Source organism: Lolium perenne, chromosome 6 (assembly GCF_019359855.2).
Source record: "Lolium perenne isolate Kyuss_39 chromosome 6, Kyuss_2.0, whole genome shotgun sequence".
NCBI classification, from domain to species: Eukaryota; Viridiplantae; Streptophyta; class Magnoliopsida; order Poales; family Poaceae; genus Lolium; species Lolium perenne.
Genome location: NC_067249.2, coordinates 239,814,114 through 239,958,292, shown reverse-complemented (window position 1 = coordinate 239,958,292; position 144,179 = coordinate 239,814,114). Strand labels below are relative to the sequence as shown.

The 144,179-nt window shown below is 44.7% G+C and overlaps 6 protein-coding genes, 2 long non-coding RNA genes and 1 pseudogene across 13 annotated transcripts; 7 read left to right on the top strand and 2 right to left on the bottom strand.

Moving 5' to 3' along the window:
- The first annotated feature begins 66,171 nt into the window (after positions 1–66,171).
- On the top strand, positions 66,172–70,340 carry LOC139829761 (uncharacterized). Its single transcript, XM_051336228.2, has 8 exons — positions 66,172–66,587; positions 68,157–68,295; positions 68,374–68,524; positions 68,798–68,923; positions 69,013–69,093; positions 69,186–69,378; positions 69,489–69,771; positions 69,860–70,340. Exons 1-8 carry the CDS (start codon positions 66,354–66,356, stop codon positions 70,099–70,101), a joined length of 1,449 nt encoding a protein of 482 aa, XP_051192188.1. The 5' UTR covers positions 66,172–66,353; the 3' UTR covers positions 70,102–70,340.
- A 5,345-nt stretch (positions 70,341–75,685) lies between these two features.
- On the top strand, positions 75,686–76,255 carry LOC139832666 (uncharacterized). The gene has a single exon (XM_071822476.1). The coding sequence runs from the start codon at positions 75,686–75,688 to the stop codon at positions 76,253–76,255; it is 570 nt and encodes a 189-aa protein (XP_071678577.1).
- Positions 76,256–76,625: 370 nt separating this feature from the next.
- On the top strand, positions 76,626–79,779 carry LOC127305710 (uncharacterized). Its single transcript, XM_051336230.2, has 8 exons — positions 76,626–76,817; positions 77,672–77,810; positions 77,889–78,039; positions 78,278–78,403; positions 78,487–78,567; positions 78,657–78,849; positions 78,967–79,249; positions 79,337–79,779. The coding sequence occupies exons 1-8, from the start codon at positions 76,722–76,724 to the stop codon at positions 79,624–79,626; spliced, it is 1,359 nt and encodes a 452-aa protein (XP_051192190.1). The 5' UTR covers positions 76,626–76,721; the 3' UTR covers positions 79,627–79,779.
- A 1,293-nt stretch (positions 79,780–81,072) lies between these two features.
- Positions 81,073–82,182, bottom strand: LOC127309926 (putative F-box protein At1g50870). The gene has a single exon (XM_051340637.1). It carries the CDS (start codon positions 82,180–82,182, stop codon positions 81,073–81,075), a length of 1,110 nt encoding a protein of 369 aa, XP_051196597.1.
- Positions 82,183–82,422: 240 nt separating this feature from the next.
- On the top strand, positions 82,423–87,246 carry LOC127305711 (uncharacterized). 2 transcript variants are annotated; one of them, XR_007854109.2, is made up of 3 exons: positions 82,423–82,522; positions 82,654–86,478; positions 86,789–87,246. It is a non-coding gene; the product is annotated as an uncharacterized lncRNA (long non-coding RNA). The 2 variants fall into 2 exon arrangements; XR_011747795.1 differs by having other exon boundaries at positions 82,431–86,478.
- A 3,444-nt stretch (positions 87,247–90,690) lies between these two features.
- Positions 90,691–116,505, top strand: LOC127305712 (uncharacterized). 5 transcript variants are annotated; one of them, XM_051336235.2, is made up of 6 exons: positions 90,691–91,106; positions 91,718–91,808; positions 92,038–92,207; positions 92,730–92,757; positions 92,843–92,951; positions 116,158–116,505. In XM_051336235.2, exons 1-6 carry the CDS (start codon positions 90,834–90,836, stop codon positions 116,240–116,242), a joined length of 756 nt encoding a protein of 251 aa, XP_051192195.1. In that variant the 5' UTR covers positions 90,691–90,833; the 3' UTR covers positions 116,243–116,505. The 5 variants fall into 5 exon arrangements, with proteins under 5 accessions (XP_051192195.1, XP_051192191.1, XP_051192192.1 ...); XM_051336231.2 differs by having other exon boundaries at positions 90,698–91,106; positions 92,035–92,207; XM_051336232.2 differs by lacking the exon at positions 116,158–116,505 and adding an exon at positions 104,745–105,182 and having other exon boundaries at positions 90,698–91,106; positions 92,035–92,207.
- Positions 116,506–117,827: 1,322 nt separating this feature from the next.
- Positions 117,828–121,486, top strand: LOC139832665 (uncharacterized; annotated as a pseudogene).
- Positions 121,487–133,863: 12,377 nt separating this feature from the next.
- On the top strand, positions 133,864–134,717 carry LOC127309245 (uncharacterized). The gene is made up of 2 exons (XR_007857051.2): positions 133,864–134,150; positions 134,321–134,717. It is a non-coding gene; the product is annotated as an uncharacterized lncRNA (long non-coding RNA).
- A 2,188-nt stretch (positions 134,718–136,905) lies between these two features.
- On the bottom strand, positions 136,906–138,012 carry LOC127309927 (F-box protein At2g26160-like). Its single transcript, XM_051340638.1, has one exon. The coding sequence runs from the start codon at positions 138,010–138,012 to the stop codon at positions 136,906–136,908; it is 1,107 nt and encodes a 368-aa protein (XP_051196598.1).
- Between the last annotated feature and the right edge of the window lie 6,167 nt (positions 138,013–144,179).

Genomic DNA, 144,179 nt, shown 5'->3' with positions numbered 1-144,179 from the left:
ACACATAATGATCAGTAGCAAAAGGATTTTCAAACACCTCTTCCCCAAGCTTAGAGCTTTCTATATCATTATGGGAGGAAGCATGGATAGCACTGACACTATGGCAATTATTATCGTTTTCAGAATTAGTTTCCCAGAGATTTGTAATATCAAAAGTAGTGTGCTCATTCAAATCACGATCGCTAATGTATGTAAAGGGCATAGGAAGATCATCGTATTCAGATTCATTATCACAATAATCATTAGGAGCAACATACTTACGGTTACCTAGCGTTATCTCATTCACGCGGGGATACGCCGTTACCTCTTTCTTTTTATTCTTCTTCTTCTTCGTTCCCTTCTTCTTCTTCTTCTTCTTCTTCTTCTTCTCTTCCTTCTCCCCGTTCCCTTCTTTAGGAGGAAGAGGCTTGAAGGGTGGCTTGTCCGCATAACCTGATTTATTTTCAGAAACAATAGAAGAAACTTGGGAGGATCCCTCCTTTTCATTAATTAGTTGAAAACACACAGCGGTCCTATCATATTTTGGCAAGGTGTCATCTTCTAAAATATTTTGTATGTTAGTATTTGTATGGCTATTATCAATGCAATAAGAAAAACACCCATGCAGGACATCATCAATATCAAGATCACTCATATGTAACAAAGAGATTTTTCTCGACAGTTCTTCACACCCCAAAAATAAGGTAAGTTCATCATGTTGATTAGGAGTAATTTCATCATCACAATACAAATTTGCAGCACTCATTGGGTTCAAATTATCATTGGAGGAGCATTGAAAATTAAAATGACCCACTTCATGGCAAACTTCACAAATAAAAGGATAGAGGGCACAAACTTTTTTACCAAGATCATCTAGAGCCCTAAACCACTTTCTAGTTTTTTCATTAATATGATGGATGCAATATTCATCTTTGATTTGATTAATTCCACAAGGTCTATGCATTCCACAAAAATTAACATGCTTATAGGAAATAGCATTCTTAGGAATTTGAGCATGCTTATTGCAATCATTAACAACAATTTCATTCTTCATGCAAGCCTCTTTAAAAGGTTCATGATACTTATCAAAATTCTTTTTAGGCAATTCAAAATGAGAAGCAAAGGCTTTATAAAGATTTGCAGCAACTTGAGAGTCAAGACCATAAGTAGCACTCATATTTCGGAATTTATCAGTATCCATAAAAGCTTTAATGCATTCATAATCATAATTTATACCTGACTCTTTACCTTCATTGTTCTCCCATCCTTCAGCGTTCTCCTCAATCCGATCAAGAAGATCCCACCTAGCTTCAACCTCCTTGCTTGTGAAGGATCCCTCCGAACAGGCATCCAGATAGTCCTTGTGTTGTCCTGAAAGCCTCGCATAAAAATTGTTAACAATAACATTACGGGGAAGCTCATGAATGGGACATTTGAGCATTAGTGACTTCAATCTCCCCCACGCTTGAGAAATACTCTCTCCATCACAAGGATAAAAGTTATAAATATAATTCCTATCAATATGCACTTTATGAGGAGGATAAAATTTAGAATAAAAGATAGATGCAATTTCCTCCCAACCAAGAGAATGACTATTCTTCAACAATTTATACCAGTGCGCCGCTTTACCAGACAGCGAAAAAGAGAATAGCTTCTTCCTCACTTCATCCATAGAGATACCTGCACACTTGAATAACTCGCATAATTCATGCAAAAATAGTAAATGATCTCCAGGATGGACAGTTCCATCCCCTTTATAGCAGTTATCCATAACACGTTCAATAATTTTCATGGGTATCTTGAAAGAAGTACTTGCAGTAGGTGGATTTAAAATATCAGAAGCATCATTAGAGTTATCGCACATGGGAGATAAAGCATTATCAGAGCAAAATATTTCTTCAAAAGCTGAAGAGCAAAAAAGATTATTTTTATATAAACTAGCTTCCCCAAGCTTAGACTTATTCATAGCATTAGCAGTGATTGCGTTCATACTAATAACATTGCTACTAGCATGCAATTGAGGCTCCATAGGTTCTTTAATTTTCGCATCACACAATTCATGTCCTAACTTAGGAAATAAATCAAAAAGCTCATAGTTGTTTTCCATTGTGCCTTACTAGTGTAACAAGAAACAAAAAGTTGCAATTGCAGGATCTAAAGGAAATAGCTTCGAGCACAAACACAATGGTGCCAGAAAATAGCTTAGTAGCCGAGATCCGGAGTGTGAGTACCTTTTACCTTTCCTCCCAGGCAACGGCGCCAGAAAAGTGCTTGATGTCTACGGGAGCTTCTATTCTTGTAGACAGTGTTGGGCCTCCAAGAGCAGAGGTTTGTAGAACAGCAGCAAGTTTCCCTTAAGTGGATCACCCAAGGTTTATCGATCTCAGGGAGGAAGAGGTCTCTCAAGCAACCCTGCAACCACAAAGCAAGAAGTCTCTTGTGTCCCCAACACACCTAATACAATAGGTGCACTAGTTCGGCGAAGAGATAGTGAAATACAAGTAATATGGATGTATATGAGTAGTAATAGCAATCTGAATAAAATATGGCTGCGAGTAAACATGCAACAAAACAGTAAACAAACGGAGATTCGATGCTTGGAAGCAAGGCCTAGGGATCCTACTTTCACTAGTGGACACTCTCAATATTGATCACATAATAAAACCACTCTACACTCTTTTGTTGGATGATGAACACCGCTATATGTGTAGGGCTACAAGAGCACCTCAATGCCGGAGTTAACAAGCTCCACAACATTCGATATTCATATTTAAATAACCTTAGAGTGCATGATAGATCGACACAATTATACCGAGTACTAACATAGCATGCACACCGTCACCGACAGACTATGATAGGGGGAATAGATCACATCAATACCATCATAGTAATAGTTAACTTCATAATCTACAAGAGATCATAATCATAGCATATACCAAGTACTTCATGATGCACACACTGTCAACATTACATCATGGAGGAGGAATAGACTACTTTAATAACATCACTAGAGTAGCACATAGATGATATTCAACTAGATCACAAAGAGAGAGAGATGAACCACATAGCTACAGCGGAGCCCTCAGCCCCGGGGGTGAATTACTCCCTCCTCATCATGGAGACAGCGATGGCGGTGAAGATGGCGGTGGAGACGGCGGTGGAGATGACTCCGGGGGCAATTCCCCGTCCCGGCAGGGTGCCGAACAGCAGACTTCGTCCCCGAATTGGAGTTTCACGATGGCGGCGGCTCAGGATGGTTTTCTCTGGTTTCGTCGAACTGGTCGATGTTTTTAGGTCAGGGACGATTATATAGGCGGAGAGTCGGAGTCGGAGGGGCCACGGGGTGCCCAGATGATAGGGGGCGCGCCCCCCCCTTAGGCCGCGCCGCCCTGTGGGGTGGGCCCCCTGGCACCCCTCTGGCCTTTCTCCGGTGCTCTGGAAGCTTCCGGGAATTCTAAGACCTTCGATGTTGATTTCGTCCGATTCCGAAAATATTTCCTTACTAGGATTTCTGAAACCAAAAACAGCAGAAAACAGCAACTGGCCTTTCGGCATCTCGTCAATAGGTTAGTTCCGGAAAACGCATAAATATGACATAAAGTGTGCATAAAACATGTAGATATCATCAATAATGTGGCATGGAACATAAGAAATTATCGATACGTCGGAGACGTATCAGTACTCTTTACTCGTACCGTGGTATGTGGTCTCTTATGAACCATTCATATGCTTGCAAGCTAATTAGACGATATTCCACCGAGAGGGCCCAGAGTATATCTATCCATCATTGGGATGGACAAATCCCACTGTTGATCTATATGCCTCAACTCATACTTTCTGAATACCTAATCCCACCTTTATAACCACCCATTTACGCAGTGGCGTTTGATGTAATCAAAGTATCCTTCCGGCATAAGTGATTTATATGATCTCATGGTCGAAAGTACTAGGTAACTATGTATCGAAAGCTTATAGCAAATGAACTTGATGACGTGATCTAATGCTACGCTTAATTGGGTGTGTCCATTACATCATTCACATAATGACATAACCTTGTTTATTAATAACATCCAATGTTCATGATCACGAAACTATGATCATCTATTAATCAACAAGCTAGTTATACAAGAGGCTTACTAGGGACTCCTTGCTGTTTACATAACACACATGTATCAATGTTTCGGTTAATACAATTATAGCATGGTATATAAACATTTATCATAAACACAGAGATATATAATAACCACTTTATTATTGCCTATTGGGCATATCTCCAACACCATCTATATCCAAATTTGACACTTTCTGCAGCCCAAATAACACCCTTCCAGAATTGGGAGACCCCTGATGTAGAGATGCAGAAGATGTTGGGGTTATGTGTGCTATACTTAGCATCTACTATAGTTTTCCAGAGCTTTCCATCATCCTTGGAATATCCTTTTTATCTAGGAACCCAGAAGGCAGAGGTTGATATTGGCTAGGTCTGCAATACCTAGACCACCAAAAGCTTTTTTTTACAAACCAACTTCCGATTTGTTAGGTGGAGCTTCCTATGTCCCTCAAAGTCATTCCACAAGCAGTTGACCATCTGAGTGTTAATGAGGTCCAGAACCCACTTAGGGAATTTGAAAAAAGAAAGCAGGTACAAAGGATGCTAGCAAGACAAGCCTTTATGAGATTTAATATAGCAGCATAAGAAAGTAATTTACCCCTCCATCCAGCAATTCTCTTCAGATCTTATCTATAAGAGGTTGGATGTCTTCCCTTCTGAGCTTATTATAATGCAAAGGAATACCTAAATATTTAATGGGGAATTTTCCTAAAGCACACCCAATGATGTTAATGTATGTGTTTACCTCTTCTTCATCAATACATAGAGGTATAAGTTCACTCTTGTCATAGTGTATTCTCATCCCTGAAACTTGTTCAAAACAAGATAGCACCATCTTAAGGTTTGATGCTAAGACAGGGTCTTTATGAGAGAAGAGGATGGTATCATTTTCATACTGGAGGCAAATAATCCCTCCAGGGCAGAGACTGAGCAGAGACCTCGAATGAGGTTTGCATTGGAAGCTTTAATTAGCATTCTATTTAAAACATCTACTACTAAATTGAATAGAAGGGGGGAGAGGATCCCCCTATCTAAGCTCTTTACGATTTACCAAAAAATTCCCAATAGCATTACTGAGTTTGACTCCAACAGAGCCATTTATGGTAATGGCTTTGATCGAAGCTATAACTTTGGGACAAAAGCCTCTTTTCTAGAGGATGTCTAAAAGAAAAACAACATCAACTTTATCAAAGGCTTTATCATAATCTAATTTAAGAACATGCCCCTCTTTTTTATCATGAACTATGGAATGTAGAACTTCATGGCAGTAACCACACTCTCCAAGATGAATCTGCCTTTCATGAAGGGAGATTGATTTATGGAAGTGATGATGCGCATTATGAGAGAAAGCATGTTAGTCACGACTTCAGTAAAAATCTTAAAGAAAGAATTCAAAAGGCTAATAGGTCTGAATTTCTTCATGCTACTAGCATCAGGTTCTTTTGGGATCAAGGTTAAAATAGCAAAATCCATTCTAAAAATATCAAGTTTTCCTTCATGGAAATCTTTAAACATAGCCATGAGATCATCTTTCAACATGTCCCAGAAATTTTGATAAAAATAAAAGGAAGCCCATCAGGGCCAGGGGCTCCATCTGAGTAGGAGTCAGAAATAGCCTTTTTGACCTCCTCCCTAGTAAAAGGAGCTTCTAATTCTCTGTTCTGAATTTCAGAAATATACTCATCATCAGTGGAGAATAAATTATCAGCTAGCCTACTGATACGTCTCCAACGTATCTATAATTTCTGATGTTCCATGCTTGTTTTATGACAATACCTACGTGTTTTGCTCACACTTTATAATGTTTTTATGCGTTTTCCGGAACTAACCTATTAACAAGATGCCGAAGTGCCAGTTCCTGTTTTCTGCTGTTTTTGGTTCCAGAAAGGCTGTTCGGGCAATATTTTCGGAATTCGACGAAACAAAGACCCAGAATCTTATTTTTCCCGGAAGACCCCAGAACACCGAAGGAGAGTCGGAGGCGGGCCAGAGGGCCACCACACCATAAGGCGGCGCGGCCCCAGGCCTGGCCGCGCCAGCCTATGGTGAGGGGGCCCCAAGAACCTCCCTGCGCCGCCTCTTCGCCTATAAGACCCTTTTCGACCTAAAAACGCGATACGAATTGACGAAACTCCAGAAAGACTCCAGGGGCGCCGCCGCCATCGCGAAACTCCAATTCGGGGGACAGAAATCTCTGTTTCGGCACCCTGCCGGGACGGGGAAGTGCCCCCGGAAGCCATCTCCATCAACGCCACCGCCTCCATCATGCTCCGTGAGTAGTTCCCCCATGGACTACGGGTTCTAGCTGTAGCTAGTTGGTACTCTCTCTCCCATGTACTTCAATACAATGATCTCATGAGCTGCCTTACATGATTGAGATTCATCTGATGTAATCGGTGTTCTGTTTGTTGGGATCCGATGGATTGTTACATTATGATTAGTCTATCTATAAAGTTTGTGAAGTTATTGTTGCTGCAATCTTGTTGTGTTTAATGCTTGTCACTAGGGCCCGAGTGGCATGATCTTAGATTTAAGCTCTATATGTATTGCTTAGATTGTATCTACAAGTTGTTTGCACATATTGATGTCCAGAACCCGAGGCCCCAAAGTGACAGAAATTGGGACAAACAGAGGGGAAGGGTGTGGTATGAGGATCACATGTTTTCACCAAGTGTTAATGCTTTGCTCCGGTGCTCTATTAAAAGGAGTACCTTAATAGCCAGTAGATTCCCTTGAGGCCCGGCTGCCACCGGCTGGTAGGACAAAAGATGTTATGCAAGTTTCTCATTGCGAGCACGTATAACTATATAGAAAGCATGCCCTACATAATTAATAATCTTGATGTTCTGTCTTAATGCTATTTCAATCCTATCGATTGCCCAACTGTAATTTGTTCACCCAACACTTGTTATTGGAGAGTTACCACTAGTGAAGATAGCTGGGAACCCCGGTCCATCTTTCATCATCATATACGCGTTCTACATGTCATTGGAAGTAGTATCAACTATTTTCTGGTGCCATTACCTATGTGTTACTATTATCACTGTTATCGTTACCATCGCTCTCATATTATCGCTTTCACATCACCCCAGTTACTAGTGCTTTTCCAGGTGGAGCTGAATTGACAACTTAGTTGTTAAGGCTTATAAGTATTCTTTACCTCCACTTGTGTCGAATCAATAAATTTGGGTTTTACTTCCCTCGAAGACTGTTGCGATCCCCTATACTTGTGGGTTATCAAGACTATTTTCTGGCGCCGTTGCCGGGGAGGCATAGCTCTACTCATAAGTTCACCTGGGGAGTACACTCTACATCTCTCTCTGTTTTTATTTTATTTTATTTTGTTTTGCTTAGTTTACTTTTGTCTAGTTTATTTGTGCTTAGTTTATTTCTGTCTAGTATTATTTTTCTTAGTTTACTTTTGTCTTGTTTTATTTTTCTTATATACCCAAAAATCCATAAAAAATTGAAAAACCGAAAAATTAAAAACTGTTGCTATGGGAGAACCTACAACCTATTTGGAGCTTATTGAATTATATATGAATTATAGAGAATCAAGATCGGGTAAAGTTATGAGTGCTGTGATAGAAAAATTGAATACAATTGCTAAAATCTTGCTTAAACGCCATGATATAAACTGTTGCTCTCAACAGGATACTAAACATCTTAAATTTCAATGTGGCTTTAGTGAGGAAGTTTTAATTAAGAACTATAATTGTAATAGCTATATTCATTTTGGGTTCGAAGAAGTGGAACAATTTGTTTTGTTTATGGGAGCCTCTGAGATAGAATCCTTCATGTCTAAAAATTATGAAACTTGTGTTGTTTGTAAGGACCTTAAAGATTATGTCTCTTTGATGACCCACAAGTATAGGGGATCGCAGCAGTCTTCGCGGGTAGTAAAACCCAAATTTATTGATTCGACACAAGGGGAGGTAAAGAATACTTATAAGCCTTAACAACTGAGTTGTCAATTCAGCTGCACCTGGAAAAGCACTAGTAACAGGGGTGATGTGAAAGTAGCAGTAATATGAGAGCAGTAGTAACAGTAACACAGTAGCAATAATAGTAACACAGTGGCAATGGCACCAGAAAATAGTTGATACTACTTCCAGTGACATGTAGAACGAGTATATGATGATGAAAGATGGACCGGGGTTCCCAGCTATCTTCACTAGTGGCAACTCTCCAATAACAAGTGTTGGGTGAACAAATTACAGTTGGGCAATTGATAGGATTGATAAAGCATTAAGAAAGAACATCAATTCATTAATCATGTAGGCATGTTTTCCATATATAGTCATACGTGCTCGCAATGAGAAACTTGTACAACATCTTTTGTCCTACCAGCCGGTGGCAGCCGGGCCTCAAGGGAATCTACTGGATATTAAGGTACTCCTTTTAATAGAGAACCGGAGCAAAGCATTAACACTTGGTGAAAACATGTGATCCTCACATCACCGCCATCCCCTCCGGTTGTCCCGATTTCTGTCACTTCGGGGCCTTTGGTTCCGGACAGCGACATGTGCATACAACTTGTAGATACAATCTAAGCAATAAGTATAGAGCTTAAATCTAAGCTCATGCCACTCGGGCCCTAGTGACAAGCATTAAACACAACAAGATTGCAGCAACAATAACTTCACAAACTTTATAGATAGACTAATCATAATGTATCATCCATCGGATCCCAACAAACACAACACCGATTACATCAGATGAATCTCAATCATGTAAGGCAGCTCATGAGATCATTGTATTGAAGTACATGGGGGAGAGAATACCAACTAGCTACAGCTAGAACCCGTAGTCCATGGGGGAACTACTCACGGAGCATGATGGAGGCGGTGGCGTTGATGGAGATGCCTTCCGGGGGTACTTCCCCATCCCGGCAGGGTGCCAGAACAGAGACTTCTGTCCCCCGAATTGGAGTTTCGCGATGGTGGCGGCGCCCCTGGAGTCTTTCTGGAGTTTCGTCAATTGGTCTCGCGTTTTTAGGTCTCCAGGGCTTAAATAGGCGAAGAGTCGGAGTCGGAGGGGCCACGGGGCCTCCTCACACTAGGGCGGCACGCCCCCCTCCTGGGCCGCGCCGGCCACACGTGTGGGGCCCCCAGGGCACCCCTCTGGCCCCCCTCTGACTTTCTGGAAGGTTCCGGGAAAATAAGATGTTGGGTCTTCGTTTCGTCGAATTCCGAGAATATTGCCCGAACAGCCTTTCTGGAACCAAAAACAACAGAAAACAGCAACTGGCCCTTCGGCATCTCGTTAATAGGTTAGTTCCGGAAAATGCATAAAAACATCATAAAGTGCAAGCAAAACATGTAAGTATTGTCATAAAACAAGCATGGAACATCAGAAATTATGGATACGTTGGAGACGTATCAGCATCCCCAAGCTTAGTTCCTACTCGTCCTCGAGTAGGTAAACGATAAAAAGAATAATTTCTGTAGTGACATGCTACTTACATAACCTTGATCGTACTATTATAAAGCATATGAGATGAATGAAGTGACCCAAGGCAATGATCTATAGTTGCTAACCAAATAGATAACATATAGCAAAACTTTTCATGAATATACTTTCAAGACAAGCATCAAAAGTCTTGCATAAGAGTTAACCCGTAAAGCAATAAGTTCAAAGTAAAGGCATTGAAGCAACACAGAGGAAGATATAAGTTTCAACAGTTGCTTTCGACTTTCAACATGCATATCTCATGGATAATTGTCAACATAAAATAATATGATGAATGCAAATATGCAAGTATGTAAGAATCAATGCACAGTTGACACAAGTGTTTGCTTCTAAGATGGAAGGAAGTAGGTAAACTGACTCAACATAAAGTAAAAGAAAGGCCCTTCGCAGAGGGAAGCAGGGATTAAATCATGTGCTAGAGCTTTTCAAGTTTTGAAATCATATAGAGAGCATAAAAGTAAAATTTTGAGAGGTGTTTGTTGTTGTCAACGAATGGTAGTGGGCACTCTAACCCCCTTACCAGGCAGACTTTCAAAGAGCGGCTCCCATGAAGGACGTTATCTCTACCAACAAGGTAGATCATCCCTCTTCTCTTTTGTTTACACATGTACTTTAGTTTTTATTTATGGGTGACACTCCTCCCAACCTTTGCTTACACAAGCCATGTCTAACCGAATCCTCGGGTGCCTTCCAACAGTCTCATACCATGGAGGAGTGTCTATTTGCAAAATTAAGTTGCTTACTGATGAATCAGAGCAAAACATGTGAAGAGAATTATTAATGAAGTTAATTAATTGGGGGCTGGGAACCCCGCGCCAGCTCTTTTTGCAAAATTATTGGATAAGCGGATGAAGCCACTAGTCCATTGGTGAAAGCTGCCCAACAAGATTGAAAGATAAAACACCACATACTTCCTCATGAGCTATAAAACATTGACACAAATAAGAGATGATAAATTTTGAATTGTTTAAAGGTAGCACATGAAGTATTTACTTGGAATGGCAGAAAATACCATGTAGTAGGTAGGTATGGTGGACACAAATGGCATATGTTTTGGCTCAAGGTTTTTGGATGCACGAGAAGTATTCCCTCTCAGTACAAGGCTTTGGCTAGCAAGGTTATTTGAAGCAAACACAAGTATGAACCGGTACAGCAAAACTTACATAAGAACATATTGCAAGCATTATAATACTCTACACTGTCTTCCTTGTTGCTCAAACACTTTTACCAGAAAATATCTAGACCTTAAGAGAGACCAATCATGCAAACCAATTTTAACAAGCTCTACAGTAGTTCTCCACTAATAGGTTTAAACTACATGATGCAAGAGATTAATCATGATCTACTTGAGAGCTCAAAACAATTGCCAAGTGTCAAATTATCCAATACAATATGAAGCATTTTCTGTTTCCAAACAAATAGCAATAAATGCAATAGCTTCCAACTTTTGTCATTGAACATTAAAAGTAAAACGAAGAACAGGTGTTCATATGAAAAAGCGGAGCATGTCTCTCTCCCAAACAAGGATTGCTAGGATCCGAATTTATTCAAACATAAACAAACGAAAATAAAAGCACACAGACGCTCCAAGTAAAGCACATAAGATGTGACCGAATAAAAATATAGTTTCAATAGAAGAAACCTGATAAGTTGATGAAGAAGGGGATGCCTTGGGCATCCCCAAGCTTAGACGCTTGAGTCTTCTTGAAATATACAGGGATGAACCACGGGGGCATCCCCAAGCTTAGACTTTTCACTCTTCTTGATCATATATCATCCTCCTCTCTTGACCCTTGAAAACTTCCTTCACACCAAATATCTCATAAACTTCATTAGAGGGGTTAGTACTCAAAAAACTTGAATCCACCTTGGTCCTGTAGTGACACATTGCAAGAACTCAATAAAACATTAGCTACAGTTCTCCACGTCTAGAAAACCTCGCTTAAAGTCCACAAGAGACAATACAAAAAACAGAGACAAAATCTGCCAAAACAGAACAGCCAGTAAAGACGAATTTTAAAGAGGTACTTCCGTTGCTCAAATCAGAAAACTCAAAACTAAAGAAAGTTGCGTACATATATGCGGAACACGCACGTAAATTGGCAGATTTTTCTGAGTTATCTACAGAGAAAACAGCCCAGATTAGTGACAGATAGAAATCTGTTTCTGCGCAGAAATCCAAATCTAGTATCAACCTTCGATTAGAGGCTTCACTTGGCACAACATTGCAATAAAATAAAGATAAGGAGAGGTTGCTACAGTAGTAACAACTTCCAAAACACAACAAAACAGTAGCAAAATAAACACACGGGTTATCTCCCAAGAAGTGCTTTCTTTATAGCAATTAAGATGGGCTCAGCAGTTTTAATGATGCACTCGCAAGAAATAAGAGTTGAAGCAAAAGAGAGCATCAAAAAGCAAATTCAAAACACATTTAAGTCTAACCCACTTCCTATGCATAGGCATCTTGTACACAAATAAATTCATGAAGAACAAAGTGACAAGCATTGGAAGATAAAACAAGAGTAACTTCAAAATTTTCAGCATATAGAGAGGTGTTTTAGTACCATGAAAATTTCTACAACCATATTTTCCTCTCTCATAATAATTTTCAGTAGCCTCATGAACAAACTCAACAATATAACTATCACATAAAGCATGTTTCTCATGATCCATAAACACATAATTTTTATCAAGTTCAAAAATAGTGGGATTAAAACTTCCAAATCCACTTTTATCAATAATATAACAAGATGATTGATCATTCTCAAGAGATATGGGAGTCATAGATAAATTCAAGAACTCTCCAATCCCATTTTCATTAGTAGTACAATTAATATTATCAAGTAACATAGGACCATCATCTAGAGATTTATCATAAATATTTGCTAAGCAAAATTCTTTAGTACCATGCATTTCGTCATCAGGCACAAACAAAGCATTATCATAAGATTTATCAAAGTAGCATGGATTATCATAGGTAACAGTAGCATAATTATTCTCACAAGTTTTACTCATAGGTAATATTTCAAGAGAATCCACGGGAACATAACATTCAACCTCCTTCGGTAAGCATGGAGGACAATCAAATAGTGTAAGAGATAAAGAGTTACTCTCATTATAATTAGAAGGTTGGCATGGGTAGCTAATCCATTCTTCCTCCTTTTGTTCATCACTCTCCTCTTCTTTTTCATCCAATGAGCTTTCAAGTTCATCAATTTCCTCCTCTTTTTCATCCAATGAGCTTTCAGGTTCATCAATTTTTTCTTCCACAGGTTCCTGCAAATTGTGAGTGCATTCTTGTGCATTAATGAGTCTCTCTTTATAATCAACGATATAAGGATTATCGCTGTAGCTTTCTATGCAAAAATTAAGAATAGAAGAGACATAATCTTTAAGGTCCTTACAAACAACACAAGTTTCATAATTTTTAGCAATGAAGGATTCTATCTCAGAAGCTCCCATAAACAAAACAAATTGTTCTACTTCTTCGAACCCAAAATGAATATAGCTATTACAATTATAGTTCTTAATTAAAAATTCCTCACTAAAGCCACATTGAAATTTAAGATGTTTAGTATCCTGTTGAGAGCAACAGTTTATATCATGGCGTTTAAGCAAGATTTTAGCAATTTTATTCATTTTTTCTATCACATCACTCATAACTTTTCCCGTTCTTGATTCTCTATAATTCATATATAATTCAATAAGCTCCAAATAGGTTGTAGGTTCTCCCATAATAGCAGTTTTTAATTTTTATGTTTTTCAAATTTTTATGGATTTTCAGGTATATGAGGAAAATAAAACAAGACAAAAAGAAACTAAGCAAAAGTAAACTAAGAAAAACAAAATAAAATAAAACAGAGAGAGATGTAGAGTGTACTCCCCAGGTGAACTTATGAGTAGAGCTATGCCTCCCCGGCAACGGCGCCAGAAAACAGTCTTGATGACCCACAAGTATAGGGGATCGCAGCAGTCTTCGCGGGTAGTAAAACCCAAATTTATTGATTCGACACAAGGGGAGGTAAAGAATACTTATAAGCCTTAACAACTGAGTTGTCAATTCAGCTGCACCTGGAAAAGCACTAGTAACAGGGGTGATGTGAAAGTAGCAGTAATATGAGAGCAGAGTAATAGTAACACAGTAGCAGTAATAGTAACACAGTGGCAATGGCACCAGAAAATAGTTGATACTACTTCCAGTGACATGTAGAACGAGTATATGATGATGAAAGATGGACCGGGGTTCCCAGCTATCTTCACTAGTGGCAACTCTCCAATAACAAGTGTTGGGTGAACAAATTACAGTTGGGCAATTGATAGGATTGATAAAGCATTAAGAAAGAACATCAATTCATTAATCATGTAGGCATGTTTTCCATATATAGTCATACGTGCTCGCAATGAGAAACTTGTACAACATCTTTTGTCCTACCAGCCGGTGGCAGCCGGGCCTCAAGGGAATCTACTGGATATTAAGGTACTCCTTTTAATAGAGCACCGGAGCAAAGCATTAACACTTGGTGAAAACATGTGATCCTCACATCACCGCCATCCCCTCCGGTTGTCCCGATTTCTGTCACTTCGGGGCCTTTGGTTCCGGACAGCGACATGTGCATACAACTTGTAGATACAATCTAAGCAATAAGTATAGAGCTTAAATCTAAGATCATGCCACTCGGGCCCTAGTGACAATCATTAAACACAACAAGATTGCAGCAACAATAACTTCACAAACTTTATAGATAGACTAATCATAATGTATCATCCATCGGATCCCAACAAACACAACACAGATTACATCAGATGAATCTCAATCATGTAAGGCAGCTCATGAGATCATTGTATTGAAGTACATGGGGGAGAGAATACCAACTAGCTATAGCTAGAACCCGTAGTCCATGGGGGAACTACTCACGGAGCATGATGGAGGCGGTGGCGTTGATGGAGATGGCTTTCGGGGGCACTTCCCCATCCCGGCAGGGTGCCAGAACAGAGACTTCTGTCCCCCGAATTGGAGTTTCGCGATGGTGGCGGCGCCCCTGGAGTCTTTCTGGAGTTTCGTCAATTGGTCTCGCGTTTTTAGGTCCCAGGGCTTAAATAGGCGAAGAGTCGGAGTCGGAGGGGCCACGGGGCCTCCTCACACTAGGGCGGCGCGCCCCCCTCCTGGGCCGCGCCGGCCACACGTGTGGGGCCCCCAGGGCACCCCTCTGGTCCCCCTCTGACGTTCCGGAAGGTACCGCGACAAATACGATGTTGGGTCTTCGTGACGACGCATCCCGACAATATTGCCCGAACAGCCTTTCTCGGAACCAAAAACAACAAAAACAAAGAATCGGCCCTTCCGCATCTCATTAATAGGTTAGTTCCGGAAAATGCATAAAAACATCATAAAGTGCAAGCAAAACATGTAAGTATTGTCATAAAACAAGCATGGAACATCAGAAATTATGGATACGTTGGAGACGTATCACTCTTCTATCGTTAATTTTTGCATAGAAAGTTACAGCAATAATCCTTATATCATTGATTATAAAGAGAGACTCATTAATGCACAAGAATGCACTCACAATTTGCAGGAACCAGTGGAAGAAGAAATTGATGAACCTGAAAGCTCATTGGATGAAAAAGAGGAGGAAATTGATGAACCTGAATGCTCATTGGATGAAAAAGAAGAGGAGAGTGATGAACAAAAGGAGGAAGAATGGATTAGCTACCCATGCCAACCTTCTAATGAGAGTTACTCTTTATCTCTTACACTATTTGATTGTCCTCCATGCTTACCGAAGGAGGATGAATGTTATGTTCCTGTGGATTCTCTTGAAATATTCCCTATGAGTAAAACTTATGGGAATAATTATGCTACTGTTACCTATGATAATCCATGCTACTTTGATAAATCTTATGATAATGCTTTGTTTGTGCCTGATGTCGAAATGCATGGTACTAAAGAATTTTGCTTAGCAAATGTTTATGATAAATCTCTAGATGATGGTCCTATGTTACTTGATAATATTAATTGTACTACTAATGAAAATGGGATTGGAGAAGTCTTGACTTTATCTAGGAGTCCCATATCTCTTGAGAACGATCAATCATCTTGTTATATTATTGATAAAAGTGGGTTTGAAAGTTTTAATCCCATTATTTTTGAGCTTGATAAAAATTATGTGTTTGTGAATCATGAAAAGCATGCTGCATGTGATAGTTATATTGTTGAGTTTATTCATGAAGATACTGATAATTATTATGAGAGAGGAAAATATGGTTGTAGAAATTTTCATGGTACTAAAACACCTCTCTACATGCTGAAAATTTTGAAGTTACTCTTGTTTTACCTTCTTATGCTTGTCACTTTGTTCTTCATGAATTTATTTGTGTACAAGATTCCTATGCATAGGAAGTGGGTTAGACTTAAATGTGTTTTGAACTTGCTTTTTGATGCTCTCTTTTGCTTCAACTCTTATTTCTTGCGAGTGCATCATTAAAATTGCTGAGCCCATCTTAATGGCTATAAAGAAAGCACTTCTTGGGAGATAACCCATGTGTTTATTTTGCTACTGTTTTGTTGTGTCTTGGAAGTTGTTACTACTGTAGCAACCTCTCCTTATCTTTATTTTATTGCAATGTTGTGCCAAGTAAAGTCTCTAATAGAAGGTTGATACTAGATTTGGATTTCTGCGCAGAAACAGATTTTTATCTGTCACGAATTTGAGTAGCCCCTTCTGTAGGTAACTCAGAAAAATCTGCCAATTTACGTGAATGATCCTCAGATATGTACGCAAGTTTCATTAGTTTTGAGTTTTCTGATTTGAGCAACGGAAGTACCTCTGAAAAATTCGTCTTTACTGGCTGTTCTGTTTTGACAGATTCTGTCTCTGTTTTTTGCATTGTCTCTTGTGGACTTTAAGCAAGACTTTCTAGACGTGGAGAGCTGTAGCTGATGTTTTATTGAGTTCTTGCAATGTGTCACTACAGGACTAAAGTGGATTAAAGTTTTTTTTTGAGTACTAACCCCTCTAATGAAGTTTATGAGAAGTTTGGTGTGAAGGAAGTTTTCAAGGGTCAAGAGAGGAGGATGATATATGATCAAGAAGAGTGAAAAGTCTAAGCTTGGGGATGCCCCCGTGGTTCATCCCTGCATATATCAAGAAAACTCAAGCGTCTAAGCTTGGGGATGTCCAAGGCATCCCCTTCTTCATCAATAATTTATCAGGTTTCTTCTACTGAAACTATATTTTTATTCGGTCACTGCTGCGCGTGGTTGACGTATGTCTTTCCATTCAACACGCGTCCGTTGGGAACCCCAAGAGGAAGGTGTGATGCGTACAACAGTGAGTTTCTCTCAGTAAGAAACCAAGGTTTATCGAACCAGTAGGAGCCAAGAAGCACGTTGAAGGTTGATGGCGGCGGAATCTAGTGCGGCGCAACACCAGGGATTCCGGCGCCAACGTGGAACCTGCACAACACAACCAAATTACTTTGCCCCAACGTGACAGTGAGGTTGTCAATCTCACCGGCTTGCTGTAACAAAGGATTAGATGTATAGTGTGGATGATGATTGTTTGCAGAAAACAGTAGAACAAGTATTGCAGTAGATTGTATTTGATGTAAAAGAATGGACCGGGGTCCACAGTTCACTAGTGGTGTCTCTCCCATAAGATAAATAGCATGTTGGGTGAACAAATTACAGTTGGGCAATTGACAAATAAAGAGGGCATAACAATGCACATACATGTTATGATGAGTAGTGTGAGATTTAATTGGGCATTACGACAAAGTACATAGACCGCTATCCAGCATGCATCTATGCCTAAAAAGTCCACCTTCAGGTTATCATCGGAACCCCCTCCAGTATTAAGTTGCAAACAATAGACAATTGCATTAAGTATGGTGTGTAATGTAATCAACAAATACATCCTTAGATATAGCATTGATGTTTTATCCCTAGTGGCAACAGCACAACCACAACCTTAGAGGTTGCTGTCACTCCCCCAGTTTTAATGGAGGCATGAACCCACTATCGAGCATAATTACTCCCTCTTGGAGTTACAAGTAACGACTTGGTCAGAGCCTCTACTAGCAACGGAGAGCATGCAAGATCATAAACAACACATAGATGATAGATTGATAATCAACATAGCATAGTATTCCATATTCATCGGATCCCAACAAAGGCAACATGTAGCATTACAGATAGATGATCTTGATCATGTTAGGCAGCTCACAAGATCCAACAATGATAGCACAATTAGGAGAAGACGACCATCTAGCTACTGCTATGGACCCATAGTCCAGGGGTGAACTACTCACACATCAATCCGGAGGCGACCATGGCGGTGAAGAGTCCTCCGGGAGATGATTCCCCTCTCCGGCAGGGTGCCGGAGGCGATCTCCTGAATCCCCCGAGATGGGATTGGCGGCGGCGGCGTCTCTGGAAGGTTTTCCGTATCGTGGCTCTCGGTACTGGAACTATTATCGACGAAGGCTTAAGTAGGCGGAAGGGTAGGTCAGGGGGCGTCACGGGGGGCCCACACAGTAGGCCGGCGCGGCCAGGGCTTGGGCCGCGCCGCCCTGTTGTGTGGCCACCTCGTGGCCCCACTTCGTTTCCTCTTCGGACTTCTGGAAGCTTCGTGGAAAATAGGATCCTGGGCGTTGATTTCGTCCAATTCCGAGAATATTTCCTTACTAGGATTTCTGAAACCAAAAACAGCAACTGGCTCTTCGGCATCTCGTTAATAGGTTAGTGCCGGAAAATGCATAATAATGACATATAATGTGTATAAAACATGTGAGTATCATCATAAAAGTAGCATGGAACATAAGAAATTATAGATACGTTTGAGACGTATCATTCACATCTTATGTACTTTACTTGGAGCGTATGTGTGTTTATTTTCGTTTTGTTTATGTTTGAATAAGATCGGATCCTAGCAATCCTTGTTTGGGAGAGAGACACGCTCCGCTTTTTCATTTGAACACTTGTGTTCTTCGCTTTTAATGTTCATGACAAAAGTTGGAAGCTATTGCACTTGTTGTTATTTGGTTGGAAACAGAAAATGCTTCATATTGTATTGGATAATTTGATACTTGGCAATTGTTTTGAGCTCTCAAGTAGATCATGATTAAGCTCTTGCATCATGTAGTTTAAACCTATTAGTGGAGAACTGATACGTCTCAAACGTATCTATAATTTCTTATGTTCCATGCTACTTTTATGATGATACTCACATGTTTTATACACATTATATGTCATTATTATGCATTTTTCGGCACTAACCTATTAGCGAGATGCCGAAGAGCCAGTTGATGTTTTCTGCTATTTTTGGTTTCAGAAATCCTAGTAAGGAAATATTCTCGGAATTGGACGAAATCAACGCCCAGGGTCCTATTTTTCCACGAAGCTTCCAGAAGACCGGGGGAGAGACGAAGTGGGGCCACGGGGCGCCACCACACTAGGGCGGCGCGGCCTAGGGGGGGCCGCGCGGCCCTAGTGTGTGGGCCCCCCGTGAGCCCTCCGACTCCGCCCTTCCGCCTACTTAAGCCTTCGTCGAAGATAGTTCCAGTACCGAGAGCCACGATACAGAAAACCTTCCAGAGACGCCGCCGCCGCCAATCCCATCTCGGGGGATTCAGGAGATCGCCTCCGGCACCCTGCCGGAGAGGGGAATCATCTCCCGGAGGACTCTACACCGCCATGGTCGCCTCCGGATTGATGAGTGAGTAGTTCACCCCTGGACTATGGGTCCATAGCAGTAGCTAGATGGTCGTCTTCTCCTAATTGTGCTATCATTGTTGGATCTTGTGAGCTGCCTAACATGATCAAGATCATCTATCTGTAATGCTACATGTTGCGTTTGTTGGGATCTGATGAATATGGAATACTATGCTATGTTGATTATCAATCTATTATCTATGTGTTGTTTATGATCTTGCATGCTCTCCGTTGCTAGTAGAGGCTCTGGCCAAGTCATTACTTGTAACTCCAAGAGGGGTAATTATGCTCGATAGTGGGTTCATGCCTCACATTAAATCTGGGGGAGTGACAGCAACCTCTAAGGTTGTGGATGTGCTGTTGCCACTAGGGATAAAACATCAATTCTATACCTAAGGATGTATTTGTTGATTACATTACGCACCATACTTAATGCAATTGTCTGTTGTTTGCAACTTAATACTGGAGGGGGTTCAGATGATAACCTGAAGGTGGACTTTTTAGGCATAGATGCATGCTGGATAGCGGTCTATGTACTTTGTCGTAATGCCCAATTAAATCTCACACTACTCATCATAACATGTATGTGCATTGTTATGCTCTCTTTATTTGTCAATTGCCCAACTGTAATTTGTTCACCCAACATGCTATTTATCTTATGGGAGAGACACCACTAGTGAACTGTGGACCCCGGTCCATTCTTTTACTTCGAATACAATCTACTGCAATACTTGTTCTACTGTTTTCTGCAAACATCATCTTCCACACTATACATCTAATCCTTTGTTACAGCAAGCCGGTGAGATTGACAACCTCACTGTTAAGTTGGGGCAAAGTACTTGGATTGTGTTGTGCAGGTTCCACGTTGGCGCCGAAATCCCTGGTGTTGCACCGCACTACACTCCGTCACCAACAACCTTCAGCGTGCTTCTTGACTCCTACTGGTTCGATAAACCTTGGTTTCTTACTGAGGGAAAACTTGTTGCTATACACATCATACCTTCCTCTTGGGGTTCCCAACGGACAAGTGCATTACCGTCACAAGGAAGCTACTACGCCCACGGCAAGCAGCTCTTTTTCTGGCGCCGTTGCCGGGGACCTGAAGAAAAGTTTTACCACAAAGATTTCTAACTCCCACGTCAACTGCACGCCAGCAAATTCTTTTTCTGGCGCCGTTGCCGGGGAGATCAAGACACGCTGCAAGGGGAGTCTCCACCTCCAATCTCTTTACTTTGTTTTTGTCTTGCTTTACTTTTATTTACTATCTTGTTTGCTGCACTAAAACAAAACACAAAAAAAATTAGTTACTTGCTTTACTTTATTTACTATCTTGTTTGATATATTAAAAACACAAAAAAATTAGTTACTTGCATTTACTTTACTTATTTCATCATAATTCCTCCTAAGTTCACTCTACAAGACATACCGGTAGGACGAGGATCTATCATTGGAAGAAATAATATAGAAGAATTTTTCACTCACGTTAGTATGGATGGAGATTTTGAAGATAGACACTTGGTAGAACTTGCTCCTACTTATGAAATTGCTGCTGCTTCTTTAGTACACATGTTAGAAGCTAAATTTGTTAATCTCAATCCTATAATGCAACATATTATTCTTACACTAGGAGATATGGAAGAAGGAGAAAAGAAAGATTTTTTTTTAGAAACCCTTCTCAAAGAATTTGGAGGTACAGCAAGAGAAGCTAGAAAAGTTTTTACTAAATATAATATGCTTGGCTCTTATACCAACTTTGCTAGTATCCTTGAAAAGATGGATATGGATAGAATAAGGTACATTAATAATGTTAATGATGGTGGGGAGATTAAAGTACCGATACCTATTAAGCTCTTAGGGATGCATGAGGCACTAGAAAAGAATTTTGATTGGATTGTTCCTGAAAATTTGTTTGATGAGAATAGCAAGCCTAAAAGTAATGAAAAAGGAGCCTCTGAAACTTACATAGATAAGATACAATGCATTGATGCTTCATCTCTTGATAACACTTGATACACACTTTCTGCACCTAGCTGAAAGGCGTTAAAGAAAAGCGCTTATGCAAGACAACCCATCATTTTACTACAGTATTTTTGTTTTATATTTGAGTCTTGGAAGTTGTTACTACTGTAGCAACCTCTCCTTATCTTAGTTTTATTGCATTGTTGTGCCAAGTAAAGTCTCTAATCGAAGGATGATACTAGATTTGGATTACTGCGCAGAAATAGATTTTCTTGCTGTCACGAATTTGGGTTGAATTCTCTGTAGGTAACTCAGAAAATTATGCCAATTTACGTGCGTGATCCTCAGATATGTACGCAACTTTCATTAGTTTTGAGTTTTCTCATCTGAGCAAGTCTGGTGCCTCTAAAAAATACGTATTTACGTACTGTTCTGTTTTGACAGATTCTGCCTTTTATTTCGCATTTCCTGTTTTGCTATGTTAGATGGATTTCTTTGTTCCATTAACTTTCAGTAGCTTTGTGCAATGTCCAGAAGTGTTAAGAATGATGGTTTCACCTCTGAACATGTGAATTTTTGGTTATGCACTAACCCTCTAATGAGTTTGTTTTAAGTTTGGTGTGGAGGAGGTTTTCAAGGGTCAAGAGAGGAGGATGATACAATATGATCAAGGAGAGTGAAAGCTCTAAGCTTGGGGATGCCCCGGTGGTTCACCCCTGCATATTTCAAGAAGACTCAAGCGTCTAAGCTTGGGGATGCCCAAGGCATCCCCTTCTTCATCGACTACATTATCAGGTTCCTCTAGTGAAACTATATTTTTATTTCGTCACATCTTATGTGCTTTACTTGGAGCGTCTTTATGTTTCTATTTTTGTTTTGTTTGAATAAAGTTGGATCCTAGCATCCATTGTGTGGGAGAGAGACACGCTCCGCTGTTGCATATGGACACATATGTCCTTAGGCTTTACTCATAATATTCATGGCGAAGGTTGAACTGCTTCGTTAAATTGTTATATGGTTGGAAACGGGAAATGCTACATGTGGTAATTGGTAGAATATCTTGAATAATGTGATACTTGGCAATTGTTGTGCTCATGTTTAAGCTCTTGCATCATGTACTTTGCACCTATTAGTGAAGAAACACATAGAGCTTGCTAAAATTTGGTTTGCATAATTGGTCTCTCTAAGGTCTAGATATTTTCTAGTAAGAGTCGAACAACAAGGAAGACGGTATAGAGTCTTATAATGCTTACAATATGTCTTTTATGTGAGTTTTGATGTACCGTTTCATACTTGAGTTTGCTTTAAACAACCTTGCTAGCCTAAACCTTGTATCGAGAGGGAATACTTCTCATGCATCCAAAATCCTTGAGCCAAACACTATGCCACTTGTGTCCACCATACCTACCTACCACATGGTATTTCTCCGCCATTCCAAAGTAAATTGCTTGAGTGCTACCTTTAAAATTTCCACTCTTTATCTTTGCAATATATAGCTCATGGGACAAATAGCTTAAAAACTATCGTGGTAATGAATATGTACTTATGTGTCTTATTTATTATAAGTTGCTTGTTGAGCGATAACCATGTTCCTGGGGACGCCATCAACTATTTCTTTGTTGAATATCATGTGAGTTGCTATGCATGTTCGTCTTGTCTAAAGTAAGGGTGATTTATCATGATCAAATGGTTTGAGTATACATATTGTTAGAGAAGAACATTGGGCCGCTAACTAAAGCCATGATCCATGGTGGAAGTTTCAGTTTGGACAACAAACCTCAATCTCTCATGAGAATATTATCTGTTATTGAATGCTTATGCATTAAAGAGGAGTCCATTATCTGTTGTCTATGTTGTCCCGGTATGGATGTCTAAGTTGAGAATAATCAAAAGCGAGAAATCCAATGCGAACTTTCTCCTTAGACCTTTGTACAGGCGGCATAGAGGTACCACTTTGTGACACTTGGTTAAAACATATGTTATGCTATGATAATCCATGTAAATCCAAGCTAATTAGGACAAGGTGCGGGCACTATTGGTATACTATGCATGAGGCTTGCAACTTGTAGGATATAATTTACATGACACATATGCTTTATTACTACCGTTGACAAAATTGTTTCTTGTTTTCAAAATAAAAGCTCTAGCACAAATATAACAATCCATGCTTCCCTCTGCGAAGGGCCTTTCTTCTACTTTTATTGTTGAGTCAGTTTACCCATTTCCTTCTATCTCAAGAAGCAAACACTTGTGTTAACTGTGCATTGATTCCTACATACTTGCATATTGCACTTGTTATATTACTTTATGTTGACAATATCCATGAGATATACATGTTACAAGTTGAAAGCAACCGCTGAAACTTAATCTTCCTTTGTGTTGCTTCAATACCTTTACTATGAAACTATTGCTTTATGAGTTAACTCTTATGCAAGACTTATTGATGCTTTTCTTGAAAGTACTATTCATGAAAAGTCTTTGCTATATGATTCCATTGTTTACTCATTACATTTACCATTGTTTCAAATCGCTGCATTCATTACATGTGCTTACAATAGTATTGATCAAGATTATGGTAGCATTGTCACTTAAGAAATTATCTTTGTTATCGTTTACCTACTCGGGACGAGTAGGAACTAAGCTTGGGGATGCTTGATACGTCTCAAACGTATCTATAATTTCTTATGTTCCATGCTACTTTTATGATGATACTCACATGTTTTATACACATTATATGTCATTATTATGCATTTTCCGGCACTAACCTATTAACGAGATGCCGAAGAGCCAGTTGTTGTTTTCTGCTGTTTTTGGTTTCAGAAATCCTAGTAAGGAAATATTCTCGGAATTGGACGAAATCAACGCCCAGGGTCCTATTTTTCCACGAAGCTTCTAGAAGACCGGGGGAGAGATGAAGTGGGGCCAGGGGGCGCCGCCACACTAGGGCGGCGCGGCCTAGGGGGGCCCGCGTGGCCCTAGTGTGTGGGCCCCCCGTGAGCCCTCTGACTCCGCCCTTCCGCCTACTTAAGCCTTCGTCGAAGATAGTTCCAGTACCGAGAGCCACGATACGGAAAACCTCCAGAGACGCCGCCGCCGCCAATCCCATCTCGGGGGATTCAGGAGACCGCCTCCGGCACCCTGCCGGAGAGGGAAATCATCTCCCGGAGGACTCTACACCGCCATGGTCACCTCCGGATTGATGAGTGAGTAGTTCACCCCTGGACTATGGGTCCATAGCAGTAGCTAGATGGCCGTCTTCTCCTAATTGTGCTATCATTGTTGGATCTTGTGAGCTGCCTAACATGATCAAGATCATCTATCTGTAATGCTACATGTTGCGTTTGTTGGGATCTGATGAATATGGAATACTATGCTATGTTGATTATCAATCTATTATCTATGTGTTGTTTATGATCTTGCATGCTCTCCGTTGCTAGTAGAGGCTCTGGCCAAGTCATTACTTGTAACTCCAAGAGGGGGTAATTATGCTCGATAGTGGGTTCATGCCTCCATTAAATCTGGGGGAGTGACAGCAACCTCTAAGGTTGTGGATGTGTTGTTGCCAGTAGGGATAAAACATCAATTCTATACCTAAGGGTGTATTTGTTGATTACATTACGCACCATACTTAATGCAATTGTCTGTTGTTTGCAACTTAATACTGGAGGGGGTTCGGATGATAACCTGAAGGTGGACTTTTTAGGCATAGATGCATGCTGGATAGCGGTCTATGTACTTTGTCGTAATGCCCAATTAAATCTCACACTACTCATCATAACATGTATGTGCATTGTTATGCTCTCTTTATTTGTCAATTTCCCAACTATAATTTGTTCACCCAACATGCTATTTATCTTATGGGAGAGACACCACTAGTGAACTATGGACCCCGGTCCATTCTTTTACATCGAATACAATCTACTGCAATACTTGTTCTACTGTTTTCTGCAAACATCATCTTCCACACTATACATCTAATCCTTTGTTACACCAAGCCGGTGAGATTGACAACCTCACTGTTAAGTTGGGGCAAAGTACTTGGATTGTGTTGTGCAGGTTCCACGTTGGCGCCGGAATCCCTGGTGTTGCGCCGCACTACACTCCGTCACCAATAACCTTCAACGTGCTTCTTGACTCCTACTGGTTCGATAAACCTTGGTTTCTTACTGAGGGAAAACTTGCTGCTATACACATCATACCTTCCTCTTGGGGTTCCCAACGGACGAGTGCTTTACCGTCACAAGGAAGCTACTACACCCACGGCAAGCAAGAACTACCGTAGAGCTTGTTGAAATTGGTTTGCATGATTGGTCTCTCTAAGGTCTAGATATTTTCTGGTAAAAGTGTTTGAACAACAAAGAAGACAATGTAGAGTCTTATAATGCTTGCAATATGTTCTTATGTAAGTTTTGCTGTACCGGTTCATACTTGTGTTTGCTTCAAACAACCTTGCTAGCCAAAGCCTTGTACTGAGAGGAAATGCTTCTCGTGCATCCAAAATCCTTGAGCCAAAAACTATGCCATTTGTGTCCACCATACCTACCTACTACATGGTATTTTTCTGCCATTCCAAGTAAATACTTCATGTGCTACCTTTAAACAATTCAAAACTTTATCACTCCTTATTTGTGTCAATGTTTTATAGCTCATGAGGAAGTATGTGGTGTTTTATCTTTCAATCTTGTTGGGCAGCTTTCACCAATGGACTAGTGGCTTCATCCGCTTATCCAATAATTTTGCAAAAAGAGCTGGCGCGGGGTTCCCAGCCCCCAATTAATTAACTTCATTAACAATTCTCTTCACATGTTTTGCTCTGATTCATCAGTAAGCAACTTAATTTTGCAAATAGACACTCCTCCATGGTATGAGATTGTTGGAAGGCACCCGAGGATTCGGTTAGCCATGGCTTGTGTAAGCAAAGGTTGGGAGGAGTGTCACCCATAAATAAATAAAAACTAAAGTACATGTGTAAACAAAAGAGAAGAGGGATGATCTACCTTGCTGGTAGAGATAACGTCCTTCATGGGAGCCGCTCTTTGAAAGTCTGTTTGGCAAGGGGGTTAGAGTGCCCACTACCATTCGTTGACAACAACAAACACCTCTCAAAACTTTACTTTTATGCTCTCTATATGATTTCAAAACTTAAAAAAGCTCTAGCACATGATTTAATCCCTGCTTCCCTCTGCGAAGGGCCTTTCTTTTACTTTATGTTGAGTCAGTTTACCTACTTCCTTCCATCTTAGAAGCAAACACTTGTGTCAACTGTGCATTGATTCTTACATATTTGCTTATTTGCATTCATCATATTACTTTGTGTTGACAATTATCCATGAGATATGCATGTTGAAAGTTGAAAGCAACCGCTGAAACTTAATCTTCCTTTCTGTTGCTTCGATGCCTTTACTTTGAATCTATTGCTTTATGAGTTAACTCTTATGCAAGACTTTTGATGCTTGTCTTGAAAGTACTATTCACGTAAAGTTTTGCTATATGTTATCTATTTGTTAGCAACTATAGATCATTGCCTTGAGTCACTTCATTCATCTCATATGCTTTACAATAGTATGATCAAGATTATGTAAGTAGCATGTCACTACAGAAATTATTCTTTTTATCGTTTACCTACTCGAGGGCGAGTAGGAACTAAGCTTGGGGATGCTGATACGTCTCCAACGTATCTATAATTTCTGATGTTCCATGCTTGTTTTATGACAATACCTACATGTTTTGCTCACACTTTATAATGTTTTTATGTGTTTTCCGGAACTAACCTATTAACAAGATGCCGAAGTGTCAGTTCCTGTTTTCTGCTATTTTTGGTTCCAGAAAGGCTGTTCGGGCAATATTCTCGGAATTCGACGAAACAAAGATCCAGAATCTTATTTTTCCCGGAAGACCCCAGAACACCGAAGGAGAGTCGGAGGCGGGCCAGAGGGCCACCACACCATAAGGCGGCGCGGCCCCAGGCCTGGCCGCGCCAGCCTATGGTGAGGGGGCCCCAGGCACCTCCCTGCGCCGCCTCTTCGCCTATAAGACCCCTTTCGACCTAAAAACGCGATACGAATTGACGAAACTCCAGAAAGACTCCAGGGGCGCCGCCGCCATCGCCAAACTCCAATTCGGGGGACAGAAGTCTCTGTTCCGGCACCCTGCTCGGACGGGGAAGTGCCCCCGGAAGCCATCTCCATCAACGCCACCGCCTCCATCATGCTCTGTGAGTAGTTCCCCCATGGACTACGGGTTCTAGCTGTAGCTAGTTGGTACTCTCTCTCCCATGTACTTCAATACAATGATCTCATGAGCTGCCTTACATGATTGAGATTCATCTGATGTAATCGGTGTTGTGTTTGTTGGGATCCGATGGATTGTTAAATTATGATTAGTCTATCTATAAAGTTTGTGAAGTTATTGTTGCTGCAATCTTGTTGTGTTTAATGCTTGTCACTAGGGCCCGAGTGGCATGATCTTAGATTTAAGCTCTATATGTATTGCTTAGATTGTATCTACAAGTTGTTTGCACATATTGCTGTCCGGAACCCGAGGCCCCAAAGTGACAGAAATTGGGAAAACCGGAGGGGAAGGTTGTGGTATGAGGATCACATGTTTTCACCAGGTGTTAATGCTTTGCTCCGGTGCTCTATTAAAAGGAGTACCTTAATAGCCAGTAGATTCCCTTGAGGCCCGGCTGCCACCGGCTGGTAGGACAAAAGATGTTATGCAAGTTTCTCATTGCGAGCACATATAACTATATATGGAAAACATGCCCTACATAATTAATAATCTTGATGTTCTGTCTTAATGCTATTTCAATCCTATCAATTGCCCAACTGTAATTTGTTCACCCAACACTTGTTATTGGAGAGTTACCACTAGTGAAGATAGCTGGGAAACCCGGTCCATCTTTCATCATCATATACTCGTTCTACATGTCATTGGAAGTAGTATCAACTATTTTCTGGTGCCATTACCTCTGTGTTACTATTACTGTTGCTGTGTTACTGTTACTACTGCTCTCATATTACTGCTGCTTTCACATCACCCCTGTTACTAGTGCTTTTCCAGGTGCAGCTGAATTGACAACTCAGTTGTTAAGGCTTATAAGTATTCTTTACCTCCCCTTGTGTCGAATCAATAAATTTGGGTTTTACTTCCCTCGAAGACTGTTGCGATCCCCTATACTTGTGGGTTATCACCTACATCCAGAGGGTTCCTCTTTTTCTAAAAGGTTTTTTGTAAAAGGATGTAGCCAGATCAAGCATGTTTGCCTTATTTGTGATAGGTCCACCAGGCCCATCTAGAGAGTGAACTAGCATTTTTCTTCTCCTCTGGTTAGCAACAGAATGGAAATAAGTTGTGTTCCTATCACCTTCTTTAATATCTCTATCTCTATATCTTTGCTTGGCTTTTACTTCCTCCTTCAGCCAAAGGTCATGCATTTCAGCATAAATATCTTTCAACCTAAGATGTTCTGCAAGAGACAACTCCTCGGATTCAGATTCAATATCTAAGGTATCATACTCTTCCATTAGGTCTTTCTTTAAATTCCCGAGTCCAGATTCTATATTTTTGCTCCAACCTTTGGACCATTTCCTAAACCTCCTAGGTTTTTCCTGCCAAATAGCAATTGAGGAGCCTCCCCTAACTGGCAGGGCCCAATTTTATCTAGCAAGAGTTTTAAATTCTTCCCTCACGAGCCACCACTTCTCAAATCTATAAAGGGGGGCCCTGGGAGTAGAACCACAACCAGATTCCCACATAATTGGTGTGTGGTCACTACCCATCCTGGGAAGAGCTCTAATAGATGCTAGAGGGAAAATTTGATCAAGTTCAACATTACTGAAAACTCTATCAATGTTGGACATGATCAGATTTTCCTGGTTGTTACTCCAAGTAAATTGTCTGTTACCTAGTTTAACTTTCAGGAGACTCCATATCTCCACCCAGGCATTAAACTTACCACTCCATCTGTGATCAATGATACCATTGCTCTTATCACCCTGATATCTAACTAAATTGAAGTCACCTCCAATAATAGAGTGACCTTGATAATGTAGACAGAGGCTATGTAATTCAGAGATAAAAGCCTCTCTTTTTTCTCATAAGAGGATCCATACACAGTAACAACCTTAAGGATAAAACCAGAAGTTTTAACTTTAATAACAACTGAAGCTGAAAAGGTTCTAACTTCCTAGCTAATAATATCAAAGACATCAATGTCTACACCAACACATATGCCTCCAGCTGAGCCTATGGCTGGTAAAGATGTTCAAGAAAACAATCTATTTGCAACTAATGAATTCAATAGTTATTAGAAATAGTTTCCTTTTTGGTTTCCTGAAAACCAACAAGATTAGGCCTATTCTTCTGGAATAAGTCAATTAAAGCACATTTTCTACCTAGGGCTTGGATTACCCTGGGGTTCCAAAAACAAATAATCATTGGAACCCATCTTTCATGGGGTGCTTTTCCCGCCTAGTTTTTTCTTGATGCTAGACCAACCTAAAGCATCAGGGAAGTTTTCATCATAACTAGCACCCTCTAGGTGAACAATAGAAGTAGTATTGGTAACTGCTTGTTTAACTACATCAGATGAAGTAAAATTCTTATCTACATGAGATATTTCAATACCAACAGTATTGGAAATATCAAGAAATTTATAAGGGGAAATAGCATCAAAAGGGTTTGAGTTAGATATACCTGAAACTTTTGAACTGGCAGGCACAACTTTCTCTATGGTCTTCTTCTGTGCTAGTTCTTGAGCTAGTTGCATACATTTTTTCCCTCCAGTATGAATCAGCCTAGAGCTTTGTCTTGTACCAGCAACATGACCCCATTTCTTGACTTGATTTGGGTGAGAAACAATATCAGATTGGCTAGTCAGCTCCATCCGAGAAAGCTCTTGTATCTGACTATCATAGAAGACATCTTCTTCATGACACAACTCCATGTCTTGAAGCAAATTGATACAGCTGTTGTCAATAATGGTTGTTTAGCTAATCTATTCAAGGACATTTTCATTTGCAGACACCGGTTCAGGGATGGGGCTAAGCTTGCTAGGCCCAGGTGAAGCACCACTTCTTTGGTTCATGTAAAACTGGGCTACTTCTTGGACCTTTTCAGACAGGACAAAGATGTTCTTTTGCTTGTCAGCAGGAGGTGCACCAAGGTTAGTGCGAGATCCTCCAGCAGAGGTTTGACCAGCAGTGGTAGAGGCATGATTCCCAGTGTCCATAACATCACTATCTTTCTGATTTCTTTCTTCTAAATCTTGTTCATCATCATTGTCATGTGGATCAGGGTGAGGTGGATGGAGGTTGTTTTCATTATCTTCCAGATTCACCACATTTGCTGGGCCTTCAACATCAAATCTGATTTGGAAGAGCACTCCTTGGACCTCAAAGATTCTGAAAGCATGGATTCTATTATGATCTCTACACTTTATCTTGACCCTCACAATCCCATAGAAGGTTTTGAACAAATCATACCGATTAACATCAACCATAATGCCAAAAGCAGTTACAAACTGCATGAGAGTGGGCCACTTGCACCATTCCTGCAAGTGTCAATCCTAACACATCGGTGACACACTTTCAGCTTGGAGAAGGAGAATGGGCCGATGGTGCTCCAGATCTCTCCCATCTTTTCATGGCTACTCCAGCAAGGACACGGTTGCGTACGGTGGCGCCACCATATTTGGTGCTAGATGTGTGCGGAGGGAGCACGGTGGGAGGTTGAGGGACTACTATTGGGGCCTCGCCAGTCGCCATCAGGTGCATATTCAACAACACAGAAATCAATTGATATGGATATGGAGCCGGATGCTGAGTCTGAAGGTTGTTAATTGAACGTCAATAGTAGGATGTACGGGTGAGTTTAACGATGAGGATCAGAGCATGGAAACCACTGATCTTTTCCTTCCTAGAAACCATGTATTGAATATGTTCAAAATGTTTGTTCGTGACCCGGGGTCGTTCCCAAGTTCAGGTGATATGGTAGGGATTACAATTTACTCAATGCTAAAAAATATATGCAATAACGGGAAATTAGGACCCCCTCTGCTTAGTAACAATAAGTAGTAGGCTCCTGGTTCTCGTAGCAAAAAATAGTAGGCTCCTGGTTATTCACCCCCCTCTAGTTAAGTGGAGAAAAAGCTATCTGGTTCTTGAATGAGATGAATTCAGTGGATGTAGTTCCACAAGTTCACACAGAACGGTTCATTGCACAATCAAGTCAAATGGAACTGATTTCACCTCTTCAAAGAATCAACCTTCACTAATATCCTCAACAATAGTGCAGCTCATAATCGTGGCAATTCTTGCCAGAAACACTAGGATCAGGTAAGTGACCACCGAAACCTGTCCCGATGCCTCCCAAGCCTAAATAAACAAGCCACGATTAGACTTCTCGATCCAAATACGTGATAAACAACTAAGGATCCAGGTAAAAAAAGACTAAAGATCGAGATACCATAGCATTTCTACATATGTTTGCTTATGTGATGTTCAGGCTCCACTCTCTTAGCCCCCTTTTATTCCAATGATCATCCCTTTTATTTCCAAAGGATATGGAAGCCACGAATACTAGCTTTATCATAAAGGCAAATAGGCAATACAGCTGATGGCAAGTGTAGGCATGGGTATCAACCCACTCATCATTATTGAGCACTCGAAGTCTAGTACACAGTCCATTACGTAGCTTCAGTGCACTTCAATTTTCCGGTACGCGTTTTAGGTCTTGCAAGATGCAAATCTTAGGAGCCCATGACCCTTTGTGATATTGTGGCTGATTGTAGTGACACTCTGTTTATGAAGGAAGAAAAGTACGGTAACATAAGTGTGAACACAATCTAAGCGCCGTTGGTTTTGTGCTGATTCTCGTGAAGTCAACTCTACAATGGCTAAAAATCAGGTGCATGGTAGTACAATTAGAACCAATTGCAATATCCAACGAATCATAAGTCACCCCACGTGCAGTGCAAACTCTGTGAAAAGACTGTTCCAAAGCAAAACTCGAAACTCGTTTCTCTGTAAAAAAAGAATCTATGCATAGCTAAGATGCGCACACGTGCAATCCAATCGAAATAAGTAATAATCAATATAAAGTGATAAACATGTGCAGTCTGGAAAACTAAGGATACTGAGGTACAATCCTAAGATTATGCTGCCACCTATGTGTTGGATAATAAAATCTTTCGCCGTGTCCTCTAATCGTGTAGACAATTTCATAAAGAGATCGCGATTTTCCCCATACGTTGAAGCGACGACCATGAACGGAGCAAACTGGTGCACCGGTAGACAACCTGCATGAGAGAAGCATTTTTGTTAATAAAAACCTTGTTATTTCTACATAGCAAAAGCAACCAAATAACTGCAATCGCTTTCATCCTAATAAAAAATCTATGATCCACCCCATTTAGCCAATTGCCAGAAATATTGGTGGGATCATGGGAATATACCGATCTAAGGAAAAGGAATGTAACTTTATATATACATGGTTTCCAATTTTATTATAAATAATATGAACTAAAGGAGTATCCTTGGGAGAGGGCGCAAAAACAAGTGGGGTGGAGGAAGCGCATATTTTGATGCTTATGGATTCTAGCGCAGCTACGATATGTGTTCAACATAAGTGTTGGGGGGATGACCCCCGGTATGCCAAAGGCATGCCAAACCGGATGGTTTGTGCCATAAAGATACCGGTTTAATATTTATACCGGAGGTCGTAATTGAGATTTTGGCTAAGTAAAGCTGAGCCGGTATCCCCAGAGGGGTATACCGGAACCGAATGAAGAAGATACCGAAAGGAACGCAAGTCGGCAAGACCAGTCAAAGATTCTCTTCGGAGCTAGAAGACAAAGATGAGCTAAGCAAAGTAGCTTTAAGCGAAGCCCTGACGCCAAAGGTGGAGGATGACGCCAAAAGCAACCGGAGGCGTCAGCCTCTGTGATTAAAGAAGCCGGCGCCGCCATTTGTGATTAAAGTGACTTTGTAAAAGTAGTTTGTCTAGTCAAAGATGCCCTTAGATGCCACCAGATGCCATTAGATGCCATTAGGGTTTCTTGCCCTGTAAGCCACCTCTCCCTATATAAGGAGAGGGGGTAGCCCCATTACGGGCACGATGAAGAACCACCTGTTACGTGCTAGTGCGTAAGCTGTGATGCTATAGCCATAAACCTGTAAACTTGAAAAGAGCAATAAAGAGAAAGATCTAGAGCGGAGTTCATCCTTGTGTTCTTCCTCTTGTTTCGCTACCCTTGGTTGTGTTCTTGAGGAAAGCATCCGGAAGTTCATCCAATCGTATCACAAACCCTCCCCCGAATCCTCTAGCGCACATTCGGCCCCAACTCAAGCCATCCCATGGCATCTGCTCGTTCGCCACGACGACAGTTGGCGCCCACCGTGGGGCCAGCAGCTGCGCTTGCTGGAGTTCATATTCGGGCGGGCCTCCTCACCATCGACGGCGAGCGTGTCATCACCGCGCTCGTCGACCGCGTCCTCGAGATGGACTTCATCAACGACAACGCGGGCTGCTTCGCCAACGGCGGCATCTTCCCCAAGAACGGCCGCATCATCGAGTTCGGCAGCCACCGCGTCTACCTCGGCACCGTCTCGGAGCGCCAGTACCTCTCGCCGGTACTGGAGGCGCCAAACCCGCCAAGATCTTCACCAACTTGCGGGCTGCGCTCCGACCGCGCAGCCGGCAGCGTCGAGGTTATGATGGCCGGCGCAGGAGGCGTTGGCGAAGCGGCAGCTGAGGAGGGTGCTGGGCCCGCCAAGTTCGGGCACATGGCAAAGCCTCCAACGGAGCCCGACGGGATCATCCCGGCACCTCTACCGCGCCACCGGCAGCAACCCTGCTGCAGGCCGCCATTAGCTCGTTGGCCACGCCTATCGCTATCGACCCCGGTAATGTAAGGAGTTCTTTTCTCTGCCTGATTTGCTGTCTGTAGTATGCCGGTACCTCGAATGAATCTCGGGGACTATCTCTATAGAAATTGCATGCAATATGTTTATTCTTTCCGTATACCGGTTTGTTTGCTTAAGGTTCGCTTTTCCGGTGTGGTAACGTGCTAAACCTACCGGAGTCTTCGACTTTGCTGCTGTCCGAAACCCGGCTTCATGGCAAGCAAGATAAACCGGAAGGTCCTAAGCACGTGAAAAACGAAAAAGGGACCGAAAACGAACAATCCAGAAGAAAATTTAACTAACCCCGGTCATACCGGTTTTTTGTGAAACATTTCGAATTATTTCTAAATTCAAGAAAGTGCTTGCTTGGCAAAAGAACTTTGAGTCTCATACGCCGAACGCCCAAAAAGGTAGGCAGAGCCAAAGCAAAAGAACCAAGTGTGCATCGGATTGGATTCGGAAACAAATCCGGAATCTTCACCATGCAAGGATCAGAGCAAAACCAAAACAAACCGGCAAGGTCTTAATCATGTAAATACCGGCTTAACTTATAAGCCTACCGGTGTACCGGTTAAAGTCAGCAGCACCAAAAGGGCTTAACGCATTAATACAACTCCCACCCGGTATACCGGGAAAATTTCACGAGGTCGCTTTTCATGAGACAGGAACAGAGTTTTCACAGGTAAAGTGGAGATGAGCTCTCCGGGGTTTGGGCGGAAGTAGCAGGTGTTTCTGTGGCTTGTTTAGGGGCAGCGAAGCTCGAACAAAGCCGGGCTCGAACAAAGCCGGGCCGACCTTCCTGTGCGTCGACTTGCAACTAAGGTAAAATATTTATGATGTATATGCATTGACTAACCTTGTCTTCAGGCACAACTGTTTTCCGATGAAAATTCATCGCTACCATCAGTTTTCTTAGCTCATAATATATCATGGCACCATCTAGTATCTCAGATCGCCGTTTATCATGGCATCATCCAAACTCTCAGATCGCCGTTTATCATGGCACCATCTAGTATCTCAGATCACCGTTTATCATGGCATCATCCAAACTCTCAGATCGCCGTTTATCATGGCACCATCTAATATCCCAGATCGCTGTTTATTCCGGTTGGCCAAAGTCAGCTACATCATGTCACAAGTAACGTGGCATTGACTACTAAGTCAAACAACTGCATATCTGGGTTGGCCAGTGGCCATAGCTCGTCGAATATCATCTTGACATAGCCCAAGAGGGCAAAATGTCAAACATGCCAAGATGGCGAAATTTCAATCCGGTATACGCCAAGAAGGCTATACACCGGTATGTGACAAGCCTAAGAGGGCAAAATGTCAAACATGCCAAGATGGCAAAATTTCAATCTGGTATACGCCAAGAAGGCTATACACCGGTATGTGACAAGCCCAAGAAGGCAAAATGTCAAACATGCCCAAGATGGCAAAATCTATTCCGGTAAACGCCCAAGAAGGCTATATACCGGTATGGAAAAGAGCAAAAAAAAAATCCGAAACTCGGGGTACTGCGTGTTTAACCCGAAACTCGGGGACTGGCTATGCCGGTTTCTTGGCAAGTTTCGCGCCAAGTACTGCGTGCTTAACCCGAAGCTCGGGGACTGGCTATGCCGGTTTCTTGGCGAGTTTCGCGCCAAGTACTGCGTGCTTAACCCGAAAAAATTCCGAAATCTTCACAGTGCCGGATAAAAAGGCAAATTGTAAGCAAGGTGCTGAATTAGGCAAACACAACTTAATAGCTTACCGGTATAAGATACCGGCATAAACTGTTGTAGCACAACCAAAAGCCAAAAGGGCTAAGTTTTATATTACATCAAAAGACCCCGGCATACCGGGGTAGAATTTAACCGATAATGTTTTGAGTCGAACAGGACCAACAGACATTTCACAGGCAAGTAATCAAGCAACAGGAGCTTCAGGGGGAGCATCAAGGAGAGCATCGCCGGATGCTGGGGCTTCCGAAAGCGCGGCATCTTCACCTTCCTCGTCTTCCTCATCGCCGAGAAAATCTTGGACACCTGGAAGAGGGGAGATGAAGGTGCGCATCGTAGCGTACTCGGCAATCCGGAAAGCTCGGTCCTCGCGCTTGGCGGTGAGAACCGGATCCAAGTCAGTGGGAGCTTCCTCGCGCACGCCAACAAGGGCATCCAAGTCCACCTCCGGATACCAAGAACAAACCACGCGAAGCGCAGCGTCAGCTCCGGCGCGGGCAGCAGAGCACTGCAACTCGCGGATCCTCCTGCCGGCGCTCTTCAAGCGTTCGTTGGCCAGCAGGGGATCGACCGGCACCTCCTCCTCGGGCCACAGCACCTTGCAGAGCTGGGTCGCCACTTCAGGGATATGATCCACTGAGCGCATGTGCGAAACCCGCGCATTCAGGGCTACCAGGTGGTCGTAGGCGTCCCAAGGCGCGTCCAAGTTCTTATAGGCTTGCGCAACCCGGCGATCCGCTACTTTCTTCTGAGCGTAGACCTGAGAATCCGGAAAGAGGTCTACAATGCACAAAACAAAAGATAAGTACATACTACCGGAAAAGATAAGCTTACAAGCAAAACCGGCAAAGAAAAAGGGAACTTACGGCGGGCAAGCGAGTCGGTTTGCATGACCAAAAGGTCATACTCCTCCTGCTCTGCCTTCAGGCGCGCGGCTTCATCCTCGGCTATTTTCCGCGCCTTTGCTCCCTCCTCCAGTTCAGCACGAAGCACCACGTTGGAGTTGTTGGCGTCCTCCAAGGCCTCGTTCATCTTGCCTTCTGCAGCAGCTTGGGTGGCTTTCATCGCCTCACTGTGCTTTAGCCCAATTTGAATAAGCTAGTCCTTCAGCCCTTTGGAGTAGAGATCCTGGGCATCCAGAGCCTTGCGGTGGTCCTGGAGGAGCCGCTCCTTTTCAGCTGGAAACCGGAAAGAAAAAGTTAGCAAGAGTGCAGTTGGTAATGCAAGGAAGAGACAAGTTAGCCGGACAAGAATAACCGGTACCTTGGAGCGCCTTGACCTGCACCTGGAGGGCTTCGATGGAAGCTTCCGGGATTGCTGTTAAGCAAAGAGGTGGTAAGTGTTGAGAAGGAGAACCTTCCAGTAAACGTTGCCGGAAAAGCAAAAATTACCTTGGCACTTGCTATGTGCTTCGGCAAGATCCCGGTGCTCCCACAGAAGCTCCTCGAAGAGGTGCGTGCAGGTGTCAGCCGTGCTCTGTTCAAAAGAAAAGGTGTTAGAACAAGGAGCCGGTTTTATCTCAGTTTCCTACCAAAGTTTCGCGCTAAGAACTGCGTTCTCAACCCGAAACTCGAGGACTGGGTATGCCGGTTTTTTTGAATTTCCTACTTAAGTTTTGCGCTAAGAACTGCGCTCTCAACACAAAACTCGGGGACTGGGAAGATAGACAAGATCCGGAAAGAAAGAAACCGGCATAAATTGACAAGATTGAGAACACTGAAGAGTTTGCTTAGACTTACCACAAGGTTGTTGGTGGCATCGTGCCACGCGTTGTCGAGCTCCCGCACCGCGCGCCGCAGCCGTGCGAAGTGCTCCTCTGTGCACCGAGGGCCGGCGGGGTCCGGCGCCGGAAGCCTGTCCTTCCCCAGGCCGTGTGTTGCCGGTGATATGTCCGCGGCATTCCACTTCTCCGCGTAGGGGAGAAGGTGCCCCAGGTCGCGGCCTTCACGGGTCAGCTTTATTATCTGGCCGAGGACGCCGGAAGGTTTCCCTCCGACAGCGACAGCGGCGCGGCCGGCGTGCAGCGTTAGCGGCTGAGGATTGGCGGAGGAGCTGTCGGGCGCCGTGTGATACGTCTCCGACGTATCGATAATTTCTTATGTTCCATGCCACATTATTGATGTTATCTACATGTTTTATGCACACTTTATGTCATATTCGTGCATTTTCTGGAACTAACCTATTAACAAGATGCCGAAGTGCCAGTTCCTGTTTTCTGCTGTTTTTGGTTTCAGAAATCCTAGTAACGAAATATTCTCGGAATCGGACGAAATCAACGCCCATGTTCCTATTTTGCCCGGAAGCATCCAGAACACCCGAGAGCCGCCAGAGAGGGGGCACTGGGCCCCCAGACCATAGGCCGGCGCGGCCAGGGGGGCCCGTGGCACCCTATGGTGTGGGCACCCCTTCGACCCTCTGGCGCCGCCTATTTAAAGCCTCCGTCGCGAAAACCCTGATGCGTTCGATGAAACCCACAGAAACCTTCCAGAGCCGCCGCCATCGCGAAGCCAAGATCTGGGGGACATGAGTCTCTGTTCCGGCACTCTGCCGGAACGGGGAAGTGCCCCCGGAAGGCTTCTCCATCGACACCGCTGCCATCTTCACCGCCATCTTCATCACCGCTGCTGCTCCCATGAGGAGGGAGTAGTTCTCCATCGAGGCTCGGGGCTGTACCGGTAGCTATGTGGTTCATCTCTCTCCTATGTACTTCAATACAATAATCTCATGAGCTGCCTTACATGATTGAGATTCATATGATGATGCTTGTAATCTAGATGTTGTTATGCTAGTCAAGTGAGTTTTACTTATGTGATCTCCGGAGACTCCTTGTCCCACGTGTGTAAAGGTGACAGTGTGTGCACCGTGTGGGTCTCTTAGGCTATATTTCACAGAATACTTATTCACTGATGAATGGCATAGTGAGGTGCTTATTTATATCTCTTTATGATTGCAATGTATTTGTATCACAATTTATCTATGTGCTACTCTAGCAATGTTATTAAAGTAGTTTTATTCCTCCTGCACGATGTAATGGTGACAGTGTGTGCATCCGTGTTAGTACTTGGTTTATGCTATGATCATGATCTCTTGTAGATTGCGAAGTTAACTATTGCTATGACAGTATTGATGTGATCTATTCCTCCTACATATGCATGAAGGTGACAGTGTGCATGCTATGTTAGTACTTGGTTTAGTCTTTTGATCTATCTTACACTCTAAGGTTACTTAAATATGAACATTGAATTGTGGAGCTTGTTAACTCCGGCATTGAGGGTTCGTGTAATCCTACGCAATGTGTTCATCATCCAACAAGAGTGTAGAGTATGCATTTATCTAATCTGTTATGTGATCAATGTTGAGAGTGTCCACTAGTGAAAGTGTAATCCCTAGGCCTTGTTCCTAAATACTGCTATCGCTACTTGTTTACTGTTTTACTGCGTTACTACTGCTGCAATACTACCACCATCAACTACACGCCAGCAAGCTATTTTCTGGCACCGTTGCTACTGCTCATATATATTCATACCACCTGTATTTCACTATCTCTTCGCCGAACTAGTGCACCTATTAGGTGTGTTGGGGACACAAGAGACTTCTTGCTTTGTGGTTGCAGGGTTGCATGAGAGGGATATCTTTGACCTCTTCCTCCCTGAGTTCGATAAACCTTGGGTGATCCACTTAAGGGAAACTTGCTGCTGTTCTACAAACCTCTGCTCTTGGAGGCCCAACACTGTCTACAGGAAAAGGAGGGGGCGTAGACATCAAGCTATTTTCTGGCGCCGTTGCCGGGGACCAGAAAGCTACTCAACAGGGATTTCCTCCCTTGTCAACCACGCGCCAGTCCTGGACAGCATCAAGTATTTTCAGGCGCCGTTGCCGGGGAGGAAAGGTAAAAGGTACTCACACTCCGGATCTCGGCTACTAAGCTATTTCCCGGCGCCGTAAGTACTCAAAGCTATTTCCTTTAGATCCTGCAATTGCATCTTTTTGTTTCTTGTTTACACTAGTTTGGCATAATGGACAACAATGAGCTTTTTATTCTATTTCCTGATTTAAAACATGGATGGTTTGATCCGAAAATTAAAAAAACCCATGGAACATGTTAGCATGAATACTTTGAACACCGTTGTTGCTAATGATATGGAAAATTCTAAGCTTGGGGAAGCTGGTTTTGATGAGCATGATCTTTTTAGTCCCGCAAGCATTGAGGAGGAAATTTTCTTTGATGATACTTTGCCTCCCATATATGATGATTATAATGATAGTGGTCTTTTGTTGCCACCTACTATGGAGAGTAAATTTTGTTGTGATTATACTATGCCTCCAACATTTGATGAGAATAATAATGATAGCTACTTTGTTGAATTTGCTCCCACTACATCTAATAAAATTGATTATGCTCATGTGGAGAGTAATAATTTTATGCATGAGACTCATGATAAGAATGCTTTATGTGATAGTTATATTGTTGAGTTTGCTCATGATGCTACTGAAAGTTATTATGAGAGAGGAAAATATGGTTGTAGAAATTTTCATGTTACTAAAACACCTCTCTATGTGCTGAAATTTTTGAAGCTATACTTGTTTTATCTTCCTATGCTTGTTACTTTGCTTTTCATGAACTTGTTTATTTACAAGATTCCTATGCATAGGAAGCATGTTAGACTTAAATGTGTTTTGAATTTGCCTCTTGATGCTCTCTTTTACTTCAAATACTATTTCTCGCGAGTGCATCATTAAAACTGCTGAGCCCATCTTAACGGCTGTAAAGAAAGAACTTCTTGGGAGATAACCCATGTGTTATTTTGCTACAGTACTTTGTTTTATATTTGTGTCTTGGAAGTTGTTTACTACTGTAGCAACCTCTCCTTATCTTAGTTTTGTGTTTTGTTGTGCCAAGTAAAGTCTTTGATAGTAAAGTCAATACTAGATTTGGATTACTGCGCAGAAACTGTTTTCTTGCTGTCACGAATCTGGGCCTAATTCTCTGTAGGTAACTCAGAAAATTATGCCAATTTACGTGAGTGATCCTCAGATATGTACGCAACTTTCATTCAGTTTGAGCATTTTCATCTGAGCAAGTCTGGTGCCCTTTTAAAATTCGTCTTTACGGACTGTTCTGTTTTGACAGATTCTGCCTTTTATTTCGCATTGCTTCTTTCGCTATGTTGGGTGGATTTCTTTGTTCCTTTACCTTCCAGTAGTTTTGGGCAATGTCCAGAAGTGTTAAGAATGATTGTGTCACCTCTGAACATGTGCATTTTTTATTATGCACTAACCCTCTAATAAGTTGTTTCGAGTTTGGTGTGGAGGAAGTTTTCAAGGATCAAGAGAGGAGTATGATGCAACATGATCAAGGAGAGTGAAAGCTCTAAGCTTGGGGATGCCCCGGTGGTTCACCCCTGCATATTCTAAGAAGACTCAAGCGTCTAAGCTTGGGGATGCCCAAGGCATCCCCTTCTTCATCGACAACATTATCAGGTTCCTCCCCTGAAACTATATTTTTATTCCATCACATCTTATGTGCTTTTCTTGGAGCGTCGGTTTGTTTTTGTTTTTGTTTTGTTTGAATAAAATGGATCCTAGCATTCACTTTATGGGAGAGAGACACGCTCCGCTGTAGCATATGGACAAGTATGTCCTTAGGCTTTACTCATAGTATTCATGGCGAAGTTTCTTCTTCGTTAAATTGTTATATGGTTGGAATTGGAAAATGATACATGTAGTAATTGCTATAAATGTCTTGGGTAATGTGATACTTGGCAATTGTTGTGTTCATGTTTAAGCTCTTGCATCATATGCTTTGCACCCATTAATGAAGAAATACATAGAGCATGCTAAAATTTGGTTTGCATATTTGGTCTCTCTAAGGTCTAGATAATTTCTAGTATTGAGTTTGAACAACAAGGAAGACGGTGTAGAGTCTTATAATGTTTTCAATATGTCTTTTATGTGAGTTTTGCTGCACCGGTTCATCCTTGTGTTTGTTTCAAATAAGCCTTGCTAGCCTAAACCTTGTATCGAGAGGGATTACTTCTCATGCATCCAAAATCCTTGAGCCAACCACTATGCCATTTGTGTCCACCATACCTACCTACTACATGGTATTTCTCCGCCATTCCAAAGTAAATTGCTTGAGTGCTACCTTTAAATTTCCATTCTTCACCTTTACTATATATAGCTCATGGGACAAATAGCTTAAAAACTATTGTGGTATTGAATATGTACTTATGCACTTTATCTCTTATTAAGTTGCTTGTTGTGCGATAACCATGTTCCTGGGGACGCCATCAACTACTCTTTGTTGAATATCATGTGAGTTGCTATGCATGTCCGTCTTGTCTGAAGTAAGAGAGATCTACCACCTTAATGGTTGGAGCATGCATATTGTTAGAGAAAAACATTGGGCCGCTAACTAAAGCCATGATCCATGGTGGAAGTTTCAGTTTTGGACAAATATCCTCAATCTCATATGAGAAAATTATTAATTGTTGTTACATGCTTATGCATAACAGAGGAGTCCATTATCTGTTGTCTATGTTGTCCCGGTATGGATGTCTAAGTTGAGAATAATCAATAGCGAGAAATCCAATGCGAGCTTTCTCCTTAGACCTTTGTACATGCGGCATAGAGGTACCCCATTGTGACACTTGGTTAAAACATGTGCATTGCGATGATCCGGTAGTCCAAGCTAATTAGGACAAGGTGCGGGCACTATTAGTATACTATGCATGAGGCTTGCAACTTGTAAGATATAATTTACATGATACATATGCTTTATTACTACCGTTGACAAAATTGTTTCATGTTTTCAAAATCAAAGCTCTAGCACAAATATAGCAATCGATGCTTTTCCTCTATGAGGACCATTCTTTTACTTTTATGTTGAGTCAGTTCACCTATCTCTCTCCACCTTAAGAAGCAAACACTTGTGTGAACTTGTTATCACCAGAATTCGACCAAGTTGGAGGTGGGCCGCGATCAAGATAAGCCTGAAGGATATATTTGAAGAGAACACGAAGATCGGCCTTATATGCGAAGTTGGGCTAGATTGCCCATTTATCTGTAATATATTAGATCGTATGTTAAGTTAGGAGTTAGAGTTTTACCCGTGCACGGTTAGGTGCACGCCCACGTTAGAAAGTCCCCTGGACTATAAATATGTATCTAGGGTTTATGGAATAAACAACAACTCACGTTCAACCCAAAACAAACCAATCTCGGCGCATCGCCAACTCCTTCATCTCGAGGGTTTCAATCAGGTAAGCGACATGCTGCCTAGATCGCATCTTGCGATCTAGGCAGCACAAGCTCCACGTTGTTCATGCGTTGCTCGTACTGAAGCGTCTTTGATGGCGAGCAACGTAGTTATCATAGATGTGTTAGGGTTAGCATAGTTCTTCGTATAACATGCTTACGTAGTGCAGCCCTTGCATGTCTAGCCGCCCTCACGCCTATCTCAGGCGTGGGGGCGGCACCCTGCCTGTTCATCATCTAGTAGATCTGATCCGTTACGATTGCTCCTTGCTCCGCAAGGATTAGTTTAATATCTGCAATAGTTAGGCCTTACAAAGGGGTGGAGGATCCAGCGGCACGTAGGGTGGCGTTCGCAAGTCCTAAACAGGATGTTCCGAGGATCAACGTCATGTTGGTTTTTAGGCCTTGTTTAGGATCGGCTTATGAGCACCGTGCGTGGCCGCGAGGCCCAACCTGGAGTAGGATGATCCGATTATGCGGTGAAAACCCTAAATCGTCGTAGATCTCATTAGCTATATTTTGATCAAGCAGGATCACCAAGTATTCGTGCACCCCGTACGGATCATGGGTGAATCGGCTCTTTGAGCCGATTCACAGGATAACCTGAGAGCCGATCGAGGCTCGTATTTAATGTTTACGTGTATGCCATGCAGGAACTAAGCGAGGCATCCCCATCACCTTCCTGACCAGGTATAGGTCAGGTGGCATGCCCTTGCACTTCGCATCGCCGCGTGTGACCAGAAGAGCATTGCGGGCCGTCGCTCGGAGGGGTCTCAGCCAGCCGCAGCTCTAGGCTCTTCCCGGCTCTACCGTGTTGCCAGGCCGCTGCCCGCCGGTGGGTTTTGGCAGGCAACACATTCTGGCACGCCCGGTGGGACATTCGTCTACATCAACCACATCGCCATCTACATCTGAGATGGCGGTGGACGGCACGCCAGTCACCTACGAGGAGCTGCCTGACGAGCTCAAGAAGAGATATGATGAGATCAAGGTCACCCTCGAAGCCGACCTCATCGGCTCATATCACAGAACCCGTGCGTATGGCATCAGGCAGAAGGGGTTCTCACCGGAAGGCGCACTCGATGAAGTGGATCTATCTGTCCCGTCAGAGGAACGTACCAGGGCCGTGCGCCAGGAGATCAGTGGCATGGTGGCTCGCTCGTTGCACCTCCATTCCGAGAGCCTGGTGAATACTTTGGAGCATGTCGCCATTCGGATGGTCAAGGAGGTCATGAAGAATCGACACTCTCTATTAGAGCCCGCTCTCAGGACCTACCGAGGAAAGGTGCCATGCCAGCCCCGTCTGCCGTTGTCGTGCACATCGGCGGCACCAGGAGTACCTCATTCACCGTCGCGCACCGTTGGCAGGATCAACGGTACCTACCTTGGGAGGTGCCAACCAGGACACTCGTTCGACGTCAACATGATAGAACTGGGACACCCCCTAGATGGAGATAAAGGCGAGGGCAACTGTTCTCGTGGCAAAGATGAGGAAGAGGCCGCTCCATGCGATCGGCCCCAACACCGCCAAAACATCTTGGTGATGATCAAGGTAGAAGCCGATGCTAGTAATCGGCCCGTAGTATCCGTAGCACCTGCTCTCCCAGTATGTGGCGTCGACCTCACAGGTGACGGAAAGCTAGGGTACGGGTTTACATCAGCTGATGAGCTAGAAGAAGTCGACATCGGTCCTGGGGATAAACCTCGACCTACTTTCATCAGCACGAAGTTAGATCCACAGCTCAGGGGACAGATGATAGCCCTGTTGAAAGAATACCCAGATTGCTTTGCGTGGGATTACACGGAGATGCCTGGTTTGGACAGGAGCATCATTGAGCATCGGCTCCCCCTTAAGAAGGGGTTTCGGCCGTTCCAACAGCGAGCACGTCAGATGAGGGCCGAAATCCTGGAAGAAGTCAAGAAGGAGATCGAGAAAATGTTGGCCGCTGGCTTCATCAGGCCATGCAGGTATGCGGAGTGGATCTCCAGTATCGTTCCGGTGGAGAAGAAGGACGGCCGATGGCGCGTGGCCATCGATTTCCGAGATCTTAACAGAGCCACCCCAAAGGATGAATATCCAATGCCCGTGGCAGAAACATTGATAAACGCTGCTGCTGGCCACAAGGTGTTGAGCTTCATGGATGGCAACGCCGGTTATAATCAGATTTTCATGGCTCCGGAAGATATACACAAGACCGCATTCAGGGTACCAGGGGCAGTAGGCTTGTTCGAATACGTGGTCATGACCTTTGGGTTGAAGAATGCTGGTGCAACGTACCAACGAGCCATGAATTATATATTTCATGATTTGATCGGCAAGTTGGTGGAGATCTACATCGATGACGTGGTGGTCAAATCGGTCTCCATGGAGGGACATTTGGGCGATCTACGGCGCGTCCTAGACCGAACTCGGAAATTCGGGTTGAGAATGAATCCGAAGAAGTGTGCCTTTGGCGTGACGGCCGGTCAATTCCTAGGTTTTTTGGTTCATGAACGGGGAATTGAGATCGGCCTGAAAAGTCAGGAGGCGGTGCGTACCATGCAGCCGCCGACCACGAAGAAGGAGCTCCAACGCCTCATCGGCAAGATCAATTTCGTCCAGCGGTTCATCTCTAATTTGTCGGGACGAATCGAGCCGTTCATGGCACTGGTGAACACTAAATCTGACGACGAGTTTCACTGGGGGGCAGAACAGCAACAGGCGTTTGATGAGATTAAGCGATATCTGACGACGCCACCTGTGCTAGTTCCTGTAGGACAACGTTGCATAGAAAACAAAAATTTTCCTACGGCGAACACGCAATCCAAGCCAAGATGCAATCTAGAAGACGGTAGCAACGAGGGGTTATCGAGTCTCACCCTTGAAGAGATTCCAAAGCCTACAAGATGAGGCTCTTGTTGCTGCGGTAGACGATCACTTGCCGCTTGCAAAAGCGCGTAGAAGATCTTGATCACGATCGGTTCCGGCGCCACGAACGGGCAGCACCTCCGTACTCGGTCACACGTTCGGTTGTTGATGAAGACGACGTCCACCTCCCCGTTCCAGCGGGCAGCGGAAGTAATAGCTCCTCTTGAATCCGACAGCACGACGGCGTGGTGTCGGTGGCGGTGTAGAAGTCCGGCGGAGCTTCGCTAAGCTATGCGGGATGTGGAGGAGCGGGCGGCTAGGGTTTGGGGAGAGGGGGGCGCCGGCCACTATAGGGGTGCGGCCACCTTGGTGGTGTTTGAGGTGGCCGGCCCCCTCCCCCTTGGCCCTCATTATATAGGTGGAACCCCAAGAGGTGGTGTCCAAGTCTTCGAATAAGACCCGAACCAAAAACCTTCCATAGGAGGGGGAAACCTAGCCCAACTAGGACTCCCACCCAAAGGTGGGATTTCCACCTCCCATGTGGGGGGTGGCCGGCCCCCTATGGTGGAGTCCACTTGGGACTCCACCCCCACTAGGGCTGGCCGGCCATGGAGGTGGAGTCCCTTGTGGACTCCACCTTCCTTGGTGGTTTCTTCCGGACTTTTCTAGAACCTTCTAGAACCTTCCATAGAACCTTCCGCGACATTTTATTCACATAAAATGACATCCTATATATGAATCTTATTCTCCGGACCATTCCGGAACTCCTCGTGATGTCCGGGATCACATTCGGGACTCCGAACAAATATTCGAACTACATTCCATAATTCAAGTACTACCATTTCAACATCCAACTTTAAGTGTGTCACCCTACGGTTCGAGAACTATGCGGACATGGTTGAGTACTCACTCCGACCAATAACCAATAGCGGGATCTGGAGATCCATAATGGCTCCCACATATTCAACGATGACTTTAGTGATCGAATGAACCATTCACATACATTACCAATTCCCTTTGTCTCGTGATATTTTACTTGTCCGAGGTTTGATCTTCGGTATCACTCTATACCTTGTTCAACCTCGTCTCCTGACAAGTACTCTTTACTCGTACCGTGGTATGTGGTCTCTTATGAACTCATTCATATGCTTGCAAGACATTAGACGACATTCCACCGAGAGGGCCCAGAGTATATCTATCCGTCATCGGGATGGACAAATCCCACTGTTGATCCATATGCCTCAACTCATACTTTCCGGATACTTAATCCCACCTTTATAGCCACCCATTTACGCAGTGGTGTTTGGTGTAATCAAAGTACCTTTCCAGTATAAGTGATTTGTATGATCTCATGGTCATAAGGACTAGGTAACTATGTATCGAAAGCTTATAGCAAATAACTTAATGACGAGATCTTATGCTACGCTTAATTGGGTGTGTCCATTACATCATTCACACAATGACATAACCTTGTTATTAATAACATCCAATGTTCATGATTATGAAACTAATCATCCATTAATCAACAAGCTAGTTTAAGAGGCATACTAGGGACTTCTTGTTTGTCTATATATCACACATGTACTAATGTTTCGGTTAATACAATTCTAGCATGATATATAAACATTTATCATAAACATAAAGATATAAATAATAACCACTTTATTATTGCCTCTAGGGCATATCTCCTTCAGTCTCCCACTTGCACTAGAGTCAATAATCTAGATTACATTGTAATATACCTAACACCCATGGCATTCTGGTGTTGGTCATGCTTTGCCCTAGGGAGAGCTTTAGTCAACGGATCTGCTACATTCAGATCAGTGTGTACTTTGCAAATCTTTACTTCTCTATCTTCGACACGGATCTGCTACATTCAGATCAGTGTGTACTTTGCAAATCTTTACTTCTCTATCTTCGATGTACTCGCGAATCGAGTGGTAACGCAGCTTGATATGCTTCAGCCTCTTGTGTGACCTTGGCTCTTGTGCATTGGCGATGGCACCCATGTTATCACAGTAAATGATTAATGGGTCCAATGCACTAGGAACCACACCGAGCTCTACAATGAACCTCTTCATCCATACCGCTTCGATGAAGCCTCCGAGCCGCTATGTACTACGATTACTGTTGAAGACTTCGCCACCGTGCACCGCTTCGAGCTTGCCCAGCTTATCGCAGCACCATTCAATATAAACACGTACCTGCATTGTGACTTAGAGTCATCGGGATCGGTGTTCCAACTTGCATCGGTGTAACCGTTTACAACGAGCTCTTGGTCACCTCCATAACAAAGAAACATATCCTTAGTTCTTTTCAAGTACTTCAGGATATTCTTGACCGCTGTCCAGTGTTCCATTCCTGGATCACTTTGATATCTGCTAGTCAAACTAACAGCATGTGCTATATCCGGTCTAGTACATAGCATGGCATACATGATAGATCCTACTGCCGAGGCATAGGGGATGTTACACATCCTTTCTCTTTCTTCTGCCGTAGCCGGTCCTTGAGTTTTACTCAATACCTTGCCTGGTAACATAGGTAAGAACCCTTTCTTACTTTCGTCCATTCTAAACTTCTTTAGAATCTTGTCCAGATATGTACTGTGATAGCCCTATTAGGTGTCTTGATCTATCTCTATAAATCTTGATGCCTAATATATACGATGCTTCACCAAGGTCTTTCATTGAAAAACTATTATTCAAATAACCCTTAACACTGCTTAATAGTTCTATATCATTCCCGATCAATAATATGTCATCTACATATAATATCAGAAATGCTACAGAGCTCCCACTCACTTTCTTGTAAATACAGGCCTCTCCATGACACTGTATAAACCCGAAGTCTTTGATCACCTTATCAAAACGTCGGTTCCAACTTCTTGATGCTTGCTTCAGTCCATAGATTGAACGCTGAAGTTTGCATACTTTGTCGCATTTTTAGGATCGACAAAACCTTTGGGTTGTACCATATACAACTCTTCCTCAATGTCTCCATTAAGGAACGCCGTTTTGACATCCATCTCGCCAAATCTCATAATCGAAAAATGCAGCTATTGCTAACAAAATCCTCACAGATTTTAGCTTCGCTACAGGTGAGAAAGTCTCATCGTAGTCAACTCCTTGAATTTGTCGGAAACCCTTTGCGACAAGTCGAGCTTTATAGATGTAATATTACCATCAGCATCTGTTTTTCTCTTGAAGATCCATTTATTCTCGACAGCCTTTCGGCTATTAGGTAAGTCTACCAAAGTCCATACTTTGTTATCATACATGGATCCCATTTCGGATTTCATGGCTTCTTGCCATTTGTTGGAATCTGGGCTCATCATCGCTTCTTCATACGTCGCAGGGTCCTCATCATTGTTATCCACAATCATGACATTTAGACAAGGATCATACCAATCAGGAGTGGCACGTTCCCTTGTCGATCTGCGAGGTTCGTAGTTTCCTCGTTCGAAGTTTCATGATCATTATCATTAGCTTCCTCTCGTTGCCGGTGTAGGCTGATACAGGTACAACTTCCTGCATCGCGCTACTCGATCAACGAGTATAGATTCATCAATCTCATCGAGTTCTACTTTTCTTCCAAATACTTCTTTAGTGAGAAATTCTTTCTCAAGAAAGGTTCCGTTCTTAGCAACAAAGATTTTGCCTTCGGATTCGTGATAGAAAGTGTACCCTATAGTTTCCTTAGGGTATCCTATGAAGACGCATTTCTCCGCTTTGGGTTCTAGCTTGTCCGGTTGTAACTTCTTTACATAGGCTTCGCAACCCCAAACTTTCAGGAACGACAGCTTAGGTTTCTTTATTAAACCATAATTCATACGGTGTCGTTTCTACGGATTTTGATGGTGCTCTATTTAAAGTGAATGCGGCTGTCTCTAATGCATAACTCCAAAATGATAACGGCAAATCAGTAAGAGACATCATACTACGAACCATATCTAAGAGAGTTCGATTACGACGTTCGGACACACCGTTTCGTTGTGGTGTTCCCGGCGGTGTCAATTGTGAAAGTATTCCGCATTTCTTTAAATGCATGCCAAACTCATAACTCAGATATTCACCTCCACGATCAGATCGTAGAAATTTGATCTTCTTGTTACGTTGATTTTCTACTTCACTTTGAAATTCCTTAAACTTCTCGAAAGTTTCGGATTTATGTTTCATGAAATAGATATACCCATATCTACTCAGATCATCTGTGAAGGTTAGAACATAACGATAACCACCGCGCGATGCTACGCTCATTGGTCCACATACATCGGTATGTATGATTTCCAATAAGTCGCAGCTCGCTCCATCATACCGTAAAATGGAGTCTTTGTCATTTTTCCCATTAGACATGCTTCGCATCTATCAAGTGACTCAAAGTCAAGTGATTCAAGTAATCCATCAGTATGGAGTTTCTTCATGCGTTTCACTCCAATATGACCAAGACGACAGTGCCACATATAAGTAGAATTATCATTAAGTTTAATTCGCTTAGCATCAATGTTATGTATATGCGTATCACTACTATCGAGATCTAATAGAAATAAGCCATTCTTTTGTGGTGCTCGACCATAAAAGATATTATTCATAAAAATAGAACAACCATTATTCTCAGACTTTGAATGAATAACCGTCTTGCATTAAACAAGATCCAGATATAATGTTCATGCTCAACGCAGGTACATAATAACAATTATTTAGGCTTAAAACTAATCCCGAAGGTAGATGTAGAGGAAGTGTGCCGACTGCGATCACATTGACCTTGGATCCGTTTCCAACGCGCATCGTCACTTCATCTTTCAGCAGTTGTCGTTTATTCTTTAGTTCCTGTTTCGAGTTACAAATATGAGCAACCGAACCAGTATCAAATACCTGTGTACTAGAACGAGAACCGGTGAAATGGACATCTATAACATGTATATCAAATATACCTTCTTTCTTCTTCTTGACAAGGCCGCTTCTTCGGATCAGCCAGATACTTGGAGCAATTACGCTTCCAGTTGTCCCTTCTCCTTGCGTAATAGCACTCAAGATCGTGCTTAGGGCCGTTCTTAGGTTTCATAGGAGGCGTGGCAGCTTTCTTGCCACCCTTCTTGAATTTTCCCTTAGACTTGCCCTGTTTCTTGAAACTGGTGGTCTTGTTGACCATCAACACTTGGTGCTCTTTCTTGATCTCAATCTCAGCAGCTTTTAGCATGCCAAAGAGTTCAGGTAACTCCTTGTTCATGTTACGCATATTGTAGTTCATCACAAAGTTCTTGTAACTTGGTGGCGTGATTGAAGGACACGATTAATCCTCAGTCTGTTAGGAATCACTATTCCCAAGTCATCGAAGTTTCTTCGCATGCCCGGTCCATGGCGAGCATGTGCTCACTAACGGAGCTGCCTTCTTCCATCATACAACCAAGAAATGTTTCGATGCTTCATAGCATTCCATCGCCGCATGAGTCTCGAATATAGCTTTCAGCTCATTCATCAACTCATGAGGATCATGGTGCTCAAAACGTTTTTGAAGATCGGATTCCAGATCGCACAGGATGGCACATCGAACTTGAGAGTACCGAGTTTTCCGAGTCGCGTAAACAGCTTTTACTTCATCGGATTCATCTTCTGCAGGAGGGTCACCTAGCGGTGCATCAAGCACAAATTGCAGATTTCCGCCGAGAGGAAGATCCTCACATGACGGAACCGATCGGTGAAGTTGCTACCGTTGCTCTTAAGTTTCTCTTTCTCTAGGAACCGATTAAAATTGATTGGGGACGCCATCTCTACAACATATATTTGCAATAGTTTAGACTAAGTTTATGACAAATTGAGTTCAAATTTTAATTCAACATAATTAAAAACCTAAGTGAACTCCCACTCAAAACAATATCCCTCGCATTGTCTTAGTGATCACACGAACCAAATCCACCGCACCTAAACCCGATCATCACGAGAAAAGGTGTGATTTCAATGGCGAACACTCAAAGTGTTCATCATATCAACCATATGATTCATGCTCTACCTTTCGGTATCACGTGTTCCGAGACCATGTCTGTACATGCTAGGCTCGTCAAGGCCACCTTAGTATCCGCATGTGCAAAAGCTGTCTTGCACCCGTCATATGTACTTATTGAATCTATCACACCCGATCATCACGAGGTGCTTCAAACGACAAGACTTGGCAACGGTGCTACTAAGGATGAACACTTTATTATCTTGAGATTTTAGGTGAGGGATCATCTTATAATGCTACCGTCGCGATCTAAGCAAAATAAGATGCATAAAAAGGATTAACATCACATGCAGTTCATATGTGATATGATATGGCCCTTTTGTTCTTGCGCCTTTGATCTTCATCTCCAAAGCACGGATATGATCTCCATCATCTTCGGGCATGATCTCCATCATCGTCGGCGTAGCGTCAAGGTCAATGGCGCCGTCTTCATGATTGTCCTCCATTTAGCAACTATTACAACTACTTTGAAATACTACTCAACATGAAATTTAAAGACAACCATAAGGCTCCTGCCGGTTGCCACAATACAATAATGATCATCTCATACATATTCATCATCACATTATGGCCATATCACATCACCAAACCCTGCAAAAACAAGTTAGACGTCTCTAATTTGGTTTGCATATTTTACGTGGTTTAGGGTTTTCGAGAGAGATCTAATCTACCTACGAACATGAACCACAACGTTGATACTAATGTTTTCAATAGAAGAGTAAATTGAATCTTTACTATAGTAGGAGAGACAGACACCCGCAAAGCCTCTTATGCAATACAAGTTGCATGTCGAACGAGGAACAAGTCTCATGAACGCGGTCATGTAAAGTTAGTCCGAGCCGCTTCATCCCACTATGCCATAAAGATGCAAAGTACTCAAACTAAAGATAACAAGAGCATCAACGCCCACAAACCATTGTGTTCTACTCGTGCAACCATCTATGCATAGACACGGCTCTGATACCACTGTAGGACAACGTTGCATAGAAAACAAAAATTTTCCTACGGCGAACACGCAATCCAAGCCAAGATGCAATCTAGAAGACGGTAGCAACGAGGGGTTATCGAGTCTCACCCTTGAAGAGATTCCAAAGCCTACAAGATGAGGCTCTTGTTGCTGCGGTAGACGATCACTTGCCGCTTGCAAAAGCGCGTAGAAGATCTTGATCACGATCGGTTCCGGCGCCACGAACGGGCAGCACCTCCGTACTCGGTCACACGTTCGGTTGTTGATGAAGACGACGTCCACCTCCCCGTTCCAGCGGGCAGCGGAAGTAATAGCTCCTCTTGAATCCGACAGCACGACGGCGTGGTGTCGGTGGCGGTGTAGAAGTCCGGCGGAGCTTCGCTAAGCTATGCGGGATGTGGAGGAGCGGGCGGCTAGGGTTTGGGGAGAGGGGGGCGCCGGCCACTATAGGGGTGCGGCCACCTTGGTGGTGTTTGAGGTGGCCGGCCCCCTCCCCCTTGGCCCTCATTATATAGGTGGAACCCCAAGAGGTGGTGTCCAAGTCTTCGAATAAGACCCGAACCAAAAACCTTCCATAGGAGGGGGAAACCTAGCCCAACTAGGACTCCCACCCAAAGGTGGGATTTCCACCTCCCATGTGGGGGGTGGCCGGCCCCCTATGGTGGAGTCCACTTGGGACTCCACCCCCACTAGGGCTGGCCGGCCATGGAGGTGGAGTCCCTTGTGGACTCCACCTTCCTTGGTGGTTTCTTCCGGACTTTTCTAGAACCTTCTAGAACCTTCCATAGAACCTTCCGCGACATTTTATTCACATAAAATGACATCCTATATATGAATCTTATTCTCCGGACCATTCCGGAACTCCTCGTGATGTCCGGGATCACATTCGGGACTCCGAACAAATATTCGAACTACATTCCATAATTCAAGTACTACCATTTCAACATCCAACTTTAAGTGTGTCACCCTACGGTTCGAGAACTATGCGGACATGGTTGAGTACTCACTCCGACCAATAACCAATAGCGGGATCTGGAGATCCATAATGGCTCCCACATATTCAACGATGACTTTAGTGATCGAATGAACCATTCACATACATTACCAATTCCCTTTGTCTCGTGATATTTTACTTGTCCGAGGTTTGATCTTCGGTATCACTCTATACCTTGTTCAACCTCGTCTCCTGACAAGTACTCTTTACTCGTACCGTGGTATGTGGTCTCTTATGAACTCATTCATATGCTTGCAAGACATTAGACGACATTCCACCGAGAGGGCCCAGAGTATATCTATCCGTCATCGGGATGGACAAATCCCACTGTTGATCCATATGCCTCAACTCATACTTTCCGGATACTTAATCCCACCTTTATAGCCACCCATTTACGCAGTGGTGTTTGGTGTAATCAAAGTACCTTTCCAGTATAAGTGATTTGTATGATCTCATGGTCATAAGGACTAGGTAACTATGTATCGAAAGCTTATAGCAAATAACTTAATGACGAGATCTTATGCTACGCTTAATTGGGTGTGTCCATTACATCATTCACACAATGACATAACCTTGTTATTAATAACATCCAATGTTCATGATTATGAAACTAATCATCCATTAATCAACAAGCTAGTTTAAGAGGCATACTAGGGACTTCTTGTTTGTCTATATATCACACATGTACTAATGTTTCGGTTAATACAATTCTAGCATGATATATAAACATTTATCATAAACATAAAGATATAAATAATAACCACTTTATTATTGCCTCTAGGGCATATCTCCTTCAGTTCCGCCCCAGCAAGACAGGCCATTCTATATCTACCTGTCAGTAACTGACATGTCCATTGCCTCGGTGGTGGTGCAACTCTACGAGGGCGTGGAGAGAGTCGTTTTCTACCTCAGCAGAAGGATGCTGGACGCGGAGACAAGATATCCTGAGGTCGAGAAACTTTGTCTCTGCCTGTTTTTTACCTGCACCAAGCTTCATCACATCCTTCTGACGGCAGAGATCATCGTCATCTGTAAATCAGACGTTGTCAAGCACATGTTGTCGGCCCCTGTTTTGAAAGGCCGACTCGGTAAGTGGATGTTGGCACTGTCAGAATTTGATCTCCGGTACCAGCCGGCGAAGGCAGTCAAGGGCCAAGCGTTGGCCGATCTCATCGCTGAACGGATCAGTACCAATATAGCAGCACTATCTATACGTGCATGGGCCATGTTCTTCGATGGATCGGTTTGTGACGGGGGTTGTGGCATCGGTGTTCTGCTTGTGTCGCCTCGGGGGGCAGAGTACTCCTTCTCCATCAGATTATCTACCCCTTGCACCAACAACGTAGCAGAATACGAGGCAATACGCAAGGGAATGGAATTGCTACTAGAAGCTGGAGCGGAAGCTGTGGAGCTCTTTGGAGACTCAAAGTTGGTGATTAACCAGCTCACGGATGAATATAATTGCGAAAGTGAATCACTTTTCCCATATTGGGTGGAATGCCGTGAGTTGATGACACAGTTTCGGTACATCAACTTTAATTGGATCCCAAGATCCCAGAATACCGATGCCAACAATCTCGCACAAATGGCGTCAGGCTACATAGATATAGCCGACGGATCGGAAGTTCAGATACAATTCCTGGAACAGAATGATTGGAGAGCCGAGATCTTCGATTATTTAAAAGATTTGGCTCGGGGGGCACCTAAACGGGTAAGATACAAAGCCATGAAGTATGTCCTTATAGGAGACGACATGTTCTACAGGACATTGGAAGGGTTGCTACTCAAGTGCCTAGGACCGACTGAGTCTAATCGGCTCTTACATGAGGTGCATGAAGGTGCTCGTGGAACGCATCGCCGGCTCATAAGATGAAGTGGTTGATCGTGCGATCAGGGTTTTATTGGCCCACTATGCTTGAAGATTGCTTCAATTATTACAAGGGGTGCCAAGCGTGTCGGATGTTTGGAAAGATTCAAATGGTGCCAAAGATTTAGCAATGAACCCCATCATCAAGCTTTGGCCGTTTCGGGGGTGGGGCATGGATATGATCGGCAAAATCCATCCGGCGTCAGGTAAAAAACATGAGTGGATTTTGGTTATCACAGATTACTTCACTAAGTGGGTGGAAGCCGTCCCTATGAAAAAGGTGAAGTCGGAAGATGTGATCAAGTTTGTGAAAGAACACGTCATTCATAGGTTTGGGATTCCCCAAACTATCACGACCGATGGAGGTTCGGTCTTCATTTCTAAAGAATTCAGGAAGTTCTGTGATGACTTAGGGATCAAACTGATCCGATCATCCCCATACTATGCTCAAGCTAACGGGCAGGCTGAGGCGTCCAATCAAAGTTTGATCAAGCTAATCAAGAGAAAAATTGACGAGAACCCTCGGGATTGGCATGAGAAGTTATCAGAAGCATTATGGGCCTACCGCATGTCGTGCCATGGAGCCATAAAGACTTCACCGTACCAGCTTGTCTATGGACAGGAAGCCGTATTGCCTTGGGAAATTACGGCTGGATCAAGACGTGTCACGTTTCAGAATGATCTGACGGCTGAAGAATATGCAGCTTTGATGAGCGACACTATTGAGGACGCAACAGAACTCAGGCTTTGGTCGTTGGAGAAGATTAAGGAGAACAAAGCCAAGGTGGCTCGTGCTTACAACAAAAAGGTTAGGCCAAAGGAGTTCCAAGTTGGTGATCTTGTGTGGGAAGCTGTGTTGCCATTGGGAACCAGGGATAAGGCATATGGCAAATGGTCTCCTAATTGGCACGGTCCGTACAAAGTTGTCCAGGCCTTGAAGGGTAATGCATACATGCTGGAGGAATTGAGCGGCGAAAAGTTCCCAGTGGCGGTAAATGGTCAACACCTCAAGAAATATTTCCCAAGCATGTGGGATGATGGACAGTAAGATATGGGGGCCGATTTCAGAATCGGCCAGTAAAAAAAAAAAAACAAAAAAAAAAAATCACAGCCGATGCACAGACATCGACTCGAGAAAATGTGTGGAGATTGACAGTATGCAAGAACAGCCGATGCACGGGCATCGACTTCAGAAAACAAAGCCGATACGCTGATATCGACTTTAGCGAAATAAGTTCATACAACAGCTTGGCCTCAGACAGTAATATGAGCCGATGCTCTGCTATCGGCTCCCTGTACGACAACTCCCTTCGACAATCGGCAAGGGAGCGAGATTAATTAAGGGATTTTCTTCATTAGTAAGGGGATTTCTTACAAAGAAAGAGTCGATTTCTCAGGAAGGAAGAACAAAAGAAGGGTCTATTGACCAATCTACTACTGCTAGGCCTACACTAGTAGATCCTAATCTACGGGCCATCGCTTCCTTCATCATCATCCTCGGGACTCTCATCGGCACTGCTGCCGATGGGTTCCTCGTCACTGCTCCCATAGCCCTCTACAGGAGCTTCATCTTCGTCTTCATCGTCGCTGCTGTCGTCGTCCCACCACATGCGGAGGCGCTTCGCTGGCGGGTAGCCCTCGAGGGAGTCGTCGTCATCATCGTCGTCTTCCTCTTCCTCTTCTTCAGAGGTGGGGCAGCCGTCCCAGGGGAATTGATCGTCCTCGCTCTCCGACTCCAGTTCCCCGACGGCAAGGAACTGAAGATCTTCGTCCCCGCTGGTCAGGGACTGGTCGTTTTCGGACCAGACCGAGGAAGCATGGTCTTCCAGGTCCCATGCTTCTGGGGCACGGATGTCCGGCGGCGTCTCACGGGAGGAGGAGGACCCGTAGGAAAGCTCGGAGGAGGAGTCGTGGAAGACCGACGACGAAGAGGAAGAAGAGGAAGACATGGCTGTGGGAGATTGGGGTTTTTCGGTGCCGATGGCCAGAATAGAGCAGGATGGTGAAGTGACGAACCGCTCAGAAGCGGTTAAATAAAAGGGGGCCATGGTGAAGAAATTCAATGCCACGGCAGTTTTCGAGGAGGCGGTGCCCAAATACAACGGTCAAATCACGCGGAGCAGTCGAGAAGGCAGGGCATCATGACGAAAAATACTGCAATAGGTTCTGCTCTGCCACGACATGACCCGACGGTAAAAGCATAATGATTTCGGAAATGTCATTTCCAAAACCAGGGGGGCATGTGTTATCACCAGAATTCGACCAAGTTGGAGGTGGGCCGCGATCAAGATAAGCCTGAAGGATATATTTGGAGAGAACACGAAGATCGGCCTTATATGCGAAGTTGGGCTAGATTGTCCATTTATCTGTAATATATTAGATCGTATGTTAAGTTAGGAGTTAGAGTTTTACCCGTGCACGGTTAGGTGCACGCCCACGTTAGAAAGTCCCTTGGACTATAAATATGTATCTAGGGTTTATGGAATAAACAACAACTCACGTTCAACCCAAAACAAACCAATCTCGGCGCATCGCCAACTCCTTCATCTCGAGGGTTTCAATCAGGTAAGCGACATGCTGCCTAGATCGCATCTTGCGATCTAGGCAAAGACAAGCTCCACGTTGTTCATGCGTTGCTCGCATCGAAGCGTCTTTGATGGCGAGCAACGTAGTTATCATAGATGTGTTAGGGTTAGCATAGTTCTTCGTATAACATGCTTACGTAGTGCAGCCCTTGCATGTCTAGCCGCCCTCACGCCTATCTCAGCGTGGGGCGGCACCTACTGTTCATCATCTAGTAGATCTGATCCGTTACGATTGCTCCTTGCTCCGCAAGGATTAGTTTAATATCTGCAATAGTTAGGCCTTACAAAGGGGTGGAGGATCCAGCGGCACGTAGGGTGGCGTTCGCAAGTCCTAAACAGGATGTTCCGAGGATCAACGTCATGTTGGTTTTTAGGCCTTGTTTAGGATCGGCTTATGAGCACCGTGCGTGGCCGCGAGGCCCAACCTGGAGTAGGATGATCCGATTATGCGGTGAAAACCCTAAATCGTCGTAGATCTCATTAGCTATATTTTGATCAAGCAGGATCACCAAGTATTCGTGCACCCCGTACGGATCATGGGTGAATCGGCTCTTTGAGCCGATTCACAGGATAACCTGAGAGCCGATCGAGGCTCGTATTTAATGTTTACGTGTATGCCATGCAGGAACTAAGCGAGGCATCCCCATCACCTTCCTGACCAGGTATAGGTCAGGTGGCACGCCCTTGCACTTCGCATCGCCGCGTGTGACCAGAAGAGCATTGCGGGCCGTCGCTCGGAGGGGTCTCAGCCAGCCGCAGCTCTAGGCTCTTCCCGGCTCTACCGTGTTGCCAGGCCGCTGCCCGCCGGTGGGTTTTGGCAGGCAACAGAACTGTGCATTGATTCCTACACACTTGCATATTGCACTTATTATATTACTCTATGTTGACAATATCCATGAGATATACATGTTACAAGTTGAAAGCAACCGCTGAAACTTCATCTTCCTTTGTGTTGCTTCAATACCTTTACTTTGATTTATTGCTTTATGAGTTAACTCTTATGCAATACTTATTGATGCTTGTCTTGAAGTGCTATTCATGAAAAGTCTTTGCTATATGATTCACTTGTTTACTCATGTCATATACATTGTTTTGATCGCTGCATTCACTACATATGCTTTACAAATAGTATGATCAAGATTATGATGGCATGTCACTCCAGAAATTATCTGTGTTATCGTTTTACCTGCTCGGGACGAGCAGAACTAAGCTTGGGGATGCTGATACGTCTCCGACGTATCGATAATTTCTTATGTTCCATGCCACATTATTGATGTTATCTACATGTTTTATGCACACTTTATGTCATATTCGTGCATTTTCTGGAACTAACCTATTAACAAGATGCCGAAGTGCCGTTCTCGTTTTCACTGTTTTTGGTTTCAGAAATCCTAGTAACGAAATATTCTCTAATCGGACGAAATCAACGCCCATGTTCCTATTTTGCCCGGAAGCATCCAGAACACCCGAGAGCCGCCAGAGAGGGGGCACTGGGCCCCCAGACCATAGGCCGGCGCGGCCAGGGGGGCCCGCGCCACCCTATGGTGTGGGCACCCCTTCGACCCTCTGGCGCCGCCTTTCCGCCTATTTAAAGCCTCCGTCGCGAAAACCCTGATGCGTTCGACGAAACCCACAGAAACCTTCCAGAGCCGCCGCCATCGCGAAGCCAAGATCTGGGGGACAGGAGTCTCTGTTCCGCACGCCGCCGAACAGGAAGTGCCCCGGAAGGCTTCTCCATCGACACCGCTGCCATCTTCACCGCCATCTTCATCACCGCTGCTGCTCCCATGAGGAGGGAGTAGTTCTCCATCGAGGCTCGGGGCTGTACCGGTAGCTATGTGGTTCATCTCTCTCCTATGTACTTCAATACAATAATCTCATGAGCTGCCTTACATGATTGAGATTCATATGATGATGCTTGTAATCTAGATGTTGTTATGCTAGTCAAGTGAGTTTTACTTATGTGATCTCCGGAGACTCCTTGTCCCACGTGTGTAAAGGTGACAGTGTGTGCACCGTGTGGGTCTCTTAGGCTATATTTCACAGAATACTTATTCACTGATGAATGGCATAGTGAGGTGCTTATTTATATCTCTTTATGATTGCAATGTATTTGTATCACAATTTATCTATGTGCTACTCTAGCAATGTTATTAAAGTAGTTTTATTCCTCCTGCACGATGTAATGGTGACAGTGTGTGCATCCGTGTTAGTACTTGGTTTATGCTATGATCATGATCTCTTGTAGATTGCGAAGTTAACTATTGCTATGACAGTATTGATGTGATCTATTCCTCCTACATATGCATGAAGGTGACAGTGTGCATGCTATGTTAGTACTTGGTTTAGTCTTTTGATCTATCTTACACTCTAAGGTTACTTAAATATGAACATTAAATTGTGGAGCTTGTTAACTCCGGCATTGAGGGTTCGTGTAATCCTACGCAATGTGTTCATCATCCAACAAGAGTGTAGAGTATGCATTTATCTAATCTGTTATGTGATCAATGTTGAGAGTGTCCACTAGTGAAAGTGTAATCCCTAGGCCTTGTTCCTAAATACTGCTATCGCTACTTGTTTACTGTTTTACTGCGTTACTACTGCTGCAATACTACCACCATCAACTACACGCCAGCAAGCTATTTTCTGGCACCGTTGCTACTGCTCATATATATTCATACCACCTGTATTTCACTATCTCTTCGCCGAACTAGTGCACCTATTAGGTGTGTTGGGGACACAAGAGACTTCTTGCTTTGTGGTTGTAGGGTTGCATGAGAGGGATATCTTTGACCTCTTCCTCCCTGAGTTCGATAAACCTTGGGTGATCCACTTAAGGGAAACTTACTGCTGTTCTACAAACCTCTGCTCTTGGAGGCCCAACACTGTCTACAGGAAAAGGAGGGGGCGTAGACATCACCGTGCCCTTCTCCTTGGCGGCCTTGGGGGCTTCTGGCGGCGGTGTTGGCGCAGCCTCAGTTGGCTTGGCGCTGGGTGCTTGCGGAGGTGGCATTTCTGCGGAGGGGGAAGGCTCCGCTGCCTTCTTCTTCTTTCTCTTGGGGGCAGGAGAAACCGGAGTTTCCACCTGCCCGGAAGCTTCTGCGTCGGCGCTGGTGTTGCTGGCGCCGGCGTCTTGTTTCTCGAGAGGGGAGGCTTGCTCCTCCTCTGCGCGGTGATGTGGAGATGTAGGGGCCGCGCGCCCCGAACTTGTCGTGCCCCCCAGAGGGGAGGCAGAGGTGTTGCCGGCACCAGATGGTACCGGGCTTGCATGAGAAGGAGATGAGGACCTTGCGGTACCTTCGGAGCCCTCAGGCCGGGGGCCTAGCTTGAGCGCGGGGCTGAGCAAGAAAAAGAAAAAAAGTTGGAAAAAGTAACCGGAAGAAAGTATGGAAAAAAGAAACCGAAAGGAAAAAGGTTGGTAAAAGCAAGGCACAAAGAGAGGCAAAAGCTTACCCGGAGGCGGTCGGCATCTGTTTGCCCTTGTGGCGCCTCTTGCCGCACTCTTTCCCTGCGACAACTTCCGTCCGGAAGCGTTTGCTGGGAGGGCTATCGCTCGAGCCGGCATCAGTTGCCGGGGCCTTCTTCTTCCTGAGTAGCGGAGAAAGCCTCTCCACAAACTCGTCGCCGGCCTCGGCTCGCAGGGGCGCGATGTGCTCATGGACCTGCGGTGGCACGCCTGTTGAGGGGGCGTCTACAGAGGAAAAACGACAAGAAATATGAGATACAGGGAAAGAGGAATCTACCTCATGCAAAGGGAGTTCATCAACGGAGCCAGGGGCTTCCGATGAGGATTTACCGGGACGCGAAACTTGAGTTCGGCCCATCTTGAGGTCGCCCCAGAGGATGTAGGGATCGGGATCAACCCGGTCCAAGGGACGTTTCTGGACGATGCCTCGTCGGTCCGATAGGATGCCCGGGAAGCGGTCCTTGGCCTGAGAACGGAGGAAAAGCAAGTTAATCACAATGCAAAAGTTACCGGTACGAGAACCCCGGATTGCGCAAACTCTTACTTCCTGAGTCGGAGGGTTGGTGGAGCTAAGAGGCCGGAGGCCCCACTCCCAATCAAATGGCATCGCAGTCTTGCAGATCTGCTTAGCCTTGCGGACTACATCCTTCTTGCTCAGAGGAAGGCCGGTAATCTTGGTGGGATCACCAGGGCCATACATCTCGCTCATCTTGTGCTGCCGGCGCTTGAGAGGAAGCACCCGGCGCGAGATAAACGTGCGGACGATATCGTCGGAGCAGATGTTGGTCTCCTTCCTCAATTTCTCCATGAAACGTACAACCCGGTTCGTTACGGAATCATTGGATCCGGGAAAGTATTTCCAGTTGGTTTGTCGGGGCGGCGCCGGGTCGTAAGCCGGTAAATCGATGAGATCCGCGGCGCCGTCGTTCTTCACGTAGAAGAAGGTCTCTTGCCATGCCCGGCATGACTCGAGACCGGTAAATTTAAAAAAGGGGCTCCCTTGACGGGAGCCGATAATGCAAGACCCGCATTGTACGGGGGGTTTGGGTTTAGGAATATCCTTGCCCTGAATGGAGTTAATCCGAAGAGCAAAGAAGCGAGCAAAGGTCTCGCGAGTGGGGCGGATGCCAATGTAAGCCTCCATAAAGGTGGCATAACAAGAAAGATAGAAGATGGCATTGCCAGGAAGATGGTGAGGTTGAAGTTTGTAGAAGTCAAGAAATCGGCGGAAGAAATCGGAAACAGGAAGGCCGAAGCCACGCTCAAAGTGAGCAAGAAAAACGACGTACTCACCGGGGTTGGGTACCGGTTCGATCTCGTCGCCAGGAAGCCGGCAGGAAACTCCTTCCGGTATCCTCCGAGACCGGTAAAGCCAGTCGATTTCATGTTGGGTGACGTCGGAGCCTTTCCAGGCTCCGCGTGTGATATGGGACAGATCGTGTCCAGAAGTCCGGCTGGAACTACCGGCCTCCTGATTCCTGCCGATATCTATTTCCATCTCGGCAAGTTCTGCGCTAAGCCCGTCAGATGATGTGGTTTGCTCGCTACTGGAGGAGGACCCGGAAAGAATCTCCTCACTAGACATTGGAATTTAACCGGAAAACCGTTTTCCCTGAATCTACCCTCGCGTGAAGATCTACGAGTAAGAAAAAAGGCAAAGAAAGAAAGGAAATAAATACGCTATCGACCCAAGATCTAGAGATGAAGAAAGAAGGGGTAAAAGCCAATCTAGCCTAACCTGAGGCGGCGGAGAAGCAGAGGAGGAAGTTCGCCGGTGCAGCGGGGCGCTCGAGGTCGCTGGAGAAGTGCGGTGACGGGCGGGCGAAGATGAACTCGATGAAGCACGAACACAGGGCCGCTGGAGCAACGCCGCGAGGAACCTCTGCGCGGCAAAGGCTTGGCGAGGTGCGGCGGCGGAGCTCCGGCGACGAACGACAAGGGCAAAGGCGTGAGGGGGCAAAGGCTTTCTGTGCGCGAAGAACTGAGGAAGTGCGAAGGAAAGAGAAGAAGGAGCAACTCCCCCATTTATAGGAGGAGGGCTTAGTGGGCTGGCAACTGCTGGGCCGCGGCGGTTCGCCTCGTGGGCCGCCACGTGGCGCGTCAATACACGCGCCAAGTAAAAAAGGCCACAAGCTCGCCGCACGGATCCGGAACCACAGGCAGGATCCGGTGTGCCGCATTTAATAAGGGCGCGGGAGCCGAAGGGAAGTGACCCCTGACACTGGCGCGGTCAGGTACAGTGCGCATGTCACTGACAGGCACAGTACCCGATAAATTCTCGACTTCGCCGAGGAGAGAGTAAATGTCTAAGATACCGGAGAATGAGATACCGGAGAAGACTTTGCAAAGAGAGAAAAGAAACAAGTGTGGCAAAGATGCCGGGAATAGAGCAGGCCTCCGGAAAGATTAAACCGGAATCTTAGGATATGAGAACCTGGCATGGTCTGTTGGATAGAATCCACCAGACTATACCAGCTTCGGGGACTAATGTTGGGGGGATGACCCCCGGTATGCCAAAGGCATGCCAAACCGGATGGTTTGTGCCATAAAGATACCGGTTTAATATTTATACCGGAGGTCGTAATTGAGATTTTGGCTAAGTAACGTGCTAGTGCGTAAGCTGTGATGCTATAGCCATAAACCTGTAAACTTGAAAAGAGCAATAAAGAGAAAGATCTAGAGCGGAGTTCATCCTTGTGTTCTTCCTCTTGTTTCGCTACCCTTGGTTGTGTTCTTGAGGAAAGCATCCGGAAGTTCATCCAATCGTATCACAAACCCTCCCCCGAATCCTCTAGCGCACATTCGGCCCCAACTCAAGCCATCCCATGGTATCTGCTCGTTCGCCACGACGACAATAAGCCTCGATAAGAAGTTATCTATTTCACTTTGTGCTTTTAGATCGCCAAGAAGGATCACAAGATGAAAAAGTCGCTCCAATGCATGGAAAAAGGTCTCCTGCTTGTAATTATTGTCCATTTGCAACCATCTTTTTCCCGCTTAGATAAAACATGGCAGGTCATTTGACCATGTTCTAATCAACAATTGTTTTATGTGGAAGTGCATCACCTATGTTGAAGGATGCCACGAGTCAGCATGATCCTTATACTTACAAGGAGGATGTAGAGTCCTAGTCCCTCTCACTCCCAAACAGCATGTTGACCATCACCCGGAGCATGTACACTAAGCACAAAAATGCATATCGAATGACATTATACTTCATATCAATTCTCCAAATATATACCGCCTCTTGGATGCTTCACATTTCATGGATCTCAAGGATGCTCATGGACTTTTCAATTTGTAGGCAGTACAACCGTCATGGACTTAAAGTGTTTCCATGTTTACTATTTCCGGTAGGAATAGATAGTTACTCCCTCCGTCTCAAAAAACTATTTGGTACATAGTGTTGTTTGTCATTAATACACTTTCTAATTCCTCGAATCTTTTTAACAATTTAAGACTGTACACCAACCCCTCTTTTAATGTCATGCATGCAAATTTCTGAAGATATTGTTCATTCATGTGTCTAGATGATAAAACACACAACCCACACACAACATTAAACCACCATGTGAACCCTTTTGCAGGTTGTAAAAAGGAAACACTACAAGAGGCATCATTGTATTGCTTTATACACACCCTATTCTACATCAAACATACGGGGAAAAAATGAGAGAGAAGAGGATCACCACACTCCCAACACTAGGCCACATAGGTCATATAGATTGTTTGAGAAAGATAGGGTATACACTATTCAAGAGTTCTTCCAGATTCCAAGATATATCCTATGATTTTCTGGTGTATGCTACAAAGGGACCTCTAATACTTCAACATGTTTCAGTGATGTTTGATGCATTGCTCTTTTGTTGGAAATGATGACCCATGTTTTACGTTTGCTGCAACCAAATAAGCTTTGTTGCACATGCTGTTTTTTATTTGTGGTAGGCCTTTGCTTGAAATGTTGCAACCTTTTTCACAACTTTATTGACGATGGTAAAAGTGGCTCCATACACACGTAAATACGGACGTGCTCCAGAGAATTTGTTGTGACAATCAAGCGTGGCAGTTCCACCACTTAAATAGATTTTCCACCTAGGCAGTGAACTGATTTCCCTCCAAAATCATATGGCGTTGGCCCATGTTAAAATCGACATAAAAGATTAACATTTGTAAGAAATAACTTTCTGTAGATTAGGTAAAGCAGACGAATGGCTGCTAAATACGGTAATAATAATAATAAGTATCATAAAATTACGCCGGCTGTAAAAAATGGAATTTAACTTTTTTTATACAAAATGTCGCGCGAGGTCGCTAATCACTCACGCTCGATCGAGATTCTCGTTCCCCATTCGCCCCCTCCCCATCTTCCACCTCTCGACCCATTTACCTCCGTGCACACCTCCACTCCCATCCATGGCGTCTCCCCCAAAACCCTAACCCCAGATTCCCAGAACAACCCAATCCCTCCTCCTCCTCCTACCAGGCCACACACCGCCACCGCGCCAGCGCCATGGACCACCACCACAAGCCCGGGCTGCGCGTGCGCCTCCGCGTCACCGCCGCGCGCCAGCGCGCGTGGCAGAAGTCCGCCTGCCGCAAGCCCCCGCGCCGCGACCCGGCGGACACCGTGCGGAAGTTCATGCGCCGCGAGATCGGCGGCGGCCACCGCCGGCCCCCGCGCCCCGCGGCCCCCTCCACCTCCGCCTTCTCCTGCCCCGAGAAGTTCCGCAACTTCCAGCTCCAGGTCTGCGCTCCCTCACCTCACTCATGGGATCCTCTCGGGGAGCCTAGTGGCGCTCTGGAAATTCACTTTTCCCTGCTGATCGGAGAAAAAATATTTGTGGCTAGGGTTTCTACGCTAGGGCTTCGAGCTGATGCTTGGTATCAAATGGCTACTATTAAATTGGTTGACCTGACGATGCTTATAACAAAGTGTGGATGTTGATAGATCTGGGAATTCTGTTAGAGAACATGAACTGCCAGTAACTCAAATGCCATGTCCCTAGTTTTCTGCACATAGGAAAAAATCGTTAGTGAGTGTAAGGATTTTCTGTTTCGAAATGAGGTTTTCTATTCTATCAGCAGTTAAGCACAGGGTTGTTGGTTGCGTTGGGATTCTTCGTAGCATGTTTTCTGTAGCAACTTGTGCAACTATTGGATACGTTAGGGTCATTGAAATCTGAAAGGGCTGAAAGTAACTTGCGGATGAGCTGTATAAATTTCCTGGAGTTGTTGACGTGTATTTACACAATATTGCTGCAAATCAGTATTAAATTTGAAAACCATGCTTGGTAGTTGCTACTCTTCATTTGTTTTTGTTTCCTGGTGCTTCTAGTTCTATGTGTAGTAGTTTTGAAATCCAGAGCGGTAAGTGAACCGTCAACATGTCTGTTTCAACGGTTGGATCGTCATGCCGTCCGGTTGGGCCATGGGTCATTAATGTCTGTTCTATTACCTGACCAGCTCACGAGTTCGAATGCTGGTTTTAGCAGCATATATAAAAGTTGGAGTTCGACACTATTTCCATAAAAAAGAGTTCTATTTTGTAACTTTTTTTTTCGTGAAAATGGCCACTGAGCTGAACCAGACCAGACCCATGCACCATTTCCAGTTCCTTGTCTGGTCTGGTATTTTAAACTACAGCTCATCCCTCAAGAGTTAAATGATGTGCCAATCATGAACAATGTTTAAAATATCATGCTAAATGGAATAGCGGCAGCCTCCTCCAAATGCTATACATGCTATATCGTGCTAATAGTGTGCTATATTTCAAATAGCGTTTAGAAGAATTAGCAAATATAGCCTAAAAATAAAGGATATAGTCCAAAAATGGCACAATGGTACATACGTATACAAACATAGTTCTCCAGTTTTCTAGAAGCCTAACATCAACATCCCACATGCAACAACATAGCATAAGTTACTTATTCAGAGCCATCAGCATTAGCGATGTCATCTTCTGATTCTGAAGAGAACCAGCAAATTGCAGTTCACCAAGAAAATACAGGAAGCAACTTCTTCCTAAGGAGGAGAACTTCGGTCTTTGGGCCAATAGGCTTGAAAAAAAATAGTGCGCTATTTTAAACCATGATCATGAACTGAATGAGCTGAAAAGGTGAATGAATACATAGGGAGAAGGGTTCCATGGCACCACAAAGATTGAACCATCTTATTTTATAGTCTTTTTTTGTTTTTCTATAATAAATCAAAATCAGATTAACTATTTTGTGCACAGATCTTCTCATAGCTAGTAACTTGAAGATCATAAATTAACTATTTAAAGAAAGTATATGCTTTTAATTTGGTTGTGCAGGAAGAATATGACACATATGACGATGGTATTGCCCAGCTGCCATTGCGGTGGAACAGAAGGAAGATTATTGAGATTGTTGCTGCAAGTGATTTAATATTTGTACTTGCCGAATCTGGTCTGTGTGGTGCATTTAGTCGGAGTAAGTCTCATTCTCTTGCACAAATCGGTTTGCTCTGTTATGTTATGTTCCTGATAAACCTTCTCATCATGTTGGCAGGAACAAATAAACACATATGCCATTTGAATATAAGTCCTGATGAAGTGATTAGGAGCTTGTTCTACAATAAAAACAACGACTCCCTTATCACTGTTTCAATGTATGAATCAGAACGTTTCGTTTCGCTGAAGTGCAGAACAACTCCGATAGAGTAAGATACCTTTCCCATTTCTTCTTAAGCTAGTTTATGTATTCCAATTTTTTTTTGTGCAAAACTGCTGATCTTTATTTCTACAGCATTTTGATCTTTTCTGTGTTTGCGCAAAAGTTGCCAATGGCCTTGAGTTTGGGCATGAAAAGCTTTTATCACTTCTTTCCTATCTGTCACAGCCTATAGATGTGATCAATTTGGTAGCTCATTTTAGCCTTTCTTCGTATTTGCTTAGACTTATTTATCTTTTCTCCTCCTGCAATTGCATTTTAGGTACATCAGGAGAGGCCAGCTACATGACGGATTTCCTTTATTCGAATCCGAATCACTGAAATATCCTGGATTTGTTGAGTTTGATGATGTTAATGGAAAAGTATTAACTTTTTCAGCACATGATAGGTAAGTTACATTTTTTTTTGCTTTGCATTGCAGTTTGGCAGTAGTCATATATTCATATGTTGAATTGATTAAAAGTTCCTTCTTTGCAGTACCTACAAAGTTTTTGATCTGAAGAATTACAAGTTTCTGTATTCTATATGCGATAAGGACATCCAGGAGATTAAGATAAGGTTTGGTTGTTGCTGATTACTTATGGTATCCATCTTTGACCTAGAAGATAGTTCATGGCTTGTTCTTACATTCACAAATTGTCTTTTACCAGCCCTGGAATCATGCTTGTGATATACCAGAAGGCAACTAATCATGTTCCACTAATGATTGTGTCAATCGAGGATGGAAAACCACTGAAAACCTTCACTCAATTACTGCATCGAAACAGAAAGGTTGACTTCATTGAGCAGTTCAATGAAAAACTTCTTGTGAAGCAGGACAAGGAAAACCTACAGATTATCGATGTATGTTGCTATTATTTTGTCTACTTGTGGCAGAGCAACATTTAGGCCTTAATTTTGAGCTAATGCCTTCTTTGGCAACGAACTTTGAGCTAACTTTGGTCTCTGGCCAGGTCAGAAACTCTGATCTGATTGAGGTGAACAAAACAGAATTCATGACCCCTTCAGCATTCATCTTCCTGTACGAAAACAATCTATTCCTGACATTCTGCAATAGAACGGTCGCTGCTTGGAATTTCCGTGGAGAGCTTGTTACATCGTTCGATGACCATGAGTTGTGGCATCCCAACTGCAACACCAACAATATATACATCACTGCCGACCAGGACCTGATCATCTCATACTGTAAAGTTTCAAGAGGTGTTACGGACGATGCTGAAGGTGGATGTGGGGAAGGTAACAACTTCACTGTGCATTTGTTTTTCTTACATGCTAAGCGACACGTTGTACCTGTTTCTATAACTTGACTGAATCTCATCCTCAGCTCCCCCCATGGGGTCAATCAACATGAGCAACATTTTCACGGGGAAGTGCATCGCAAAGATCTCTGCCCTCGACCCTAATCTTGTGATCGCTCCTCGAAGACCAGGCGACAGCAGCAGGTCTATCGTCCGGAGCACCGTCGCCGAAGCCCTGGAGGACATTACTGCACTCTTCTACGACGAGGACCGCAACGAGATTTACACGGGGAATGGCAGAGGCCTGGTCCATGTGTGGTCTAATTGATCAATCTCTCTGCCTCCCCCACACCCCCAATCTTGTGTACATAGGTACCTCCTGTACCTGGTATTTCATTCACTGTCACATACCAATTGTAATGACCGCCTGGTCTGACGATAGTGGGATTGATTCTACCTGGATTTATCTTCTGATACAACATTATTAGAATAATCTGAGTGTAGATTTCGCTGACCTCAGAATCAGCCTTAGCAGAATTTATCTTCTGAAAATGTGAAGTTTTCCTCCGGTGGACCCTGTTTGTTGTGTGATATCTGTGATCTCAGTAGTGTTGTCTTGCACTTAGCTGTTAGCTATATCAAGTTGCTGTATGGAGGGAGAATCAGCTGTGGCATTTGCTATAGTGCGTAGTGTAACAACAATTATTGTCAATGTGTCTGCTGCCAAGTCAAGCCCATCTTTCTCATATGCAATTGGATTAGTGGCATGATTGCAAGCTACCCAAACAATTCTTTTGTAAAATCTGAAACACTAATCTACGTATGTACTCTTTTCTTGGCGTGAACCATTGTTTATTACAGTCTTAAAGCTATTGATGATGTAAGCCTTGCAAGGCACTGCAGTGTGCAGTGGACATGTTGCTTTTCTGGCGCATTTGCACCGGATGCTTGTGTTAATTAATTACCCCTGTGTTAAATCTGCTAGTACTACTATCATATGCAAAAGTTGTGTGATCTTAAGATTGTCAGCTTTCACAGCATCCTGTGGAAGTAATGCACACCCAGACGACTGATATAGTCCAGTGAGCGTGCATACTTGCTGTAAGTTCATTTCTTTTCAGATGTTGGCGTGCAATGTTTGCTTAGATTTTCCTTTAGTTCTGTTTCTGGTGTACTTGCAAACTGAGATTTTAAACAAACAAGAACTCTAGTACCACTGTACCAGTAGTAGATTAGTTGGTGCACTAGTGTAGTAGTAGCACAACTTTGCCAAGCTAGTCCATGCTCCGGCAGTGGCAAGTCTTCCCCTCATTCCTCTGGGAGCAGCGACCACGGCGATGGCTGATGCGACGCCTCTCCTCGCCGGCCTCCTGGACGAGATCATCATCTGGGAGATCCTCGTCCGCCTCTCCCCAAACTCCCTCCTCCGCTGCCGCTCCGTCAGCCGCTCCTGGCGCCGCGCCACCTCCACCCGCAGCTTCCTGCAGGCCAACCACGGCCGCCAGCCCGCGCTCCCCATCATCTTCATCAACCGTAGCATCCTCGCGTTCGACCACCGGGGCGACGCCGACGGGCAGCAGCTCCACACCGTCGCCCACCTCGACGAGCTCGTGTACCTGCAGGCCTCCTGCGACGGCCTCCTCGTCCTCTTCATGTATGGCACGGCCGACACCCGCTTCTCCATCTGCAACCCGGCCACTCGCCAGCACGCGCCCTTCGGGACGGCGACGAACCTGAACGTCATGGGGATGTACGCGCACCGCCCTACCGGCGAGTACCGGCTACTGCTGCTGCATCGGAGGACCTAGAGGAGGTGGACGTTCGCGGATCCCCGACAAGAAATCGTCTGCTGCGTCCTCGCGCTGGGCTCCGACCAGCCACCAAGGTACGTCGGGTGGCCGGACACTGCTCCGCCCTGCTTCGATCCGCCTGCACTCGTCCATGGTGTTGTATTGTGATCCAAATTTATATACTAAAGGGAAGCTAACTTCTGACGAGCGGAGCGAGACCCGGTACGGTATGCATGTGGTTGAAACTGGAATCGATCTGCATGTCCAAAGATCTAACCAGTAAAATGCACGTGAAGATGAAGTTGTTCTCGCACAAGCTGCAAGGAGGTGCGTTAATGTTGAGTCACCTATCGATCTTTAGAGAGATCGTTTCTGATTTGCTGTCCATGGAGGTAAAGTATGATGATGAGGATCTCGCTCTTATACTGTTAGTCTCGTTGCCTAATTCTTTTGCGAATTTTCGAGAAACCTTGTTATACAGTCGTGATGAACTAACCCTTGCCGAAGTTTATGAGGCCCTCCAGCAGAGGGAAAAGATGAAATCTATGGTGCATGCAGAGGGTTCGTCATCTAAGGAAGAAGCACTACATGTTCGAGGGAGGACCGAGAACAGAAACAACAACTACAACAACTACAACAGAGATAAGAGCAAGACCGACATAGATCGCTCAAAGTCCAAGGGACGAGATGGTAAGTTCTGCAAGTATTGTAAGAAAACTAGCTACAATATTGATGATTGCTGTAAGTTGCATAATAAAGAGAAAATAAACGGTACTTACCAACCGAAAAAAAATCTGAGGGTGATGGTAATGCTGCTGTTGTTTCGAGTGATAATTCTGATGGCGATTGCCTAGTTGTGTCTCTGGTAATGATGAGTGGATCTTTGATTTTGCATGTTCGTTTCATATTTGTTGTAACAAAGACTGGTTCAGTTCTTATGAGTTTGTGCAGAGTGGAGATGTTGTGCGTATGGGAGATAACAACCCACGTGAGATCGTGGGCATTGGCTCCGTTCAGATCAAGATGCATGATGGCATGACACGCACTCTGACAGATGTGAGACACATACCTGGCATGGCCAGAAATCTGATCTCTCTCTCAGTACCCTTGATGTTGATGGGTACAAACACTCCGGTTCTCGCGGAGTTCTGAAGGTATCAAAAGGTTCTCTCGTTCACATGATTGGTGATATGAATTCTGTAAAATTATATGTTCTTAGAGGTAGCACTTTGTCTGGTATTGCTGCTGCTGTTATTACTGATGAACCTGGTAAAACTAATCTGTGGCATATGCGTCTTGGACATATGAGTGAACATGGCATAGCAGAATTGCACAGAAGAGACCTGCTAGATGGCTGCAATTTGAGTAAGTTCGAGTTCTGTGAGCACTGCATTTTTGGTAAGCATAAAAGAGTTAAATTCAATGCTTCCGCTCATACCACTAAAGGGATTCTAGATTATGTGCATGCTGATGTGTGGGGACCTTCCCGCAAGACTTCTCTTGGTGGTGCAAATTACATGCTTACTACCATAGATGATTACTCCAGAAAAGTGTGGCCATTCTTTCTGAAACATAAATCTGATGTGTTTGATGCTTTTAGAAAGTGGAAAGTTATGGTAGAGAAGCAAGCAGAAAAGAAAGTTAAATTGCTTCGTACTGACAATGGCATGGAGTTTTGTTCTACTATCTTTAATGATTATTGCAGCGATGAAGACATTGTCAGGAACCACACCATCCCATACACTCCTCAATAGAATGGTGTGGCGGAGAGGATGAACAGAATCATCATCTCTAAGGCTCGCTGCGTGTTGTCTGGTGCTGGTATGCATAGACGTTTTTGGGCTGAAGCAGCCTCCACCGCTTGTTACTTGATAAACAGGTCACCTTGCATTCCGCTTGATAAGAAAACTCCTATTGAGGTATGGTCTGGTTCACCTGCTGATTATTCACAGTTGAGAGTTTTCGGTTGCACTGCTTATGCTCATATTGATAATGGAAAGTTAGAGCCTAGAGTTGTTAAGTGTGTGTTTCTTGGTTATGGTTCAGGAGTTAAGGCATACAAGTTATGGAATCCTGAAACTAAGAAAGTTTTGCATAGCAGGAATGTAGTCTTTAATGAGACTGTCATGTTTTATAAGAGTTCATCTACAGATGTTACAGATGCTGTTGATTTTTCTGATAATTCTGATGATGAACAATAGAGGATTAGCGTGCAGGTGGAGCACGTGGAGGAGAAAGAAAATGATGTTGCTGAAATTGATAACATTGTTGTTCAGCACTCACCACCTGTTTTGCAGCAAACAAATAGTTCCATTGCTGCTGATAGACCTAGACGTAATAAAAGGTCCACGTCCTCGTTTAATTGAAGAATGTAATCTTGTTCACCATGCTTTGAGTTGTGCTGAACAGGTGGAGCATGATACTGAACTTTCTACATATACTGAGGCCGTTGCATCCGTTGACCGCGTGAAGTGGATTTCTTCTATGCAAGAGGAGATGCAATCGCTTGACAAGAATGATACATGGGATGTTGTGCCCTTTCCTAAACAAAAGAAGGTTGTCCGCTGTAAGTGGATATTTAAAAGAAAGGAAGGTTTGTCTCCTAATGAGCCTCCAAGGTTTAAGGCAAGGTTAGTAGCAAAGGTTTCAGCCAAATTCTAGGTATTGATTATAATGATGTATTCTCTCCGGTTGTGAAGCATAGTTCCATTCGTGCATTCTTTGGTATTGTGGCTATGCATGATCTTGAGCTTGAGCATCTAGATGTGAAGACTGCTTTTCTGCACGGTGAGCTTGAGGAGGAGATATACATGGACCAACCTGAAGGGTTTGTTGTGCCTGGAAAGGAGGATCTTGTTTGCAAGTTGAAGATGTCCTTTTATGATCTGAAACAGTCTCCAAGACAGTGGTACAAAAGATTTGATTCATTTATGCTTGCACATGAGTTTAAGAGATCTAAGTATTATAGCTGTGTTTATATCAAGTATGTTAATGGATCACCAATATACTTGCTATTATATGTTGATGATATGTTGATTGCTGCCAAGAGCAAGAAAGAGATCACTACTTTAAAGTCACAGTTAAGTAGTTAGTTTGAGATGAAGGATCTTGGTGCTGCTAAGAAAATACTAGGTATGGAAATTACAAGAGACATAAAATCTAGTGTGTTATTTCTTAGTCAACAATATTACATTCAGAAAGTCCTAGTTCTGAGGAAGATATTGAGTACATTTCACGAGTTCCATATTCTAGTGTTGTTGGTTCCTTGATGTATGCCATGGTTTGTTCTCGTCCTGATTTATCATATGCTATGAGTTTGGTCAGTCGATACATGGCTGATCCTGGTAAAGAACATTGGAAAGTTGTTCAGTGGATTTTCAGGTACCTTCGTGGCACATCCAAATTAAAGCTTGCTTAAAGTTTGGCAAGACCGATGAGGGACTCGTAGGCTATATGGATTCAGATTTTGCTGCCGATTTGGATAAGAGAAGATCCCTGACAGGTTATATGTTCACTGTTGGTGGATGTGCTGTGAGTTGGAAGGCAACGTTACAATCTGTTGTTGTCCAATCTACGACCGAAGCAGAATATATAGCAATTAATGAAGTTTGCAAAGAGTCTGTTTGGTTGAAAGGTTTGTATGCTGAGCTTTGTGGAGATGATTCTTGCATTAACTTGTTTTCTGACAGTCAAAGTGCAATATACCTTACTAAAGATCAAATGTTTCATGAGAGGACAAAGCACATTGATATCAAGTACCATTATGTTCGCGACATTGTTGCTCAAGGTAAACTGAAGATATGGAAGATAAGTACTCATGATAATCCTGCTGATATGATGACAAAGCCAGTTCCTGTTTCCAAGTTTGAACTTTGCTCGAGCTTGGTTGGTATAACTGTTTAGCCCAAGTGGCTGTTGGCGCCAGCAAGTGTTTTTCTTTGTTGTTCAGGAGATTGTTGAAGTTCATGCTACAAGATGGAATTTGCCTCAAGGTGGAGTTTGTTGTACTGTGATCCAAATTCATATACTAAAGGGAGGCTAACTTCTGACGAGCGGAGCGAGGCCCGTCGCTGAAAGCTTGGGCCGAAGCTGATTGAAGAGCAGTATAAGCCGCTGGGATCAATGAAGCTGATTGAAGAGCAATTGTCCTTGCTGGAGATGCCGCCCTCGCAGCAATCAAAGGTGAGGGTTGTGGCAAAATGGCAGAGACCTCCGGCTGGATGGTCTATGGTTAATACTGATGGTTCTCTCAATTGTAGAACGGGCGAAGCTGGTTCAGGCTATGTCATTCGCAACGATTTAGCGGAATTTGTAGAGGCAGGGTGTCGGAAGCATGGTTATGTGGATGATCCTCTGCTCAGGGAGCTACTGGCGTGTCGGGATGGCCTGGAGGCGGCGGTGAGACCTGGGTTCCCCAAGCTTATCATCCAAACTGATTGTACCTCGGTTGTGGACATGTGGACGGAAGAAAAGGAGCCAAGATTTTTGGGGGCTCACATTATAAAGGAAATGAAGCTCTTATGCAACTCTTTCCAGGAGGTCAAGCTTCTTCATATCGGCAGAGAAGAAAATAAAGCTGCACATTGTTGTGCTAGAGAAGCTTTAAGCGTAGTTAGTTCTATTCGCTTTGATGTAACTCCTAGATTTCTGACTGAAGTGATTCAGTCCGAATGTAACCTCTGTCCCGTTTAATAAAGTAGTGGATTACGATAAAAAAAACATTACACTATTTTAGTGACATGGCATGACAATTAATGAAGAAAGAGGTGAGGTGGTAACTAGCTATGTTACCATAACATCACACACTCAAAGATAAGATGAGTCTACTATATAATAAATAACACAACGTATGAAACCACATCTAAATTACTACCCACTATGAAGGTAGTAACTTAGATGAGTAACATGACATATGACATATGTTACTAATCTAAGTTACTTTCCACTATAAGTAGGTAAAGTAGCGGTTATTTCACACTAACAACAGCCTGCGAATTGATAATGTTTACCAATTTTTTTCCAAACAAAACCATAAACTAGCGGTTATTTTGAGGGTTATGCTAAAGTTACTCTTATCCCGAAGCCGCCGAAAAGAAAAACGAACGCAGCAGCACTAGCTCCTCCGGCCGGATCGAATCCTCTCCTCCCTCCCGCGCTCATGAGCCGCGAGATCGGCGGCGGCCACCGCCGCCCCCCGGCCCCCTCCACCTCCGTCTTCTCCTGCCCCGAGAAGTTCCGCAACTTCCAGCTCCAGGTCTGTGCTCGCTCACTCAGTCCGAGTCTAATGGCGCTCTGGAAACTCACTTGCCTGGCTGATCGGAGAATAATTATGTGGCTAGGGTTTTGATGCTTGTTATGAAATGGCGATGCTTATGAAATTCTAGTACTAGTAATTTGGTTGACCTGACGATGCTTATAACAAGGTCTGGATGTGGCTAGATCTGGGAATTCTGTTGGAGAATATGAACTGCGATTTAATCGTATCCTCGAAAACTGACAGCAATCCCAACGTCCTGTCCCTGTCAAGCTCTCCACATAGGAATTCGGTAGTGAGGTTTTTCTGTTTGGAAATGAGGTTTTCTATTCTATCAGCAGTTCAGCACATGGTTTGTGGCTGAGTTGGGACTCTTCGTAGCATGTTTTCCGTAGCAACTCGTGCAACTATTGGATGCGTTAGGGTCATTGAAAGCTGAGAGAGCTGAAAGTAACTTGCTGTTGAGCTGTATAAACTTCCTGGAGTGGTTGACGTATATTTGCACAATATTGCTGTCAATCAGCACTAAATTTTGAAAACCATACTTGGTAGTTGCCACTCTTCAACTGCTTCTGTTTCCAGGTGCTTCTAGTACTATGTGTAGTAGTTTTGAAATCCTGAGCGGTTAGTGACCCGGCAAGGTGTCTGGTTCACCGGTTGGATTGTCATGCCGAGCCATGGGTCATTAATCTCTGTTCTCTTACACCTCCCAAGTCCCAACCTATATAGTTTTTTATTTTTTCTACAATAAATCAAAATCGATTAACCATTTTATGCGTAGATTTAACTACCAACTTGGATATTATAAGTAAACCATTTTGAAGGAATTATATGCTTTTAATTTGGCTGCTCAGGAAGAATACGACATATATGGTGATGGTAGTGCCCAGCTGCCATTGCAGTGGAAGAGAAGGAAGATTATTGAGATTGTTGCTGCAAGTGATTTAATATTTGTACTTGCCGAATCCGGCCTTTGTGGTGCATTTAGTCGGAGTAAGTCCCATTCTCTTACACAAATTGGTTTGCTCTGTTATGTTATGTTCCTGATGAACCTTCTCATCATGTTGGCAGCAACAAACAAACACGTATGCCATTTGAATACAAGTCGAGGTGAAGTTATCAGGAGCTTGTTCTACAATAAAAACAACGACTCCCTTATCACTGTTTCAGTGTATGAATCAGATCGTTTTGCTTTGCTGAAGTGCAGAACAACTCCAATAGAGTAAGAGACCTTACCCATTTCTTCTTTGGCTAGTGTTTATGTACTAAAAAAAAACAGAATTTTGCAAAACTGCTGATCTTTATCTCTAAAGCATTTTTGATCCTTTCTATGTTTATGACAAAGTTGCCAATGGTCTTTCCGATCTGTCACAGCCTATATGGTTGTGACCAGTTCGGTAGCTATTTTTGGCCTTTCTTTGTATTTGCTAATTATCTTGTCACCTGCAATTGCATTTTAGGTCCATCCGGAGAGGCCAGCTACATGACGGATTTCCTTTATTTGAATCTGAATCACTGAAATATCCTGGCTTTGTTGAGTTTGATGATGTTAATGGCAAAATATTGACCTTTTCAGCACATGATAGGCAAGTTACTTTTTTTTTTTTTGCTTTCATCGCAGTTTGGCAATAGTCATATGTTGAATATATTAAATGTTGCTTCTTTGCAGTACCTACAAAGTTTTTGATCTGAAGAATTACAAGTTTCTGTATTCGATATGCGATAAGAACATCCAGGATATTAAGATAAGGTTTGATTGTTGCTGACTACTCATGGTATTCATCTTTCACCTAGATAGTTCATGGCGTGTTCTTACATTCGCAAATCCTCTTTTATTAGCCCTGGAATCATGCTTCTGATATCCCAGAAGGCAACTAATCATGTTCCACTAAAGATTGTGTCAATTGAGGATGGAACACCGCTGAAAACCTTCACTCAATTACTGCATCAAAACCGAAAGGTTGACTTCATTGAGCAGTTCAATGACAAACTTCTTGTGAAGCAGGACGAGGAAAACCTACAGATTATCGATGTACATTGCTATTACTTTTGTCTACTTGTGGCAGCAACATCAATGCCTCAATTTAAGAGCTAACGCTTTTTTTTTCCTGAGCAACAAGTTTTGAGCTAACTTTTGGTATCTAACCAGGTCAGAAACTCTGATCTGATTGAGGTGAACAAAACAGAGTTCATGACTCCTTCAACATTCATCTTCTTGCACGAAAGAAATCTATTCCTGACATTCTGCAGTAGAACAGTAGCTGCATGGAATTTCCGTGGAGAGCTAGTTACATCGTTTGATGACCATGAGTTGTGGCATCCTAACTGCAACACCAACAATATATACATTACCACTGACCAGGACTTGATAATCTCATACTGCACAGTTGCAAGAGCCGTTACAGACGACGCTGAAGGTGGATGTGGAGAAGGTAACAGTTTTGCTGTGCATTCGTTTCTTACATGCTAAAGAGACATGTCATATCTGTTTCTCTAACTTGACTGAATCTCATCCTCAGCTCCTCACCCCATGGGATCAATCAACATGAGCAACATCTTCACTGGGAAGTGCGTTGCCAAGATCTCCGCCCTCGACCCTAATCTCGTGATCGCTCCACGAAGACAAGGCGACAGCAGCAGGTCTACTGTCCGGAGCACCGTCGCAGACGCCCTGCAGGACGTCACCTCGCTCTTCTACGACGAGGACCGCAACGAGGTCTACACGGGGAACAGCCGAGGCCTGCTCCACGTGTGGTCTAACGGATTAGCCTCCCTGCCTCCCCACGCGTACCCACAATCTTGTATGTAGGTACCTCCCGTACCTGGTGTTTCGTCTAAAGCCACGTACCAGCTGTAATAATGGCCGCCTGGTCCAACGATAGTGGGGTTGATTGTACCTGGAATTGCCTTGCGTTACACCATTGTTAGAATAACAATCTGAGTGTAGATGTTTCTGACCCGAGGATCAGGCTTAGCAGGAGTTTTTTTTGTGCAAATGTGAAGTTTTTTTTTTCTCTAACTGACCTCGTAGTTGGTTGATGTTAAATAGTGCTGGTACATCATGTCGCTTTATGGAGTCTGAGTCAGGTGCCCTGGCATTTTCTTTTGGTGTTTTGGCTTATAGAAGCATTTGCACCCATTATGAAAAATAATTTTAAAAATGTCAAAAAAAATTACATTGTGACATTTTATGTTGGTACACAAGTTTTCATGAAAAAATAACATTTTATGTGGCACGTACAAAAAGAAAAAAAATGTCATGTATGTAGTCATGTTGTATCATCAAAATTTATATTTTTTTATAGGAGACACAAAAAAAAATTCTGAAAACTTGTGTACAAACATAAAATGTCTAGATGTACATGCAAATATTTATTTCGGAATTTTTTGACACTTTAAAATATATTTTCACACAACAGGTTCATATGCTTTTATGAGCCAAAATGGATTTTCCATATGTACTAGTAAATATTCTTTTGTTTTAGACTCTGAATGAAGTGTTTCTTCTGCAGCTTGTACCTCCTATGTTGCCGCTGCGTGCTCCAAGATTGCTGCGGCATGCTCTTTTCGTAGACCCGGGCCTTGTGTTACAATCTGCGGGCTTAATATTGGGTGAAGAACCCACCTAGGTGAAGATATTGCATCTTAAGGGGGAGTCACACTCACTTGTGCGCAAAATATCCGTGATGTTAGTCAGTAGTGTTGTTTAGGTATGCCATTTTGCTATATGAAGGGTGAGTCACCTGTTGCACTTGGCCAATTACTGTAGTGTAGAACCGTCAACGGATGTGTTGTCGACTAAAGCCATATTTGTTATGTGCAAGGGGTTTAGTGTAATGGCTGCAAGACATCCCAACAATTATTTTGTACATTCTTTGTGTGTTGGTTTTTTCTTGATGTAGATTGTAGACCATTGTTTATTACCGCTGCCAAGCTAATCCTGCACGGAGTGCTGTAGTAAGCCTTGCAAGGCACTGCACTGTTGGCGTATTGTCACACAATTATGTGGTGGCTGAGCATCACACGAAGCATGAGACAATTGGCAGGAAACGTGAAGCAATAAGGGACCATCATTCCAAACAATGGAATAGAAGAATAAAACGGTGTCAGGATATAAAAATGTATTCAGGTTGCATCAACTGATGATAGCATACTTCAGGTTAAGAGAACATATTTGATACAACCGCAAAAACTAGTTTACAACTTTATAATGCACGATATGACCAGTCAGAAGATTCACCTCACTCAACAGCCATCAGAGGAAAGGCGAAGTGTTGACAACATAACCTTCTAGTGCCGTGAAGAAAGTATGCGGAACAAGAGTTTGTTTCAGCGAAAGTTGACAAGCAGAGACATGCTGGCCATCACGATGGAAATTGTCCACCAGCTTGCCGTCAATATCAACAAAAAACATCCACCCGCTATGAGTGACCAGCAAGAGCACGTCTCCATCCACCGAGTGAACGGTGACATGCCAACGGCAATTCCACCATGTGAATTGCTTGATTTCCGCCGCCGGCAATTTGACACTGTACTTGTGCCCCCAAACCTCGCTTTCATAGTCCCGCAACACCCATATATCAACGATTTGCGTGGTGTCGTTGTAGCTGTAGATGCCAAGCGTACCATCCATCTCGAAGATATATGACTTGTCCGGAACAGCCGGAGCACGCATCCGTCGGAATGTCTCGGACGTGGTGTCAAATACTATTACGTCTCTGTTTCTGACCTGATACAGATGTGGGTAATGCACGATATACCAATGCAGGCAATGGCGGAGCAGGGTAGGTTTGCCGAGATATGCGGATGCTGCCACCCCCTCCGGCACCCCGACGTGCCTTGGCGGCTGGTCGGAGCCCAATGCAAAGACGTAGCAGTTAGTGTGATGAACCCGACGTAGTAGGACCCGGTACTCGCCGGTATTGCGGTGTGGGTACATCCCCAATACACCGAAACCCGAGAGTTGCGGGAGGAGAACATGCTGACGCGTAGCCTGGTTATAGACGGAGGGGCATACGCCGTTGTTGGAGAAGATGATGAGGCCTTCACAGGAGGCCTCCGGATAGAAGGAATCTTCGAGACGAACGAGAGGTTGGAGACGGGTGCCGGCAGCAGCCTTGTGATCCAAGGCGATGAAGTCTTCGTAGCGGGTGCCGTATTTGTACCAGGATACGACGGGGAGGCTCCGCTGGCGGGCGTGGTGGGCCTGGAGGAAGGCGCGCGTCGAGGTGGCGTGGCGCCATGCGCGGCAGACGGCGCGGCAGCGGAGGAGGGGTTTAGGTGGGAGGCGAACGAGGATCTCCCAGACGACCATCTCCTCCGGGAGGCTGTGATGTAGACACGTCGCTCCTGCCGTCGAGGCCATAGTCGCCGGCGGCGATTCCATCCCGGAGACGACAGTGGGGATTCGATATCGGGAACAAGATCGGATGCAGGCCGACGGCGAACTGGCGAGACAGGGAAATTTACCGCCAGAGCTTCGACTCTGTTTGGGCTTCCACAACACGATCCGGCCTCGGGTTGCCTAAAGAGGCCCAGCCCCATGGGCCTCGCCTCGCAGGCCTACTTAAACAGACTATTCGCTGGGCCTTTTCCCCTCTGATGGAACCCTACGCCGTTCGTGGCGGCGGCGGCGGGTGGACGCGACGGCGATGCCGATGCCTCCAGCGTCCGCGACTCCGGCCGAATACCTCTACGCTCGAATGGTACCGCGTTACTCCTTCCGCTTCACTCGCATAGACCCTAGAAACATCGGTCTAGACTCTTAGAGTCTAGATGCATAGCTTCCCATTGTTCATCTCGGGTGCTTATGTTCTTACTAGTCCGCGCGCTGCAGCTAGACTCCCAGCGAACGATTTCCTTTCATGCAGCAACGAGATGCGTAGCGCGCCACATGGAATCTGCTTCCTGAAGGTGGGATCCGGATAACAAGTGATAACTGATTTCCGCACTAGTACATTGCTCCAGTTCCTGGATGCACATCCCGAGGGACGCTGCACACCTTTGTGGAGCTGAATATACGTCTGAAGAGTTCAGGTTGCTCGTTACCGGCTCTTCTTATTTCAGTCTTGTTCTTTGGTACCTTTGTTTGATTTCGGAACTGTTAAATGATGTCGACATTTGGTTTAATTCGACTCGGCAAGCAAATACGGGCAGTGCTTCAAATATGATCCTAATTGTCTATTTTTCTAATTGAATTATTGCAGCGTACTGAATTTGCTTCCTTGTTGTGTAGCATACTCCAGTAATGACTTATTCCGCCTCATTTGCTGTTTTCAATTTTTGAATGCGCATTCCTATGTGATGCTACACATTATGTGGAACAGAAGGGACATTTGAGAAGTTATTTGTAGGGACATCTGAGAAGTTATTCGTTTTTTTTTCTCGCCTACTGTCTTGAGAACCCTTTTTTTCCAGTGGTCTCTATTGAAATTTTTGTTTGATTCTCAAACTATTTTGTTGCCAGTAATGGGTTGCGTTCTATGCCAAAAGTTTGCATGTTTAGAGCTTTAAACGGTTCCATTTTCAATTCAACATTTCTGTTTTGAAATGGTGCATTGTGCTAAATCCATGTGATACTCCAATGATGACTTATTTCGCCTCCTATATCGTTCCAATTCCTGAAAGCACATCTATGAGATGGTGTATGTTATGTGGAGCAGAAGGGACAACTGAGGAGTTTTTTTCTCGCTTAAAATTTGAAAAATCCCTTTTTTGGAAAAGTTGGTGTGATCCCACATGCTGTTTTACACTTGGTTGAATTTGATGCCATTTGCAAACATGCATCGAGTTTCAAACTTGGTTACTTTTCAAGATTTTTGGTCTGGCTGGTTCCGAACAACCAAACATATTATGAGCTACATTGTGGCGAGCCAAATCATGAATTTCAGAAAGGCTAGGTATTTTGTTTGTTAGTCTGACGGGTACAGACTCTAAGCGTTGAATCTGACATTGCATCTGTTAATTTGGTGCTAATTATTTGTTTGTTTTCTTCAGATAAGTTTTAATAAGCTTTTATTCACCACTGGAGAAATCAGCATTAGTTATAAGTATTTATGGTTCACGGTAATAAGCTCACAAGAAGCCTTCTCTTCTCCGCGGAGTTAACAACCCAGTTTCACTTTAGCTCATGAGCAAGACAGGTGAGGTGCCATCTCCTAAGCTCTCTAGATGATCAGTGGCCTTGATGCTCGAATAACCCAGGAATATTTGTGACATCAGTTTTGCACAAGGTGAGATTGAGACCATAAGAATTATCCTCCATTAGGCATGTCCAAGTCGTGTGACCAACACTACAAGAAAAGAGAAGGCGCCAACAAAGCTAGCGGGGAACTTGCTTACAGGATTAGACCCAGACAGCACCACCTTCCACCAGCCCTCGACCCACCTGCCCTGTTCGGTGATAACCTGCATTAGTACCCATCACAGTATCAGGCTCAAACCAAACTGATAGTTCTATTCGACACCGTAGCTGGAGGAGTCAATGACAAAAAAACTACCACAATTGAGGCAATTGTGTCACATAACTACCAAATGTGTTTGTTTTGTCACGTGACTACCATTATTGGGGCACGTTCGTGACGAAGAGCACTGATTTTCTAATTTGCGCGTTCTTCGCCCCTTCCCCCGCCCAAATTCCAGCCGCCGCGCGTCTTTGAGGACCCGACCGAGACCGCCGGCGACCCCCCGCTACGTCCTCCATAGCTTGTCGCCCCCGTCGGTTTGGCTCCGGCGCCGCTGGCCAAGCATGCTCCGCCGGCCAAGCTTGCTCTGCCGGACAGCCCGCAACTCCGTCGACGATGGGTCCCTCCGCCCCGCGTTTCAGGACTTGCAGCTATGCGCCGTCAGTACCTCTGCCCGCCGCCGTCCTTGCCGTTGAGCGCCTTGCGGGGCGGCGGATATGGGCCTCCCCGAGAGAGGCCGCGGGGGAAACGGAGAGGGGAGAGCGCGGCTGCGACGGTGGCGGGGTGTTGCGCCATCAGGTACAACTCTTCTCGCCGTCGAACCCGGCGGCGATCGAGGAGACTGGGCGGCAGCGCTGTGTTCTAGGCGCTGGGGAGGTGGATGGCAACGGACTCGACGCGCGTGGGCGTCCTCCTGGTGCATCGGCGGCACCCTCCTGGTGCACCGGTGACGACCTGACGCGCGTGGACGACATACCAGCGGCCTAGCTTGACAGAGGAAGGAGAAGACCCTCTGCCTTTTTTTAATGGGAATTCCTATTTTTAATTTTTTTATGTGGGGGATTGGATCTGTGTGACACAAAAATATATTTTGAGGTTACTTTTGCAAAATGGAACTAGCAGTTAGGTTTCCACCTGCCACGTAGTCGTGGGCCCGAATAGTTAGAAAATGGTTTAACACGTCATGAACATGCCCCAGTAGTGGTAGTCATGTGACAAAACAAACACATTTGGTAGTTCCGTGACACGACTGCCTTAATTGTGGTAGTTTTTTGTCAGTTACTCTAGCTGGAGACTTTTGGCAGATGCGTCCACCAAATGCTACCAGCGACTCACGTATCATTGAGATGGATGGCACACTTGGCATCTACAACCATAACACTGCAACGGAAGCTGTTGATATATGGGTGTTGCAGGACTACAAATGTCAGGTTTGGGACTTGAAGTACAGAGTCTTGTTGCCGGTTGCAGAAATCAGGGACTGGTTTTAAGGCTGCACTGATTGCTCGTGGCCAATGGATGTTGCTTTGGTGGATGGTGACGTGCTCTTGCTGGTCTGTTTTGGTCAGTGGCTGCTCTAAATTGGTCGGTAGTTTCCATTGTTGTGGCCAAGGCCCCCGTCTAACTGGATTTCGGCTGAAACAAACTCTTGTTCCACACACCTTTTTTACGACACTAGAAGGTTATGCCGTGAACGCTTCGCCTTTCATCTGACAGTTGTTGAGTGAGGTGGTGCCTCTTAATGGCCTAGCTGTTTGTATCTGGATCAAGTATGATCCTGCTGGCTTCTTGCACAGGCTTCTTTACGGCACCAGAAGCTCTGATTCTTATGTGGTCTCATGAAATATTTGCTTGTCTCAGTACCTTTTCGGACCGCAGTGTCGACTGTTGTTGATGCTAAAATTATCATGTCACCATTTGTGAAGCACCACTAGATACACTGAGCATTTGCTTCAGAATATGAAAGCTACGAGTCATTCTATTCGGAATGTACAAATAAGTTTTAAACTACTCTATTCGGAATGTGTGTCTGCGACATGAAACTGGTGATTGATAGAGAAGTGTCTTCACCTGATATTGTATCCCTTATCTTTGCGGTGTGTTTGCTCAAATGTGTCTTTGTAAGGCAAAATTAAGCAGAAAATTCAGAATAGTAGTTGGAAAGTCGACCAGTGGGTAAGAGTAGCAGGTGGTGATCCAGGGAATGGGAGTTGCATGCACATCTACTAGTTTTTGCTTCTCACTGTACATTTATAAATTCTTCACCTCCAACTGCTGTGTCAAGTCTTGTTTTGTTCTATGTAAAAAGATTGTGTCATGGGTGAGTTCTTGTGAAACTGTTGTTTGCATTCGGCAGCAGCTTCTGTTGGCCTTGAGGACCAGGTGGGCGAAGCCCTGGAATGTGGGATCAGGTACCAGCTGGAGGGTCTGGCTTTCCAGGCCGCCCTGGTTCTTGGGGCCCGCTTCTTTGGATGCTGGTAAGTTGAATCCTTGGCTACCTGATGGAACCTTATACTCCCTCCGGTCCTATTTAATTGACTCGGATTTAGTATAAAATTGTACTAAATCCGAGTCAATTAAATAAGACCGGAGGGAGTACTTCACATCTGGTCACTGACATCGTCACTTATTTCAGTTAGGATGTAAAAAAAAACCAATTAATCCAGTTTGATTATTAGTGGTTCAGTGTCCATGGGTCAAGTACATCGAAGTGCACTAGGTGATGAAGCATACATTAGTCTTATAGCATTCTTCCTCCGTTTCTCTCGTTGAATGCTTCTTTTGCAGCTTCTACCTCCTCTGTTGATGTTGTCTGCTCCAAGATTGTTGTGGCCCGTTTCTGGGGCACCCCGGCCTGGGCAGCCCACTGCCACCCATTTGACAGCGTGCCAACACATCCATCGTGGCATATAATGAACTGGGCTACAATTCTTGGCCTAAACATTCGCTGAAGAACTCATTTGGTTGAACATTCTGGCTGTTGGCAGAGCCCCTTGCTACTGAACTTATACCAGTGAAATCATTTGTCTTGTATCTCTTGAAGATCATTGTATGCAGTCTTACCAATTACTGAATATTATTTCATTGACTACTTTTTTTTTTGGTTATACCTGATGATTGAATGTATCAGATTATCTTGTCAATTTGTTCAGTTGCTAGTTTCTCCTGAGTTTGGAGCACCGCTTGTTGCATCGAATGTAATGGTCCCAACTTTTCAGTGAAGTGTTGTGCTGCAATTCATTACATGAATCCATTCCATCTGGTCTGGTATTGAAAATGTTCTGTTATAATTTTGTCTTTCTGTTGCATTGTTTAGAATATATCTATCATTTCACTTTATCTGCTAAATATTTTATGGCACTAGTTCTTCATGCGACCTCTGATCTTAACAGAAGCTAAGGCATTACTACAACTTGTACTGGTAAGGAGAAGAGAGGTTTGTCCTTTTCAGGTTCAGGTCCCGTTTGTGGTCGTATTCAGACACTGTAACTGCAAACAGTGATCATTTTTCGGCAAGTGATGAGATGCCATATATTGAGTACCACTGGTCGAAAGCAGATTCTCTCAAGCAGGACATCACCCGGACTTGTGTGACAATACACTTGCACAAGTAAGTTGAAAATGTCACTATGATTGTTTGTTTATGTGCCATTGCAGTGTAGTTGCTCAGCTGCTACCCAGACCCATGGTTAATTTGTGGCATCTGCACTTGTGAGTTGTGACTGTGCGTGATAACTATACATACTGGTGACTAATATTTGCTGTTTACACTGCTGGCTGAATGTACAAGTTTTAACACCTGGATTAAACATATGTTCCAGTGTGTCTGTGATCTGAAACCAGCGAAAGGTAGTTGATCGCTATGTAGAAACAGGTGGTTACTACATTCCATTTGAGATTATGTGAGAATCATACATTTGTTGGATACCGTGGTTGACTGCTACGTTCCATACTTCCTACTGTATTCCATTTTGCAGTTGGGCCTTATGGTGAAACACACACAGACCTCTCTCGCTCGGACCCTTATCCTCACCGCTCTAGCCCCTCTTCCTCCCTTGAGAGTCGTCGCCGGATCTCCGGCTCCTCTCCCTCTCTCCTCTGGCAGGCTAGCTGCTAGAGATGTAGATGGGTTAGGAGGCCGGTCCCTTTCTGTAAATACTAGATGTAGGCTGTTGTGGTTTCTGGCTGTATGCCGTAGTTTGAGCTGGCCTCCGGTTCTGGGAAACCACCGGTGGGTCGCCTGGGCCGTGGCTCTTATCCTCGTCGTTGCCTATGGTGTCGCCGGCGACAGGAGTCCGCTGCACAAGCTATGCTCCAATAAAGGTGCCCCTTCGGATCCAATTTTGCAGCTTCCTGGTGTTCTGCTTGCTTCGATCTCACAGATCGAAGGTGGGGCAGAAGGCTTTGGATACGGTACAGTTGGGTCCGTCGATCCGTTGTCCATGGCAGCGAGTCGGTACTCGTCCTGCGCTGCTCCGTCTTCCATGTCTCCTTCCCCGTCTCAGGTAAGCCTCTCCATGCCGCGTACGAGCTGCGGCGGGGAGTTGCCGGCGATCTCCTCCGTTCCGCCTCCTTGGTGTAGGCCACGGATGGGAAGCGAATTTGGCACAGGCTTCTTCAATAAGCTCGGTGGAGCTCGTCTTCTTGGTGTTCTTCCCCGATCCAGCTGTCGTGGTGGCAGCGGAGGAGGAAAGATACAAGGATCTGGAGCTCCGGGGATCAACCGTGAAGCTCTTCTGCGGAGTTCATCCACGGAGGTCATGATTGCCGACGTGATCTACGGCCAAGGGCGGCCACTCCGCGCTGTGGTGTTCAGCTGGCACTACAGCTTCTTCTTCCTCCAGGCCGGCGAGCCATCGCGGAGGATCTTTGGTTTCAGCATGGCGCAGCACGCTGGCCTCGACCCAAGTGGCGTAGTCCCCGGTGTCGTTGTTGGTGGCCATGCCTCGAGACCTTGCCAGAGCTGCGGCGAAGACGAAGGACCCGATTGCTTTTTTGATTTTACTTCTAGGGTCTTGTTTGCATATGCTGAGGGCCAGGTTGTTATTTCTATTTTTCTTACAGTCCTCTTTGTAACTTGTTCCGCCGCTTAATACAGCTTCCAGGGCCTTCGGGCCCTTTCCCCGTTCAAAAAAAAGTTGGGCCTTATCTATTTACATATCCCTGCAATAATTATTTATTTATATTATATGTGTGTTGGTTGGTGAAATTCATATTCAAAGTTATTTTCACCGCGTTGTTTGCTTATGCTCATTACTGAAGCAGTAAAGCCTAGAGAGGATCAAAGGTGTACTAGATAAAATAATAAAATCTGGTTTTATCATGTATAGAGTTATTTGTGAACGAAGTGCAAGTCCTTGCAGGCTAAAAAAAAAAATCAACCAACCTGAGTTAGCGGGAACTAGATAAAAGATGGCTAGTTGAATTGAATCCTTGTGAAATTTAAAGTGTCGATTGTGACATTGAGATGATCAATTTATTCAGTTGGCATGCCATTTGTTTTTCTTTCTACTGAAATTAGTTGTTGTACATCAGTCCAGCCACTCGGTAGACTCACTAGTGAGTGGTTCAGGAGTCAAGTGTAGGGAACATAATCAGCACTGTCTGAAAGTTCAATCCCAAAGCGATGAAGCATGTATATACTAGAGTAGTAGATGTTTAATTTTGCACCACCTCTGAAACTATATGTTTCTTTATGAATATATGAATAAAGTGCTTCTTCTGCAGCTTGCACCTCCTCTGTTGCCGCTGCTTGCTCTGTTCGCAGACCCGGGCCCTGTGTTACAATATGCGGGCTAAAAATTGGCTGAAGAACCCACCTGTGTGAAGATACTGCATCTTTGGGTCACACTCACCTGTGGGCTAAATATCCGTGATGTCAGTCAGTAGTGTTGTATAGGTTTGCCATTTTGCTGTATGAAGGGAGAGTCAGCTGGTGGCACTTGGCCAATAGCTCGATCTAGTGTAGAACCGCCAACAGATCTGCTGTCGACTGAAGCCGTATTTGTTATGTGCAAGAGTAGATGCAAATGTAGTGTTGAACGAGTAGCCGTAACGGTTGTTTAGTGTCATGGTTGCAAGTTATCCCAGCAATTCTTTATTACAGCTGCCAAGCTAATCCTGCACGGACTGCTGCTGTAGTAAGCCTTGCAAGGCACTGCATTGTGCAGTGTCGACGGTGCCTTTTCCGGCCCATCTGCACCGGACGCTTATCCTGTTAATTGAGTGTCCCTAGTATTATTCCAAAACATGCTGCTACTGATAGCATGTGCGTAATTTTTGTTCAGACTAGTGTCAAGTTGCGAACAGTGGCAGGGCTTTCACATCATCGCGATGGAAGAAGCAATGCACACGAGACTATGAGAGGCATCACACGTGAAAACTGATTCTTCTAATCTAATGAAAAGAAGTGTTGAGAACGTTTGACACGCCCAAATGATTGAGTCCTCTCCAGTAATTAAATGCAGCAGTAGTAAATTACCGCAACGTCAACTTCACGTGACAGCCTCCTCTCGTTTCACTTAAACGAGCACGCACGCCTACGTCTACCCCTCACTTCACTGAACACTGGGACCCACAGTCACCGTCCCCACCTGTCAGTATGTTTCAGTCGTTGGGATGGCTTCGGAGCCACACCACCAACCGGCCGTGCCGGGCCCAGGTTCCCTGTCTTATCCCGAAGCCGCCGGGAGAAAGAAACGAAGGCAGCAACACTCCTCCTCCTCCTCCGGCCGGCTCCCTCCGCAGCGCACGTCTCCCTCTCCCCCCACCTCCGCCTTCTCCCTCCGCCGCGGGCTACACCGATCAGGAAGCGAGCGTCTAGGGTTTTCCGATGGAGCCCGCGGCCTCCGCCTCCTCCTCGTCGTCATCGGAGAGGCGGAGGGCGGAGCCGGAGGCCGCGGAGCTGAGGCTGCGGCGGAAGACGCTCGAGACCGTGCTGGAGCAGTGCCAGCGCGCGCTCGAGCTCATGCGCGAGCCAGACGACGATCTCCCGCCCGGCGACGCCTTGCCGGGGGCGGGGGATCCGGACGACGCGGAGGGCGCCGGCGACGGGGAAGGGCTTCCCACGACGCCGCCGTCCGACGCCGACTACGAGACCGACGAGGTGAGCGGGGAGGAGAGATCTCGCCGCGCGCCGCTCGATTTTGTGCCTTGTCCGTCCATAATACTCCGTAGATAGAGACTCGATGATGATCGGTCAATCAATACGCGATTTGGGACAATTCGCGGGGGTCCCTCAAACTGTAGCGGTTTAGTCCTATTTTCTGGAATTGCAATGAATTGTGGTAGTCGCGTTTGGTTGAACCGTGTCGGAATTCACAAAATCATCATCATCATCATCATTCCGTGTACCTATCATATTCATTGACTTTTCACAACTTATTTCAAGTAGCAACTCCACTATAGAACAACATCATGACTGTAAACTGATCAACATCATCATCATTCAATTTGCCAAGCATATCCATTCACTTACATAACAACAGCATGACTGTAAACTGAGTTCTGCACGACAAACTTACTCGAATTAAGTTAAATTTGCACTTCCCTAGTTTGAATGGAGTAAACTATTGTCTGGCACCAAGATGTACTGATATGAAAGCTAGGACTAGGGACAGAGGGGAAGGAAAAAAGAAGAGTTTTTTTTTTGAGTCATTGCGCTTCCTTTTGCTTTAAAACTGTCCTAATTTTTGTACTACACCCCGTAATGTGCAGCTGTGTAATCTTCTCAAGTCGAGGGTCGAATCGCCTGAATTTCTTCAAAAGCTTGATAACATTCAGAAGTCGGTATACCAAAATGGCGCAGGTGCGTGATTCACCAAATGAACTGTTACTACCTTTTGCTGGATCCAGAATGTGAACATAATTTATCTTGCAGTCAATGCATAGACTCACCTTGCCATGTAATGCTACAAATTCCTATTTATTCGCTCATCGCAATTGACTCTAAGATCTTTGACATGATCTGTTTTACAGTCAATGCTTAAATTAAACCTGGCAACTGAACACTGCTACAATTACTCGTGTAACAGTAGACGAAACCATATCATGGGATATCGTAAGCGCGGCGGATATATGGGATGACAAGAGTATGAACGTCAGCGATGATTCGGAGGATGGGTATGTTCTCGTTAAGCAAGAGGATATAGTCGATGGGATTGCGTGCTTCATGGCGGCATACTTGCTCTCACTCAAGGAAACTAAGGTGTGCAAAGTTCACTTCACCTTTAATTCGTCATCTCCCTTGAATTATTGTGTCTACTTCCCTTTTCTTACACATTCAGTCCTGAATATCAGCCTCAGCATACAAATGTCCATCAAGTCTTGGATTCTGTCTAGAAATCATGCTTACTTTGCAGTGATTGTTTAGATTCTGGATAGTTAAATACATACATTGAAGTTAGAAACATGACTTGGGGACATGGATCACAAGTAGCTCAGTATGGTGTCTACTCTTCACACTATTTATCCATTGCACGTGTCTGGGTAATTAAATATATTTGTACAAGTTAGATGCATGGATAAGAACCACTAGTTCAGTATGGTGCCTACTCTTCATGTGGTAGGTTTCACGCTATTTCTCCATTCTAGATCAACATGGAAGGCCCATCAGTATTCCTTGTCGAACCTTGATTGTTAGATTGTCATCATGGAAGATGAGGATTTCATGTCAGTCATTGATTTGGAATCTTTGCACTTCTAATACTGGAGATTTCTTGTTATGCAGGAATTGACGCCCAATCAACTTCAAGATGGTAACTTTTTCCCCCTCATTAATTCCGATGAATTTTGTTAGTTGAAAGTTTCCTTATATTAGATTCCCCACCCTTCATTTATCAGCCCTTAGCAAGACATTTTCAACTAAAAAGAGAAAAGGAAAACTTCAGAAGGCATGGGCTGGAACACAAGTTATTTATAATGTAGCGTCATGGAGTGCGACAGCTATTGGGTAAGCTATCCTTACAATCACAGTTGCTATTATAATTCTCCCATGGTTGATTTGTTAGGGTAAGCCTCATGTCTTCAAGAGGCTCATTTGACCTCTACCCGAATAATCTTTTTTAAGACTTTGGAGGAAACTTTAATTCTCACTGAAAAATTAAGACTTAGGACATGATTTTATCAAACTAAATGGTCTGTAAGCAACAAAAATAAACAAATACTTACCTCAGGGCAACTGGACATGATCACTGCGTGAACAAAGCATACACTAGATTAGTAAAGAAAGTTAGAGCATCCCCACTCGTTGGCGCTCCCCACGCCCAAATCCGGCGAAATTTTCGTCCGGATTGGATGAAGATTTGGCGTGGGGAGCGCCGAAGTTCCAGCCGCCCCCCCGGCAGGAAACCCCCAACCTCGACCATTTGACATATTTCAAACAAATTCAACATAAAATTTAACAAGTTCGGCAAACAAGAGGACGAAAATTGCTGAAACAAATTCGGCGATAACAGTACAATGTTTAACAAGTGCTGAAACAAATGAAGCACACAAATTTCACAATTTTTCAAACAAATTAAGACAGACTAGTTGGCGTCGGCGTTGGCGTTGCCTCGGAGCCTCCATATGTGCTCCACCAGATCATCTTGCAGCAGCTGGTGCATTGTAGAGTCTCGAATCTCCTGGCGCATAGCAATGAAGGCGGCCCATGATGGAGGCACCTGGTGATTAGGCTGTGCAAGAGGACCCTCTCTCTCATATGGTGCTTCTTGCATCTGAAGTAGGGATCAAAGTGGCGGATGGCATACACAATTTGCAGAAATAGCTTTCTGCTCATCCTGAAACGACGCCGGAAAACAGTCTCACCGTGCAATGGATTGTCGGCGAAGTAGTCGGCGTACAACATGCAGTAGCCCTCCATTCGCTGTCTCGGCTTGCACTTCCGGCGACCTCGTGCCGACCCACCACGCCGACGAGTTGCCAGTCCGGCGTACATGCTTGCCAAGCAACCAAGGATCATCATGTGCTCGTCGTCTTGGGCGGCTGCTGCCATCTCTTCTTGCATAAGCTCGACGAACATCTGCTCCTCCTCTTCGTCCGAGTCCATGGCCGGCGAGGCAAATGGACGAACACCTGACGGGCGTGGTCGAGGCAACCCGAGCCGCGAGCGACGACGAGCAAGCAGGCCGGAAAACAGGCCGGCGGAAGAGCAGCCAGATAGGCCGTCGTCCAAACACGGCGGAATATAGGCAGGTGGGGAAGGAGTGGCGGCGCAATCTGGGCAACAAGCCGGCGGGGTGGTGCCGGCGGCGAGAGAGATACGAGGGGTGGGGGAGATTTTGAGCGACGTGGCGGTGGGGTTCGTGCGTCGAGTCACCGACAGATCGGGCCCTTCCCCGCTTTTCACTCGTCCGGAGTCCCCGAGCGCTCCCCGGGGGGCCGGGGGGGGGGCGTGGGATCGCCGGATGAATTTAGGCCCAAATCCGGACGAAAACGAGGAACCGGGGGCGCGACTGGGCCGAATTACGCCGTCCGGATGGAAAAAACGCTCGCCGGGGGCCTCCTCGGGGGGACGAGTGGAGATGCTCTTAGGATCTGATGAGTTCCATCACTTGAAGTTCCATATTGATCGAATACGTTCAGTATGCCAACTTCTGTAACATTATCTACGATACCTTAACCGTCCCATCAAAATAAGTGGAGGATTCAGTAGATTGTTAAACGTTGCCCTGCCATAATGTGACATATTCCCAACGCCATCCAATGTTATTTAACATCCAGAAAACTAGAGATCCAAGTGGGTCAGTGTTAGGGTACTTTTTACCCTCTTTTGTAAAAGAAAGAACTAAAATGATGATGTCAGGGTACCCGTTATCCTTTTGGTAAAAAAAGAACTAAAATGATGATTTCACTGAAAAAGTTAGTGCATTTTATTGAACTAACTAGGGTAAAGGGTACCCTAACTGTGACCCACTCGCATCTATACAGAAAACTGCCAAATAAAACGCGTCCCAAGCAGAAATGTCACAAGTACTGCCGCACCCTGGGCCATCACAAGGAAAACTACACACAAAATCTTTATTCTCTGGCATTAATTTGGAACCGAATGCATCTAAAGCTTGCTTTACTAAAATCAATGTAGTTGTATGCAAACCAAGAGAAATAGTATGATGAACCAAGAAATCCCCAGGCCCTATTGTTTAAGAAAATCGAATTACTATTCTCATGAACAGCGTTGAACAATCTGGGATCAATCCCTGCACAATATTTCGCTGCAAGCACTAATGTAAATTTTGATGGCATCATTGACATGATCACACGACTCTGATTTTTTTTTTTGTGTGAGCATGTGGGTGTTTGCTATTCCCGTAGCTGTCTAGCTATCTCTCTGATTTCGCTCCTGTATCTTGCTCTTGCAGTATCTACCAGAATCCGGCGATTCTAAAAGCGGCAACTGCAGCCTTTTGGACATCCTGCCGCGTGGTATCCAAGTTTCTGTGAATAGTCCAATGCCATGTGCTCGTGACCATGTACACATTGTGTGTTATGACGTCCCTGTACCTCCATCACGGGAAGTGTTGTTGTCAAACTCTGTGATACGACTGTTCTGCCATGTGACTGCCGAAGTCCTTCGCAAGGTCTTCACCCATAGGCTCATAGGCTGCTTTCAACAGTTAGATCACGTGCCAGATCTAACCACATAGTGTCTAGTGATTAGCATGTGGGGGCTGATTCCTAGTATCTGATGTACCTGTTGAGTGCAGCTTCATGCGTGCTTACTTATATCATTCATTTGTATCCGACCCTGATTGCTACCTCCTCCTTGTATATATCAGATGTACAACCGAACATGGGCGTACCTGGCCAAATGTAAATACACCGATTCGTTTGAGCTTCTTTTCTTAAGGTCATTCATGTTATGCTTCATTGTTGCCCCTTTTCATTCCTCGGATTTGGAACTGTTACTATCTGAAGTTGTGAACTTATGTCCTTTTGAGGACGGATGGTGGTGATGATGTCCTACTGAGTCCTAGCTAATACCTTAACGAAATCGTAGTGCCATAGCAATAACTCACTGTAGATGGAACCGAGAGTAGTTGTTACCGGTATGTTTTCCTTTTGCACTTGTTTTCCTTTTGCACTTGCATTGCAGTTCGTTTTGTGAGAGACGACTTCCACTTCAGGGGAAATCACGTGCATTACTGAAATTAATTCTCACTAGCAAAATTTGCCCGTACGTTGCTACGGGTTAATTTTTTTATTTTCTAGTATTAGCAGATTAGTAAACTCTATCGTAAGCAACCCAATGTGTAGAATATCAATATCAGGAAACCTGATGCAGCGTAACGCATTTTGTACCAGCTGCAAAACTTCAAGGATCCCAAAGGTTGTGAGCAACCAGATTGGCTATGCCTCTCTTTGTGAGATTCAGCTTCGAAGCTGGAACAGATGGCTACCATCGATCTATTCATCTCATTCACAACTCTACCCCTTGTTCGGGGATTAAGAGGGACACACCGAGATCTCACTAAAAACTATTTTGACGCAAGCTCTAACTCACGTTAGACTCAAGTATAAGATGGAACACTACAGCTAAGACTATCTATTAAAACTAATTTTGTTTCACTCTTGTTGTACAAGATGCAGCAAATAAATACATCAAGGCTGCGAATTCATTCAGGATCGGCCATTCACAGGTAGAATCATCATTGGAGTGGCCTCCATGGACCAATTGAAGGAAAACATGGATATGTTTACCGTGCTCCACAGCCTTTGCCACAAGTCTAGATGACATTTTGATTATTTTCGAGAGATACAAAGACCCATAAGTATCTGGATGTTTCTTTCATCTTTTCTTTTTCTGATAATATGACCAAGTAATCTTCAAGATACAGAAGACAGCACACCATATGGCCTGTTTCTGCTTGTTCATGTCCACGGCTTATGAAACCATAATAACTTCACTGATGTATCTCATAACGTGACTAATCATGATAAAATTCATTTTCTCTACCGGCTTAAGATGACTATGTAAAGTACAAAAATAGGAAACATACCATTATGAAGCAAGACACCAGCTATATCAGTAGTCCTGCCCAATGTACATTCTCATGCAACGCATGCTTTCTAAAATTACATGCATAGGGTCAAAGTCCTAGGCAACGGGACTCTCTTTTCCCTCCCCCGTGCTACAGTAAGAAGATGCAAAAGGGAGTTTGTCTTCGTCCATCCTCGCTCCGCCGACGGCCATTTGTCGGTCCCCTCCCTCTCCGGCCGCCGTTGCTGTGGTGGGAGAGTGGTGGGGACCCCGGATCCGTGCCTTAGGCGTGTAGATAGTAGGGTAGGTTTTCTGGGCGGCGCTGGAGAGGTGGTGGCTGTGGCGATGCCACAGAATAAAGGTGCTGGGGTTCGGTCCCACCTCGGCGGCGCTCTTGGGGGTATCGTCAGCGAGCTCCCGACTTTGTTCTCGCCGGTGTGGTCCTTGCGAGGGGGGCTTCACCGTGGTGCGAGTTTTTGTCCTCCGGGGTTTTCCCTCGTGCGGTCGTTGGTGGCTCCTGCGGCGACAACAACCTTGTGGAGGAGGGGGATAGCAGCTCTGGTTTTCCAGGCTCTCGTCGTCCTTGTACAGGAGTACAGCCTAGGCTGGTGCAGCTGGATGTCGGCGCGTTCTGGAGCGGATCTGCGGGAGAGGGTGGATGTCTTCCTATTCTGCTCCATCTTCGGCTAGAGGTGGCGTGGACGTGGCTGCGGTGGCTCGGGGAAGTTCCCCCGCCGATGTTCTTTCTTCGTCTTCAAGTCCGGCGTGTTTGCCGGATGGATATTGCGGTTCTTTTAGGAAGCTTTGCTGCGGTCTTGGGCGAACAACACGGCACAGTCGTTGTATTTCATTAGATTGGCAGCCTCGACAACTGCGGCTGCTTACTGATTTACTGGCACAGTCGTTGTACTTCATTGGATCGGCAGCCTCAACAATTGCTGCTGATTACTGATTTACTCAAACTAATTACTATCAGTACTCCTCCACGGCTGCAGAATCATCATGCGATGCATCCATGGTTTACTGCTGTCTCTTCACCCGTTAGTGCGCCCCACATTGGACGAATCTGCCATTGCTGCTATGCCCCAGGTTGCTGATACTCAGCGTAAGGAACGTTTTAACAAAGCGCGATGGGCAATCACTCGTACTTCAGCTTAAAGATGTGTCTTGATCTGTACATATACTGCAGTTCAAACAGAAAAACAGATCCAAAAGGAGGGGAAATCAGCAATGACCAACGAGCAAGAAAGAGAGCGAGAAGGGAATCCTCCGCCGTTTCCCACCTGCCTCCTGCTCTGCTCGCTGCTCACTCCTGCAGCCGGCCCTAGACCACGGCCGCCGCCGGCCAGGAGACAAAGGCGGCCACAAGGGAAAGAAAAATGAGGGGAAGCACCTGGAGTCCCACGTCCGTACCTCCTGTTCCCGGGAGACGTGGATGTTACCTCGCCGGAGGAGGAGGACGACGGGCGGTCGGGGCGGTTACCGGCGGTGGTGCAGCACAGGTCCTGTTGGTTTGTGTCGTCGTTCGTTCGGCGGAGAAGAAAAATAAAGGAACCGGCCTCGATCTCCCTCCACTGCTAGCGCTACACGCCGCTGCGCCTCATTGTTCCCGACTGTCGCCGAACCGCTGCCCGCCATTAGCTGTCACGAGCGAGCACCGGATGCAGGGGAGGGGATTCGTTGTCCAAACAAACGGTCGTCCGCCCTCGCTCAGGCTTCCAATCCACATCTTCTCTCTTCCTCAATGGTGATGATGATTGATATCTTCCCATGGCAACACATCCTTGAGCCTTCGATTCTTTTGCCGGAATTTTGGGGAGATCAGATCCGTCGGGTTTGGCTTGGGAGGGTTAGGAATATTTATGTGAGATCTGGGATGGCTTGGGTTTCTCACGCCGGTACGATTGGATTTGGCTTCCGCATCTGGGGCGGTCGACGATTTGGTGGGAGGGTAAAACGGTCCAATGAAAAGTTGGACGAAATTTTTGGCAGAAACCTTAGCTTCTTTATTATTAAAATACTAGGACAATGCTCGCGCGTTGCCGCGAAATACCAAACATTGTTGAGTTCCTTTTCTGCCCGGCTCAGGCCAAGCACGAGTTAGCCCCCGCATCTCCCTCTCTTCTATCAGCTTCCAGCACTGCTATCTGCTGCCCACATCGCCCGTCTTGGCCACCGTAAACTCAAATGTCGGTGGCCCATTTCGGCCCACCTTCCTCTCTCCTGCACATGCTTGACACCTCGGGCCGGTTCCGTTACCCAGCAGTGCTTAACTCTCTCCCTTGTCTCTCACTCGCGGCAACCAGCCAACACTCTACGCCTCGTCGTCGCAGACCTTACTCGTGAGTCCTGGGTTATCCTAGAGCTGCAGCGCGAGGTACGCATGGAGTGCGTTGCTGGTGTTTGGGAGAGAAAGGTTAAGCGGATGACCTATTTCTACCTGTCTAAAACAAGCCGTGGTGGGTTATATGTGATTTGGTGGGACGATAGACCAACCGAAAGAAAATATTGGAGTCCCTTGTTTCCGTGGCACAATTGCACCACCGATGCCAGCCGGCCGAATGTGGTAATCTGGTTGACGAAGCGGACATAGCCCTTATTGTGTTTGTGGTCGCGCTAGAAGTTCCAGCGCGACGCCTCTCATCTCGGCCGGCTCTGTAGAGAGCCTGTTGTGCTCCTTTCCCTCGCTTTCACCAAGCACGCACGCCGACCAGCGCTGTCTCCATCCTCCAGCAAACGCGGCCCGGCTCGAGCTCCACGAGAACCACAACCAACTCGTCTTTGATCCATTCATCTTGCCGCTGCCCTCTTCCCTGCACATGTGCTAATTCGTCTTTGATCCATTCATCTTTGCGCTCCTGCCCTGCCTGCACATGTGCTAATTCCTTCCTCCTCATTAATTAGATGATGGTGCTGCAGCTGCTGCTTGCTTCTTTCCAAGGCGACTTGTTGATTCCGGGAAGGTTGACGTATATAAACCGGTGAAATTGAATATGATTAATCGAGGTGGGACTATTGTACATGTCTGAAGTGGTGACTACACTTTTTCTTATTACGTTAATTCTCTAAAGCCTAGTCGTTTATCTTGTAGACTATTTATGCAGACCTGGCCCACCCAGCACTTGCAGAGTATTAGATGGCCCATCAACACGTGACCAAAGGGGATCAGGGAGTGCTGGTCCAGGAACTGCGCCGGCGTCCTCGCCATGGATGTCCGAGCCTCACCAGGAGACCTAGCTTCCCCAGTCGCGTAGACGCGCCGGCCAAGCTTCAGCTCCATTGTTCTCTCCCCAGCCCGAGAGCCTCCTCTCTCTGCTTCCATTCCTCGCCTCTCCTACTTCCGGCCGGTCGCCCGCCGTCGGTAGCGTGCAGGAGCTCGTGCGTTCCGGCAGTGCTGGTGGCAGATGTGCATACCTGCTCTCGGAAGAAGGCAAAGGCTGGGGCATGCCGTGGGATCTTGGCCAGGAGCCGGTTGCCTCGAGGATTTTGGCAGCTGAGCAGGGCGTTGTGCGTCTGATCTCGAGGGAGCCAAGGCGTTGTACGCTGGGTCTCGGGGGAGTCGAACGTCGCCGGTGAAGCTAGTCAGGGGCGCGGACGAGGCGGCGGACTGGGGAAAAAGTGAGTGTGGGGAACGAGGACGTGAGGGGAAGGAACCAAATGCTCTACATCGCGCTGGGTGCGGCAGTGGATCAGAGCCGGCATCCGCGGAGACCACAGTTTGCCGCTTCGAGGCCCGAGCAGAAGTCTCATCCGCGTCGTGCGTCGATTGTTGGCTGTTGAAGGGAGCCGCGCTATTAGGACGCCGTGTCGGAAGGACGCGGGTGTGGTCGAGTGCCCGCGTCGTCTGTCATTGCCTCGGGGTGGAGTTCATCGTCCACCGCGGTCGGGCAAGGAGAGAAAAGACTGAACCGGTATGGTGGCATCTGCTCGTATTACGCGGTTTGGTGGGAGGGTAAAATGGTCCAATGAAAAGTTGGATGAAAATTTTGGCAGAAACCTTAATTCCTTTATTATTAGGTATATAGATATAGGTATAGGTATAGACCAGGACACCATACTGGCAGCGCTATCTGGCGGTGAACCGCCCGCCAGCACCTTAGCGGTCGATTTCCGACCGGATCAATTTCCGTTTTTGTACGATGCTTCATTTCCGTTTCTGGCTGTGTACACTCCGCGCTGGCAAAAATACCTCAGCGCCCTAGCGCCCTCACGACCGGGTGCTGACCAGCTGAGCTACGGCTGTTTCGGTGTGCATACGGACTTACGGAGACGTTATTAATTAATACCATAGGATCTTCTTGTTTAAGAATATACTACGCCCTGATGGGATTTCATCCCACGACTTCGTGGCCCGAGTCAAAGCTGACCAGCTGACCCACCCAAAACATTTCGTACTGTCATAGGATCGACACCAATTTTATACTGTAATCAACAACATGATAGAAGTAAATCATGAACTTAAAGCTAAAAAAAAAACTAGCACATGAACAGAATATTAAATGCAGACTCTGCTACTCGCGATAAAAAAAAACCAGGACGGAAGATATCAGCAAGATTCTCTCGTCTTTTAAAATTCAAAACATTTTATCTTTTAAATAACAATTTCGATTTAAGATTCGTTTTCACCATTAAATTAGTTTTGATGATGAGATCTTCAAAAATAGCATTCATGTCGATATATTCCGACAACTTTTTTTTTGGCCTACAAGTTATCAACCCTATATCCGTTATTTAGCAACGGTAAATGTAAAAAGTTATCGACCCTACTGCCCTTTTTTTATCAGCGTTAAAACCCGAAAAGTTACCTACCCCAAATAATAATTTCATTTTGAATATTTTAAACATTTTAACTCACAATTTATCAACCCTTCTGACCATTATTTATCAATGGTAAATGTGAAAATTTATCGACCCGAAAAGCTAATTTTATTTAGAATATTTTTGAGAATATTATTAGCTCACAATTTCTCAACCCCTCTGTTCGCAATTTAGCAATGGTAAACGTGAAGAGTTATCAACCCGAATTAATTTTATTTATAATAATTTAGAAATATTTTAGCTCACACTTTATCAACCCCTCCATCCGTTATTTATCAATGGTAAATGTAAAAAGTTATCGATCCGAAAAACTAATTTTATTTAGAATATTTTAGTGACATTTTCGGCTCATAATTTATCAAACCCTCCGCTGGTTATGTATCAACAGTAAATAAGAAAATTTATCGTCCCGAAAAGCTAATTTTATTTAAAATATTTTTGGGATATTTCTAGCTCTCAAATTTATCAACCCTTCCACACATTATTTATCAGCGGTAAATGTGAAAAATTATCAACCTGTAAAGCTAATTTCATTTAGAATATTTTGAGAATATTTTTAGCTCACAATTTATCAGCCCATGTGCCCATTATTTATCAACGGTAAATGTGAAAAGTTATCGATCCAAAAAGCTAATTTTTATTTAAAATATTCTTGGTAACATCATTAGCTCACAATTTATTAACCCTATGTTCGTTATTTAGTAAAGGTAAGTGTGAAGAGCTATCGACCCGAAAAGTTAATTTCATTTAGAATATTTTATAAACATTTTAGCTCACAATTTATCAACCCACCCGCCCGTTATTTATCAATGGTAAAATGTGAAAAGTTATCGACCTGAAAAGCACATTTTATATAAAATATTTTTGGGACATTTTTAGCTTAGAATTTATGAAACCCTCTACCAGTTATTTATCGGCGGTAAATATGAAAATTTATCGACCCGAAAAAGCTAATTTTATTTAAAAAGTTAAAAACCTTAATAAAAATGGTACTTAATTTGAGTGGACAGTGGTAATTTATTTAAGTTGCAAGTGGTAGTTTCGTTGAGTTGCAAGTGGTTTCCCCACCCGTTATTTCCCCCGTAAAACCCAATGGCCCAAAAAAGGGAATAAAAAGATAATATAGTCTAAATAATATGTATTTTGATACAAATAATACACACAAGAAAAATATACAATTATTATAAAAGGGAATTGTAGAAAGGAAATTGTAAAAGAAAACTAGTAAAAAGCACTAAATAACTCAAAATAACTATATAAAGGGAATTGTAAAAAGGAAATAGAAAAAAATGAGCACAAAGTTTTGATGCAAAAAAATAACAAGAAAAAGGAACAAAAGAAAATAGAAAATAATAAAGAGAATTAATAAAAGGGAATTGTAGGGAGTTACATATTTTTGTTGCAAAAAAAATAGGAGAGTTAATTAATCGATTCCGCGTACGGTTCAGTACGTGAGCATGCGTCCAAACTTTGAAAAAGCAGCAATGGCAGGGGCATTCATTAGCTCTGGCAGCGCGCATGCTGGCCAGGATCAGCTCTTGCAGGGGCATCCACCGACTAGCATGGTGTGCAAGGTGTGAACGGTGTGAACCTGCTCTGGTTGGTAATTAAACTGCAAAACGACAAAAAATCAGAAAGCTTCGTCGACCCTCGCGGCAGCGCTTCGCGCCGAAGATTCGACCGCCAGAGAGGGAATTCCCATACTACAAATGCTAGTTCTCACAGTGTCAACCTTGACGGGTAAATATAAATTAATTTGTTTTCACACTAACAACAGCACCAATCCAAAAGGCCAAATTTTGAAATGTCATGGTTCATGGGAAAGGAATAAGCAGTAACTCTAGATGAAACGGAGAGCAGCCAGCAGTCAGAAATAGCTTACTGTGGCGCGCCACCTGTGCTTATATCTTGTTTGCAGAGTACAAGAATGCTTAGTTCATTTGTAATTTCTAATGAAACAATTAATTTATGTCATGTACACATTCATTTTTGGATTACCCATACCAAAACAATTTGTTTGCTGGAATTCCGAAGTTGCATCATACATCATACTCCCTCCGTATAATGCCTATTGTTTTTTCGCTTTTGTTTCAGAATATAAGAGTAAAGCTATGTTTTTTTTTGCAAAGAACCCCTTCCACCGATCTGTTCCCGTCCAGAAAATCTGGAAACGAATCTGTTCCCGTCTAGTAAATCCGGAAACCAATCTGTTCCCGTCTAGAAAATGTGGAAACCAATCTGATTATGGAAAGAATAGCGGGAGAGAGGGAGTACATGACGCGATCGGTTATGGAAACAAGATTATTTTCTGAGATCTGATTTCAGTTTCTTATTTTGTTTCTAAGATCGCTAGGGGGTTTTGTGTCAAAAAATGGCTTGCGCTAATTTCCGTGCCAAAATACAATAGGCACTATAGAAAGGAACGGATTGAGTATATAAGATGGACAGAAATACAACCACCATGATGTTGTGAATGAGCAACTGTGGGCCAAAGGCCAGTACATGTACATGTTATACAATATGCAGGGAAGCCCCCTCATACACTGGGAATGTACAGTAAAGGGTCTATATATCAGTAACACATGACATGTTCATGGCCACTTTATGTCCTGCAGGATGTAATGCCCTTGCAGCAATTGATTAAGCACTACATGTTGGGCCACCGAAAAGAAAATAAAAAGGTCTACCTTTCAGTTCATTACTCCAACCAATCCGCACATCATCCTTAACATGGCCGCATCAACTGAAAGAACAAACTAGTAAGAAAAGATTGTTGCTGAACCGTGCAAGATAGATAGATAGACAAACCTAATGCCTGACATTCATGAGACACTGAAAATGCTGAGTGAGTTCTACAGAAAAATTGCCATGAGTTGTGTCAAAATATCAAGTCTAGCAATCTCCTGCAACTAATGTTTAATATTTTTTTTGGGTAAACGCACACAGGAGCTCTGCCTATGCACAAACTAGTAAGAAAAGATACAAGGCTAGGAGGGGTATGTTAAACGCTAAATTTTCAGTTAAGGTTTAACAGCTCGCAAGGCAGTTAAGGTGTCTCAGTATCAAGATAATTAGGAAGCGATCAAGCATGGAACACCAAGTAGTACTCAAAACAAATCAGCAGTCATGTGATATGCAACTTAACAGTATCATGTATCTGCCGACATTAGCACGAGCTTCCAGACATCTGAGTGGCAAGCAGTTTTACCTTTAGACTTGTCTTGTTTACCGCCTTTCACATCTTCTATTGCAGACTTCTAGTTCATCTAAGCTGTCGCCCTGTCAGAGATCTAATCAGCATTTGATATTTTAGCACGGCATTGTTTCTTTCCGACTCACTATCCATTATCATCTCAAATCATATATAAAGTTTTTTTTCATCCACCGGTGCAAATTCGCACATGAGTTTCAGTATGGAATTCGGCTGAAACTCTCAAATCCTGCTCATTTTGGAATCAACTCAGGCTACCCATCATACGACAATTCATTGCTTCTCATCTTGGTCTGTGATTCAGGGTTCAAAACAATGCATCACTTCAAATTCCTTAAGCTAGTGATTTATCACTTTAACCTAAGGAAAAAATGTGTGGTATCACGTTTGGTGAAGTCCTATATAAAGAGTTTTAGTAGCTACATACATATTCACTACAATGACATATTTACTTGAAGAAAGTTAGTATGGCATACCACATAGATTGTCTTTTCACCATATATGCCTAGCTATGCATTATTTTCTAGCAATTTTTTTAAAAAATCAGGCATTGAGTCTAGGCTAGCTAGCTATGTTGTTAAATAGTAGTCATGTTACCATACATGAGTTCTCCAACTAACCTAAACCTAACAAAGATGGACACACCAATTGCACATAACTTAATGCCACATCCACACATCATATATTTGTGAATCAATAGGACACAAATGAGCTCACACGTTGCAGGGTGCGATCATAGAGAGGGGTTGGTGTAGAGCCTTCAACAATACAAATATAGATAACACGCCAAGAAGCCATCAAGATCAGGCCAACAAAATACCCACAAAAGAAAATATCACATCAATGATACCATTGGAATGAGAGGCATCAGAAGTTCAAGCATGGCATGCAAGTTGGAACACATCACGGGTGCCCACTGATGCTCTTCCATGACAAAAATCCATTGCATTTTCTGCAATGCTTAGTGCACATGTGAGGTGATTCATGGTCTTTTTTTGTTCCCGGGGCTGAAGATTGAATCGTCTGAATACACTCGCAGTAGTCCTAGGGTCTAAGCAGGTGTCTCCATTCGTCGCCGCCAGGAGAAGCCCCACTAGTAGGAGGCACCTGATTGTCACTATTGTTCTTGTGGCTCTTGGGAGAGCCCATACTGACACCCTTGACCCATGGCTGCTAATAGTTCAATACTGCTTCATTGCAAATAAGAGCAAGGGTCTGCCTAATCCGACCTTTGTGCACGCATGATGCTCTAGTTCTAAAGTCGTGTGATGCCTCCCGCTTGATACACTTGATTCACTTGTGGTAGTGTAAGCCTGTAACGATTTTTACCATGGAAGTTTCTGGTGCGGTAACAAATCCGAATTTTTGTGCATTATTTATTTGACGCATCCTGTGTGTGTGACACTAAGTCACTAATACATTTTGATCTGCTCCCTCCAGTGATACAGCTCAAGCGCAAGCTCATGCTTAACTAACCCCACGTCTATTAAAAGCAAAAGGAGGGAGTACGTCTTTACATGTGACAAATCGGACGGGCCTATACTCTTACACCAAGTACAGCTCGTTGATCAACTTAGGATAATGAGCCGATAAAAAAGAGGATCAATGAAGATAAAAATAGGTAGCACACTGATATATCAGCTTCTCGCAATAATGCAGTGGTTAAATAGTCGTCAGTATAGTGGTTGGCACAAAGCCAATGAGCTCGCACATGATCTAGCTATATCGGCAGCTGCACAGTGAGCATTCATGGTTAACGCAGGGTGCAGCACACTCAGATTTCACATCGTACAGAAGTCAACTGAAAGAAAGAAAGTATTAAAAAAAAGGATTTTTGCTGAACCGTGCAAGATTGGTAGATAGGATTCTACTGAAATTGCCTACTCATTTTGGAATGAGCAGGCAACCCATCGTATGTACCAAAATTCCTTGCTTACCGTCTTGGTCTATGATTCAGGGTTCAAAACAATACGTCACTTCAAATCCCTTAAGTCAATGATCTATCACTTTAACCTAAGAAAAACTTTGTGGTATCACATTTGGTGTGAAATCCTATATAAAGCGTTGCAGTAGCTACACACATATTCACTAAAATGACATATTTCCTTGAAGAAAACTACTATGACATACCACATAGATTGTCTCTTCAGCATATATGTCTAGCTATGTATTATTTTCTAGCAATTTGATTTTGTCTAGCAATTTGTTTTTGTCTAGCTATTTATGTTGCTAAATAGTAATCATGTTACCATACAACGGTTGTCCAACCAACCTAAACCTAACAAGGAAGGACACACCAATTACACAAAGGTATACTTAATCTCAAATTTGCACACCATACATTTTCGAATCAACAAGACACAAAAAAGAAGCAATAAGACTAGTGGCGAATCCACGTCCAAAGCCACAGGTTTTCGTCGAAGGCTTTAGATACGTCTGTATACTAATCCAAAAAAATACAAAAAAACTAAGTAAGTTCAATGATAATTATGCCTCTGACCCCACAAGTTTGAAACTCTGACTCCGCCATTGAATCGGACATGGTTAAGGTCACAAATTGTAGGATGCAATTATCGAGAGGGAGCCATTGTAGATCCTTCAACAATAAAAATATAGCTAAGACCAGAAGAAGGCATCAAAATCATGCCACCATGCAGGATACCAACACAAGCAAAGATCCCCTGGATGATAATATTGGAATGAGAGGCATCAAAAGTTCAGAGCGTGGCATGCAAGTTGGAACACTTGGATTTCTGTGGTGTTGTTCCAACACATAAATCCATTTAATTGTGTGGAAGGAGCAGCCCTTGTATCCATACCATTTGTCGCCTGCCCCAATCAAAACAGAGAGAAACAGTGCGTGAGTCCAGATACATACTACTCGGCACACTGACTGACATTAACAGTGGATTTGCTGTCGAAATTGGACAATGGAGTGTTATTTAGCCTGCTACCAGTGCACAAGGCGCGGAAGTTGTCGACGGTCTTGGGGATGACCTCGCCGAAGAGCCCGATGACCACCTTGCCCACGCGGTCCCCGCTGATCTCTACCTCAAAGAAGCATTTGCTCGTTACCTTTGCCTGGAGCTCCATGTCACCCTGCAGCAGCAGCAGACCAAGGCGAATTCAACCACCACGGGATGGCTAACGAGCACAAAACTGCAGCAGCTGATACACGGTCTCGTGGAGGGCGCGCGTACCTCTGCAACCGCCGCGCGGACGACGAAGGCGGGGGTGCGGCGCGCGCCGAGCCTGAGCGATCCCGCCGAGCTGGAGCGCCGCGCCGAGCCCGTCCATTTAATGGAACCAAGAGTAACTGTCGGCGAAGTCCCAGTAGGGCAAGGTAGGGAAGCCGCCCTACCTTGATTTTTGGTGAATACACTTAGATGCGCGTGTTTAATCTGAAAATTTTGAGTGGTCATACGTCGAAAACCGACTTTATGCGTTATGCGTGTTTCAGTGAATACTGTGCAAAATCGATTACAGACCAAAAAACATAGAATATTTTTACCTCCAAACATAAACTCGTATTCTAGGTTCAATGTAAATAACATTGCTTGTACTACATAAATTTATCATTGAATGTCCCCTAGTATATACAAGATAAGCTTGAGTTATTCATTATACATACTTATAGAATTGAAGACTTCAAACATTTTCAGATATTTGAAATGCACATCATACTTGTTCCGAGCCTCCGACCAAATTATTACCCCATTACGATGACATTGGATTTACCAGTGGTGACATAAAAAATTGAAATAAAATTTTCAGCAAAAATGGTAATCAAAACCGAGTTGCGCAAACGAGGGGTAATCAAACGTGTTGATTGTTTAAATTATATTATATTTTTTAAAAAGATGTAAATCTTTGCCGTTGAGTTAGCTTTATTGATATGTTTTTTAGATTCTACTTATAATCAAATGTGTTTTTATTTTTTTGTATTAAGATATCATTACTGTTTTTGAACTAGTTTGGTATTTGCATCATTTAAGGTTCACCCTACCTTATATTTTTTTCGTCCTTCGCCAGTATATTTCCCTTTTGCACTTGCATTGCAGTTCGTTCTGTGAGGGACGACTTCCACTTCAGGGGAAATCACATATACATTACTGAAATCAATTCTCATTAGGACACCATATTACAAATGCTAGTTTTCACAGTGTCAACCTTGACAGGTATAAATTAATTTGTTTTCACACTACCAACCGCACCAATCCAAAAGGCCAAATTTTGCAATGTCATGTTTCAAAGAAAAGGAATAAGCAGTAACTCATTGTAGATGAAACGGAGAGCAGCAGTCAGAAATATGTTTTTCCCTTGGCAGCTTACTGCTGCGGGCCACCTGTGCTTATATATCTTGTTTGCCAAGTACAAGAATACTTAGTTAATTTGTAAACTCTAACGAAAAAATTGTTTGGATTACCATTACCAAAATAAACTGTTTTCTGGAATTCCGAAGTTGCATCGTACATCATAGATAACTTGAGCAGAGATATAACCACCATGGCATATGTTCATGGCCACTTTATGTCCTGCATGATGCAATGCCCTTGTAGCAATTTATCAGGCAACACATGTTGGGTCATGGAAAAGAAAAATGAAAAGGTCTACCTTTTAGTTCATTACTCCAACCAATACACACATCATCCTTAACATGGCCGCATCAACTGAAAAAACAAACCAGTAAGAAAAGATTGTTGCTGAACCGTGCAAGATTGATAGATAGACAAACCTAATGCCTGGCATTCATGAGACACTGAAAATGCTGAGTGAGTTCTACAGAAAAATTGCCTTGAGTTGTGTCAAAATATCAAGTCTAGCAATCTCCTGCAACAAATGTTTAAATGTTTTTTTTGGGGTAAACGCACACAGGAGATCTGCCTTTTCACAAAGTAGTAAGAAAAGATACAAGGCTAGGAGTGGTATGTTAAACGCTAAATTTTCAGTTAAGGTTTAACGGCTCGCAAGGAAGTTAAGGCGTCTTAGTATCAAGATAATTAGGAAGCGATGAGGCATGGAACACCAAGTATTACTCAAAACAAATCAGCGGTCATCTGATAGGCAACTTAACAGTAGCATGTATCTGCCGACATTAGCAAGAGCTTCCAGACGTGGCAAGCAGTTTTACCTCTAGACTTGTCTTGTTTACTGCCTTTCACATTTTCTACTGCACACTTCTAGTTCATCTAAACTGTAGCCCCGTCAGAGATCTAATCAACATTTGACATTTTAGAAGGGCGCTGTTTCTTTTCGACTCACTAACCGTTATCATCTCAAATCATATGTAAAGTTTTTTTTTCATCCACCCGGTGCAAATTCACACATGAGTTTGAATATTGAATTCAAATCCCTCTCATTTAATCAACTTAGGCTACCCATCATAACACAATTCATTGCTTCCCATCTTGGTCTGTGATTCAGGGTTCAAAACAATACTTCACTTCCAATCCCTTAAGCTAGTGATTTATCACTTTAACCTAAGAAAAATTTATGGTATCCGTTTGGTGTCAAGTCCTATATAAAGCATTTTAGTAGCTATAGACATATTCACTACAATGACATATTTCCTTGAAGAAAGCTACTATGGCATACCACATAGATTGTCTTTTGACCATATATATCTAGCTATGCATTATTTTCTAGCAAAAGCATTGTTAAAAAACTAGGCTGATTCAGCGATTAATCGCTACTAGGGTCCTGACCGTGTCGATTACCATTAATCGCTTATGTTAATCCTTTAGCCCGATTAATCATACCGAAAGTCTGATTACTAGGTATTCCGATTAACTACTACACTTGGTCAAAAAATTTACAAAATTTTCAGTTGCCCAGTCTTCAGATACAAGAGCTCGACCACCTTAAGGAGCTCGTGCAGGAGCTCAAGGAAGCCTTCAATAGGTTAGGTAGTTGAGGTGTAAGAGGGATCGTCCCCGAGGTAGGTGGTGGCAGAAGATAAACTTCAGAGGTGAGAGGAGTACATGTTTTTCTTAGATTTTAGGCTTTAAAGAAGTAGGACCAGACATATAGAGACTTCTATACTATTATTTTTTCTTATATAAACTGTTTTTAAAGTGCTAATTTGCGTAGTTTGCATCGATTAATAGCCAACCGATAATCGTCCTAATTCCAATTAATCGCTACTCCCAAGCCGACCGAACTGACCAAGCAGTTAACGATTTTCTTACCATTGAGCAAAAGAATAAATAAATCGTGCATTGAGTCTAGCTTGCTTTGTTGTTAAATGGTAGTCATGTTACCATGCATAGGTTCTCCAACCTAACGAGGATGGACGAACCAATTGCACAAATGTCTACTTAATGCGCCACATTCGCACATCATATATTTGCGAATCAATAAGACACAGATGAGCTCACACGTTGGAGGGTGCGATCGTAGAAAGGAGGGGTTGGTGTAGAGCCTTCAGCAATACAAATATGGATTAGACGCCAAGAAGCCATCAAGATCATGCCAACAAAATACCCACAGAAGAAAATATCACTTCAATGATACCGACGGATTGAGAGGCATCAGAAGTTCAGTCGTGGCATGCGAGTTTGGAACACATCACATGTGCCCACTGAGCAGTGCCAGCGCGCGCTCGAGCTCATGCGCGAGGCCGACGACCCCAGCGACGGGCTGGTGGCGGGGGATCCGGACGAGGCGGGGGCGGAGGGGGCCGGCGACGTCAGCGACGGGGAGGGCCCGCCCACCATGCTGCCGACCGACGCCGACTACGAGACGTACGAGGTGAGGGGAGAGATCCGAAGTTGATGGCTCAATTGATTAGCGATTTGGGACAATTGTGGGGGTCCTCGAAACTGTAGCGATTAGGCTATTTCTGGAATTGCAATGAACCGTGACAGATTGAACTGGATCGGGATTTTACCTAATTATCATTCCATTTGCCAAGTATGCTCGCTGACTTTTCACAACTTCTTTCAAGTTGAATTTTTTGCACATTTCCCACACTCTACTTAAACAATTCCAAGAAAAAGGTGTGGCAAATGTGCTCTTTCAAGTAGCAATTCCACAAATAAAACCACAGCATAACTGAAAACTGAGTAGTCAACAACGTCCTCGAACTAAGTCACAAAATATTCCCGAGTTTGAATGGGCTAAACCATTTCTTTTGTTAAACTGGCTCGGAATTTACTTAGCTGTCATTCCATTAACCAGACTTGACTGCTCACAACATCTTGTATGTAGTAGCAACTTCAGATATAAAACAACATCACAAACCGCAAACTGAGGTCTGGTGGCCAACATCCTCGAATTAAGTTCAATTTGCACCGAATATTCCCTTGATATCACTTACTAGGAAGATGTACTGAGATGAAACCTAGGACTCTATTTTTTTCACGAAAACGCAAAAGACTTTCATTTCGATGCATTGATAGAAAAGAAGGTTTATATGTACATGCCCCCCGTGGGGGGCCAGCACTCCGCACTACAACTCAACCCAAGAAAGAGAGACCCTATTCTAGGGGAGAAGAAGGCGAACACCCCGGGCTCCTGCGTCCGCCCTTGCCGCGCCTCAGTCCTGATGTCGTCGAATAAGGATGGCACCGAGGGCTGTGCATTGTCGAAGATCACAGCGTTCCGATGCTTCCAGATCCACCACGCCGTGAGCATGATGATCGACGAGGTACCTTTGCGCAGCTGGCGAGGGGTAGTACGCACAGCCAGCGACCACCACTCCGCAAAGTCTCCCTCCGAAGGAGGTCCCGAGGTGGATCGAATCCACGAGAGGACCTCAAACCAGATCGTCTTGGAGAATGAGCACCCTGTGAGAAGGTGCGTCATGGTCTCCTCAGCCTGGTCGCAGAATGGGCATCTGGGCGCATGCGGAAGGCCCCGACGCGCCAGCCTCTCACCCGTCCAACACCTGTCCAGACAGGCCAGCCAAATGAAGAACTTCACCCTCGGAGGCACCCAGGACTTCCAGTTTAGCTCCCAAGATGCTGAGGTGATGGCTCCCTGAAAGAGGGCCTCATAGCAGGAATGGGAGGTATACTGGCTATCAGCCGTCCATCGCATCTCCCGCTGAAAGCTGGAATTCCCGAAGCCTGCCCCATAGCTGCACGTACTGCCACATTGCAAGGGCATTTGGTGCCCCTGCAATGTCGGGGATCCAAGCGCGATCGAGCAGCGCCTCACGTACCGTACGCACCTTCTTGCGTCGCTTAGGCACCAGCGCGTACACCTCTGGCGCCATCTCTTTGATGGACCTGCCATCCACCCAGCGGTCCTCCCAGAAGAGGGCGGACTCTCCATTGCCCACCACCATGGAGGTGGAGGCAGCAAAGATGTCTAGCTCCGCCTTCGAGAACTGCATGTCCAACCCGCGCCACGGTCTCATAGGGTCCGTGCGCAATCTCCACAGCCAGCGCACCCTAAGGCTGGTGGCCATCCGTGCAAGGTCAGGGATCCCCAGTCCGCCAAGGGCAAGCGGCCTGCACACCCTAGCCCAGTTCACATGGCAGTTGCCTCCGCTGGCGTCCGCCCTGCCCACCCATAGAAACCCTCGCATGATCTTGTTGACCTGCTTGAGCGTCTTTTTGTTGAGGCCCAGCACCATCAGCTGGTGAAGCGGGATAGCCGCAAGTACCGAGCGAATCAGCGTCAGACGTCCGGCGCGCGTCATCATCGAGGCACGCCATTTTGGCAGCTTGTCAGCGAGCCTCTCCAATAGGGGGTCGAAAGCCACCGCCGACAGCCGCCTGGTGGAAAGGGGGATGCCAAGGTATTTCACCGGAAAAGGCGCTAGCTGACACTCCATGAGTTCCGCAGCGCCCGCAGCCTCCTCATCAGTGCAGGCGATGGGGGACACCGAACACTTAGCGAAGTTCGTGCGAAGGCCAGAGGCTTCTCCGAAGAGCCCTAGGATGTCCCGAACCGCACGCAACTCAGCCTCATCCGGGTGGCAGAAGATCACCACGTCATCCGCATAGAGGGAAACGGACGTCGCAAGCTCCCGCCGCGCCAGCCGTCGCAGAATGCCCAACTCGGTAGCCTTCGACAGCACGTTGTTGAGCGAGTTCATCACCAGCACGAACAGCGATGGCGACAGGGGGTCGCCCTGTCTCAGTCCCCGTCGATGCCAGATCGGGGGGCCTGGCTCGCCATTGAGCAACACCCGGGTGCTGGCCGTGGCCAGTAGAAGGGAGACGAGCTCCCGGAACCTCGGCCCGAACCCAACCTTCTGGAGGACCTCTAAGAGGAATCCCCAGGAAACTGAGTCGAAGGCCCGCGCGATATCGAGCTTAAGCATCACCCTCGGCTCCTTTTCCTTATGCAGAAATTTGGCCGTCTGCTGGACCAACATGAAATTGTCATGGATGCACCGTTTGCGAATAAAGGCGCATTGGTTGCGATCCACCAGCGATTCCATCCGGGGAGCCAGCCTAGTGGCCAGGACTTTTGCCACCAGCTTGGCAAAGATGTGGATCAGACTGATCGGTCTGTAGTCAGCCAGCCCTGCAGCATCTGGGCGTTTGGGCAGCAGGACTATCAAGGCTTGGTTGAGGCCTTGAAACCCGCGCCCACACATCGTGTAGAGTTTGTCGAAGGCCGCCATAAAGTTGACCTTGACCACACCCCAGCACCTTTGCAAGAACTCCGCCGTGAACCCATCAGGCCCGGGGGCCTTGCCCGGAGGCAGATGTCTGATGACATCCCAGACCTCGTCCTCAGTGAATGCTACCTCCAGGTCGGAGAGATCCTCTGTGGGCGTGTCTAGGAAGTCCAGGTTCAGCGAGTGCGCCCGCCCCACCTCGGTGCCGAGCAGGCCCTCGAAGTGTGCAAAGGTAGCTTCAGCCATGGCCGCGTGATCCGAGGTAACCGCGCCATTCACCCTCAAGCTGTGAATCGCGTTCTTCTGGCGCCTATATGCCGCAAATAAGTGGAGGATTCAGTAGATGGAAAAAAAATCCTAGATACAATGCTAGGAGCCTAGGAGGGCTATGTTAAAGGATAAATTTTTGGTTAAGGTTTAATGGCTCATAAGACAGCTAAGGTGTCTCAGTATCAAGATAATTAGGAAGCAATGAAGCATGGAACACCAAGTATTACTCAAAACAAATGAGCAGTCATCTGATACGCAACTTAACAGTAGCATGTGTCTGCCGACATTAGCAAGAGCTTGCAGAGATCTGAAGGGAAATCAGTTTTACCTTCAGACTTGTCTTGTTTACTGCCTTTCACATTTTGTATTGCAAATTTCTAGTTCATCTAAACTGAAGCCCGTCAGACTTGTAGTTCCCTACCCGTTATAATCTCAAATCATATCTAAAGTTTTTTTTTCCATCCTTCTGGTGCAAATTTGCACATGAGTTTAAACATGGAATTCGACTGAAACTCTCAAATCCTGCTCATTTTGGAATCAGCTTAGGCTACCCATCATACCACAATTCTTTGCTTCCCATCTTGGTCTGTGATTCAGGGCTAAAAACAATGGATCAGTACGAACCCCTTAAGTTAGTGATTTATCACTTTAACCTAAGGAAAAATTGTGGTATCACATTTGGTGTGAAGTCCTATATAAAGCGTTTTAGTAGCTATAGACATATTCACTACAATTACATATTTCCTTCAAAAAACTACTATGACATACCACATAGAATGTCTTTTCACGAAATATGTCTAGCCATGTATTATTTTGTAGCAAAATAAAAATAAAAAACGTGCGTTGAGTCTAGCTAGCTATGTTCTTAAATAGTAGTCCATTGCAGGGGTTCTCCAACATAACTATACATAACAAGGACATGACACACCAATTGGACGAATGTCTACTTAATCTCACATTCGCACATCATATATTTGCGAATCAATAGGACACAGATGAGCTCACACGTTGCAGGGTGCGATCATAGAGAGGGGTTGGTGTAGAGCCTTCAGCAATACAAATACAGGTAACACACAAAGAAGCCATGATGATCATGCCAACATAATACCCACAAAAGCAAAGATCACTTTGATGATACCATTGGAATGAGGCATCAGAAGTTCAGTCATGGCATGCGAGTTGGAACACATCGCTAGTGCACACAGATGATCTTCCAGGATAAAAATCCATTGCATTTTGTGCAATGCTTAGTGCACCTGAGGACTCATTCTTTGTCTTTTTTTTTGTTTCCGGGGCTGAAGATTGAATCGTCTGGATACATCTCGCAATAGTCTAAGGGTCGAAGCAGGCACCTCCATTCGTCGCCGCCAAGAGAAGCCCCACTAGCAGTAGGCACCGCCTTGTCACTCTTGTTCTTGTTGCTCTTGGGAGAGCCCATACTCACATCCTTGACCCATGGCTCCATGGACGTAGTCATCAGTGTCATCGAGACCCGCGTCACCGCGTGTACCTGATCTAATGTCTGAGTGCAGCTTCCTTTGTGTGTTTACTAATACTAACATTCATTTGTATATACAGCTGAACAACTGAACTGAACATTGCTATATCTGGCCAACTGTAAATACACCGATTCGTTTGAGCTTCTCTTTTCAAGGTCATCCGTGTTGTGCTGCACTGCAGCTGTTTTTAGTTCCTCTAGCTTGGAACGATTACTCTCTGAAGTTCTGAACTTGCGGTGTCTTCACCCTCACCGAGAAAAGCAGTTCAGGCACTATTTTCTGTAGCAATAGAGCAGCCTCCACGCAGGCAGCTAGCGCAGTGTATGTCATGTACAAATTACTTTTGTACTAGCGTTACAAACATAAATTGTCAGTTGGAATTCCAAAATTGCATCATAGATAAACATCAGCAGAAGTACAGCAACCATCGCATATGTTCATGGCCACTTTATGTCATGTAGATAATATCCTTGCAGAAGTGATCAAGCAGCACATGCTGCGTCACTGAAAAGAAAAAAAGTGTATCTTTCAGTGCATTACTCTAACAGATCCATACATCATCCTTAACGTTGCCGCATTAACTGAAAGAAAAAAAGTGGTTAGAAAATATTGTTGCTGAAGGACAAGCCTAACGCCCGACATTCATGAGACGCTGAAAATGCTGAGGAAGTTCTGCAGAATAATAATGTTGAGTTGTGTCCAAATTTGAAGTCTAGCAATCGTCTGCACCAAATGGTTTCAGCTATTAAAGGACCAAATGGTTTTAGTTAATGTTTAAAGCTTAAATTTTCAGTTAAGGTTTAAGGGCTCCCGAATCAGTTAAGGTGGTTTCGGTGTCAAGATAATTAGGAAGCAATGGAGTGGAACACGGAGTATTACTCACAAAAAAATCAGCAATTATCTTATAGGTAACTTAACAGTAGCATGTATCTTCAGACATTAGCATTCTTAATTTCTTATAGACATCTGAATGGCAAGAAATTTTACCGTCAGACTTGTCTTGTTTATTGCCTTTCAGATTTTCTATTGCATACTTCTAGTTCACCTAAAATGTAGCCCTGTCAGAGATCTAATCAGCATATGAGCCACTTTATAGTTTAGCAGGGTGTTGTTTCTTCCTGACTCACTAACCGTTATCATCCCAAATCATATGTGTTAAGTTTTTGTCACCCACATATCGCAAATTCGCACACGTGTATGAACATGGAATTGGACTGAAAAATCCTGCTCATTTTGGAATCAGGTTAGTCTACCCATCATACTACAATTCCCTCTTCCCATCTTGGACTGAGATTCAAGGATCAAAACAACACATCACTTCGAGTCCCTAAAGTCAATTATTACAATGCCTCATGGGATACAGAAAGTCTCAACATGAATCATCCATGTAAAGAAAAAACACAACAATGAATGATTCTGCATCAACATGTTATCCTTAGATCAAAACGCCAGCTACACCAGATGTATCTATCATGCCCAACCATCTTCAACCGGTTTCACCCAGCGACGCCTTGCCGGAGGCGGGGGATCCGAACGACGCGGAGGGGCCCGGCGACGTCAGCGATGCGGAGGGCCCGCCCACGACGCCGACTAGGAGACGGACGAGGTGAGGGGAGGAGAGATCTCGCCGCCCGCCGCTTCGATTCTGCGGTGCGGTGGTCTGTACGAAACTTAGAATTCAGTTTGCGATGTTGATGGCTCAATTGATTAGCGATCTGGGACAATTCGGGGGGGGGGGGGGGGGTCCTTGAAAGTGTACCGATTTACGGCATATTCATTGACTTTTCACAACTTCTTTCAAGTACCAACTCCACTATAGAACGACAGCATGACTGTAAACTGAGCACTGGTCGCTAACATCCTCGAATTCAGTTAAATTTGCACCGAATATTCCCTGGTTTGAATGGAGTAAACTACTAGGAAGATGTACTGATATGAAAGCTAGGACTAGAGAGAGAGGGAAAGGAGAAAATAAGAGTTTTTTCATTGTGCTTCCTTTTGTTTTAAAACTGTCCTAATTTTTGTGCTACACCCCGTGCTCTGCAGCTGTGCAATCTTCTCAAATCGAGGGTCGGATCGCCTGAATTCCTTCAAAAGCTAGACAACATTCAGAAGTCGGTATACCAAAATGGTGCAGGTGCGTATTCGCCCAATGAACTGTTACTACCTTTTGCTGGACCCAGAAGTTAAACATAATTTATCTTGCAGTCAATGCATAAACTCACCTTGCCACGTAATGCTGCAAACTCCCATTTACTCGCTCATTGCAATTAAACCTGACAACTGAACAGTTCTGTAATTACTTGTGTAGCAGTAGATGAAACCATATCATGGGATATCGTAAGCGCCGCAGATATATGGGATGACAAGAATATGAACGTCAGTGATGATTCAGAGGATGGATATGTGCTCGTTAAGCAGGAGGATATTGTTGATGGGATTGCGTGCTTCATGGCTGCATACTTGCTCTCACTCAAGGAAACTAAGGTGTGCAAAGTTCACTTCACCTTTAATTTGTGAACTCCCTTGAATTATTCTATACGCAGTTGCTTTTCTTACACAGTCATTCCTGAATATCAGCCTCAGCATTCAAATGTCCATCAAGTCTTGGATTCTGACTAAAAGTCATGCTTATTTTACAGTGATTATTGAGGTTCTGGATAGATAAATACATACATACAGAAAGTTAGAAACATGAGTTTACGGTCATGGATCACCAATAGCTCAGTAACGGTGTCTACTCTTCACACTATTAAATATATTTGTAGAAGTTAGATGCATGGATAAAAACCACTAGTTCAGTATGGTGTCTACTCTTCGCACTATTAAATATATTTGTAGAAGTTAGATGCATGGATAAAAACTACTAGTTCAGTATGGTGCCTACTCTTCACACTATTAAATATATTTGTAGAAGTTAGATGCATGGATAAAAACTACTAGTTCAGTATGGTGCCTACTCTTCACACTATTAAATATATTTGTACAAGTTAGATGCATGGATAAAAACTACTAGTTCAGTATGGTGTCTACTCTTCACACTATTAAATATATTTGTAGAAGTTAGATGCATGGATAAAAACTACTAGTTCAGTATGGCTGTATGGTGTCTACTCTTCACACTATTAAATATATTTGTAGAAGTTAGATGCATGGATAAAAACTACTAGTTCAGTATGGTGTCTACTCTTCACACTATTAAATATATTTGTACAAGTTAGATGCATGGATAAAAACTACTAGTTCAGTATGGTGCCTACTCTTCACACTATTAAATATATTTGTACAAGTTAGATGCATGGATAAAAACTACTAGTTCAGTATGGTCTCTACTCTTCATGTGGTAGGCTTCACGCTATTTGTCCATTGCACTATCTAGATCAACATGGGAAGGCCCGTCCATATTCCTTGTCGAACCTTGATTATTAGATTGTAATCATGTAAGGGGATTTCATGTCACTCATTGATTTGGAATCTTTGCACTTCTAATACTGGAGATTTCGTGTTATGCAGGAATTGACGCCCAATCAACTTCAAGATGGTAACTTTTTCCCCCCTTAATTCAGATGAATTTTGTTAGTTGGATGTTTCCTTATGTTAGATACCCCACCCGTCATTTCTCAGCCCTTAGCAAGACATTTTCAACTAAAAAGAGAAAAGGGAAACTTCAGAAGGCATGGGCTGGAACACAGGTGCAGCGGTAGAGCCTCACCGCCTGTGACTGAGAGGTCCCAGGTTCGAGTCGCGGTCTCCTCACATTGCACTACGTGAGGGTAAGGCTTGCCACTAACACCTTCCCCAGACCCCGCACAGTGCGGGAGCTCTCAGCACTGGGTACGTCCAGCGTCATAGAGTGCGACAGCTATTGGGTAAGCTATCCTTGCAATCACAGTTTCTATTATAATTCTCCCATGGTGGATTTGTTAGGGTAAGCCTCATGTCTTCAAGAGGCTCCTTTGACCTCTACCTGAATAATCTTTTTTAAGACCTAAGAGGAAACTTTACTTCTCACTGAAAAATGAAGACTTAGGACATGATTTTATCAAACTAAATGTTCTGTAAGCAACAGAAATAAATAAATACTTGCCTCAGGGCAACTGGATAACATCACTTTGTGAACAAAGCATACACTAGATTTGTAAATAAAGTTAGGATCTGATGAGTAAAGTTCCATATTGATCAAATACGTTCAGTATGCAAACTTCTGTAACATTATCTACAATACCTTAACCATCCCATCAAAATAAGGGAGGATTCAGTAGATTGTTAAACGTTGCCCTGCCATAATGTGACATATTCCCAATGCCATCCAGTGTTATTTAACATCCAGAAAACTAGAGATCCAAGTGGGTCAGTGTTAGGGTACCCTTTACCCTCTTTTGTAAAAAAAAAAGAACTAAAATGATGATGTCACTGAAAAAGTTAGTTAATTTTATTGAACTAATAACTAGGGTAAATGGTGCCCTAACTGTGACCCACTCGCATCTATACAGAAAACTGCCAAATAAAACGTGTCCCAAGCAGAAATGTCACAAGTACCGACGTACCCTGGGCCATCACAAGGAAAACTACACCCAAAATCTTCTTTATCTGGCATTAATTTGGAACCGAATGCATCTAAAGGCCGCTTTACTAAAATCAATGTACATGCTCACAAAAAAAATCAGAGTTGTGTTATCATGTCGATGATGTTGTCAAAATTAACGTTAGTGCTTGCAGCGAAATATTGTGCAGGGATTGATCCCAGATTATTCAATGCTGTTCATGAGAATAGTAATTCGATTTTCTTAAACAATAGGGCCTAGGGATTTCTTGGTTCATCATACTATTTCTCTTGGTTGCATACAACTGGGTGTTTGCTATTCCCGTAGTTGTGTAGCTATCTCTCTGATTTCGCTCCTGTATCTTGCTCTTGCAGTATCTACCAGAATCCGGCAATTCTAAAAGCGGCAACTGCAGCCTTTTGGACATCCTGCCGCGTGGTATCCAAGTTCCTGTGAATAGTCCCATGTCCTGTGCTCGTGATCATGTACACATTGTGTGTTATGACTTCCCTATACTTCCATCACGGGAAGTGTTGTTTTCAAACACTGTGATATGCCTGTTCTGCCATGTGACTGCCGAAGTCCTTCGCAAGCTTCACCCGTAGGCTCATAGGCTGCTTTCAACAGTTAGATCATGTGCCAGATCTAACCACATACTGTCTAGTGATGATCATGTGGGGGCTGATTCCTAGTATCTGATGTACCTGTTTAGTGCAGCTTCATGTGTGTTTACTTATATCATTCATTTGTATCCGACCCCTGATTGCTACCTCCTCCTTGTATATATCAGATGTACAACCGAACATGGGCATACCTGGCCAAATGTAAATACACCAATTCGTTTGAGCTTCTTTTCTTAAGGCCATTCATGTTGTGCTTCAGTGTTGCCCCTTCTCATTCCTTGGATTCGGAACTGTTACTATCTGAAGTTGTGAACTTGTGCCCTTTTGAGGACGGATGGTGGTGATGATATCCTACTGAGTTCTACCTAATACCTTCCTTAATGGAATCGTAGTGCCAACTCATTGTAGATGGAACCGAGTTAGCTGTCACCAGTATGTTTTCCTTTTGCACTTGTATTGCAGTTCGTTCTGTGAGAGACGACTTCCACTTCAGGGGAAACCACATACATTACTGAAATTAATTCTCATTAGGACACCATATTACAAATGCTAGTTTTCACTGTGTCAACCTTGACGGGTATAAATTAATTTGTTTTCACACTAACAACAGCACCAATCCAAAAGGCCAAATTTTGCAATGTCATGGTTCATAGAACAGGAATAAGCAGTAACTCACTGTAGATGGAACGGAGAGCAGCAGTCAGAAATAAGTTTTTCCCTTGACAGCTTACTGCGGCACGCTACCTGTGCTTATATCTTGTTTGCCAGTACAAGAATGCTTAGTTAATTTGTAAACTCTAATGAAAAAATTAATTTATGTGATTAATAGATAGGACAAACCTAACATCTGACATGCATGAGACGCTGAAAATATTGAGGGAGTTCTACAGAAAAAATGCCTTGGGTTGTGTTAAAATATCAAGTCTAGCAATCTCCTGCAACAAATGTTTAAAATCGTTTTTTTTTTTTGGGTAACCCGGCAGCTGCCTATTAGATGGAAAAAAAGCCTAGATATAATGCTAGGAGGGCTATGTTAAAGGATAAATTTTTAGTTAAGTTTAATGTCTCGTAAGGCAGTTAAGGTGTCTCAGTATCAAGATAATTAGGAAGCAATGAAGCATGGAACACCAAGTATTACTCAAAACAAATGAGCAGTCATCTGATAGGCAACTTAACAGTAGCATGTGTCTGCCGACATTAGCAAGAGTTTGCAGAGATCTGAAGGGAAATCAGTTTTACCTTAAGACTTGTCTTGTTTACTGCCTTTCACATTTTCTATTGCAAATTTCTAGTTCATCTAAACTGAAGCCCGTCAGACTTCTAGTTCATCTAAACTGAAGCCTGCCAGACTTCTAGTTCCCTACCCGTTATCATCTCAATTCTCAAATCAGATAATTTTTTCATCCTTCTAGCGCAAATTTGCACATGGGTTTAAACATGGAATTCGACTGAAACTCTCAAATCCTGCTCATTTTAGAATCAGCTTAGGCTACCCATCATACCACAATTCTTTGTTTCCCATCTTAGTCTGTGATTCAGGGTTCAAAACAATGGATCACTTTGAATCCCTTAAGTTAGTGATTTATCACTTTAACCTAAGGAAAAAAATTTGTTGCATCACATTTGGTGTGAAGTCCTATATAAAGCGTTTTAGTAGATATAGACATATTCACTACAATGACATATTTACTTCGAGAAAACTACTAACTTCGAGAAAACTACTATGGCATACCACATAAATTGTATTTTCACGAAATATGCCTAGCCAAAATAAAAAAAATAAAAAGCGTGCATTGAGTCTAGCTAGAAATAATCAGGGATATCAATATTAGAATGAGCTCTTTCTATAAACCTAGACATCTTGCATAGAAAATCAATATAAAGCGGTACATGGCAAGAGTATATAGACATCAATGTTTGAATTATCTACTATATATTTTCCAGCATTTCTAATGAAGAAATAATATTAACTGCCTGTACCATGGATAAATAGGACAAACGCACCATCTACCTTGAAAGTCAAATTATGCCATGGTAAAATAACATAGTATCGCAATCTCAGTAATGTAGAAGCACGAAGAAAGTTTAAATAAACCAAGAAATTGCAAACTTTTTGAACAAATCAAACTGTCTCTGTACAACATAAAAATGCCGTATCTAAATACCAATTTCATAGACACCACATCGTGGCAAAATTAATACACAAACTTGACCAGGTGAATATGTGGAACCAAATCGTTGTGGAACTACATGCACACCACAAACACCTCAAATATATATCACACCTAAAGCCAGTTCAATAATAACGACATTTAATGGATCATTAATCCAAACATTGTCGTGCAAGAAGTTGGGAGAAAATAATTAATTTTTGTTTGTTGTTGGCAATATAGGTAATATGCTATTTATTCTCACACAAAAATCTAAGATAATTCACCTTTAGGAATGAAATAGGCCTTCGAAAAATGGAGCCATTCCACCAAAGTTAGATTGAAAAATTTGGAGGACCATATAGAGGACCATTCACCTATATTAAGTGTGCACACGATGCACTTGTATGCCGATATAATAATAATTAAATGTAACATAATTTTTTTAAAAAATACATACCATAGGAACAACAACAATTTTAATTTGAATATGTAATAATTTCATTTGAAGTTAAATACTCACAATTCCTGCCATACGTATAGTTTAAATTATAATTTGTCGTGAATTAACACCCCTTTTGTATGTGTCACAACTTCTACTATACACTGAATCTCTTATCTAAATGGACACTATTCTAATTATATGGTGCACCAAATATGCAATATTTTTGAAATTTACGAAAACAATAATGTAATCCAAATAAGAACTCATAGTTTCATTTTTTTTTTGGGAAATGAAATTCAGTATAGAGGTCCATCAGCATGCTGAGCTAGCAAGCGCACATATACATTATCATGAAGAAAAATATTTTTATCACTGAAGTCAAATCATCACATGAGAGAAAATTGAGAAAATATATAACAATGAGAAAAAATCAATTGCCATTGGCATATCATGCAGCTAAAAAAGGCCATAAATATATCACACTATAAGTGACAAGATCCTCTCCTCCATTATTCTGCCATTACTTTATAACGGGGCATGCATTGATGCATATTGTCTCTGCCTAGTATATTTGTGCCAATTCGGTCCACCAAGTCAGTAATTATGGCTCTCTAGTATGCACACACATCATGCCTGCCAGAGAAAATATGTAATTGAGCTGTCTTTGAAGCAGCAATACCATCTGAAGAATGTGAATGCTCACCAGACACGACTTGTGACATCAAAAAAGGACTCAATTATTTTTTGAGCTGTAATAGTTAACGTGGATCACTTATACAACAACATCGTCAAAACTTGATAATGGAAACAGAAGAATCACTTCACAGAAAAATGGGAGGATTCGAAAACGCTATCAAATTTAAATATAGAGCAGAACAGAGCAAGTCCTTACCATTCGATGCCATTTCCAACAAACTACGTTCACCAACAATTATCCTGGACTAATCATCTATGAACTGATGTATTGATTAGAAGAATCAAAAGCATCAGTACCGAAGCAACTCCGATTAAGAATTTCATATCACTCTAAAGCTATTTCAACCGAGTCTTAAATGCCAACTTCATGCGCACATCTGAGATAAATGGTCCCCTAATTGCAGCGCACAATGCCTGATCCAATCCGAGGAACCAAGAAAAGAATCTAGTTGCTAAAAGAACTACAGGAAAACAAAAGTAGAAAAGAAAATCCAATCTAATCCGAGCTATGGGGTCTGAAATGCTTTATTGAGTTATCATCCCAATAAGAGAAAAGTAATTACTTGATAGAGGTATAAGTGTGGCACATATACATGAGGATCGATACTTCTGAGCAGTTGTTAATTGCGTCACATGAAGCCAGTTGGGCTGGTGTCCAGAAAAGCAGGCGTCCAGACACCTTCCATTCTTCCAACACATGGAACTCCAGTCCACGCGCAACAGCAGATCGTGATCTGATCTATTCCAGAAAAAATAAAGAGGAACATAAAAAGGTAAAAGGAGAATTTTCCACCTCTGGCGGCAGCAAGGCCAGGAAAATTGCTGCGTGCGCATGCGCCATATCCCGGCATGATCTGCAAAAGCATGTAGGTGTCCGCCAGTTTTGGTTCGCTTCTGGACCGGAGCTAGGGCTTGGCGGCGGAGGGAGGCACCACGTCGACGGCCGCGATGCCACAAAACTTAGGGCTGGGCGGTGGAGGGAGGTGTGGGCCGTGCGGCGATGGTGTTTGGCGAGTTCGCACGCGTGGACGTCGGCATGGCGCTGGCGATCTGGGCTAGCGTGGTAGTTGTTAGGCTGATGAGAAAGAGTGGGAGGGCGGAAAATCGGGGTGGGGAGATGGCGAGGGCGGAAATTAAGGGTGGGGAGAACAAAACATTTTGCACCGTATGATGTCTTGATGAACGGCGTAGATTTCATTTTCCAACGGCACTTCGTGCCTTTATAAGTAGTAGTAGATAGATAGATGAAACTGAGAGCAGTTGTCAGCAATATGGTTTCGTTGCACGAAACCCGAATTCTCGGTAGAGGAAGTTGGCTCGGAACTCTGGAAAGAGGGGAAGCCTGTCGCCAGGAAGATCGTCTTGTGCGAGATCGGCGAGGGCGTGAATGCCCGGGCGACGAAAGGACAGTCCGTCAAGCTCGCCGCCGGCAATCCTCACGAGCACGGAAGCATACAGTGAGCAGGGCATGACCAGTCCCCGTGTCCACCCCGCCACGACCGTTTCATTTGCCTCTGCTGAGAAGATCTAGTACTAGTACATAAGCGCCAAAGCATCGCCCACCACGACGATCCTGTTCCGTGGCACTATTGTCGGCTTGACCCTACCTTCTGCTAGGAAGGCATCCTTCTCTTGATGTGGGCCAAATTTGCGAGAAATGCAACTCCTCATGTAGAAAGTGCCCTCCATACTATCTCTACCATTAATTTCTTGGAGATTCGTGCTAGCAACGTTGCAAAAAGGTCACCCACCTCCAATCTTTAGTCCATTTCAGTTTTACAGAAAGCCACCGACATTTTTCATATTTCACACATTATTTCGCTTTGCCAGTATTCTTTACAATCGTTGTCTCTGTTTCATAGAGTGCATAGGTACGAGATTTATTTTTCCGGATTAAACTACCTAATTTCCAAATTTTCAGTCTGGAAGATTCATTGACTCATGCACAAATGATTTCTTATCTCGTTTTTTTAGCCATTCATATTCCGCCTCACTTACTGTTACAATGATTCAGTCTATTTTTCTTGAATTTCCTACATGTTTTTTTATCCATTCCTTCAAACAATTTTCATTTCACCATATATGTACATTCACCACACGTTACATGCATGAGATCTGGAGCATTTATTCCTGATTATAAACTGGATCATTTATTCTGCCAAGAATTTAGTCTAGGAAATCATTTACTTTAGGACGAAGAAAAGAAATGGAAATGAGACCATAATGTATTCCGGCCAGAATAAACTTAAGGAAACCAATACAAAATTTTGGATCTTGAATACTTTAAAATGGGAGATTCCTTGAACAAAAGTCAGAAAAAATGAGAAAACGAAAAGATGTAAACTATATTCTGTAAAGAATCATTAATAAAACTGCAATGAAAGTAAGTTTTACAATAGGCAAAAAACCATAGTTCCAGAGAATCTAAGTTTCATACACGTAAGAAGTTTCATCAAAGTTTCATACACAGAAATACGAAGTTGCAAAGGAGATTTATTGGAGTCTCGGCAAAATTAGCTCAGTTTCATACATTTTCGAGTTTGAACATAGATTCTTGCACAGGTTCATAATAACGACATTAATGGATCATTAATCCAAACATTGTCGTGCAAGAAGTTGGGAGAAAATAATTAATTTTTGTTTGTTGTTGGCAATATAGGTAATATGCTATTTATTCTCACACAAAAATCTAAGATAATTCACCTTTAGGAATGAAATAGGCCTTCGAAAAATGGAGCCATTCCACCAAAGTTAGATTGAAAAATTTGGAGGACCATATAGAGGACCATTCACCTATATTAAGTGTGCACACGATGCACTTGTATGCCGATATAATAATAATTAAATGTAACATAAATTTTTAAAAAATACATACCATAGGAACAACAACAATTTTAATTTGAATATGTAATAATTTCATTTGAATTGAAATACTCACAATTCCTGCCATACGTATAGTTTAAATTATAATTTGTCGTGAATTAACAACCCTTTTGTATGTGTCACAACTTCTACTATACACTGAATCTCTTATCTAAATGGACACTATTCTAATTATATGGTGCACCAAATATGCAATATTTTTGAAATTTACGAAAACAATAATGTAATCCAAATAAGAACTCATAGTTTCATTTTTTTTTTTGGGAAATGAAATTCAGTATAGAGGTCCATCAGCATGCTGAGCTAGCAAGCGCACATATACATTATCATGAAGAAAAATATTTTTATCACTGAAGTCAAATCATCACATGAGAGAAAATTGAGAAAATATATAACAATGAGAAAAAATCAATTGCCATTGGCATATCATGCAGCTAAAAAAGGCCATAAATATATCACACTATAAGTGACAAGATCCTCTCCTCCATTATTCTGCCATTACTTTATAACGGGGCATGCATTGATGCATATTGTCTCTGCCTAGTATATTTGTGCCAATTCGGTCCACCAAGTCAGTAATTATGGCTCTCTAGTATGCACACACATCATGCAATACCATCTGAAGAATGAGAAAATATGTAATTGAGCTGTCTTTGAAGCAGCAATACCATCTGAAGAATGTGAATGCTCACCAGACATGACTTGTGACATCAAAAAAGGACTCAATTATTTTTTGAGCTGTAATAGTTAACGTGGATCACTTATACAACAACATCGTCAAAACTTGATAATGGAAACAGAAGAATCACTTCACAGAAAAATGGGAGGATTCGAAAACGCTATCAAATTTAAATATAGAGCAGAACAGAGCAAGTCCTTACCATTCGATGCCATTTCCAACAAACTACATTCACCAACAATTATCCTGGACTAATCATCTATGAACTGATGTATTGATTAGAAGAATCAAAAGCATCAGTACCGAAGCAACTCCGATTAAGAATTTCATATCACTCTAAAGCTATTTCAACCGAGTCTTAAATGCCAACTTAGCGCACATCTGAGATAAATGATCCCCTAATTGCAGCGCACAATGCCTGATCCAATTCGAGGAACCAAGAAAAGAATCTAGTTGCTAAAAGAACTACAGGAAAACAAAAATAGAAAAGAAAATCCAATCTAATCCGAGCTATGGGGTCTGAAATGCTTTATTGAGTTATCATCCCAATAATAGAAAAGTAATTACTTGATAGAGGTATAAGTGTGGCACATATACATGAGGATCGATACTTCTGAGCAGTTGTTAACTGCGTCACATGAAGCCAGTTGGGGTGGTGTCCAGAAAAGCAGGCGTCCAGACACCTTCCATTCTTCCAACACATGGAACTCCAGTCCACGCGCAACAGCAGATCGTGATCTGATCTACTCCAGAAAAAATTAAGAGGAACATAAAAAGGTAAAAGGAGAATTTTCCACCTCTGGCGGCAGCAAGGCCAGGAAAATTGCTGCGTGCGCATGCGCCATATCCCGGCATGATCTGCAAAAGCATGTAGGTGTCCGCCAGTTTTGGTTCGCTTCTGGACCGGAGCTAGGGCTTGGCGGCGGAGGGAGGCACCACGTCGACGGCCGCGATGCCACAAAACTTAGGGCTGGGCGGTGGAGGGAGGTGTGGGCCGTGCGGCGATGGTGTTTGGCGAGTTCGCACGCGTGGACGTCGGCATGGCGCTGGCGATCTGGGCTAGCGTGGTAGTTGTTAGGCTGATGAGAAAGAGTGGGACGGCGGAAAATCGGGGTGGGGAGATGGCGAGGGCGGAAATTAAGGGTGGGGAGAACAAAACATTTTGCACCGTATGATGTCTTGATGAACGGCGTAGATTTCATTTTTCCAACGGCACTTCGTGCCTTTATAAGTAGTAGAGATAGAGATTCACGTAGGATCCACAGATTCATACAAGATTAAATCTGGAATATTATAGGAAGCATTTTATAGGATCCACAGATTCATACAAGATTCATACAAGATTAAATCGTGTCTGTTTCACCTCTGACTTTCGTATTCTGAACCTGAAGGTTTATGATGTGATATTAGGTTCTGATTCGATTTACCAACAGAGCCCAGTCACGTTGGATTATAAAAAGATGATCCTCAAAGTCACAATGCCAGATGACAAGGAAGTGTTGTTCCATGATGAAAGTCTACCTTCATCGGCTAATATGAAAGAGAGTAGAAAATGTCACACACTCTTACTCAATGATATTTGTGGAGTAGTTTTTTTATCAAACCAATGTCCCATCTTGATGCCAGAGAGGCAGTCACAACTCCACTAGCTATTCACAAGGTACTTCAGGAATTTGAAGCAGTCTTTACAGAGCCAACTACATTGCCACCAAAAAGGGACTGTGATCATGCTATTCCCCTGGTGCCAGAAGCTAAGATTATTAACCAGAGACCTTACATGATGCCACAAAATCAAAAGAATGCTCTTGAACTGATTGTGAAGGAACTACTTCAAAAAGGAGTTATTAGGGACAATAGTAGCCCTTATTCATCTCCAGTGGTGCTAGTGTAAAAGAAAGACCAGTCCTGGAGGAAATGCACTGATTTCAGGAAACTCAACTTGCAAACAATCAAAAATAAATATCCTTTACCCATAATTGACGAGTTGTTGGATGAGTTACATGGAGCAGCAGTCTTCACTAATCTGGACCTGAGAAGTGGATATCACCAAATTCGAATGAAAGAGGAATATATTCCAAAAACGGTAGTAATGCCATTTGGGTTAACGAATGCCCCGACCACATTTCAGCAGCCAATGAATTTTGTGCTAGCACCAGTGTTGAGAAAATTTGCACTTGTTTTCTTTGATGATATTCTGGTATACAGTAAGAACATGGAAGCCCATATTGTGCAATTGAAACAAGTTTTCAAGTTGTTAGTTACAGCAGAATAATCTTTAGGCCAAGAAATCTAAGTGCACTTTTGCCACAAAGCAAGTGGAGTATTTGGGTCATATTATATCAGCTCAGGGGTAGTTACAGACCCAAGCAAGATTGAGGCAATTGTTCAGTGGACTCAACCAGAAAATGTGACACAGCTAAGAGGCTTTCTAGGACTAACAGGCTATTACAGGCGATTCATAAAACACTATGGCATTATTTGCATACCACTTTTTGATGCACTAAAGAAAGATAGTTTCCAGTGGGATGAGCAACAGGAGGAGGCATTTTAGAAACTCAAACAAACAATGAAACAACCACCTGTGTTAGCACTACAAGATTTCTCTCTCCCTTTCACACTTGAGGTAGATGCAAGTGATTTTGGCCTTGGAGCCATTTTAATGCAGCACGATAAGCCCATCTCCTTTTTTAGCAGAACAATTGGCCCCAGGTCTGCAGGATTATCTACCTATGATAAAGAGGCTATGGCTATCTTGGAAGCTTTGAAGAAATGGAAGCACTATTTCTCGGTGACATCACTTGTTATAAAAACGGATCAGCAAAGCCTCAAATATATTCATGAGCAGAAACTGACTGATGACATTTAGCACAAGTTATTAGTCAAGCTCTTGGGGTGTAATTACACTGTGGAATATAAAAAGGGTAAGGAAAATAAAGTAGCTGATGCATTGTCAACGGTCAAAGCGAAGTTGTTCTCATTGATCACCAGTGTGGCTGTGCCTATGTGGATAAGTGAAGTGGTTAAATCTTATGCCAATGATGAGCACTGCAAGGACTTGACACAGAAACTAGCATTGGCACCTTCTTCAGTACCAAACTACACTTATACAAAACGGGTGTTGCAGTACAAAACAAAAATTTACATTGGCAGCTACTCTGATTTAAGGACCAAAGTCATTGATTCCTTACATAACTCCGAATTGGGAGGACACTCTGGAGGAAAGGCTACATACCAGAGAATCAAGTTGATCTTTCATTGGCCTGGACTTAAACAACAAGTAATTGAATTCATCAAGAAATGTCCCACGTGTCAGCTGAATAAAGCAGAACACTACAAATATATGGGTCTTCTTCAACCTCTACCTGTACCTGATTTTGCTTGGACACACATCAGTATGGACTTCTTGGAAGGCATGCCCTTATCTGAACACAGAAACATGATATTGGTGGTGGTGGACAGATTTACTAAATATGCTCATTTCATCTCCCTCAAGCATCCTATTAATGTTCAGACAGTTGCTAAAGCATTCAAGGACAACATATTCAAGTTACATGGCCTTCCAACTGTCATTGTGTCATTGTCACTGACAGAGACAAAATATTTACCAGCAAGCTTTGGCAAGATTTGTTCAAGTCACTTGGGGTCAAGTTGTACTTTAGCACTTCATACCATCCACAGACGGGTGGTCAGACCGAAAGGGTCAATCAATGCTTGGAAAACTATCTAAGGAATATGGCATTCTTACAGCCAAAAAATGGCACCGTTGGCTAGCTCCGGCAGAATGGTGGTACAATACATCTTTCCACACCTCCCTCAACATGATGTCGTTCCAGGCTCTCTATGGCAAGCCAACTCCCTAGTAGCAGAGTTGATATTGCCAACACAAGAAAATGCACCTGACCTCATACCAAACTCTACTGTCATTGATATTGCAGCACAGATAAAAGCAAATCTGCAGAAAGCCCAAGATAGAATGAAAATCCAAGTCGATAAGAAAAGATCTGAGAGAACACTAGAAGTGGGTGATATGGTGTATCTGAAGATACAACCATATAGACACACTTCATTAAGTTCACACAGGTGCTTGAAGCTACACTCTAGATATTATGGTCCTTTCCGAGTGTTAGCCAAGGTGGAAAAAAGTTCATACAAACTCCTATTGCCAGAAGGTTGTCTGTTGCACAATATATTCCATGTTAGCCAACTAAAGAAGCACATGGGACCTAAGGCCATCCCTAGTCCTAACCTACCGCTGTTGAACCCAGATGGAACAATTCTAATCTCTCCTGAAGCAATACTGGACAGAACATTGGTTCCGCAGAAGCAAGGCTCAATCTGCATTCAAGTGCATTGTTGGTTGATTAAATGGGAAAACATGCCGGTTGAACAAGGCACCTGGGAAGATGCGGCATTCATCCAGAGGGTGTTCCCAGGATTCCAGCCTTGAAGACAAGACTGTTGTCGATCGGGGGAGTTGTCATGCCCAAGAAGATACTTTAAGAGGTCACCAAGCTCCAGACGCAGCCCTCCTTCTAGTGCCACTTGAACTGGTCCAATAGTACTTTACAGCTGGAGCTCAACCAGTCAGTAGTTTGTCTATTAGCTCCTCTCTTTCCCTTTTTAATCCCCTCTCCCAGGGAGAGCTCATCCATCTTTTCATTAGGGTTTATTCCCAGTAGCCGCCACTGTCTGTGGTTGGTTGTAAGGGCGTCTGTAACTTGATCATCCCTCTTGAATTAAGCAATATAATCGATATATTAAGCGCTACTTGTTGTTCTTGTTCATATGTGTGAGCCTGAGCCTGTCATGGTCATCGTTGTTCACACGGGAGTGGGAGCTACGTATCTCCATCGCCTATAGGCGTTGTTTGGTGACCATCGGCCAACTGTCTTGGTTCACACCTGTTTCGAACTTGAACAGGTCCCCGTAGATGTTGAGGCCATATAGATGTCCATTGTGGAAGATGATGTCCAGGAGCTCCTCTATCGTGGAATATGCAGTCCATCCGATGTCCGGACAACCGGGCCTGCATAGCAGGATATTTTCATGGTTGTGGTGTGGGTGATGGCCACGAGGATACAACCGGTTCAGGTCGGAGTTTCCGAGAAGGCAACCTTCTGGAAGATGGCACTAGCAAATTAAAATTCATCAAAGCACATGAAAATGAATCTTATGCATGACTTGTTTTATAATTTTATTTCACTTCCCCTCTGTTTCTTTAATATGATCCAATTTTAACCTTATTTCATTCCAGTAGCTTTTCCATACTCTTGTTAGAAAATTTTAAGGTGGTGGTCTCATTATTATTAACGAATGAATCCCGATGATCACATGGATACGTGAGCACACGGTCTTTACTCAACACGTGTCTAACATTTGTGTGTTCTGCCGTTTGTTGGTGATGAGGTGGGAACGAGTCGTGTGGTCCTAAATAAAGTATCTCCCTTCTCATCCCCTTTTCTCATCCCCTTTTCTCGTCCACCAAACACACAGCCGCACGAGAACCCGGCCATGGCCGCCGCACGAGAGCCCGGCCATGGCCGCCGCCCCGCGCAACCATCCGCGCCACCACTGCCGGGAACGAGTGGCTGGTTCCTCCACTTGTTGCTCGAGGACTATGCAGTCCAGGTAGCGCGACACCAGCACCTGCGTCAGTGGCCTCCTCGTGTGGGGCGTCCCCTCAATGCCTCGCCTGCGGGGGTCGAGGTTGCCGTCACATGCGCGAGGAACGCCATGGATGTGCACAGGACGATGGGATGTGCGCAAAACGTTGTGGTAGGCTCCCTCCTCCAGGGCGAGGACGACCACGCCCTCGAGTTCACCGCTCCCCTCTGGTCTTGGAAGACTTCCTGTTTCTTCTTCACGTTTCTTTCTGAAGATCCTTGTTTATCGCTGCTTCTTTTGATAAATTTGGTCCGAATTTGCTGATGTTCGATTCGTCCTAGACTATGCCAAGATCGCCTATTGATCTAGCTGGTTGGACTCGGTCGGGTGAGCGGGGTGCTTGAGATTCTCGACCGGATCTCTGGCGCCAACGAGGATAGGCTAGGAGCTTCAACGAGAGCAACCACCGGTGTGGAGAAGAAGGTCATGCCCACGTGGACGCTCTCCGGCAGCCCGCCTTGCTCCTTTCAACATGTCCTCTGATTCATGCCTCGGCACGGACAGGGTGCAATCTCGGCAGGATGCAATACATGCCGGATTCGTGCTTTTTTCCGTCCTCAAATTCAGAATCGGTCAGCTATAAAATTGTTCTTGCTGAACTAATCGAATATGTTATTGTATTTCTTCGCTACTTACCCTCGGGACCAATTGAATTTTATACAGTTCTAACTTTTATCTCATAGGGCGAATCTGGTTTAATTATAGGAGCTTACGGTTTTCATTAGTGCTCATTGTAACTTGGTTAACTAAAACATGGAACAAGCTGTAAAATTATTGACCAAACTAAAAATTGTATGGAATCTGTCGCTGCCGTGGGATGCTTTGTTTTTATTCTCTCCATGAAGCGGCCCCACTCGCATGCAATCTGTATAGTAGGATAAAAAGTGGAATAGAACCGTGAAGCCGCTGTTAGTGGACAAACGGACATGGGTAGCATCCAACGGTGCAGGAATAGATCCAACAGTATTAGACGCATGCACACGTATCCACCTGATCATCAAATTCACTCTCTTATTATTAATGCAAAAACAAATGAAAATCTATATGAAGACGTTCCAAGTTTAAATGACAATCTTATGTTGCTCAAAAAATAAAATTTAGAGGTTTGCAAACCAAGATTTTCATAGGTACATGTTATTTGGGCATCTCAAGCTTATGGTTTTCACCATTCTTAGATAGCTCATAGTGTGGTGTTCCTCTATTCTCTGTCAAAAAACTTCAACACAAAATTTTCTCCCATTTCTTTTCTTTGTGGTGACATTAGTGGTGCAAATATATGATGCAAGCTGCCATGCAATCCTTAAAAAAATTATATGAGGTGTCCAACAAGTATATTTCGTGATCTACATTCTCTAAATATCAACCAATTTAATAAGAATTAAATTTGAACTTAAAGGTATGCACAATACATAAAGGGACATAATCTTTCAAGAAAAATAACAACAACTAAACGCAATTTATTCGACCACTTAGACATGTAAGAAATTTTAACCATTTTTGTGCATTTAGAGGATAAAAAAGCTGAAACTGTAGGCGGAAAAAATAAGTGCATCGGAGCTGCATGGGTACGATTTGGATCGTAATACAACTGTTAGGGGGGATGTGTGATCAGCTGGTATAAGGTTTGCGTCCCTATGGGCCTAGGGGGCATCGTCATCCTTGACCTCGAGAAGTTTGGCTACGCTTTGAGGCTTAGATGGTTGCGATATGAATGGGTGGTTCCGGAAAAACCTTGGGTGGGCCTTTAATTAGCCGCCAAACATGGCACTGAAAGTGAGATTTTTAGCGCAACCACTAGGGTGATCTTTGGAGACGATATGCATGGGTCTTTCTAGTCATATTCCTAGCTAAATGAAATGGTCCAAAGATATTCGCTGTTTCAATGCGGAAGAATAGATCAGTACACGACGCCATTTCAAACCTACAATGGGTTTCTAATCTTTATGCCGACAACTTCACAATTGAGCACATCAAGCAATTCATCACCCCATGGGCCTCCTGCAGGACGTGACTTCTCATTGCAGTGGATGTCTCATTTATTTGGACTCTGATAGCAAATGGACAATATTCCGGTAACTTGGCATACACAGCGCAATTCCTCAGCTCCTCCATAGCTTGTTCCATCAAGGGGATTGCATGGAAGATTTCAGCGCCTCCCAAATGCCACATCTTCGCCTATGTTGCTACTCAAAATTGTTTATGAAGTTCGGACCACCTTGCAATCAATGGATGACCTCATCATCACACTTCCAAGCGGATTTGATCGGTGGTTGTCTCTTGGCTCTCAATCCCCTCTTTCGTACAGTGTCTCAGGTCCAATCAGCAACCGATGCTGCAATATTGGTTAGCCATCTCCATAACACCCTCCTGCTCTCCGAAGGGGCTTCTATTGGACATAACAGTTATAATTTGGGAACTTTGGAAGGGACTTTAGCAACAATATATCCATGTTGGCAATCCTAATACAAAAAAATTAAACATAAAGGCAAAAGAGCGGATCTTGGAAATTGTTGACTAATTTCTAGTCCCTTTTTTGTTTATGATGAGGTCCCCTTTTTTTTGTTCTTTCTTTACATCGATATAAAAAATGCAAGCTTTTGCCTCGTTTTTTTTAAAGTAACTTGTCTAAGCAGTGGGCATGGACCAGTCCATCTAACCATTAATACTTGAGTTTTTTTTCTAATATTTATCACAGTTCTAAAGATAGACGTTAGTGAGAAGATATTAATATAAAATGTATTAATTAATTTACTAGTAAATGACTAAATGTAGATCACCCAAACATCCTCTTAATCCCCTCCCAAATCCCAATTATAACCTTGCTTAGCAAATCTGATTACCGTTGGATCTTTTCTTCTTAGCTAGATTAGAAATCAGGAGGAAGAATCCACGTTAACGTTTCACCCCAAGCCCATGTGCCACGAAGTATCCAAGATTGAGGCGATTTGATTCCATCACCGCCGTCTTCTTGCATGCGATAGCCCCGGCCACCAACCACATCATCGACATAGATGTAGTTTCTCTGCACTGCACCGCACCCACCTGCTGGTACGGACACCGCCTTCGACCACGTTTTCCCTAAGAACAGGGAGTAGTCTCCCAAGCTCGCTACTTGCTCCCACTTCCGAAGCCACCCTATCGCCGGTTCGTCACCAAGCTCAAACACCGTGAAGAAAGGGTCGGATCTGAATATGTTAGATCGCTTACTCCTCACCGCCATTGCGAGCTTGCCTTCCAAAACAAATACGTAGCAATGGTCGTCGTTGACCACGCGGGAGCTACCTATCTCAAACGCGTGCAGGTATTGTTTGGTTACCATCGGCCAGCCGTCTTGGTTCACACCTATTTCGAACCTGAACAGGTCCCCGTAGAGGTTGAGGCCATAGAGATGTCCATTGTGGAATATGATGTCCAGGAGCTCCCCTATCGTGGAATATGCAGTCCATCCGCTCTCCGGACAACCGGGCTTGCATAGCAGGATGTCATGGTTGTCGTGGTGGTGGGTGATGGCCGCGAGGATGCATCCAGGTGAGGTTGGAGATTCCGAGAAGACAACCTTCCGGACGAGCCTGCCAGACATGGTCCCCTGTTTCGGAAGCGGCGCCTCGACCTCAACGCCGGAGAAGAGGTTCACGATCGCAAGCTGCAGGTCGAACCCTACCGCGGCGATCCAGCCACCGTCGTGAGCTCCCACGAACCACTTGCCGACCAAGTTTTCGCTCGGGAGCTGGATGCGCATGGCCTCGTCTTCTGCAGGGCAGTATACACGCCTCGTCCTGTGGTCGTTCCGTAATATGGAGGAGAGGATGAGCCACGGTAGGGCAGGCGGCGCCGGGTGGCGCGACGCAGCCGCGGCGGCTCGCCACGATCTGCATACGGCGGAGAACCGGACGCGGTGGAGCAAGCCGCCAACCTTGGCGTAGACCAGGTGGAGGAGATCGTCAGGGAGATCGGACCAGTAATCCGTAGTCATCCCGTACAAGGCGCGATCCCTTTTCGGCGCAAGAGTACTCGATATTTGCGCGCAATAATAACAGGTGATCGATTGCATGACTAGAGTCGGACACGGAAACCGAATTTGTTAGGAATATGCATTGTCCGGCACTCCGGCCTCAAGCATGTCTTGTTTTTTTTTATCTAGAATTTGATAGGAGTACATCTACGTGTGTATGTAGTAGCATACAAGTATATGTGTGAAACTGGTAGAATCTAGGGTTCTACCAGGACGGGGGCGTAGATTGTAGGGGTGGAAGTGCTGCGAGCGAGAGGAAGAGAGACGGCGCCGGCGACAGGGCGCCGTCGCGGGCGCGTGGGAAGTCGGTGGCTAGGGTTTGGGGCGGCGCGGACAGGAGAAGGCCGACTCCTCTGGGAGTCTGCAATAATGATATTGATTATTGCTTGATCGATATAGTCTATTACAACTTGTATCTATAAGAGAATTGCAAAACCCTAATCTGCTAACTGGGCTAAGCCCCTAACTAGGCCTGGCCGGTTGGGCCAGTGGGCCCCCTCCGGCGGTAGACCAGGCCGGTCATAACATCTCTCCCCGCCTGCGCAAACAGCTCGTCCTCGAGCTGGTAGTCGGGATAATGTTGCTGGAACTCCTCACGTGGTTCCCAAGTCGCCTCTTCCTCGGAGAGGCCCTCCCACTTCACCAACAAATGCCAAACATCACGACGTCGCTGAGCGCGGAGCACCTTGGCTAGGCTGGGTAACAGACGACCCTCTGCCTTCGGCGGAAGTGGCGGAGTGGCCACCGGCGGATCACCGCGATAGGGCTTCAGCAACCCCACGTGGAAGACGTCGTGAATGCGGGTCCCCTCAGGCAACTGAAGTCGGTACGCCAAGGTCCCAATCCGCTCCATGATGATGAAGGGCCCGGCATAGCGCGGACCAAGCTTGCGCTTGGCACGCGGGTCAAGGGACTGGTGAGAGCGGTGCAACAGGCGAAGCCACCCCAGTCACCCACCGCGTACTCAACCTCGCGGTGACGCCCGTCATAGTAGTGCTTGGCGACCTGCTGAGCTTGGACAAGACGCTGCCGCACCTCGGCCAGCATCTCATCACGGGCGTGGATGAGCTCGCCAGCTGCCTCCGTCCGCGCCGTCGCCGGGTCTACCGGCAGAATAGGCGGCGGGGGCCGACCATAGACCACCTCGAATGGCGTAGCGCGCAGGGCGGAGTGGTAGGAGGTGTTGTAGCAGTACTCCGCCCATGCAAGCCAATCCATCCAAGCACGAGGACGATCACCTGTAACACAGCGCAAATACATGGCGATCACCTTATTGACCACCTCGGACTGGCCGTCCGTCTGAGGGTGGAACGCCGTGCTGAATCGGAGTTGGACCCCGGCCATGCGGAAGAGATCCCGCCATACATGCCCCGTGAACACCGGATCCCGATCACACACGATGGAGGAGGGAAACCCGTGTAGGCGGACGATGCCGTCGAAGAAGGCGCGGGCCACCGATGATGCCGTGTAGGGATGGCCAAGTGCGATGAAGTGGGCGTACTTGGAGAAGCGGTCAACCACCGTCAGGATGACAGACTTGCCGCCCACCTTCGGAAGGCCCTCGATGAAGTCCATGGAGATGTCAGCCCACACCTGCGAGGGAACGTCGAGTGGCTGCAAGACACCGGCTGGGCGCAAAGTCTCCGTCTTGTTGCGCTGGCACGTCTCACACGAACGCACCCAATCCTTATCGCCAGGGACGTAGAAGTCCGCGCGCAGACGATGGAGTGTCTTTTGGACACCCTCATGACCCGCGGAATGCGCCAAGAGCAGCACCTGGTGGCGGAGGTCATCGTGGTCAGGGACGAACACGCGGTGGCCGTGGAGGAGAAGACCGTCGACAAAGCGCCAGGGGTTGTCCAGCTCGCCCGTGTCGAGCTGCTGCCGCAGCAGCTGGGCGTCCGGCGCGGACGCGGTCGCCTGGCGGATGTGGTCGAAGAGGGCGAAGGAGGGCCCCGAACGGATGCATAGGAGGCGTCCGTCCGAGATGCCCTCAGCTACGTCGGGGTCGGCGTCGCGGCGGGACAAGGCGTCGACCACCGTGTTGAGGCGCCCAGGACGGTACTCCACCGTGAAGTCGAAGCCAAACAGCTTGCTGAGCCACTGGTGCTGAGGCACCGTCGACAGCCGCTGGTCCAAGAGGAACTTAAGGCTGTAGTGGTCTGTACGTACGCGGAACGAGCGCCCCCATAGGTAGGGACGCCAGTGGCGGACGGCCTGAACCAAGCCAATGAGTTCCTGCTCGTACGCCGCAAGCTTGAGGTGGCGTGCAGCAAACGGACGGCTGAAGTAGGCGAGCGGCCCGGCGCCCTGGTGGAGGACGGTGCCGAACCCCGCCCCGGAGGCGTCGCAGTCGACGATGAACGGCTTGTCGAAATCCGGCATCTGGAGGACGGGGCCCGTCGTCAGGGCCCCCTTGAGGGCCTCGAAAGCCGCGGTAGCCTCGTCATCCCAAGCGAAGGCCTCGTGCCGCAACAGGCGCGTGAGTGGCGAGGCGATGAGGCCAAAATCCCGGATGAACTTCCGGTAGTAGCCGGCGAGGCCCAGGAACCCGCGGAGGGCGCGTGGGGAACGCGGCGTCGGCCAAGCGGCGACAGCCGCCACCTTGTCCGCATCCATCGCCACCCCGTCGGCGGAGATGACGTGACCGAGATAGGCCACCGAGGTCGTCGCAAACGAGCACTTCGAGCGCTTGAGGTGAAGTCGATGCGCTCGAAGCTCGTTGAAGACGATGGCGACATGCTGCAGGTGCTCCGCCCATGATGTGTTGTAGATCAAAATATCATCGAAAAAAACCAGCACAAAACGGCGTAAGTATGGACGAAGGACATCATTCATCAGGCCTGGAAGGTCGCAGATGCGTTGGTGAGGCCGAAAGGCATCACCACGAACTCGAAGTGGCCATGGTGTGTCCGGAACGCCGTCTTGGCGATGTCCTCCGGGTGCATGCGCGCCTGATGATAGCCTGAGCGGAGGTCGAGCTTGGTGAAGAACCGCGCGCCATGGAGCTCGTCAAACAACTCGTCGACCACCGGGATCGGGAACTTGTCCTTGAGCGTGAGGGCGTTGAGGGCGCGGTAGTCGATGCAGAAGCGCCACGTGCCATCCGACTTGCGCACCAACAGCACCGGCGCGGAGAACGGGGACGTGGAGATCCTGATGATGCCCGCCGCCAACATGAGCGCGCACTGGCGCTCCAGCTCGTCCTTTTGCAGCTGGGGGTAGCGGTATGGGCGCACCGCCACTGGTGCCGACCCTGGGAGCAGGTGGATGCGATGGTCACACGCTCGTGGAGGCGGCAGGCCCTGCGGCTCCTCGAAGATGTCGCCGTGCTGCTGCAGGAGATGCGTCAGGAGGGGGTGCTCGGCGTCGTCGGCCCCGGCGAGGAGCTGCAGCTACGGTGCGGGGGAGGTGCCCCCGAGGCCCTCCCAGCGAATGTGGCGTCCCTGGCGCCAAAAGGTCATCGTCAGGGCGTCGAAGTCCCAAAGGATGGGACCGAGCGTCCGCAGAAAGTCGACGCCAAGGATGAAGTCGAAGCAGCCCAAGTCGATGCCGGCGCACGTGATGACGAAGTGCTCGTCGCCGATGGTGAGGGGGACGTGCTGGACCACCCCATGGCAGTGGAGGCGGTCACCGTTGGCCACGGTCACGCGGAGGGTATCCCCACCGGTCGGCTGTAGCGCGAGGCGGCGCATAGTGGCGGCGGGGAGAAAGTTATGCGTCGACCCCGTGTCCAGTAGCGCCACCAGAGGCTCGCCCTGGATAGTGACCGGGAGAAGCATCGTCCGCTCGTGGCGGATGCCGGCGAGCGCGTGTAGAGACACGACAAAGGCCGTGGCAGCCGCGTCGGGCGGCCCGGCCGTCTCGGGCGCCGCGGCAACTGGCCCGGTCGTCGGGTCGCCTTCCTCCACGTCGACTGTCTCCAGGTAGAATAGGCGAGGACACACGTGACCGGGCGTGTATGGGTCGTCGCAGTTGAAGCAGAGTCCCAGGCGGCGGCGTTCGAGCTGCTCCGCCGGGTGAGGCGGCGGAACGTGCGTGTAGCCGCGGGGGCGGGCCCGGTCGGTCCTGGTGGGGCGGGGCGGTTGGCAGCCGTGGCCGTCGGGGAGGCCGGGCGGCGCGGGTGCCGCGGGCCAGGGGCGCCTGCTGCACCGCCTGGGCGCGACGCTCATAAGCGCGCGCGTAGTGCATCGCCGTCTGGAGGTCCTGCGGGGCCTGTAGCTCGACATCCACGCGGATGTGGTCCGGGAGGCCGCCAATGAAGAGCTCGGCGCGCTGTTGGCCCGTCACGCCGGGCGCATGGCATGCGAGGGCCTGGAAGCGGTCGGCGAAGTCCTGCACCGTGGTGGTGAACGCCAAACGCCCAAGCTCCGCCAAGCGGCTACCGCGGATTGGAGGGCCGAAGCGAAGAAGGCAGAGCTCACGGAACCGGTCCCATGGAGGCATGCCACCCTCGTCATGCTCCAGGGAGTAGTACCACGTCTGGGCGGCGCCGCAGAGGTGGTACGAGGCGAGCCACGTCCGGTCCGAAGCCAGGGTACGCTGCCCCCGGAAGAACTGCTCGCACTGGTTGAGCCAGTTGAGGGGGTCCTCGACGCCATCATACGTGGCGAATTCCAGCTTGGCGTAGCGTGGTGGAGCGAGGCCGGTGGCGCCCTGGGCGGGGTACTCCGCGCGACCAGCGGACGGCTCGGCGAAGCGTGCGTGCGGCGGGTCCGGGAAGGACGGGCGCGGAGGGTCCCCGGCGGTGGTGTAGACTGGGGGAGGCGCCGGTGCGGCCGAGTAGACGGGCGGGGGCTCCGTCGCGGTTACCCACGCCGGAAGTCGGGAGGGTGACGGCGGAAACTGGACCCGCTGGATGGGCACGCCCGGGGCGGCGGGGCCCGCGCTGGGGTCGGCTGCCATGACGCCCACGGCGGCGGCGGCGGTGAGGCCGGGGCGGAGCGGGCGCGCCCTGGCCGAGTAGGGCTGCCGGCGTGGCCGGGTAGGTAGCGAGGGGCGGCGGTAGGGACGGCGTGGTCATCCCCGCGCACCGATGAGGTACAGCGGATGCCCTAGACGGCGGTGGTGAGGTCGCGGATGGCCGTCGAGAGCTCTTGCTGCGAGAGGAGGCGGCGCCGGCGACATCTGCCAGGGGCGCCGCGGCGCCCGTGGAGGGCGGCGGCAATTGCGCGGCGGCGGAGGAGGCCAGCGGCGTCTCGGAGACGGCGGCGGTGGTGGCGGTGGTCTGGCTCGAAGACATGATCGTAACGGAGGTCTCTGATACCAAATTGGTAGAATCTAGGGTTCTACCAGGACGGGGGCGTAGATTGTAGGGGTGGAAGTGCTGCGAGCGAGAGGAAGAGAGACGGCGCCGGTGGCAGGGCGCCGTCGCGGGCGCGTGGGAAGTCGGCGGCTAGGGTTTGGGGCGGCGCGGACAGGAGAAGGCCGACTCCTCTGGGAGTCGGCAATAATGATATTGATTATTGCTTGATCGATATAGTCTATTACAACTTATATTTATAAGAGAATTGCAAAACCCTAATCTGCTAACTGGGCTAAGCCCCTAACTAGGCCTGGCCGGTTGGGCCAGTGGGCCCCCTCCGGCGGTAGACCAGGCAGGTCATAACAGAAACTGTGAACAGAATCAGGCATCATTAACATTGACTCAGGTCACTCTGTTTTGTTCCTTGTAAAGGTAAGGCTGCAATCTCTATAACTACCGTTTATTGAATTTTTTCCCTTAAGGATCAAGACCCCATGGGTAATTCGTTAATTAGATAAAAATGTTATACGTAGTAGTACAAGAACTGAGCATGTAAGGGCAATTAGAGATGACGTTCATGGACTTTGTTCAGAATTACTTCATGTAAGGAGGGGGAGACTTCGGTACATTGCTAGCACTTGTACGTAACCTGTATCAGCTTCAGAATTCTTTTTCACTGATACTATGTCGTTAGCAAGTTGAATCAATGCAGCCCCTTGCCTCTTCTTTGACCTGATTTTCCACGCAATACTGGACAACTGGAGCTGGAGCTTGCAACACATTGAGTACAATTTATATAGCTCAAACAACATACAACTTTGCTACCTGATGGAAAGCAACAACGAAGAATTCTCAGTTTCCAATAAACAAGAGTAGTAAGAAG

Bases quoted from the DNA above. Each gene is read 5' to 3' on its own strand.
- LOC139829761 (XM_051336228.2), top strand. From the start codon at position 66,354: ATGGACCACCACCACAAGCCCGGGCTGCGCGTGCGCCTCCGCGTCACC. The intron at 68,924-69,012 runs GTAAGTTACATT...CCTTCTTTGCAG, and splicing joins ACTTTTTCAGCACATGATAG to TACCTACAAAGTTTTTGATC. The intron at 69,094-69,185 runs GTTTGGTTGTTG...GTCTTTTACCAG, and splicing joins ATCCAGGAGATTAAGATAAG to CCCTGGAATCATGCTTGTGA.
- LOC139832666 (XM_071822476.1), top strand. From the start codon at position 75,686: ATGAAGCTGATTGAAGAGCAATTGTCCTTGCTGGAGATGCCGCCCTCG.
- LOC127305710 (XM_051336230.2), top strand. From the start codon at position 76,722: ATGAGCCGCGAGATCGGCGGCGGCCACCGCCGCCCCCCGGCCCCCTCC. The intron at 77,811-77,888 runs GTAAGTCCCATT...TCATGTTGGCAG, and splicing joins TTGTGGTGCATTTAGTCGGA to CAACAAACAAACACGTATGC. The intron at 78,850-78,966 runs GTACATTGCTAT...GTATCTAACCAG, and splicing joins AAAACCTACAGATTATCGAT to GTCAGAAACTCTGATCTGAT.
- LOC127309926 (XM_051340637.1), bottom strand. From the start codon at position 82,182: ATGGCCTCGACGGCAGGAGCGACGTGTCTACATCACAGCCTCCCGGAG.
- LOC127305712 (XM_051336231.2), top strand. From the start codon at position 90,834: ATGGAGCCCGCGGCCTCCGCCTCCTCCTCGTCGTCATCGGAGAGGCGG. The intron at 92,208-92,729 runs GTGTGCAAAGTT...CTTGTTATGCAG, and splicing joins TCTCACTCAAGGAAACTAAG to GAATTGACGCCCAATCAACT. The intron at 92,952-116,157 runs GTAAGCTATCCT...CCGGGGCTGAAG, and splicing joins TGGAGTGCGACAGCTATTGG to ATTGAATCGTCTGGATACAT.
- LOC127309927 (XM_051340638.1), bottom strand. From the start codon at position 138,012: ATGACTACGGATTACTGGTCCGATCTCCCTGACGATCTCCTCCACCTG.